The sequence below is a fragment of the Gymnoscopelus braueri genome (genome assembly GCF_963280865.1).
Source record: "Gymnoscopelus braueri genome assembly, chromosome: 22".
Taxonomy (NCBI): domain Eukaryota; kingdom Metazoa; phylum Chordata; class Actinopteri; order Myctophiformes; family Myctophidae; genus Gymnoscopelus; species Gymnoscopelus braueri.
In genome coordinates, this window is record NC_137624.1 from 5,757,117 (window position 1) to 5,901,295 (window position 144,179).

Sequence of the window (144,179 nt, forward strand, 5' to 3'; positions counted from 1 at the left end):
GCAGCTGCAGGACATTGAGGTTTTTTCTTTTTTGCAGATGCAAAAAGACGTCCGGAAAACCGTCGCGTCTGACCTTTTAATCACCTATTAGGACACGGCTGCTGCTACCCCCCCCCCCCCCCCAACACACACGCACACGCACACACACACACACACACACACACACACACGCACACGCACCCCCACTTTCGGTTTGGAACGCGCCGATTTCGGGTCATTCGAGGTAGGCGGCTCGTAGAACACACTCGCTCCGGCCGCTACCACTAACATCAGCGGGTTACATTTCTTGTTTCTCTTCCACGCATCATCATCATCATCATCATCGTCGTCGTCGTCTCTTTGCGTGGAAATAGAAAAAGACATGCGGGGATCAGCGTCGGCGGTGGAATTATTATCGACATCATGATGGCTGATGCGTGTTCCAGAGGGATGGAGCGAGGAGGAGGTGGAGGAGGAGGAGGAGGAGGAGGAGGCGGTGGTGTTGGAGGAGGCAGACCGGGGAGGATGCTCCAACAAGCCCCGGTGTATCCCCAGCATTACGTCCAGACAGCGGCCACATCGCAGCTGCAGCAGGGTGCCGGTGGTGGTGGTGGTGGTAAGGCCCTATATAGTCACAATTCTTACATAACTGGTCGCAATTCTTTAAGATACAAAGATTTATTTTATTTTATTTATATATATATATATATATATATATATATATATATATATATATATATATATATATATATATATATATATATATATATATATATATATATATATATATATCTCTGATCATGCTATATATATATATATATATATATATATATATATATATATATATATATATATATATATATATATATATATATATATATATATATATATATATATATATATATTTAGCATGATCACATGTTTGAACCCCCCCCATGTTGAAAAAGGTGCAAACATGTTCGAAAGGATTGGTGGAAATATAGCAGATCTGCAAGCTCAGTCGTGAGCTTTTAGATCGGCTATTTCCCCAATTTTTATTAATGAAGCCCTAGCCACACATAAATGTGATTTTCTTGTGTTTGATGCCAAGAACACTATTAAATCGTTCATTGCAATTATTTGTGTGTATTTGTGTGGCTATTTCCAAAATTTTTAAACAATTTTGAAAGTATGATGTTATTGAATATAAATCAAATAATGTATTTTTCAGAGGCTTTTTGTCCCGTGTAATTTTTGTTTAAGAAGCCTAAAAGCCAAACAGAAATATTTTTCGAATGTTAAAATGCCAAAAAATGTACATATTTAAATCGTTGATCGAAATTATTTGTGTGACAATTAACCGTCAAGTTAAATTTCCTGACTGTTCCAGGCCAAGCCAGTGGTGGCGCCGTAGACATCCAGGAGCTGGCGTCCAAGCGCGTCGACGTCCAGAAGAAGCGCTTCTACCTGGACGTGAAGCAGAGCGCCCGCGGGCGCTTCCTGAAGATCGCCGAGGTGTGGATCGGCCGCGGGCGGCACGACAACGTCCGCAAGAGCAAGCTGACGCTGTCGATGAGCACGGCGCCCGACCTGCGCTACGCGCTAGGCGACTTCATCGATTACTACGCCCGCATCGGACTGCACGGGGGAGGCAACGCAACGACCACGCACCGGTAAGGCCCTAAATGATTAGCTACAGAATCGCCTCGATCGTGATTATTTGAGATAATTGCTTATTTTATTTTATTACTGACTGGCTAATTGTCGGAATGGTTTCCATCCCTCTGCATAAATTCATCGGTTGACAAATCACAGATCTACAAGCTCACAGCGTATCGCAATGTGATGCGTTGTTGTCGCTTTGCAGATGAACTATTTTAGCTAATAGCTAAAGTATAAAAAACGATTGAATAGGCCTATTATATATGGCCTGTTTTGATCATTGGTACCGGTCATTGTCAGTGATTTCTTTGTATATTCTCCGTAAGTTATTTGTCATGTCTGCCCTGTGCCATTTGTTTTGCTTACAAAGCCTATTTAGATGTTCCAATGTTCAGTGCCAAGAACCCAATCAAATCATTAATCACAATTATTTGTGTGACAACTGTCAACTGAAATGTCATGATCGTGACAGCTCTACCCACCGGCCGGACGCGGCGCAGAGCAACGGCCAACAGGCGGGGGTCCGGGGACCCCTACCCCCGCACGACGACAATGACGATCCCCGCCGCCGGCGGCAGGCCGAGCGCCGCGCCGCATCCTCCGCGTCGCCCACCGGCTCGGTGGCATCCGAGGAGCAGCCGCAGCAAGGCGCCACTCCTCACCGCGTGCTGAAGAGCGAGCTGATCGAGCGGGACAATCGCAAGTACTACCTGGACCTCAAGGAGAACCAGCGGGGCCGCTTCCTGCGGATCCGGCAGACGGTGAGCAAGGCCCACGGGACGATCGGCTACTACGGCCAGCAGGGCATCGAGCAGACCATCGTGCTCCCGGCGCAGGGCCTCATCGAGTTCCGCGACGCGCTGTCGCAGCTCATCGACGACTACGGCGACGATGATGACGACCAGCGTGGCGTCGTCGGCATAAAGGGAGAGGACGACCAGCACCCAGAGCTGCCGGACGCAGCGTCCTTCCGCGTGGACAACAAGCGCTTCTACTTCGACGTGGGGTCCAACCGCTACGGCGTCTTCCTAAAGATCAGCGAGGTGCGGCAGCCGTACCGCAACACCATCACCGTGCCGCTCAAGGCCTGGACCCGCTTCGGGGAGAACTTCCTGCGCTACGAGGAGGAGATGCGGCGCATCTTTGCCTCCTGCCACAAGGACAAGAGGACAGACGTGGCCCTGGGCAGCGGCGGCGGGGACAGCGAGGACCACGAGGATTGACGTAGCCGCCGGGTTTGAGACGTGCTAAGCGGCGGTAAGGTTGGGAGCGTGGGAGGGACATTTCCACTCGGTTTGATGTGATCAATACGTTTGATTGACTGTACTGTATACGACTATTGTCAACATGCACTTTCCCACTAGAAACCTAATTCATTTATGCTGGTATGTTCCAAAAAAAAATTGTGAATATCGTGGGAAAGTTCTTTTTTCCTGTAATGTAATGCAAAAAGTGAAACTTTCATATATTATACATTCGTCACAGACAAAGTGAAATACTTCAACCTTTTACCTTGGTGATTGCGGCATACAGCTTATCCAGTATGTCAAAATATTTGAATTTTACATGAGACCAATTCTAAACAGATTTACAATTTACTATTTGAATTACATTACGATTTTTTTTTAGAAGAAACGTTTCCACAATATTCTAATGTTTTGGAATGCACCTGTAGTCTACCAATGAATTGGTGTCTACTGGTATTGATTTTGCACAACGACATTATCATGCTTATTATGGGATGGCGGTATGAATATGTGCGCGCATGGCTGCGTGTGCGCAAGCGCGGAAAAACGGGAAGGAACGAGTATGATGATGCTTTTTTTTTATCTACAGCACATACACTTGTGTGATCATACGAATGGATACCAAGACAGTTAATCCACTCATTATTGTTACCATAAAGAAAAATACAAGTGATATTTAATATTTAAGTTCGTTTACGCTTAATTTGGCATTAGCCACGATTCTAAATATGTGAATCAAAGTAATGCTGAATTTACACTGTTGTATGACGTGTGTTGCTCGCCGGAAGTCTCTGATGTAGAAGATTCCCTATTTTCGGTGTGCGACACGTCTTATTTATACTTAGTTGCACAGCGTTGTCACGCACTGAAAGTACCCGATCCATAAGCTCAGAATTGCAGAAATCACAGCGCAATGTGTTCCAAGCTAATGTATCGAGTATTTTCGGTGCGCAACACAATACGCAACCAAGTATAAATCAGGAGGTAACACTTCCTCATAAAGGGACAAATTCATACACATAATTAATGCTTTTTTAACGCTTAATTAATGATTAACTCCCCAACAAACCCACCACGTGTGGCCCTAAACTAATGATGATAACTTTGGTTAAGTCATAGTGACTTAACAGGAATTAATGATGAATTCGAGATAAATTTATGATGAATTGTCTATCATTAATTAAGTGTTAATTACGTGAATGGATTTTTCCCTTATGAGGAAGTGTTGTTAAAATTGGGCTAAATATATATAACTTGAAAGATGTAGGCCCAACTTGTAATTGCATCATTATAAGTAGCCTAGTTATCATCTGAAAATGAACACACATAATGTTCAACGCGGAAGGAGAGGTATTTTAATGTGAAATGTTATCTTAAGTATGGCCTTAACAACAGCTGGTCTTAAAGGATACATGATACCTTTACTTGAAACACTGAGATCTCCACCTTATTGCAGCTATTTCTAAAAATGTCCTTATAAGACTGAGACAGACAGCACAGCGGCTGCTGATACCTCCATGACAAATGGGATTTCATTTGTCTTGAATGCACTCATTACTGTGTAGGTCAGTCCCTGTTTTGATAGGATAGTACTTTATTCTACATCATTCGTTTTTATTATATTTTTTTTTTAAATCATGTGGTGCTATAGGACAATGTCTGTGTTTCTAAAAAACGTTCGCAAATTAGCTGAAAATCCACACAAAAAAAAGTAATTTAAAAGCCATATCATTTTGCATTTGGTCACCGATCCCTTTGTCGCGTTTTGAAAATGGCAGGTCGTATTGTAACTTGCATGTAGGTCAGCGGAACACAGACTTCTGCCAGATGTGCATCTGAGGGCTACGGTTTTGGAGATACAAAAGTCAGACCAGTTAGAGCCTCAGCAACAGAATTATGGGCCGATCACACTGGACACTGTTTGCAGGCCGCAACACCTTTTCTTGTGCCGTCTACAAAGCAGAGCAGCTTGCAGTTTATTTCTGTCTTGAAGTTGCCTGTCACTCACTTTTTGGACCCTCCCTGGTCACACAGGAGTTGTCTTTAGAGCAACCTCTTTGTCTTTTCACCGCCTCTTAACTCTTCCGATTGGACAGAGGGGGAAAAAACAGCTATCATCTGGAGCGCTTTTATTGCTTTGAGTGCATAAATATAAGGCGACCTGCGACACAAAAACAGCAAACAAAATGCTTTCATTCACATTGATATCAGTTACAAAAAGACGCTCACAGAGGCTAAAACAGTGTCTAGTGTGAGCGGGCCTTTAGACCTTTTTCACTGCAGCCCTTTTGACATGAAATAGTCTGTAGGGTAGGGTAGGGCGTTACCAATTTTACTAATTCAAAACATTCTCACACCCGTTGTGTCAAACGGGTGATGAGTTGGGTCTAAATCTGACCCAGTGAAGCAACATGACTCCCCGAGTCCCCTGTGTCGCACATTTAAATGCAACCGGGTTCTCCTGGCTAGTCGCATGTTGACGAGGACGGATGATTTACAATTCCAAGCCGTGTATATTGCATAGTGCATATTCTCACTCCCAAATAGTACCATTAGTGACTTCATGGGACAGGATGTGACCAAACCGCAAACGTTTGACATGACAGGGGTCCCCCTTCACCTGTCCTTTGACGCCGCCCCGATCCCTTCCGCATTCCTGGAATGCAGAAGTGTCGGTTCTCAAACCCAAGACATAAAAGGGTGACGGCTAAAAAACAAACAAAAAAACGGTTAAAACGATGGAGGCGTGCTGTCTGAAGTGGACTTGTGCCACGAGAGGCACCACTGAGCGAGCCGTAAGGCGAGCGAGTCGCCGTGCTGAACGTTGCAAAGTCCGCTACAGGCGACTCGGCGCCATTCGAGTTACGTCCCGATAGGATCAGAATTATAACTCATCATTATGACAATCACTCAACAATCAACTGCCCAGCATGCGAAGTTGCGGGTACCCCCGACATGTTAAACGTTTGACTCATGGTCAAATCCGTCCCATGCAAGCCGTCACCCGTTTGCCGTTTTGAGTGTGAGAATGCGCTGGCGAACATACTGTAGGCGAACATAGCAGACCTACAAGCTAGCTTGTAGGTCTGCTATTTTTTGACAACGCTATTTAGGGGCTGTGTCCACCAAGGCATTTTTCTAGGATGGATAAATATGTACAATCAATCTGCAGTGGATATAATGATGAGCAATATACAATCTGTCAACAGCAACACATTTACAGCATGTTACCCAGCTGTCAAAATGGCTGCCGCGATAAAGGTCAATTGTAGGCGTATCGCCTTCGTTGCTCTGAAGGCCTCTGTCATCACAGGAACAGATGAAGGGTATTAAATGGTATAGGTAGTAAAGGGCTCAACATCGTGCTTAAACAGGGCTTTTAAAATAGTTCCTTGTGCTATTTACCAATGTGCTGTATTTGTAGAACGTACCATGTGTTTTCTTTTTATCCTTTTACGATGTTCTCTTCTTTCCATCGACGAGGACGCTATGAAGTTGTCTGAGTCTTAACTGCTTAAACCCTTTGTACTTCCTTGTATGTCAGATAGCGGAAATAACCAACCTACAAGATCACAACGCATCGCAACTCTTGTAGAGCTGCTATTTTAGGCGACAGTTAGCCTATTTTCGCCAAATGTGGCTAATGACTATTATGACATGCCCAGTATACTGTAGGGATGCTAAGTGGTTAATATCCAATTGAACCATAGCATCCCTATACTAGAGTGAACAGTCGGCAAACATAGCCGATCTACAAGCTCACAACGTGCAACATGCAAACTTGTAACGCGAGGGGACCCGTAGTATAGACCCCCGGAGGACCAACGTATATATTAACAATGTATATAGGGTTTAAGTGGTTAATTTAATAACTGACACATCCCACCCACCCACACCCACCCACACACAACACACACACACACACACACACACACACACACACACACACACACACACACACACACACACACACACACACACACACACACACACACACACACACACACCAAATGACTGCTGCACAGATTTCTCAAAGATAAATGTCCTTGTCAGGACGGAGCTATTGTATAATATAATATCAAGGGTATAGGTTGATGGTGGGAAAAAAATTACAAAAATGACGTCAGTGTACAAATAGTTCTAGTGTTGGCTGTCCAGTTTCTTGTTGTCTACAGAAAACAGATGCATGGTTGAACATAAGGATTAGTGGGTGTGTAACAATGTATACATTGTGGTTATGTTCACTGGAATGGACTTTGATTAGAGAGTCAATTCATTTCAATTTCAACAAAAACAAACATCAGTATTTCAACCACAAGTCAAAATAGTGTTTGGCTTGCTATTTATATTTAATATGTTTTATTTGAACCGACCCTGATACAAAATGTTAGATTTGTATATCATCTATTTGCATATCAGAGTGTAAGCTCTGTGCACAGCAACAGTTTGAGTGTTATTGGTCCGTTTGGTTCCATTTGTACACTCGAATTAAATAGATGTTACTGTGTATACAGTATGTATGTGTAGGGCCATTGAATTTGGCTTTTAGATACAGGCCTTAATGACAAACGCAGAACCTTTGAGTTTAACTTGAATTTCTTGCCTCAACTATTATACGGACAGAATGACATAAACATTTGTCTTGAGTATTAAGAGCCGAGGATTATACAGAGATGCATACAATGGTATCCTGCTCTAATCTCTTCCCAAACAAGCACTTTAAAAACAAAAACTGCTGCTTCTGATTTTGAGGGACCACTGAGGGTTAATTTATACCTCGTCACATGACAAAAAATGACATATGTTTGACACGTGTCGACTCGACACGAGATGAAGTGAAAATTAGCCTTAAGACCCATTCTGTTTTGTTTCGTTTATGATGACAATCAAATGAAGTTTCTAGCCATGAAATTAAACTCCCAATGGGGCATCCAATTCACTTTATTAAAATATTCCAAGGTAGAGATGGTTTAGAACTTGGTTAAGATGGCAAAGATGATTCAGAACTTGCATAAGAAGGTAGAGATGATTCACCAACTTGGTTAAGATGGTAAAGATGATTCAGAACTTGGATAAGAAGGTATAGATGTTCCAATGCTGTTCAAGCTAGGTGTTGTTGCACATGTATTTACCACTGTGATTCCTTTGAGATGATAATGATAATGATGAGATAATCCTGCTACTACAACGCATATCCTCTTCAATTAAATGAACAGTCTGGAAATGAGCTATAGCAACATTCCTGTTTAAAGGAATAGTTCTGTTTTTTACATTTGGATTTGATATCACACATCCCAAGGTTCTTGTCAAACCACCTTTAGTGGTTACTCAAACTTTTACTTGAGTAAAACTACAAAAGTGTTGGCATCAAAATATATTCACAGTACCAAATGTAAAAGTACTCATTTTGTAGAATAGTTGTCCATTTCACCATCATATCATTGGATTGTAATTATTAATGTATTCATCATTTTAATGTCACAGCTGGTAAAGGTGTGGCTGATTTTAATGACTTTAAGTTTAACCTATGATAATAACATTATCATTATCATTTCTTGTATTAATAATAATCTAAATCTGCAAAGTAACTAGTAACTAAAGCTGTCTAATAATTTTAGTCGCGTAGTAAGTACAGTATTTGCCTCAGATGTAGTGGAAAACCTATGAATAAATAGAAATAGAGAAGTATGAAGTATTAAAAAAATTGAAATACTCAAAGTAAAGTCCAATGCTATTGGAAATGAGTGTATCTACAAATAAAATGGATACTGGCTAGCTCAAGCCCATTTGTTTCCACTAGAATTGCTACAAAATGTTAACAAGCAATGGACATTTCTCATTAACCGTCAGGACGATTACAAAACATAATTAAAGTTTTCAGCTATTTTGACCAGAAGCTTGGGATTGTGAGTTATCAAACCCCCAAATCTAAATGAAAAAAATGCATGCCTCGTAGCAGAGGTCATCGCCAGGCTGTGTTTCCTAGCCAAACCTTTAAGCATTGAGCAGAAGTGATAGCGATTTTGGAGGTGTGCCCTCAACATGCAATTCCAATATCTGGTTGGATGTTGCATTCATGATGGTGATTTTTGTATGAAATTGGACCCCACCAATTAGGCAATTACAGGCAAACAGTATGGAGTTTGGATACAGTCATTGTCACCACAAAATCACCTTATGTGTGGGGCAACAAATCATGTCTGTGGTGCCCCCTAAGGGTGTAAGTGAAATCACTTTTGGTTCTGTGTTGGCCCCTTGGAGATCAGCCTGGCAAAGAGAAAAACAGAACTATCCCTTTAAGTAGTGGTAATGTGCATTTTCATTCCTGCTATATTAAGGACCAGAGCTTACTGTCACATAAGACTCCTGAATCCAAATGATCCAGTCCTGTATTTGGATCTACCACTAGTTGTCTTTTGCGATCTCCGTTGTACACAGTAAAATTCTCAGTGTTAATTTAACTCTGACGGTGCGTTTTAACAGCGGGCGATTCAGGATAGTATTCTCCGGAAGTGCATTATATGTCTATGAGAGCCGGAAACTACTGGCGATAGTTGGGCGAAGAGGCGAAGTGGGCGGGGGGGCGATGTTGATCTGAAAAGATGGATTTTATTTATCTTTTGGACGATGTCGTCCGGCGATCGTCCGGAGAGTCGCCCGCTGTTAAAACGTACTGTGAGAGTGTACACATGTAACCAAATGGACCTGTTGTTACAGGTCAATTTGGTTAACATTTGTACACTCTCAGAGTTACACAATTATAAATTAACACACATTTTACTGTGCAACATGCAAAATGCTTATAGAAGTGGAACATGCCATTTTACCCTTGAGCCAAAAAAAATAAAAGGTTTAGAATTAAGGAAAGGATGAAACACCATTCTTAAAATGAGTGATTCTACGATTAAAGCACTTTATAATTATGTGCACACAGGTTTTTAACCTCTCCCCCTTATTCTTCCCTCTATTTATGAGCGATAACCAAGAATTATAATAAAGAATTTTAGCATTGATTTTAGAGAAGTGTATATGGTGAAAGATGTGTAGTGTTGCTATGAAAAAAGGTGTTTGGTTTATGTATTGAATGGAGTGCCAGCATGATTGCTTCCAAAAAGTAGTGACACTAGTTCCTTATAATGATATCGTAAAAATGTGGCTTTAGATATATATTTATTAGTGATATTTTAGCGCCCCACCCCCTGCCCCAAAAAGCCCAGACTATAAAATAATCATGATATATAACATATTTTGCATTTTATAAAGAGGTGGATCGGTCCTGTACAAAGTGAGAATGGTCAACAGAGGGCGCTAATTGATAGTTTATTAACAGCTTGAATGAATGGGTTACGGACTGTTATTGCTTAGATCTAACATTTCCACCTGTAAGCCTTAAAAAAAAATCTTAGAAATGTTAATTTGATTTGTTTTCATTTTGTTGCAAATTAAAACAAATATTTCCTTTGTTTAGATGAAACAAGTTGCAAAACGACAAGGTTTAGTGTCAAACTGTCCCCAGGAAAAAATAACAAAAAAAAAAACACAAATAAAAAGAGGAAAGAAGAAAGATTTTCATGAGCCTTTTTCTATTACATGGAATGGTTTAAGCATGCGTTACTATTGCAAACACAGTAAAATCCGCAGTGTTAATTTATCATTTTGCAACTCCGTGAGTGTACACATGTAACCTAACCCTTACGGGTCCATTTACAGTTGCACACTTACGTAGTCAAATTAACCCTCCAGATTTTACAGTGAAAGGATTTGGAACAAGCAGTAATATCAGTACTGCTAACGTAGGATAATTACTCTGACATTAAAAAGTAGAAGTGCGTTTTGCTGCATCTATAGTCGTGTAGGTACGGTATAGTCATAATAATATGAACATTATGGATATTAAAACAAAGCTTTATTGTTACTTTTCCTTTGCCTCGTTGTTTTACATGGAAACTGTTCGATTGTGTTACTTAATAAAAAGGTTTAAGAGCGAAAACGACAAAACGGAACATGTTTTAAGTGTAGATATAGGTGTAATGTAAACACGTGTGTGTTCCTGTAGTCCTATAGAATATTATGAGACTCCAAATGAAGAAGCAATGCTTTGGTATCCTATAGCACTTTCTTTATTATCGTGTGTTTACTGTATCAGTTCATGTTCTACATGTATTGTACTATACTCAGTATTCATGAATTGCCTTGTTAATGTTTGTAAAAGTTACGGCATACAGTTACACAACACCTATCGAGAAAAGAAAACGGTTTTTATCTGGAGTCTATGCATGCCGAGAGTTGGGTCCCGATATTATTGAAAAAGTCTACGAAAAAAAATGGTGCTATTATTATGACATATGAAGGTGCTTATAGTTATGGACCCGGGCTCAATGCATGCAGGGGGAGATTACAACAGTAGAAATAAAATGATTAAAAAAACAACTTTAATAAACTTGATGTCTTGCTGCGATTGTGGTCATACATGGGGGTTATTTTCCAGTCATAAATGGTTAACGCGTAAACCAGTGGTGGACAAAGTACTCAACCCCAGTACCCACAGTAAAAATAATAATAATTAAGTATTCAAATCTACATGCTTTTGAAAATACTTAATTACATTTTCCTTTAAATCAATGCATTGCTTTATTGAAAATTTTAAAACATTTCAAAGATAGTGAAAATAGTAGATCTGTAGGCTCACAATGTGTCACATTTCGCCGCATTGTGAGCTTGTAGATGGAATATTTTCACTATTTTCAAAATAGGTGCATAAGTGTTTAATTCTTAATGTAACGTTTTGTAAGTTTGGGTCCATTTGGTAGTGGAGTAAAAAGTTTGTATTTGAAGTAGTGGAGTGGGGTGTAAGTCATAAGCTTCCAAAACAAATATATATATATATATATATACTCAAGCAAAGTACAGATACTCAATATGTATTTTAAATACAGTACTCAATTAAATAAACGTTGTTACTGTCCACCACTGGTAACGCGTAACTGTAAAAAAGGAGGGGAAAAAAGAAACTAGAAAAGAAATAGTGTCATTCCATTCAATGTTCAGTGTGGTTTGCACTGTCAAGGTGAAAGATTTGGAACTACAACAAATGGAATGGTTGCATGTTCACTATGAGAATGAAAAATGGTTCTCTATAGGCAAGCACCCGGAAATTAGAAAGCAATTAAGCTAATTTAAGCACATTTATACTTCTTGTTATGACGTTGTCACACGCCAAAAAATTGCAGATATACAAGCTTGCGATATAGTGATATAGTGAGCTTGTGGATCGGCAATTTTTTGGCGCTTCTTGAGTGAGTTTTTTTCTGTGTCGTTTGACCGAAGTATAGATTAGCTGAAGTTAGCGAATGTCAAGGCCTAATTAATCCAGTTCTGTTTAAAATTAACGCTGCCTACTATGTGATAGGACATTTGTGAAAAGATATATTGACAATCTAAAGAAATACAGTTTTTTATTGGTTATGAATCTGATTTACACCATCATGTGTTATATTTTCATGTAGCAGAGAGAAGGGAGGTGAAATGTATTCTTTGGAAGGTTTCTGTTTTTATTTCTCTAAACGCGTTGAAGTGATTGTCGTAGCAACGGGTGTAATGCCATTTATGGGTATAAAAAAATCAAAACGATGTTTTTAAATGTTTATCAGTTGTGTTAATTATCGTTCTGTTTTTTTCTTAGTTTTTTTGTTTTGTTAATTAAAACGTTTGACAAGATTTACAATGATTTGGAGTCGTTTCTGTTTCTATAGGCTATTCAACAGTGTGAACCCTGTCTGTCTGTCTGTCTGTCTGTCTGTATGTATGTCTATAAATCTATGACATCAATGACATATCTATGACTCCAAATTTGGGCAAACAATAGTTTGCTAATTAAATTGGACTTTATTCAAAAATAAATCTGATATATAACATTCATTTGGTGTAATAAAAACAGTGTATGCAACATGCTTCTGTTTTCACTTTATGAGCAAGAAAAGAGAACCACTGAGTAGAGAAGATGGAAAATGCTGAATCAGAATGTTCAATCCATGTCACAACTTGTTGAAGCAGGGGTTCTCAAAGTGGGGTCCGGGGACCCCCAGGAGTCCTTGAGGTGGTTCCAGGCGGACCCCAGCTAAATGAGTTAGTATAGCATCAAAACCAGTTTAACCACTTTAACCTTATACATTGATCTACAAGCTCACAATGAGCCATGTTGCGACACATGAGCTTGTAGATCTGCTATACAAATCTTGTATTGGGTAAGGCGGCAGGAAAATGTTTTCAGATGGGGGTCCTTGTGGGGGTACATTGTGGGGGTCCTTGACATGAAAATGTTTGAGAACCACTAACATCAGTCCCCCCCCCCATGGTTCCCCTGCAGACTGCATTAATGTGTTAATCACTTTAATGCTAAGTTTTTCTCTTTTCCCTGTGCTACGCCCCAGGCTGGACCCCAGCCTGGGAGAAACCTAAGTAGCAGCATATTTAAAATGGTACCCCCCCCCCCTCCAAACAAAGGTTCAGCCTTTTTATCTACAGGTAGAATTAACAACCATTGACTTCAGAGTGAGACGATAGCCAAAACAATAGACAAATAAACAAAAGGAGACTAAACATAAACATATTTAATCATAAGAAACCCAATAGATAAATCACTAACCCAACACCTAACCGACCCATTCTAAAACTTTCAAGTGACGTTTACAGGGGGAAACATGATGAAAGCATTTGTTTTCGCATTGGTAGGTCAGGAAAAAAATTATAATACTATAATAAAATTAAAATTACATTACAAAATATATATCTTTTTTTTTAAACTACATTCAAATGGCAATTTTAGCATTCGATTTACAAAAGAGAGAGACACAGACACGGAGAGAAAAAAATACTCGGGCGGTGGGGGCACAACACGGCCGATCGATCTACACCAGACTTTTCATAGCGAGCGTGTGCGTGGTGCGCACAGCGCGTTTGTTTAGATCCAAGTGATTATCAATGATACCGGCTACACCAGGCGCGCGGATACGCTGTTATATTATCTTATTAATTCATTCAAACTCTGTAGAACTTCTCTGTGTTGTGTGTGTGTGTGTGTGTGTGTGTGTGTGTGTGTGTGTGTGTGTGTGTGTGTGTGTGAGAGAGAGACACACACTGCAGGCAAAGGGGCGGGGGGCCAGGTGAAGTCAAGGCACAGACGGGTCGCCTATGTTGTTTACGGACAAAGGATGTTATGAGACAACAAAAATTAAACCTGCCTTAACAGTTGCGTGCATTAGCACACAATGAGGCTAAAGGAAACATTCTGTCTAAATCACTAAATCTCCAGTTTGCTAATTCACTACTTCTACTACTACTTCCCTATTTGAAACTTTCAATTTCTCTAAATATTATACACTTTCACGCCAGCCTACCCAGCCAGCACGCCCATTGCGTCCCATATGGTTGGTGGGCTAAACCATATGGGCCCCATGTCAGCAATGTCAGCGGGATCCACTTGGGTCCCAACTGGGATGCCCATGTGGGATATAAGTGGGTTCTATCTGGGCCTTAGGTGGGTCCCACCTAGGCAATTCTATGTGGGACTGAGGTGGGTCCTAACTGGGTTTGCCCATGTGGGCTTTAAGTGGGTACTACCTGGGCCCTAGGTGGGCCCCAATTTGGCAATTTATGTGGGGCTGACATGGGACCCATATGGTTTCAAGGTGGGCTGAACTATATGGGCCCACTTGGGCTTTCCCGTGTGGGCTATACGTGGGTTCTACCTGGGCCTTAGGTGGGCCCCACCTAGGAAATTATATGTGGGACCGAGGTGGGTCCCAACTGGGTTGCCGATGTGGGCTTTAGGTGGGTTCTACCTGGGCCCTAGGTGGAACCCAACTAGGCAATTTTATGTGGGACCGAACCTTATTGGACAGACAGGGGGACAAACACACAGGGACAGAGACAGAGGGGAGCACAGGACACTCAGTGTTGCCATGTCCTCTGATTATAAGCGAATTTGCCTTACTTTTCACCACAGTGTTGCCATGTCCCACAATTATAAACGACTTTGCCCTACTTTCACGCAATACTCTCGCTCACCCTGTGAGGTGGCTGTAAGGTGGATCTGCGATGCGAAGTGTACGACGCGTCACGCTAGATGTGAGGGCCGCACAGCGGCCCGAACTTCTAGTTTAATCAACCAAGCACACCTGCAGCCCTTCATACGCACACACGCTCGCACACACACACTCACACGCACACACACACACACACACGCACACACACACACACACACACACACACACACACACACACGCACGCACGCACGCACGCACGCACGCACGCACGCACGCACGCACGCACGCACGCACGCACGCACGCACGCACGCACACACACACACACACACACACACACACACACACACACACACACACACACAGGCATACACAAACCTACACAGAAGATTAAAAACACATAGGCCTAAGCATAAAATGACCTTACGACCTCAAGGACGTAACACCCTGAAAATTAATGAAAGCTTGTGAGACCTAAATGCTTTCTGTGCTAAGCATTTTTTTTCTACTACTAATTTGTCTTTGTGTGAGACTAAGAGGGCTGAATCATCCGCAAAAAGGAACAGATTGCAATCGCAGGCAGACTTCATTTCATTAATGTATAATAAAGGTCAAAAGGTCTGAAAACAATATGCTCTGTATGAAGGTTTAATATCATATCACTACAAACCAATGTGCACATGCCGACCATCCATGTAGATTTAGTCTAAAGCATGTTTTCAACTGTTGTCCCAACTCTATAGCTCATCCTCCTAGATATGTCCCATGAAACACCATGGAATGTTCTTTGCTGCTCACCCCTCCCACAGCCTTATTTCCCCACTATAGTGGATTATTCAGTGCAAGAAAAACACTTCTGCAAAGACCACGACAGACAGAATCCACATTTCAAAGTACGATATGATAGCACACAGTTACAGTACAGTATGGCAGCAGAACATAGTCATACACACAGTCAAAGGTTTCTGTTATCGAATTATCTCAAGACTAATGTTTGCTGATATAGTGCAGGTTCTGAAAGGCTGAGCGGGCTATTTCAAGAAAGGATTCATTTTAGAGACATACATTCCACTGAATCTGACAGTTGCAACTTTATGAGTTTTCAGTCTGTTCACATTAATTGCATTTCCTAAATTTATCCAAACTGTTTGTTCATTGAACTTTAAATTGTGAGGTCAAAGTAATTGATGATGATCAGGACCGGCACCGGTTCCGATTGGAGATACAAAGAGCCTTTGTGTCTCCTACCGGAACCGCTGCCTACTGGTCCGCTGGTCATCAAATTATTGGCTTAGGAATGCGACAAAAACAAAAAAATATCCATGAATTCAAGTCTCGGTAGGGTGACTAATTGATAGGAAAAAAATGTTTTTTTTTGTGAACTATCCCTTTAACGGGTGTGTAACTGTACACATAGAACCATAGCTCTCAGAGTTATGGGGGAAATTAAAACGTTTGAGAACCACTGCGCTTACACTAAATGGAACAGAGCCTTAATTAGTATAATTGGTAGGACCTGTGAAGGAAGTAAGGAAGAGGCCCAAGTTCTTTCCAATATGGCTGCTGTGCATAGAGCCCATAGAGCGGACACACTCTGTTCGACAGCGATGACAAATCATTTTCAGGGGAAGATGCTATAAGCATATGGATTTATAAGAGTTGCTAAATGGCGTTTTTGGAAAAAAAAACGCTTTCAAGATTTTTCTAAAATAGCAGATCTACAAGCTCATAGTGCGGCACTCGGTGCAAGAGTGAGCTTGTATATCTGCTATTTTTAAATAGCCAAAGAAATCTAGTGACACAGATGCGTTCCAGGTCTTAATGGGTTAATTCGACGATTACATTTAAAGGAAACAGGTGTGATGATGAGATTGAGATGTCATTGGGAAATGACATTACGTTGTAAAATACACCCTCATTATAGGCAGAAATCTTAATGTAATGTTCCATTTTAGGAAAAAACTAGCAGATGAGGTCACAATGCTGCGCTGTGATCTTGTAGATCCAGATTTCTGCTATTTTAGAAAAATGTTTAAAGTATGAAATGGGGCTTAAAGGACGACTTAAGCCATTTACAATGCCCACAGCCCTCCTCTGAGGCACAGAGCGAGTAGAAAACAATGGTACCATATAATAATGAGCATTAGTGAGGACCAATTATATGAAGATAGGTTGATAATGGCTGAAGTCGTCCTTAAGTACAGTTATTTAGGTAGTTTTCTAACATGAATTTTGTATGAAGGTTTTATGCAGCCTAATACAAAACAGTGTATTGCACAATATAATCATTACCAGAATGAGACAGTTATGGAAATGAAAGATAATTATGGAACGCAGAGATAGTGTAGTTATGGAAATCAGAGAAGCTTTCAGGCCTCGAGAAACATTTTTAAAGCCTTTATTTCATAGTATGGGATGTTATACATTTTGCTTGGGAAAAGGGCACTTAATTTCATGTATGTAGTAAAACGTTCCCCCATCTTAAACGTAAAGTAGTGTAGTGTGAATGGATTGCATGAGTATGTGTATCTCCAGCAATCTGGTTTCATGGAAACGATGCATATCGCATGACCAGAACCCAACCTTTATTGCATCGGTTCTCAAACTATGGGCCGGGACCCCCAGGGGGGGTCACCAAATGATTTTGGGGGGGTCCCCAGATGATTTGCTCAATATGCAACATTGTTTTCTCACTCAACAGTAAACAAACCAACATGCAGTATAAGTGTATACAGGGTATCTGCATGTTTCTAAAGTGACAATTTAAGGACTTTTAAGACCTTTTTAATCCCTCTAAAACAAAATTAATACAAAAGACCATTACTGCGTCAAAAGCAACAATCAACAAACTATACTATAAAAAATTGTCAAACATTGGCCAAATTGTCAAATGTTACAAATGTTATGTCGAACCGAGTCAAACTAAAATTAATGCCTCTACTCCTACAATTCAAAGTGCTTGTCAGGGCTGGGGGTTCCCAGTTGAAATACGTTATTTTTTTGAGGGGTCGTGGCCTGAAAAGTTTGAGAACCACTGCTCTATTGCACAATTATTTACAAATGTGAATTCCATGCTCAAATACAGGTTCAGCAACTCTTTCAAAATATATTAAAAAAAACAAAGACGTGGGATTTGCTCAGGTAATGAAAAAGTAATCAAAAATATACCGTCTCCTTTTTGATATTATGCTCATAGATGAAATGTCAGTAACAAAACGATACAAGCCATATACATTCGCATTTTACATCATCATGTAACATTACGTAGGCCCTATCAATGCAGTGCTATTGAAGAACCCCTTTTTTAAACCAATTAAATGCTGTATAGTTCATTGATTGGGGTCCCCCAGGGGTCAGAACTAAACCCCCTCCTTTTTCTCCCTCTATAGTATAGATGAGATTTGGTATAGTCTATACCAAGTCTCATAGAAGTCACAACGCGTCACAACCGCTATATACTTCATTGCCTGGAGTCCCCCAGGGGGCTACACTAAGCCCCCTCCATTTTCCCCCTCTATGCCAAATCTCTTGCTATTTTTACCGAATTGTTTGCCCCAAGAATAATGTCACTAGTGGTTAAAATCTCCATTGGGCATCCGTTGATCACAAACCTCACACTCGGACACATCCAAGATAACTGCCTTCACATGTGGACAATTCTTTACAAACAGAAACAAAACAAAAAGTCACGTAAGCAGCAATTAGACATAACGGATACGCAACAGAGAACAGATAATGACAACTTGACTGGCTACATGCTTCCCGTCCGACGTCCAAACTAGTTAGGGTAGGTTATATGACTACTACAACATGACGTCAATAAGAAGGTCTGATGAGCGGTCTTTGAACTCTCAGAGGTCACCTCAGCACACCCAGATGTCTTTTTACTGTCCGAATAGGCTCTGTGCACAGCAGCCATATTGGAAAGAAATTGGGCCTCTTCCTTACTTCCTTCACTATTTTATACTAATTAAGGATATGTTCCATTTAGTGTAGCATAGTGGTTCTCAAACTTTTTAATTTCAAGGACCCCCATAACTCTTAAGAGTGTACAAATGGGTCCATTTGGTTCCATGTGTACACTCTCAGAGTTACTGTGAGTGTTTCCAGTGAGCCAACATGCACAATATCAGCACCCTGACTCTGTTTGACCAGAATGGACCAGAGCCTTAAATTAGTGTAATTGGTAAGACACGTGAAGGAAGTAAGGAAGAGGCCGAATTTCTTTCCAATATGGCTGCTGTGCATATAGCCTATTGTAGCATGTACCCCCTTTTTACACCATTCAAACACAATCACGTCTTGAAACAATTCTTATACCCATCTGAGGCAGTATTTCGCATCCCAACTGATCTCAGCATTGATAAATGTACTTTTAAAAAAAATCCAGCCCACATTTGAACTTGAAAAACGAAATACAAATGCAGTGGCAGTGAAATGTTGTTGGCAAGATGTGTTGCTTCTAGCTCTATATTGGATTACATTCAAGTGCAATATAATATACATAATCGTACTGTGAATGACAAACTGGCTGTTTTTGTGATGTCCATATATATACATACATACTGTATATATATATAAACACACACACCGTATTTCCCCAAATAGTAGCCCGGCAGCAAATTGCAGACGGGCGCCTAATAGCCGCCGGGGGTTTGACCCCATTTTGCGTATTAAGCACCGGTCCGATAAACACCGGGCGGCTATTATTAGCATTTTCTTAAGCCCGCATTGTGAGCTTGTAGGTCTGCTATTTTCAAATGGCTGAAATGTATATTGGGCTGAAGTGGGTAATGTAGGTTTTGTAATAATAATCAAAATCAAGTAACAAGTAACTCAAGTTTTCAAATAATTGTAGTGGAGTAAAAGTACAATATTTGCCTCTGAGATGTAGTTGAGTAGAAGTAAAAGTACAGAAAATTGGAAGTAACTTTAGTTACTTTACACCACTGGTTAATGATGGTTGTCTAATTGTGCTGAGCAGGGAGAAAAATGTAGCAGAGCCTGAACGCCAAGCTAAAATATTATATCCACACTTGTACATTCCATAATGTACGTGTCCAAGTCGATTTTGTGAAATAAACGCCCAGGCTACTATTTGGGGAAATACGGTATACATGCTCAGTTGCTCACCAAAGCAAAGAGTGGGTTAACAAACCGTATATTCAGAGTATAATGTTATATCAAAGCATTTTACACATTTAACACCCAGTTCAGTTCTGTCAGACGGTACAAAAGCAGACCCTCTGGGGTCTAATTCTGCACTTCGGGAGATCAATCAGACTTTGGTTACCTGCAAAACACTGATGAAATGTCTACAAGGTGTTTTCCGAAACTCTGAAATAAACCGTTTGAGGCACTGACCATTTACAAGCAAACGCAACATGACCTCCTTAAGGGCTTGATATACGCTGCTGCGCGTGGCGAAATAGCTGGCCTATAAGCTCGCAACGCGCTGGTGAGCTTATAGGTCGGCTATTTGTGCTGCTGAGCGAACACACGCAAACCGAGTTACGAAGCCGGGGCTTCATTCTGTCACTGCGGCCGGTAACCGCCCAGCTGCGCCGCGTAGCTGGAGGCCGGCGGCCGCGCTTCCGCCGACTCCCCGCCGCCCTCCGTGGGCGTGGCCTGCGGCGACGCCTCCTCCAGCGGGCAGAACTTCAGCAAGAGCGACCCGCCTCGCTCCTCCTCCTCCTCCTCCTCCTCCCCCGTCGCCCCGTCGCCCGGCCCTCCGGTGGCGCGCATCAGGAAACACGGGTTGCGCGGCGGGAACCGCTGCGACTGTCCGCTGGTAGCCTCCGGCGTGTCGGGGTTCTCCTCCGAGTCCAGCAGGGGCTGGGTTGACTCCGAGCGCGCGAACGAGCCCGGGTTCTGGCCCTTGTAGCCGTTGGTGGCGGCGGAGGCGGAGGCGGCGACCACCGAGGAGTACTGGACCGTGCTCGCCGTCGTCTCGGCCGACTCCACGCCCTCGTCGCTGTCCGACACGCTCTGGCGAGGCGACGACGTGCAGGAGGAGTCGCCGCCGATGCCGCTGCTGTGCTCCTCCGACAGGTACTTGTCCTTCTTCAGCGGCAGGCAGTTCTTGTCGTCGTCGAAGAACAGCGAGCGCCCGTCGCAGGTGTCCACCTTGACGACACTGACGTCCGTCGGGGCGTCCTCGTTGGGCGAGTCGGCCTGCGGGGAGGTAAGCAAGGGGTGCGTGTCAAAATCGATGACTGGATTTAACCCATTGAGACCTGAAGCCGATTCTACAAATGTCTTCTAAATCCCAACAGTATTCTGAAAAAACATATGTTTCTATGTCAGTGGTGCTCAAACTTTTTCATGTCAAGGACCCCACAAAAATTATATGTATTTGGCCGCCGACCCCCATCTCAAAATATTGTGTTCCAGGGATCCCCCAGAAGCAAAGATTTGAGTCACAAATGTTCGATTTAAAATATATATACACCGTAATTTCCGGACTATAAAGGTGCACCTGAATATAAGCCAAATTTAGGGGAAAAAACTAATGTGTGCATACAAGCCGCATTGGACTATAAGCCGCAGGTGTGAAATCCATAGATTTAGAAGGTCCCCTAGAGGCCGTTAGCTTAGATTTGCACACATTTTCACAATTTTTCAAAATTAGCAGATCTACAAGCTCGTAGTGCGTCACTCTGTGCCGCGCTACGAGCTTGTAGATCCGCTATTTTTGAATAGCCAAGTGTAAAATAATGCTTTTTAGCTCAAATCGAAAAATGACACAGATGCGTTCCAGGTCTTAATGGGTTCAAAAGGAACTGCTATGTGCGATGCCCGTTCGGGAGCGGGCCGGTTGTGGAAAACCGCTGATCCGATCTGACTTCAAGCTAAAGAGGGCTGCAGCGTTCTTAAAGTCAGTGAAATACAAAAGCAGTTTAACAACATCGGACTCTTTCAAGTCCGCACTGTGGAGACACTTGTTTTGGCAAATAGTTTATTTATTTGTGTTGATCTAAAGCTTCTTTGGGTTTTTGAAAGGCACCATATACATTCAACATATTATTATCATCATCATCATCATTATCATTAGTGTTGGAAGGTGCTCTTAGGGCAAACAAAGTGTAAAAAGCTTTAATAAAAGGGCTAGTTCAACTTGAGATGAAATAGCCCTTATATTAGCCATAATGTAATTTTTTCTTCTTAGATATTTATCTTTATCTTATATTTTTTGTGTTATTTGTGATTTTAGATTTCATCTTAATAATTGAATAACGGTACAAATAACCAATTACTTCAGCATAAGTGAGATTTTATGGTCGACATAAAGTGTTTTTGACAAGTTAAAGATCTATATTGTGATAGCAATCATTGCTATAGAATGTTTGTTCAGTAACTGAGTCTCCCCATCGCTCCAGCTCTATAAACAAAAAAAATAAAATAAATGCAGTGACTTTTTCTAGGTGATTTAATGTAATATACAACAGGATGGAGCTCTTACTTTGGAAGGGAAGTCAGGTGACCAGGTGCCGATACTGCTGCTTCCAGGATTGGGTATCTGAGGCCAGAAGTTCTTCTTGATGCTGTGGAGAACACATGGAGACATCTCGTCATCACATCAGTGTTGATTTCGTCGACTAAAACCATGACTACCTTTTTTCACTGACGAAAACTAAATAAAAACTATGCTGCGATGACTAAAACTAAATATACTGACAATTTCGTCAACAAACAAAAACTAGACTCAAATGTTTGGGAGGTACTAGTGGAGAAGAGATCCAGTAGAACTAAGACTAAAAAGACTATGACTAAAACTAAATAAAGATTTTCTGTCAAAATCAACACTGCATCACATCACATTTCAGCACTAAACACACGAAGAAAAAAAAAGGTAGTAAACGTACGTCTCCTTCTTGTAGATGCACAGCAGCATGGTCAGAACCACGAAGAAGAGGAAGCCAAGACAAACTCCAACCACGATGCCTTCAATCTGCCCCGGAGCTGAAAGAAACACAACATGTCCAATACTTTAGTTAAGTGGTTCTCAACCTTTCCTGGATGAGATTTTCCTAGTTATTACCATTTGCAGTCCATGTGCACTGCGCACGCGCGTGCGTGCCCGCACACACACACTGTAGATTCAAGACATTGTTTTCTACATTAGAGCATATCAACCAGTCAAGAGGGTAATTCATGTGCCAGGTGCGAGTTGCAAATACAGCCATAATTTGCAGATACTGACAGTCCGAGCCAGTCGGTGCCTGGGACTGGTCCGGGTAGCCTCAATGAAAAAAATCTGGCCTGTAACCTATGACCTTTAAGACCGTAGCTCTGTGAGGCCCTAGTTACTCCCTAGTTACTCCCTTTTCTCTATCTCTCACTTTGGTTTTGCAGACGGAGAACCCTTTGTTTGTCCACATTCTTGTATTAAGGTATAATTATGTGTATTATTACTTTTGCATTGCATGTGTTATTTAGTAGCAATGAATTCTGACTACAGACTGTTTGTGCGTTGTTCACTGCTATGGCCAAGGCCACCTGATGATTTTAGGCCCAGAAAGATGATAAGAGGCAACCCTCCCTTTTGTTCTCCCTTGGGAGGGGCGAGAGTGCCTGAAAAGTCTATGTTTTCTGTATTCCTGTTCAGCTAAGGCTGACATCAATAGAGCATCCGTGTGTACACGTATCAATACAATTCAGAAAAGTACGGTTCTAGTTTCGATACAAAATAGCCACATCAGGACCCACTTGAAAATCTAAAAAAAAAAAATGTGTCCGCAGCCCACCTATCTGAGATGGGTGGGCCTTGTGCGTTTTCAGAGCATGTTTATTTTAATGAGCAATCGATTGATTGTGTACCGGCTTGTATCAATGGAATTAACATAGTAAAACTTCTAACTAACTAACTAACTAATAATAGTTCATATTTGTCGGTATCACAAGTAAACTATTTTTTCAAGGTTTGAAAGATGATTAATTAATGTTATATTATCGTTCAAATCGTAGTGTTTTGCAAATTATTTGGGGGCCCACTAACAATATCCTCACGGTGCCCACAGGTTGAGAATCAGTGGAATACGTTAGTTCGAAAAACATGTCCACTATGTTAGGTTTGAGGTCTTTCTGTGTTCATTTAGACATTAGAACAATGGCAGGAAACTACGAGCAGACAGGGGAGGAAATGCAACACAGGTCTCCAGTTGGAGCTGAACGGAGGAGAGGTTGCGATTAAACGCTCGGTCAGCTCAACCCAGGGCTTCCCAAACGTTCACATGCCACGAATCACCAAATAGTCCCTGGCTGCAGCCTCTCTACTGCCAAATACACGGAGTAGAAACACCCACTCTAGGGCTTAGCGATACGACTTCAAATCAATATCACGATGATTTCGAACTTTTGCCTCGTTTATGATTAATGAAAGATCATTAAAAAAAGTAGATCTACAAGCTCACAGAAAAGCTTGTAGATTGGCTATACGTATAATACAGGGTTAACCCATTCAAACCGGGAAAGCATCTGTGTCATTTCAGATTTTTGCGTTGGCTATTCGAAAAATAGCAGATCTACAAGCTCACAGCGCGTCACTTCGTGCCGCGCTGCAAGCTTGTACATCTGCAATTTTTTTTTACATTTTGTTTTTAATCTTGAAAGTGCGACAACTACTGATTTAGACGGCATTTGTAGAATCGGCCTCAGGTCTTAATGGGTTAAGTGGTCAATTAGACTAATCTGTTCCGTTGATGATGAAAAAAAAAATCGATTCAAATTATTTTTGCGTCGATTCATTGATAAAATAAACTAAAATACTTGCTTCTCGATTATACGTTTCAATACATTTTGGATTAATTGCCCAGCCTCAGACCAGCTCCGAACCACTCACCGTATTTCAGAGTGCTGAAGGAGTGCTCGGTGCCGTTGACCGAGCCCTGCTCCGTGGAGGCCATGATCCAGGCCATGTACTTGGTGTTGCTCGACAGCGAGGTCAGCTGGTACGAGTGTGTGTCTGCTGACACCATTACCTCTGCACACACACACACACACACACACACACACACACACACACACACACACACACACACACACACACACACACACACACACACACACACACACACACACACACACACACACACACACACACACAGGACAAACACATAGGGTAAATGGTTCCATTTGTACACTCTCAGAGGTGCAGTAACAGTGTAGATTAAACATGTTATCAAATGGGGGGTCTGTGGTCTAGTAGTCACTACTAAGCAGTGGTGGAAAAAGTACTCAAATGTTTTACTTAAGTAAAAGTATCAATACTTCAATGTAGAAGTACTCTGGAATTCAAAATGTACTTGAGTAAAAGTACAAAAGTATTGGCATCAAATTGTACTTAAAGTTCCAAAAGTAAAAGTACTCAAATGTTTGAAAATAGCAGATCTACAAGCTCACAACGCGTCGCGATGCGACGCGTTGTGAGCTTGTAGATCGGCTATTTTCAAATAGCCCATGTATAAAATAGGGCTCAAGTGGTTAATGTATGTTTCATAATATCATAATTTATATCTGAAAAGTAACTACTAACTAGTTTTCAAATAATTGTAGTGGAGTAAAAGTACAATATTTGCCTCTAAGATGTAGTGGAGTAGAAGTAGAAGTATTGGAAATTGGAAATACTCAAGTAAAGTACAAATACCTCAAAATTGTACTTAAGTTAATGTACTTAGTTACTTTACACCACTGCTACTAAGTAGTGTATGTCAAACTGGGGGGGTCCTTCAAATTCAAAAGGTTCAGGGTCACTGGTCTAGATGATAAACCTACCTTTCTCGTCGCCATGTCCCGTGGAGTAGAAGACGGTGTAGTTGGTGATGAAACCACGTCGTCGGTCTTCAGGGATGGCCTTCCACTCCAACACTGCCTCCGTGCTCCCGGGTTTTCCCTTTAGCCTCACCGAGGGCCCCTCCAATGGCACTGCAACGAAACATGTAAAAAATATAACCCAATGGTAATGCAATGAAATATATGTCAACAAACATATAACTCTCCAATGGCACTGCAACGAAAAGAAATGTTAAGAAAAATATACTGCATGCCCAATACAACCCAATGCCATTGCCACTGCAATGCAACATGTCAACAAACATAACCCTCCAATGGTAAATAACCATTGGAGGGTTACGGTATATGTAGTCAATTAATTTAAGTCCCCTTACATCTGTATGCAAATTAATTCCTGCACATGGTCCTTCCTCCTAATAGCACAGCTTATAATATTTAGTTTTGTGTACTCCTTTAAGCATGTTAGCTTATGTCACACACCAGGTAGATGTTCTGGCATTCTAGCCCTCATGGATAAATATGGTTTTGTTTACGTTCATGTCTTGAAAAACGTTGTTTGCCGAACATTCAGTGTCAAGCACCACTTTGACACTAAACAGGAGGGGTTTTTCAAAGATTTCAAACGTGCCCAGGTATGCAAACTCTGAACTGTATATGATAAGATGTTCTGGGCGTCTTGGAGTGGTCTGAGTCTAAGGATCATTACAATGTCCTGATGAAAAAGAACATGAAATAAAATGTAATGATGGTGACAGCCAAAGATGGCAACAGCAGTAATCAAATGTCACCCCTCACCTCCTTGTTCCAGATAGGCAGCTTCAGTCCTGGCTGTTCCCACCCATCCAGAGTTGTACAGAGGATACACCGAAATGTTGTAGCGCTTGAACTTCTCCAGGTCACCTAATGGTCACATAATTTAAAAAAAGGTTACTGCTTTAGTTACTGCCTTGTCAACTATTTCAGGAGGGCTGCAACAGTTAATAGAACTAACTGATTTTAATCAAAAAAATATATATATTTTTTTAATTAAAAAGCAGACCTACAAGCTCGACGTGTCGCTATGTGACATGTTCTGAGCTTTAGATATGAATAGATCAGAATCTGAAGATCAGCTTGTAGATCGGAATTAAGAAAAATAAGTAGAGGCCTTGGACTTTACTTTTCATTGTGAATCTACCATGTGCATTTTAGCTGTGAAAGTTAACGCCCTTTGTTGGAGTATGTCGTCCAACATGACAATACGTTGACGCTGTTTACACTTTATCTCACGTGCAATGCTGCTTCGTGGACCTACCGAAGTGTTACCTTTAGGCACCTTACAGTATGTCTAACCTCATGTACATACTGTTCCAGCTGGATTATGCTATGTGTATGTAAATGTCGATATTTTAGATTTTTGCCTATCCTTGACATGTTTGTATTTACTGTTTGATTTATTTCAACCCCCCGCCCACCCCCCCCCCCCCCCCCCCACCTCTTCTTTTTCTTTTTTTTCTTCCTGAAAACAACAAAAAACGATGGAGCTTGCGCAAAAACAACTTTCAACCCCTTTCTTTACACTTGTAAACCTGTGATGTGACAATAAAAGTTTATTCTGATTCTGAAATGGAAAATCAATACATATAATTACATATTGTTGCTGTCAGACAGAAACTTTGTATCACCATATTTAAACTTTTAGTTATTTCCGTAATTTAATGCCATACTTCATCACACTACAGTGTGAGACAAAAGTAGCCATGATATGACTCGTTTTGAGCTTGTAGATCTGCTATTTTTTACTACTACTACTATTACTACTTTTGGACATATGAGGTTTCCACCCGACCGCAAACCATATGTTATGCAAGGGATAATGTGGCGGAATTTGAAGCCCGACAGGGTGATTATATAACCACCCTGAAGGGCTTTAAATTTCAATAATGACCACCTCCCCATGCATTATCCCGCTTATTACACGGCTACTTAATAAATACATACATAAATTTACCCAATAGTAACAACAAAAAGAAATATATCCTTGCTTACAGCAATGAAAGTATTCCATAAGTATTGGGCTGGGCGGACAAGCTCGCCTCGGAAAACAAATGACAGTATTCCACAAGGTAACTATCAAGGTAATTATCGCTAGCAAAGAAGAGATTACCTATTTGGGTTGTGTTCTTGACAAATACCTGACAGGTGAAAGCATGGCTACAAAGGTGGTCAAAAGAGTAAACCAGAGAACCAAATTTATGGGCAGAGTTTCCTCTTTTGTCAACCCTCAGGCCCTCAGGACCCTCTCTGGGGCCCTGATTCAACCACTTTTTGACTATGCTTGCACCTCCTGGTACTCCAACACCTCAGTGTCACTGAAGACTAAGCTTCAAACCTCCCAAAACAAACTGATTCGGCTACTCCTCGGATTGGGGCCCATGACCCACCTTTCTCCCACCCATTTTGCCAGCCTAGGCTGGCTCAGGGTGGAAGACAGGGTTAAACAACAAAAAATGGGACTGGCCTTCAAAATTGTAAATGCAAATTTGCCCGATATGCCCCCTATTCCCGCATATCTGAGTAAATACCTCCAAAAGGTTAGCGACACCCACAGTCACAATACCAGAGGGAGCGTTAACAACAATTTGGTACCACCCACCCATAAAACAAACATGGGCAAATTCTCCTTCTACAGCACTGCCACCCAGGATTGGAATAGTCTAACTCCATCCCTCAAAAAATGCAGTTCGCTGGGCTCATTTAAAAGAGCCTTAAAAAATCACCTTTCAGGAGGCCAAAGGAGGAGGTAGTACCATTTTCCCGTTAGACAGCAGACCCTCCCCCCCCTGTTCTTGTACTTTTTTTTTTTTTTTTTTTTTTTTCCCCTCTTTTTTTTGTTGTTGTTGTACATAGTGTTATTTTTTTGCTGTTTATTTTGTAATGATATTTGAACTGTGGTGCCACTATATATGCCTATGAATTAAATACCAAGGCCCTCATTGGAAACAAGTCCGCAAGGACTTTTATGAACGGACCTGTTAGACAAAGTATTTTAAATGTAACTGTGCTGTTTTACATTTTTTTGCCTAATAAAATATTCAATCAATCAATCAAAAAAACGGAAAACTCGCCCCAAAACACACTTGCCCCCCATTCTATATACCGCCGATTTGCCTGTAATACCGATTTGCCTCGGGGCGACTGTGTTTTAGGGCGAGCGTTTTGGTATTCCCCCGTTGTTGTGCCACGATAAACAAGGAAGTGCAGTGGATCAAATAGAATCACTTTTCGGTTATTGCATCGTCTATTTCTCACTTCAAATGTTTTCAAAAACATTCTTGAGAGCAACCTTTAGTTGTAAATTACATTGGTTGTTTGTTTACATGGCTGTCATGTTGGATAAAGCATAAAACCAAGCAGCGCAGGTTGGCACGAGCAGGTGCTCTGAGTCTCTGATTACACAGCGGTCCGTTATAGAACTCATCGGTCATTATCCAGAAATAATGACCGTTGACTGACCAATCAGAATCGAGCATTCAACCAAGCCGTGTAATAAACATTCATATTCATCATCATCATCACCTCTGATGTTGGTTCTGGTGGCGTTTCCCAGCTCTCTCTGCCAGTCCAGCTGTCCGCCGCCGGCCGCCACCCACTCCACCACGTAGTGGGTGACGTTGTACCTGTGAGGGTCCGGCAGGGTGGGCGGCTGCCACTCCACCCGCAGGGTGTCGCCGTTACCGGAACACGTCAGCCCGCCCACAGCAGGCAGCTCTGAAAACACACACACACACACACACACACACCGTCACGATCTTGATATTTTACTTAACGATTAATTGTCACACGAATAATTGCGATTTAACCCGTTAAGACCTGAGTCCGATTCTAAAAATGTTTTCTAAATCCCAACAGTTTTTTGAAAAAAAAAAAAAAAAATATATATATATATATATATATATATATATATATATATATATATATATATATATATATATATATATATATATATATATATATATATATATATATAAAAAGATATCTTAAAATATTTTGTTCCAGCTATTGTTCTGCTATTTTAGAAAAATCGTGAAAATCTTTGCACGTCTTTGAATATATATATTTTTTAAGTGAACATTTGTAACTCAAATCTTTGCTTCTAGGGGGGGTCCCTGGAACTAAATATTTTGAGATGGGGATCCACGGCCAAATACATATAATTTTGGGGGGGTTCTTGACATGATCAAGGTTGAGAACCACTGATATTAGCAGCATAAGTGTTTCAGAAAACTGTTAGCCTGTAGGACTATGTGTAGTGAGTGACAAAAACCACCCTCCCCGCCCGGCTTCCCTCCCCCGAACACGGGCCAATTGTGTTCGTGAAGACGCTTGAGAAAGCCGGATGCACCGCGGTGGATTTCGAACCCACAACCAAGGTGTTAAGGTAATTTTGACACATGAGAACACCTACTCTGTGCCTGTCTAGTGATGACCATGGTTGCTTTGGGAGACTCTCCCATGGCGTTGCGGGCGATGACTTCGATGTAAGCCGACTGCTTGTCGAGCAGCTCCAGCTCCTTGATGATGGTGATTTCCCTCTCAGCGGAGCCGTGGTCGGAATCCGTGCGGTTGACCGCCACGCTCTCCCAGTCCACGCCACGGACCCTTATGTCAAAGCTTCGGATTTTCCCGTTGGACACCACAGGATCCTACCCAAGACAAAAGGCAGATACATGGAATTAAACAAAAATAAAATCTCACGCCTGAAAATGTTTTTTCGGGCCGAGTCCCAATCTGTGATTTGTGGAACCGTGTGGAAAGGAGCCACCCCACATTATAGTTTAGTGCACGGGCGGCCCTGGCAAAAAAAGAAAAAACAATAAGACGGCCTGCTAATCACCGCTGATCGCTGCCCCGACCTCAAGCTTCTTCCACACACATGTGCGTGTGTGTGAGTAGTACAGACACAGAAGAGAATGATACATTTTAGCTAATGATGGACTAAATAAATGCTGAGCAGATTAAATGTATGAAAAAAGACATGGACACAAAGATGTCTTTTTTTTTTACATTTCCTGTTGATGCATTTTTGACAGGCATCAGAGCATATCATGTATATGAATTTCTATGCCTCATTACAAATCTGTGCTTTAATAAAAGCCATGACGGCCATTTCTTCCTCTGCCAGTATTTGAGATAAGAAGCTTTGTCTGATGAGTGAAAAACAGGCATAAACATATTTCCCACTTATTAGCTAGATTGATTCATTTACCTTAGAAATGACTTCAACTCTTCGTTTGTTTCCAGAATCGCCAGGAGTAATGATCCTCCATACATCTGGTGGACTTTTAGGTTCTGGACAGGAGGAAATAAAAAATAACATTTTTGTTTTGTTTTTAACTAAAATAAAAATAAAAACAATGCTTTACAAAACAAATGGTAACTGAAAGTGTATATGTGTTTAAAAAACGAACAAAAAATCATAGAAAAGATGTCCTTAGTTGTAGTCTTCATAAAATATTGCACGTCGCGATGCAATACGTTGTGAGCTTGTAAATCGGCAACGTTTGGCAAATTTATAGTTCGATAAATTGCATAACGTCACTTTAACATGAATTTTAAAAAATAAAAATGATCTAAAATCACTGCAACAATACCAACCATGAATCCACAAATTATACTTACGGCCCTCTGGTGTTCTGGTGGTGGTATTGCTGCTCCAGTCGCTCCAGTATCCGTAGCCCTCCATGTGGTGTTTACATCGGACCTGACACACGTAACTGGTGTCTGGTCTGAGGAACTGCAGTCTGAACGACTGGATGTCCTTGGCTGTGTCTTCCAGGGGAACCTGAATATCAACCACAACCCGAAAACAACACCATTACACGTCATCCACTCATCTAGAGACTAGTGGTTCTGAAACTTTTTTCATGTCAAGGACAACCCAGATTAATATGTACTTGGCCACGGACCCCCCATTGGAAAATATTTTGTGCCAGGGACCCCCATACAAGAATGTATTCCCACATTCTTTCAAGATCTTTTGAAATTAGCCGATCTACAAGCTCACGACGCATCAATGTACTGTATATAGGGTTAAAGTGGTTAGACTCATTTTACTGGGGACCCCCTGGCGCCTCCTCAAGGACTCCTGGGGGTCCCCGGACCCCACTTTGCGGTTGTTCTACAACCAGGGATGCATTGGTCTTGGGACGCGGTAACACGCCGTGCAACAACCTTTTTGAGCACGCACACGCATCAATTTAAAACAACCTTAAATTCACACCTCAACCAAGTTTACAAAGGCTCCCGACTCACACCAGGTGGATTAACATAGGAATGAGCATAGATGCATATCAATTGTCCATTGTGTGACCTGTAGTGTAGGTGTTAAGCGACGTGCGCGTGACGTCTTTAAAATAGCGTCCCACCACTAACGAAATCACCGATACAACACCGTCTACAACGTCACACAGTCTTTCTGTAAACCCACAGCAGCAAAACATTTCATCCTCCGTTTTTCATATACTGCATTTTCTGATGCTCAAACTAGCACCCATAATCACTGTTGTATCGTTGGGTGTTTTTGGAGCTCACAACAGACCGCTGAGGCATAAAGGTGAAAAGTGTCAAATAACTCTATATTCTGATAGTGATCATTGCTATAGAGTGTTGGTTCATTAACAGGGGTCTCCCCCCTGTCTTTAGTAAACAGAACATACATTTTCAGGCCAATTTGATCCGGATCAGGAGAGAGAACTCATAGCAGATAAACACGTGAAAGTGGAGGTGATAAAACTAAAGAATTAGACAAAATTGGAACAGGAACACCATAACATTTGAAGCTGATTAATGGGTTCTCTCTCCTGATTGGATTAAATTGGCAACGTGCTCTGTTTACTAAAGAGCTGGAGAGACAGGGAGGCCCCTGTTAATGAACAAACACTTCCCCGGGTGGTCCGTGGACCACTGGTGGTCCGTGGTCAGGTATTGCATATGGTCCCTGATCATGCATTGATTGCATTCAGTAATGTAGGAAAGTGAATCGTTTCATTTATTTATTTTCATTATTTTCATATTTTGTAATACTTAGTAACTTAGAAACTTAGTAACTTGGTATTTGATGACAGAGGAATTAAAGACATTATCATCATTATCAGTGTCCCTTGAGGAGGCTTATGCATTAATTCCAAAAGTACTTCAAGCATAACTACCACATAACTACTAAAGGCTAAATGTGTTTTAACCTTTTGTAACTACGTATCTCTGTGACAGTAATCTTTTCCTGCTGGCACACCTGAAGAATGTGTACAGGGCAAGGTTCAAGCCAGAAAATGTGTCCCTGTCCACCACTATAGCCAAGAAGAGACAGACATGGACGACCACCCATAATCATGCCATGGACCACTAGTTGAGAAACAGTGCACTAAATGACCTGGTGACCTAAGATGACTCAATGCAGTCAGTTACTGGGAAGTACGAGGTCAAGAACTTCCACAGAAAAAGGAGTTCTCAAGAAGGGAAAGTGTACGAGATTTGCCGGGTTGAGTCATCATTATTAGGAAATATGCCCATATAATTGCATGTGTCTGCACTCTGCTCGCTCATACACAAGTTACAAATCAGTATAATCAGTTAACATGAGTTTAATATGGATAAAGTAACAGAACAGAATCATGCAACAAATGGTATTAAGCCCTTAGCAGTCATTATTTAAGAACATGTGTCCAACGCATCAGTGGTCCTCAGGTTGATTCTTAGTCAGGGTGGTGGTCCCTGGTTTATAATCAGTTGAAAACCCCTGCTCTATCGCAATGGTTTTCAACCCCTTTCATATCAAGGACCATTATTTATTCGCCATTTGAGTCACGGACCACCATCGCCTCTCAGACCCAACACTTAGAATATTTTGTTATTGTTGGATAAAATGTTGTCCACAATTCCATGCTGTATTGTACTGTAAACATGAATGAATTTACAAGTGAAAATCCGGAATTCAAAATGTACTTGTAAAAGTACAAAAGTATTGGCATCAAAATGCACTTAAAGTACCAAAAGTAAAAGTACTAAAATGTTTGAAAATAGCAGATCTACAAGCTCACAACGCGTCGCGATGTTGTGAGCTTGTAGATCGGCTATTTTCAAATAGCCTATGTATAAAATAGGGCTAAAGTGGGTAATGTATGTTTCATAATATCATAATTTATAAAGTAACTAGAGATAAAAGTAACTACGGTAGTAAATAAAGTTTTCAAATAATTGTAGTGGAGTAAAAGTACAATATTTGCCTCTGAGATGTAATGGAGCGGAAGTAAAAGTACTGAAAATGGGAAATACTCCAGTAAAGTAAAAAATCCTCAAAAGTGTACTTAAGTACAGTACTTGAGTCAATGTACTTACTTACTTTACACCACTGAACATGAGCGAAGCTGTAACTCACCTCGGTCCAGTTTGCAGAGGCCACGGGGCAGTATCGGATCTGATGCTTCAGTCTCACGTATATCTTTTTGATCGGCAGCGTCCAGGTCATCAGGAGGGACGTCGAAAAGTTATTCTCCGAGATCAACCTCACGTCTTGCGGAGGATTCGTTTTCACTGCAAGAACAAAAAGGTGCACGTTAGAGCCAGACGGAATGAATTTGACCCCGTCGTCAAGTAAAGTCCCAACCCTCTTCGCGCCCATTGCGGTTGCTTGGTTGGACAAAAAACCTCTCTCTCCATGCACTTCCACTGAAAAAAAATGAGTTTTTTTTTTGTTGCCTCGTATGACGTATTGATATTTAATGTATTCAATTCTTGTAGTAAACTTGGCCTCAGTAAAAAGGGACAGTATAGTGACTGGGCTGGTGACAGGGCCCCCCCCAATAACTGGATATTGTTCAAATTTTTTGCGAACTCTGCATAAGCAACCAGAAGGAGGCGGAAATAATAATAATAATAATAATATCGTTTATTGTCCCCAAAGGAAAATTGTCTTCACAGGTCTGTTCGTTACAACAAAAACAACAAAACAAACCTAACAACAAAAACAACATATCACAAAGACAAAGACATGAGGTCCCCACTGTACCCAGAAAACCCTCTTATGGACGGGGCAGTTTGTTTAATGCCGCGATGGCTGAGGGGACAAAACTCCTGCTAAAAGTAACCTTTTTCCACTTTAAGGTTCTGTATCTCCGACCAGATGGCATGAGGTCAAAGTAGCGATACAGGGGATGATCAGTGTCATTTGTTATTGAAAGTGCTAAGCGTGTAATGGCCTTATTGTTCATATCAGCAAGTGTGGGTATGGGAAGTCCGATGATTTTGGAGGCAATACGGGTGATACTGTAAAGTTTGTTTCTGTTTGGCATGGACAGTATGGTGAAAAAACATGCGGAACAATACAACAAAACGGGTTGAATGATGCTTTTGTACAGTAATAGCAGAAGATGAGGGGCAACAGATAATGATCTTAACTTGCGGATCACATAAAGTCTTTGCTGAAAACGTTTATGGATAGATGTGATGTGTTGATCAAATCTGAGTCTGTTGTCCAGTGTGAGTCCAAGATATGTGAAACTGTCAACCTGTTCTATTGTTTTACCATGAATGAGGAGTGGGTTGAGTCCAGTTTGGGTTGTGTTAATGACCAGTTCTTTTGTTTTGGCCACATTCAACTCTAAGTAGTTGTCAGTGCACCACTGCGTGAAATGAGAGATGGTGTTATGGAAGTCCGTGATAGAGTTATTGTCATTGAGCAGTCCAAGAATGGCAGTGTCATCAGAGTATTTAAAGTATGTGATGTTGGTGGGTGAGGGGCTGAAACAGTCATTTGTGTATAATGTGTAGAGGAAGGGACTGAGAACACAGCCCTGAGGGGCACCTGTGTTTGTAATGACAGTTGATGAAAATGATGAGCCTACTTTAACTGTTTGTGGTCTATTACTCAGAAAACTGTGAATCCAGTGGATGAGGAGTGGGGGGATGCTGAGGTGATGCAGTTTCTTGATCATGTGATGGCGTTGAATGGTGTTAAAGGCAGAACTAAAGTCAACAAAAAGAATAGAGGCAAAATTGTCCTTTGATGAATCCAGGTGTTGTAGAAGGGGATGAAGGAGGCATGCCACAGCATCCTCTGTCCCCCTCTTGGCCCTGTAGGCAAACTGATACGGGTCCAGCTGTGACCTGACAGCTGGCAGGATGATGTTCAGTATCAGTCTTTCCATAAGTTTCATCATTATTGATGTTAGTGCAACAGGTCTATAGTGGTTGGGTTCTGAGGGGCGGGGTTTCTTGGGTACCGGTATGATGGTGGATGTTTTCCAGAGGGTGGGTACAGACACTGTCCTGTAGGATTCCCAAAAGATGGAGTGAAGGATGGGGGAGAGCTCCATGGCACAGAGCTTGAGCACCTTCGCCGAGATGCCATCCGGCCCTGGCGCCTTGCCAGGCTTACACCTGGCCAGCAGCTGTCGTACATCCTCCTGGGTGAATGGGGGATGTGAAGGCTCCTGGAAGGGGAGGGCTCCCAATAGTTCCTCACAGGCAGCAGAGTAGTCCTGACTGTCAAAACGTTTATAAAAAGTATTCAGTGTGTTTGCAAAGGTGGTAGGATCTGGAGTTGTACAGTTATTTTGTCTTGTCTCACCACCGGTTAGAATTTTGACTTTATTGAAAGCTTGTTTTGTGTTCATGTTACTAAACTCCTGTTCTAGACTGTTTTTGTATTTGAGTTTGGCATTAAGAATTTCATTCTTAATTTGCCCATCAATAATTTTGAGGGCGGCCCAATCCTGGCGTTGAAATGCCTTCTGCTTTTCTCTGAGACTATGTTTAATATGAGGAGTAATCCAAGGTTTGGAGTTTGGATATTTTTTTATTGTCTTTGTGGGTATAGTGGTGGTGATACAGAACTTGATGTAGTCGGTGATCACGGAAACCTTCTCATCCAGGTCGCATTGGAAGACGTCCCAGTCCGTGCATGCCAGAGAGCCCTGCAGCTGTGCGATTGCGTCCTCCGACCACTGGGGGGCGCAGTGGGTCTGCGGTTTGGATCGCTTCAGCTCCGGCTTGTAGTGCGGAAGCAAAAAGACTATGTTGTGGTCTGAGCGTCCGAGTGGAGAGTGCGCTCTCGCACTGAAAGCATCATCAATATTTCCATAACATAGATCCAAGGTACGTTCTTTCCTCGTGGGAACGTCCACATATTGATGGAAAGAGGGCAAAACCCCCTCGAGTCTACAGCTGTTATAATCTCCCATAAAGAACACCGGGGCTTCAGGGTACCTAGCCATCAGAGAGTTAGCTGCCTCGGCTACCTGCTCTGCTGCTATCCTACAGTTGGCTTTGGGATGGATGTAAACACACCCGATAACCACAGTTGGGAATTCTCTTGGGCGATAAAAAGGGCGAAGTGACAGGGTTAGCATCTCCATGTTAGGTGTACAGACTGTGTTGTGGATCTTGATGTTGTTACACCACCTGTTGTTCACGTAGATGCAGACCCCCCCGCCACCATCCTTGTCCGACTGATCTGTCCTGTCTGCCCGTATGACGGTGAATCCGTCCAGGCTGACAGCAGAGTCCAGTATGTCCTCATCGAGCCAGGTTTCAGTCAGGGCGATGATACAAGCCTCCTTGTAGGCTCTCTCCAGACGGCACCGGGCGTGTAATAAGTCCATCTTGTTCCTCAGAGAGCGAACATTGGCCAAGATGATGGAGGGGAGATGGGGTCTGAAGCGACGCTTCCTCAGTCTGGTACGGACACCCCCCCGTCTCCCCCTTTTCCTTGGACGGATCTCCGGTGGTATACCCACCGGTCCCATGTTGCAGAGGATAGAGGACCGTAGTTGGAGTAGATCATCTCGGCTGTAGGTGTAGCTGAGTGTTCCTCCATAGCCACCGCTAACCCCCGTTGCTAACACTGGGCTAGGTTCGGGGGCCACCGCAGAGCTGTCATTTATGATCCAGAGGATTATAAATATAATCCAGGTTATTCTGTACATGTCCAGCATGATGTGCTTAGCCAGACAGTGGGGACTCAGACAAAAAGACTGGACGCAACGCTAAACAACTAAAAGACTAAACAAAAGCTAAACAAATAAGCGAACAGACCCGTGTCGTCGCAGCAGAGCGTGCGCCGTCAGCCGTCAGCCAATCTACAAGCTGAAACAGGGCGGAAGGAGCCCTCCGGTTGGTCGGTCAGGGACCAATCATAAGGCTGACGGCGGGACAATTCTGGGGCTTTTACCGTTTTACTGTTTGAAGATCCGGATCCGTGGATCCAGTCCGAATTCTTTTTTTTATTTATTTAGAGTTGCCAATTATATTTGACCCCCTTTTCTCCCCAATTGAGTCATTATGCCAATTGATTCCTCCCCACACATTTGTGTGTTGTCACTACAGCTGTATCCTACTGACTCACTGACTATCACCCTCCCTCAGTCCATTTTTTTTTTACTTAATTCAAATAGGTAAAATCAACAGGAAGTTGAGTTTCGTATTTAATAGAAATGCTGTGCTGGGTTTTGGGATGTTATATATTGTCAGAATGAGCTCTGTTTGCGTTTGTTTATGTGCTAAAGAGAGTGTTGTTGAGAGCTGTTTCACCGTACAATGTAGAGGGCCGCTCACACAGAGAACTATAACAATATAGTTTTAAAAAAAAATCTAAGTCAAGTGAATGGAAGAGTTCACACAGCAATTATATACAAATACAATGGTGAACGATATAGTTAGAGTTGTACCGTTATATAGTGCTCAGTGTGAACGGGCCCTTATGTCAATGAGTGGAACTTTTTGGATTATCAATTTCTAATCAACCATTGAAGATATCTCACCGATATTTGGAGTTATATCAGGCCAAGGTAACTGCACAACCCAAACCTCTACCAAAGTGCCATTATACTTCAACTCTGAGAGTGTACAAATGATGTGTACAAATGATTCAAATGGACCCGCAAGGGTCCATTTGAATCCATTTGTACACTCTCTCAAATCATTTCGCATTTTCGTTTTTTTTTGGGGTCCGAGGGGACCGAAACTGGACGCGACAAACAGCCGACTTACCGAAGTGATTGGCGTCTTCCACAGCCAGGTGTTCCGATTCGGCTTTCCCCAAAGCGTTGTCGGCCTCCACCCAGATGTCCACCCCGGTGAAATGAGGGAAGACTTCAAAGGAGATCTGACCGCTGTTGTTCTGCATGGCGACACTGGCCTTGGCTCCATCACTGCCGACGACAAAACAATCCATACATTACTCTCACTTCCGAGGACATACAATCCATACATTACTATCACTGCCGAGGACATACAATCCATACATTACAATCACTGCTGAGGACAAACAACCCATACATTACTACTACACTACACTCGCTTTAAACCAGGGGTTCCCAACATGGGGTCCGGTGCCCCCTTGGAAGGCACTAAAGATCTCTACCGTTTAGAGGTAGTCACATATTTTAACACATGTTGCCCAAAATCCCTCACTTGCATTATGGGTCATTACATAGTCAAAAATACACTGAACAACGTTTTGACGTTTTTCAAAAATAGCCAATCTACAAAGCTCATAATGTGTCACAAGCTTGAAGATCTGGTATTTTAGCTGTTATTTTTTTTACTCTTTGAAGACAAACAAGATGCGCTTAAGTGACGTAAATGGTAGTAAATGCAACACTATGAAAGAAACAAAAACAAAAGAGGGTTGGGAACCACTAGTTTGAACCTGTTCAGACCGGATGCGACGTGTGAGTTTAAATGACTCAGCCAAGTTCTGGAACTTGTCGCAATGTGTTAGTTTATTCACAACAAGTGCTACTTGAAACCCTAGCGGCCCTATTCTGGGGGACGAACATTCCGCGAAAATGGCAGATCTACAAGCTCACACGGCGTCTACAATGGTCAAGTGCAAAATAGGGACGGCAGGTTGAAAGTGGTTAAAAATCAGGACACATCAGCTGGATTATTACCGATGTTGTCAAAAAAGGCTAAATAATAGCCAATGTGTCGGCCAAGCGGATATACTGTATCGTTGCTGTCGGGCAAAAACCTCTTATCTCCAGAATTTAACTTTGTGTTTTTCGTAAATTAACGCCCTGCTTGATCATACTACAGCGTCACACAAAAAGCATAAAAAGTAGCAGATCTGCAAGTTCGAAAAGCAGCACGAATCGACACATTTTGAGCTTGTAGATCTGCTATTTTGTGTATTCGAATCCTGGTTAAGTAACAGTTTTAGACGTATGAGGTTTCCACCCGACAGAGACGACATGTAGAATCCATTGGCTTCCAGGGAAATCAACCAAAGTATAGGCCTTGTGTTAGGGCAGGCCACAGCTAAATGGGAAGAGATGGTGGCCTGGGAAACGGAAGGTCCCCGGTTTGATTCCCAGCCCCAGCAATGTGTTGAGGTGTCCATGAGCAAGATAATTAACCCCTACAAGGCTGACCACGTGGGCAGAAATCAGCTGGGTGAAGCTGAAACTGAACTCTTTATGACCGGGAAAGCATCATTTGTGTCATTTTAAGATTTCTTTGGATGGTCAAAAATAGCAGATATACAAGCTCATAGCGCGGCACTCGGTGCCGCGCTATGAGCTTGTATATCTGCTATTTTAGAAAAATCGTGAAAATGTGTGCAAATCTTGGAATATATATTTTTTTAAGTAAACATTAAGTGAACATTTGTAAAATATATTGTTCCAGGGACCCCCAGAAACAAAGTTACAAATGTCCGCTTAAAAAATAATAATTCAAATATTTGCACAAATGTTCATGATTTTAAATAAATAGCAGATCTACAAGCTCATAATGCGGCACTTGGTGCCGCACAATGAGCTTGTATATCTGCTATTTTTGAATAGCCAAAGAAATCTAAAATGACAGAGATGCGTTCCCGGATTGAAAGGGTTAATTCTGATCAAAGAGGTATTATTATCATTATTATTATATTATGTTGGACAGCAGTGGGAGACTGGAAGGGTTTAACTCACGACGCTGTGAACAGTGTGTAGTTGGTGATCAGTTCTCCGGTGCCGCGTTTTCCAGGCTCCCATGTGCAGGTGACGATGGGTGAGATCACGTCACCGTCCTGAGAAGCAATGCAGGACAAACCTGACGGCGTTTCTGGAGGATCTGGATGACGAGGAAAGACACGGCATGTAAGACATTTCACTTCACCCAAAGTATGATTAGCAACGGTTAATCAAACTAATTGATTTGATCAATTTGATTGTAAAAATATATATGAAATAAAATATATTTAATAAAATAATCGATTTTAAGTTTTTTCCCCCAAAACGTTTAAAAAAGAATTGCAAAAAAAATTGCAAAAAGCTCACAAAGTGTCATATCGTGACCCGTTGTGAGGTTGTAGATCTTTGTGTATCGTACCTTGTAGATTTGGGCCGTGAACGTTTTTTTTTTAAGTGGGTCGTGATCCCGAAGAAACACTGATTAGGGCTGGGCAATATGACTTTAAATCAATATCACAAACTTTTGCCTCGATTACAATTATTTAAAAAATATAATAAAAGAAAATAAGCTATTTTTTTAAAATATGTTTTGTATGCCACCAACAAAAGTAACAAAGTACAGGATTAAGTGCTTAATCAGACCAATCGATTATAAAAAATAAAATAAATTGTGTCGATTTGTTGAAAAAATATTTAAAAAAAACCTTGCTTCTCGATTATTCGTTTATAAATAGGTTATTGGTTCTAAAATTTCGGTTTCGATATATTTTCGGTTAATTGCCCGGCCCTCCCACTGATTTCATTTAGTGTGAAAGAGAACAACGTACAGCCCTTGGTCAGGATGATGCCGTGCATCCGTTGATGCGGCGTCAAGAACGGGTTGATCTTGACGTCGCATTTGCAGAACAGCCAGGTGGGAGTCTCTCTGCTGACGGTGAAAGTGACGCTAACGGCCGAGTCGTTGACCTTGGTGTACGTTTCTCTGGGCAGCGTGATCTTGTTGAGCTCCCAGTAGAGGTCGTCTGCGGTGGCTTCGCTCGTGCCCGTGAGCGAGCACGTGGCCGTGAAGTTCTTCCCGATTTCCACCACCGGAGACTGGGGTGCGATCATCACATTCTGCTTGGCTGGCAAGAGAGTTAAGAGAAGGCGTTATAAGTGAACACACAGGCCGAGAAAACGTTACCATTGAGCCCGTTGGTTCTCAGCCCTTTTCTGGATCAGGGCCCGCTTGAAAATCTTGAAAGCGTTCGGGGCCCACCCATCTGACCAATAAAGCCAAATGCACTAATGCAGTGGTTCTCAACCAGTGGTCCTTGGGGGGGTACCAGGGGGTCCCCAGCGAAATTAGTTAACATAGCGTCACAGTCATTTTAACCACTTGGCATTTGGCTATTAAAAAATAGCGGATCTACAAGCTCATAGCGCGGCACAGAGTGCCGCGCTATGAGCCTGTAGATCTGCTATTTTTGAAAAATCTTGAAAATGTGTGCATATCTTTGAATATATATATATATATTTTTAAAGCGAACAGTTTTAACTCAAATCTTTGCTTCTGGGGGTCCCTGCCCCTGGCACAAAACGTTTTCAGATGGGGGTCCGCGGCCAAATGTATATCAATTTAGGGGTCCTTGGCATGAAAAAGGTTGAAAACCACTGCACTAATGCAACACATTGTGAGCTTGACAGACAGACAGGCAGATATGATCATTTTAGTCTATACATGGCCAAATTAGGTAATAACAGCATTGGATCCAATGGAACACAGGTTTATCTTTTCTTTTTCTTTTTTTCAATTCCTGAAAAGTAACGGTTTCCATCCATCCATCCATATGTATGGATTCATGAATTGAAATATGGCCCCTCCCGTTATCCAAGATAGAACATTGGTGGCCCCTGGAATGGAATGTTCTACAACTTCCTGTTATTGTATAAATGTGTGTCCTGTGTTAATGCGTGTCCCGTATAAATGTGTGTCCTGTGTTAATGTGTGTCCTGTATATAAATGTATGTCCTGTGTTAATATGTGTCCTGTATATAAATGTGTGTCCTGTGTTAATGTGTGTCCTGTATAAAGGTGTGTCCTGTATATAAATGTGTGTCCTGTGTTAATATGTGTCCTGTATAAATGTGTGTCCTGTGTTAATGTGTGTCCTCAGGTACTCAGGAGCCGAGATACAGAATTTTTAAGTTTTAAGTTAACAAGGAAGTGGATAGGAGTCTAGATCTTCGAAAAATCATATCTCCTTGGTCTTTGGGTTGTTGTTTTTTTGAAAAACGAGTTAACTCGATCTAGGCAATCAAGTGATGGATTTGAAAAACAAGTTAATTGGATCTAGGCAATCAATGTGTTAATGTGTGTCCTGTGTAAACGTGTGTCCTGTCTTAATTTGTGTCCTGTATAAAGGTGTGTCTTGTGTTAATGTGTGTCCTGTCAGTGTAATTGTGACCAGTTCATAAGCAGGATGACACTACATCCTGTGACACCAGCACACCTCATAGGCAGGTGCGCGTGCGCACACACACACACACACACACACACACACACACACACACACACACACATACACTTACACACAGATTGTGAACAGACACTTACTATAGGAGAGAACAGTGGCGCAGAGCAGACATGACCAGACCACAACCTGAATGGAACCACCTGGACCCATGATGATGTCTCCTGACACAAACACACATCAATCAATCAATCAATCAAGCTGGTAAACTAATGTCAGATGTTTTCATAAACAGTGGTGTAAAGTAACTAAGTACATTTACTCAAGTACTGTACTTTTACTTCTACTTCAGTACATCTCGGAGGCAAATATTATACTTTCACTCCACTACAATTATTTGACAACTTTAGTTACTAGTTACTTTGTAGGTTTTGATTATTATTACAAAACATACATTAACCATTTCAGCCCTATATACCTTTCGGCCATTTGAAAATAGCAGATCTACAACATCACAATGCGAGGCCTTGTGAGCTTGTAGATCTGATATTTTCAAAAGATTTGTATACAATTGAAAACTTGTGAAATGAGAGAGTCTGCATGATGAGCACTTTCTACTTTTGGTACTTTAAGCACATCTTGATACTAATACAATACTTTTGTACTTTACTCAGGTCAATTTTGAATTCCGGACTTTAACAGAGTATTTCTTCATTGCAGTATTGATACTTTTACTGAAGTAAAAAATGTGAGTGCTTTTTCCACCACTGTTCATGAATAAAAAAAACAACAACAACTACTTGCAGCAGTAAATAAATAAATACATGAATAAATACATACATACATAAATAAATAAATAAATACATACATACATACATACATACATACATAAATAAAACAAATACACAAATACATGAATACATAAATAAATAAATAAATATCGGGGCCCGAAAAACAGACATCCCTGTTAGCTACCAGTGTTAGCATCCTTTAGCTCTCTCACTCACACACACACACACACACACACACACACACACACACACACACACACACACACACACACACACACACACACACACACACACACACACACACACACACACACACACACACACACACACACACACACACACACAGTATCTGATCACGTCCAACTAAATCAATAAGTCACGCATGTAACGTTTTACCCGATCGACCGATGATCGCCGTCCCTGGATCAATGTGTTCCTCGTTCTAGTTCAGACTATAAGGCGTCCATGTGTTATAACGTGTTTACAAACAGTGTTAATAACATAATGTTCGTATTCTTTCTGACATGGAACGCAGCCTCTAACAGAGTCTCCTCCTTCTTCCAGTCTGTAGCGTTGGGTTCCGGTCAGCGATGGGGGAAAAAATAACACTTGATCTATAAATCACATGGACGGGTCGAAAGACTGGCGTCCCCAAGCTGTACGCCACTGTTGCCAGGTTTCGCGAAAGAAATACGCAACGAGGTCTATGAAAACAAGCCCAAAAATAAGCGACTAGGCCACTTTAAAAAATAAATCAATCTTATGGACCCCCATAAGAGAAGATTTTTACGGGTCTAGCAGTGATTCTCAACCATTTTAATTTCAAGGACCCCCAGTTTGACATGCATTAGCTACAGACCCCCATTTAATGGCATTTCTATCTCAAGGACCCCAATTTATATAGTAAAATCAATGTTAATTTAACTCAGAGAGTGTACAAATTTGCACACTCTCTGAGTTACAGACCCATAAGGGTCCATTTGGTTCCTAATCATTTAGCTGGGGACCCCCTGGAACTCCCTCAAGGACCCCTGGGGGTCCCCTGAAAAATGAAGAATATTTTTGAAACATTTTAACAACATAAATCTTGTATGGGGTCCCTGGCATAATATATTTTCAGATTGGGGGTCCGCATATAATTACATATTCATTTGGGGGTCCTTGAGTTGAAAATGTTTAAGAACCACTGGCATTGTGAAACAATCCCAAATAAACAACAACTACACTTTGGAAACAAGCCCAAAAAAGCTCAACCCGCAACAACCAATATTTAAAAGCAACTTTAAAGAAAAAGAAGCCCAAAGTCGCTTATAATGAGCGGACATGGCAACGACGGTGTACGTGTTTTGTAGATCTGCTCGAGTGGAGGCACTTCCGCAATGCCGCTGCGTTGATTGGCTCCGAGTGGCTGTCACTCAAGAGCTCACCCGTCCAATCACGGTGGGTGCCAGTCATGGTGCAAGTGACTGTTTTCCGGTAAGTGCCCGCCCCCCCACTTTCTCGTGTACACCCACTAGGACCGCCCACTTTGGAAAGTAGCCAAGTACATTTACTCGAGTACTGTAGCTACTGAAGTAGCCTACTGTAGTGTAGGGCCTACACTGTAGGCCCTACACTACAGTAGGCTACTTCAGACAGTAAATGTACATTGGCTATACTTTCCAAAGTCCTACAGGTCAAGTACAATTTTGAGGTACTTTTACTTTATGAGTAATGATTATCTGTATTTAAATAAGTCTGTATTTGCATTGTATCAATACTTTATACTTCTACTCCACTTCATCTCAGAGGCAGATTGTACTTTTTTTTACTCCACTATAATTATTTATAAACTTTAGTTACTAATTATTTTGTAGATTATTCCAAAAATAAATTTTAATGACTTCTTCAGCCCTGTTTTAAACTGTAGGTACAACTGATAACACATGGGAATATGTTTATCTAATCAATATTAAGTAGGCTACTGTACATTAGTTATATTATGTAGTAATAGGCTATTTGGTTTAAATCTTCCTAAAAACATTTTGTACTGGGTCAGTACAAAATGGTCAGTACATTAACCTTTTATCCTTGGGGTCAATTTGACCCCATGTAATTTAAATATAAAATGTAATTTAAGTATTAAATGTATAAAAGAATCTTTAGAAATTTGCAGATCTACAAGCTCACAAAGCGTCGCCATGCGACGCATTGTGGGCTTGTAGATCTGCAAATTTTCAAATGATTGATACATTTTAACACAAATCTTGAATGGGGGTGCCTGACACATAATATTTTCAGATGGGGGTCTGCAGCCAAATACATAATTTGGGGGGGGGTCCTTGATACTCCCTTTTATATACACCCATAGTTTGAGTGGTTCTATAGAAACCAAACATTTATTCGGTACAAAACATATTGCAGCTTTCCACACCCGTCACCCTCACCCAAAACATGTTGTCGCCTGGCATCTGTGACCGAAGATGTTTGTGCTTTTTGAAATGTTACTAAGCAATGAATAACAGTCGATTTAGTTCACACAAGTTCACACAAAGTTCACGCAAATGTTCAAATTCCATTCCCCAGGGCCTGACAGGCCAAAGACCTGCACTGCACACAAATCACAAGAGAAAAGCCTCCAGTTCAGTGAACAACCTGTTGGTTTGCAGGCAGGCAGACAGACAATCAGATAGAACTTTTTTTTAATTCTGATTCAGTTGTCGGAGGAAGCACAGGAGATGGAGTACAGATACAGAGAGAAAAAGCGATACAGCTCAGAGTAGCGACAATATAACTAAGCATCGAAGATGTAGAAACAATATCAAAAAACAGTGTGATAGTTGGCTGAACGGTCAAGGCTCCAAACCAGTCCAAGAATGCACTTTTGGGGGTTTAATTCACCTCCCAAACACCAGCAGTCCAGTGCAGTCAATAATGCAGTACAGCCTCTGCAAAGACGAAAAATAAGACTGGCCAAAATAACAGTTCTACAAACATAACCACACTTGAAGACAACACTAAGGAACAACACCTAGACAGAGGAGAAGCTGTAGCAGGCCATAACCTTACAGCAAAGGGCCCTGGCAGCTCTCACTGAGGACGTTACCTGTTCGTCAACCAGGGTTTAACTGACTTTCATCACCAGCATGCTCCGTCCATTTTATAGGGAGTGAGACATACCAAAACACATAACAGCACTTGGCTATTCGATGAACTCACAATAAGCTAACACCAGGCCTAAGAGTTAACTTACACAATTCATTAAGGTTTTACAATTACTGAAGGTTTTTTACCATCAACTTAACATGATTTTCCGGGTGCCCATTCATACAAACTATTTTGAAATAAGATCAACCATGGCTCAAACACCCCTCCTCCTCTACAATACTTGCCACCTTCCCAATAAACAGGATTGCCACTGCAGCGCAGAGGGGAGAGAGGTGACCCACACAATCAATTCAACTTCAGTTCAATACATAATAATAATAAACATACATGTTTAAACCCATGAGTAGTACATGTGTTCTCTAGCAATGCATTTTAACAGTACCAATGATGAAACCAACAATGACACAACTTGACCCACACTTCCAGACCGGCTGGATGGTGGTTAATTTGGAAGCAGCTGTGTAGTCAAGTGTGTGCCATGTCCCTGATCATTGGGTGTATGGCACGGGCTGCCCGGTGAGAAACAGTATCAACACTATTTGACAGTATACCAGATACAGCATCCACTGTGCAGAAACAATATATAAATGTAACCAAACAGTAATTGAAAGTGGATCTTATCAGTGTACAACATGTAACCAAATGGACCCGTAAGGGTCAGAGCTCAATTGAAGATTTTACAGTGGTACATCTTTGATGTTTGCTGGCTTCAATGTGATTCAGTGTATCCTTTAATGCATTATGGCTTTAATTTAAACAGAGTAAAACCCCAATTAAATATGATTAAAGGATACGTTCACGTTTTTCATCAACCGACCTACATATTGGCAGTAATACTGTAATAGTCTGTGAAACATTGTTATAACCATTAACATTGAAATTTGGAGCCAAAACTTTATATTACAGTATGTGCCAAATGTTAATAAGTTCAATACATTATGTAAAGGTGCTCCAACATTTACTGATTCACTTATCAAATAAGAATGAGGAATTATTAATATTCAGAAGTATTCATAACCTAAAAAGGAAGCATTAAGTTCAACAATGGCACACAGAAAATAATATGAAACGCAAAGAGATTGTCCCAATATTTTTGTTTATTTACTATAAAGACAAACACCATATACATTTTCCATGTCATAAAAGGCTTTGAATAGAGTATATTAAGTAGGTATTTCACGTTTACAGTATACAGCATCAGGCAGTTTCCATTCGTGTTGAGATTTTCATGAGTTTATTTTTGCAAGGTTGCCAACAGGAGGCACCCTTGAGCCCTGGAAATGTTTTTTTCTTTTTTTTTTAATAAGCACTTAATGGAGAGAGAGAGAGAGAGAGAGAGAGAGAGAGAGAGAGAGAGAGAGAGAGAGAGAGAGAGAGAGAGAGAGAGAGAGAGAGAGAGAGAGAGAGAGAGAGGGGTGGACAAAGTACTCAATCCTAGTACTTGAATCAAAGTATAGATACTCCTGGTCAAATATTACTCCACTACAAGTGAACGTTGTCAGATTTTCCAGAAATGTTCAAACCATTTCAATAATAGTGAAAATAGCAAATCTACAACCTCACAACGCGTCACATCGTGACACGTTATGAGCTTGCAGATCTGCTATTTTCACTATATCTAAAATAGGGCTGAAGTGGTTAATTCATGATGACATTTTTTTTACCCTTCCTTGAAATGTAGTGGAGGCAAAAGAACAATATTTGTCTGTGACATGTACCCAAGTAAAGCACAGGTAGTCAAACGATGTACTTAATTAACATTAAAGTAAATGCACTTTGTCCACCACATAGAGAGAGAGAGAGAAAAAGAGAGAGAGAGACACTTTGGTAAAAGACAGTACAGTAGGACATGTGAGGTAGTACATACAGCAATAACAGCAGTAGACGTTAACGATGAATACAAAATGTACCACTAAAGTTACACAAGAAACAGTTTCGCACGACTTTCAGTAGCCTACAGCTGAGATCAAACACAAAACAATGACCATTAGCATCACATTAGCATAAAATTAAAACATAAAGGCTGATATACGAGAAAATCCTGGGCAATAATTTAGGAGTGTTTCACTTGAAAACATTTCCGGGGTCTACATCTATTCAGGCTTTTGTGTGCAGCCCAGACAGTTTTTAAGTTGCTTGATTAAATATGTAGAGATTTGATATTCATTTGATCAGACACGCCCCTCTACTATCCTATAACATATATTATTGTAACTTCAACCTACAGTTTAACCATGTTAGGCTCATTGAAAACACACGTCCCTGCTTCTGGTGACTAATATTGTCTTTATAATGCGTGAGGGGCGTTTTTTTTAAACTTATTTTCTTTTTTATAAATTGTTTTGAAAATATAAAATAAAATAAATCAAAAAACTAATTGAATTAGAAAGACAATATCCGTCACAAGAAGTAGGGAGTTCAATGTATCAAACAGGGTTGGAATGGAGTTTGAAGTTACAATAGGTTATATAGGAGAGGAGAGAGTTGTGTCTGATAAAATGAATATAAAATATCTAAATATAGCAGATATACAAGCTCATAGCGCGGCACCGAGTGCCGCGCTATGAGCTTGTAGATCTGCTATTTTTGAAAAATCTTTTTTTTTTAAATTACGATTCTTTTCAAAAAACATTTTTAAGAATCGCCTCAGGTCTTAATGGTTTAAAGTGAAATCCCCCTTTAAAGGTATCGCCCAAGAATTTGCTCGACATACAGTAAAATCCATTGTGATAATTTAACTCTGAGAGTGTACAAATGTGAGTTTGTACACTCTCTGAAATGTATGAATTAAAACGGAGGATTTTACTGCGCAAGATGTGTATATAAAAATGAGAATGGTTAATGATTATAGACCAATGCAAGACAATAATACTGATTAGCTTCCATGATTTTATAGATTTCTTCCAGTATATAAAAAAAACAAACGAGAGTGCATAATTTTAAAGCTCTTAAAAAGACATCAAGAAGAAGTTAAGATTAGAAAAGATAACCCAAAAATATAACAAAAAAATAAACACAAAAGGTACTTTATGGAGAAAAGAAAAACTTGAGTATAAAAATATGCTGAAATACAATAATATTAGCTACCAAACGTAACATATATTTACATCTTATTATCAAACCTTAATCGAGCTCGTTCTGAAATGATTTAATTCTTTTCGTGTGATTGGGCGTACAGGGTTTCAATTAAAACTTCCAAAACAATATTTCCCCACTTAAAAACATGATTAAATTGCAAATCTATATTTGGCGTCTCTACTGTGCCTATATTTTAGCGATTTTTAAGAGCAAACAGTTAAGGAGTTATATTTCATACATGTAACATAACTTATAATTCAATTTAACAAGAGATGAGTCCATTACAAATATTGATCACCTCCTGTGAGTTCAAAAGAAACAATCCCTCCACCATATAAAAAACACTGTAAATCGTTTAGATTTTGTCATACAGAAAATAGAGGATTTTCTTTTTGTTTGAAAAGTTTCCGAAAAATTGAAATGTGAACAACAGTTTTTGAACTTAGACAGTTTGAGGACTAAACGTGTACAGTGTACGCACATGATCCATTGTTGGTCTACATGCGTGTGGATGCGCGCGCACACATGATATCCACCCCTTAAAAAGAGGGAACAGCGCAGTTCTGTGGTAGATTATGGTCCTTTAACAGCAATGCTAATAGACCTACAGTATCGCTTTTTGTAGATGAAATTATAACCATATAATGTCAGTCTAAGGGTAGCTTAGAAAGACGACAAATGGAGATAGATAGATAGATAGATAGATAAGATAGATAGATAGATAGATAGATAGATAGATAGATAGATAGATAGATAGATAGATAGATAGATAGATAGATAGATAGATAGATAGATAGATAGATAGATAGATAGATAGAATCATATAAAATCATAAGTTAATACACAAATTCATCTCTTTGCTAAAAAAAAAAGAAAGAAGCAAAAATAAACATCTGAAAAAAATACCAGCATCGTAAGCGTTCACATTCAGTGTTACTTGCTAGCTGAACTAGCAACGATCAACCGTTTTGTTAGATATAATCGCAATTCCCTGAAATACTTTTAAATGATTTCAAATGATTCATCGACCAAAATGCGTTTATGGCCCTGACAGTAAAATGCACATGTCACATCATAAAAATGCACCTTTTGTGGAAAACCAATTGTGCACGACAAAACAAATTGAAAGCTTGACCGATAAAACGACAGTTTGATTACATTTTGTACACGGAAAAAAACAAACAAAACAACGACATACTGAGAACGTAAGATAACGCGCGTCTAGTTCTAACCTCGGCTTGAAATGGGTCCCCACGTTTCACAGCTTTTTCTCCGCTTGCAAAGACGCAGAGAAAAGCAACACGGATCATCGACATGTTGACCGTTAAGAAGGCACCGCTTTTGAAACATTTTAAACCATTTATGCATGAGTAGACTTAACACACTCTGCAGTTAAAGGTAGGGTAAGTGATAGATTTGAATAAGTGTTCATTTATAGCTCTATATCATAATAGTAATCATTGCTATAGTGTGTTTGTTCACTAACATCTCTCCAGCTCTTTAATACACAGAAAATACATGTTCAGGTCAGGATACCAATTTCATCCTATCAGGAGAGAGAACTCATACGGGATACAGGATAAACATGTTAATTTGGAAGTGATGCAACAAACAAAAAAAAAGTATTCTCCCTCCTGATTGGCTGAAATGCATTTTGTGTTTACTAAAGAGCTGGAGAGACGGGGAGACCACTGTTACTGCTACTATCATAGTATAGAGCCATTTAACACTTATTTTAACAAAAAGATACATCATTTACAATATCTTTAACCTTCGAAAAGGGAAGGGGGTTCGGCGTTTTTTTGACCCAATACGGACCCTCGAGGTGGGACGAAGGCGGAGGTCCGCCATGGGGCAAGAGCGGCGAAGGAAGACAGTAGTATTTTCCGCATTGAGCAGAGGAAATGATGTCGGACAGAGCAGTGGTTTCTCAAAGTGGGGTCCAGGGACCCCCAGGTGTCCTTGAGGAGTTATGCGTCGGGTGACTCCGAGAGTGTACAAAATGGAACCAAATGGATGGACCCTTGCGTAAGGGTCCATTTGGTTTCATTTTGTACACTGTCTGAGTTAAATAAGCAATGTCGATTTTACCGGGGTCCCAGACATAGAAACGTGGTATCAAATGGGGGGGGGGGGGTCCGTGGCGTATTGCATATCAAATTGGGGGTCCTTGAAATCCAAGAGGTCGAGAGGCACTGGGATGTATTAGAGGTCAGGGGGCGGGGCTACCGCCCCAGTCTGAAGGCGGGGTGTTTGAGCAGGTCTCGGGAGGTGGGCCGGTCGGCCGGCTGCAGCTCCAGACAACGCAGGGTTACGTCTTTCAGACCCGGGGACAGCTGGGGGGGGATGGAGGGCGCTGCCGTGGCGCTCGCAATCTGAAAGGAGAAAAACATTTTTTAAATTAATTTCTTTAGAAGCCACTCATTTTAACCCATTAATACTGCCACTGACGTAACATACGTAATTATTCCCGTTTACCAATGCTGCCACTGACGTAAAAAACGTAATAAAAAAATATATATCGTCATCCGGAGATTTGCTGCTCCATTCACCTCTTGGTTAACTTATTACTTAAAAAGTCTGTATCTCGGCTCCTGTGTACTCTTTTTTTTACTATGTATTTTTGGTCAAGACATGCTATTTTCAAAGGCAGACAATTAATGTCAATTTGTGAAACCACACGGTGCAACCCTCGGTGATTAGCAACCATATAGGGATCGATCATAATGGAGATAAATATTCTGTGACTACTTGAAAAAGGTAAGAAAATCGAAAAATCGCTGGCAGTGGGCAAACGCGGCCAGAAATAAGTCTGGCAGTGAATGAGTTAACTCTTTGCTTGCCATGACACGTTGACGCGCCGAATTCTGCCAAGGCGCAGCTTGTCAAACGACGAGTTTAGTGTTTTCAGTGATTTTCCACCAGTTGGCGCTGTTATCTACCCTATGAATGACGCCTTCACAGCCTGATGACGACAGACCCGGAATTGAAAAATAAAAGCTTGTTTATTTCCTGTGGGGAAATCGCAATATCTCCGTTCCTCTTGCTTTATGGCAAAAACAAGCCTCATTCAAATGGCCACAGCTGTGCGATGGATTACTGCAAGTGGACAATTTTTTTCCCTATACTACGAGAAGCAGTGGCACACTGTTACACTATCGCTCTGGCAGTCAAAGAGTTGAGACCGGGAAAGCATCTGTCATTTTAGATTTGAACCACTTTAACCATTAGTTTATATTTTGGCTATTAAAAAAAATCATGCATACAAGCTCATAGCATGCCACCGAGTGCCGCGCTATGAGCTTGTAGGTCTGCTATTTTTGAAAAATCATGAACCATCTGGGGGGGTCCCTGGAACTAAATATTTTGAGATGGGGGTCCGCGGCATGAAAAAATGAGAAACACTGATATTATGGCAACATACAGTTAGTGTTTCAGAAAACTGTTAGGATTTAGAAGACATTTGTAGAATCGGCCACAGGTCTTAATGGGTTAAGTCTCTCTCTCTAAAGCACCGGTTCTCAAAGACGTGTCAAGGAACCTCAAGGGGTCCCAGGGGGTCTCCAGTTATATGATTGATAGTTCGGAACAGGTCTGTAACTTACAGACCCGAGAGTTTGTTCTTGGAGTTAAAGCGCAATGGGTCGTGTGGTTACCTTGCCATGATGTAACTCCAAAAATGTGTGATATCATATATCTTCTATAGTTGCTCCATAGAGATTGATATACCCAAATAATCTCCCCATTGACTTACATCGCACATCGAAACCGTTCTCAAAGTCACTCTTTTTTAGCACATTAACAAATGCAAAGAAAGGACATTTTGCCAAGACATAACAATTTTTATAGTTGCTGTGTGGCTGTGCAATAGCAGTCTATGACAGTGTGTGTCAACCTTCGCTTCTGTAATGTTTCTTTCTACCAATGAAGAAACTGGGACTGTGTTCTTTCAACATCACTTTATTTGTGACATGCAGCAACAGCTCACAAACATGTCAGTCTCAGTACTTTCTAGATCTGCCTGATATCAGAGGTGTGGCTTATATATAGGACTCTTTAAAAAATAGGCCTTTTAAAATAGGACTGAAGACTTTTTTGTTTCGGAGGGCATTTTCATGTTGAATTGTTGTTTAGCCACATCTGTTTTTAAACCCTACTTTTTTTAAATCCTGATTGATGATGTGTTTTTACCATATGGCACTCTGAGATTCCTTGTGAATGAAAAGTGCATTACAAATAAAATGTATTATTATGAGATTCCTTGTGAATGAAAAGTGCATTACAAATAAAATGTATTATTATTATTATAGCTGCAGGTGGCTGGAAGTATCAACTATCAAATATCACTACAGCTTCTTTTGGGGGTTGTTTTCATAGACCTGGTTGCTTGTTTCTCTCGCAAAACCTGGCAACGCCGCCGGGAACACTGAAGCGCGATGCTTGGGCACTGGGAAGAGGAGCGCTGCAGCGCGTCTTTACCGTAGAAATGTATGGCGGCCGGCCAAGCACTGGCAGCTTATAAAACACTGTGTGGACACAAACCTTTAATGTCTCCAGCTCACATCAAAGATGCCCCCACCCTCGCCACGTTTAAAACCACACTCAAAACCCACCTTTTCAGACACGCATTCCCTACATAATTCCAATCCCCCTTTTATTTGTTTATTCTTTCTTTTGTGTTCTTGGTTTTTATCCTTTTAACAGATTTCTTTCCTAATAAAGTTGTTTTTATTTTGTTTCTGTAAAGCGACTTTCAGTATTCAGAAAAGAGCTATATAAATTGTATGTATTATTATTATTATTATTACTACTGTGCAATGTAAGACAATGAGTTACTACTGTGCAATGTAAGACGATGAGGAGACTATTTGTTCTATCGATTTCTAATCAACGTGGCAACTATTGAAGATATCTCACCATTGCACCAATATTCTGAGGTGTCATTTTGTTTAAATGAACGTTGAGGATTTTACAGTGTTAGATTGGGGTCCCTGAAATAAAAATGGTGTCAAATAGGGGTTCCGTGGCCTAATGCATATCAAACTGGGGTCCGGAGGTTCTGAAAGAGTGTGTGATGGATGTTTTACCTTGAATATGAGGGCCAGGTGGTTGGAGTGCTTCTCTGCATTCCAGGGGGGCTTGGCACAGGACATCTCGATGATGGCACAGCCCACGCTCCACACGTCACAACTGCGACCATACTGCTGTCCCCTCAGCACCTACACACACAAACCAACATGTCAAACCAATCCAAGCACCTTCCAAGGATTATAATTTAAAGAACCTTTTCCAGAAGTTAAACACTACATCCCTGATCTTAAAGTAATACTAGGTAACGTTTTCAACAAAACTAAAGTTAAATTGTATATCTTTTGCGAGTGGCAAAAGTTTCACAACACCCACTCCGTGAATTTCACCCCCGGAAGCCTTTTATTTATATATTTTCTATTGAACGTGTACGGGGGGGACTTTCCCGGGAAAATGACGTTCCTGGCCAACGTCATGACGTCGTGGCCGACGTCCTCAGGAACTACCGCAACGGTTTCCTGTTTGGCCAGGAACTACCGCGCTATTAACAAAAAGGAACCTCACGCTGATTTTAAGATAATGTAGGATTGGAAGATCGAAAAAGAACAGAAAAAGAAAGCACAGCTCATGGTAACTAATGCTCCACTGGCTAAGAGAAACGATCCGTAGATAGTATAAAACAATTAAAAGATCGCTTTTTGAAACGCTTCCGGCTTCCGGTGAAAACGAATGGAATTCTGGGTAATCGAGGACTAGGGAAATTGTATGCAGTGACGGTAGTGACCAGCAGAGGTTGCTAAAAATCGTTATTTGTGATTCTGCATGGTACAACTTTAAAAAGAGCACACGGAAATGTCAAAGCAGTGCAGAAAGACTAGAGTAACGGCACTTTGTGCCAGTTCAACATTTTTGAAAAAGTGTTTGAAATTCTTTTTTATAATTCAGTTTTTTTTTCAACACAAATCTTTTCTTCTGGAAAATGTGTGCAAATCTTTGAATATATATTTTGCCCCCCCCCCCCCCCCCAGAAGCAAAGATTTGAGTTACAAATGTTCGCTTTAAAAGATATATATTCAAAGATTTGAACAAATTTTCACGATTTTTCAAAAACAGCCAAAGACATCGAAAATGACAGAGATGCGTTCCCGGATTTAATGGGTTAAAACAGATCTTTCATGGCCATACCTCAGGGGCCATGAAGGCGATGGTTCCCAGCAGCTGGCCTTGAAACTCCCCCGCCCCCGTGCCCTTGGATGCCAGCCTCGCCGCCGCTCCAAAGTCGGCGATTCTCAGCCTCTGACCCGTGCTGTCGATGAGCAGGTTGGCACCTATAGGGGAGAGCAAGAGGAGGAGAGGGTGGAGTGTGTTAGTCAAGAAGAATCAGCTTTTTATTGTCACCGGTTTACGGGGGTAAAGAAGTGGGAGAAATTCGTTTTTTTTGCAAGCCCCATCACCTGCCCACGGTGGTGGACAGGTACTTTACCCCCTGCACCACCTGGAATTTGTGTACTTCCACATAGACACGTTCAGTAGTAGTTATTATCCAGTGTGCTGTACCGTAGGTATAGCATGTTCATGGACATGACCTTTATGGACAGGACAGTCGGCTGACAGGAAATGGGGAGAGAGAGATGGGGAGTGACATGCAGCAAAGGCCGTCGGGATCGGGACTCGAACCCGCGACACGCTGTCAGGCGACATTGAGCCACATATTCCGTACCTTTGATGTCTCGGTGGATGACCTGGTTCTCGTGCAGGTAGGCCAGGCCGCGCAGCAGCTGCTCAGAGTAGTTGACGACCACGTTCTCTTTGAAGGCCCCGTACTTGTTCAGAAGATGGGACACACTGCCGCCTACGGTTAAGAAAGCAACACTTATTTCCTTACTATGGCAAACTAGGGGTCCTCCATTAGGCTACGGACCCCCATTTAATGGAATTTCTATCTCTGTGACCCCAATTTATATCGCAAAATCGATGTTAATTTAACTCTGAGAGGGTACAAATGGAACCAAATGGACCATTTGTACACATTCTGAGTTACAGACCCATAAGGGTCCATTTGGTTCCTAACTATCTATCATTTAGCTGGGGACCCCCTGGAACTCCCTCAAGGACCCCTGGGGGTCCCCGGACCACACTTTCCACGTCAAACTGGGGGTCCTTGAAATAAATGAAAAAAAAAGCTTTACCGGCCATCCACTCCACAAACAGGTTGTAGTTGTTCTTCTCGCAGGTGGCTCCCAGCATGCGGATGATGTTGGCGTGGTAGAGGTGACTCATCATGCGGATCTCCTCCCTCAGCGCCGTCACCACCTCCTCCTGCTCCGATGAGGTGTTCCTCACGTACGTCACCTACACGACCACCACAAGAACATCGTCACCTTCTTAAACTAATGGCCTACGTAATTTTTTTGTATGTTTTTCAGGAAAAATGTTCCATTTGATCCAAAACAAAACTATATGATATTTCTTAAGCATTTCACCCAAAACGTTTATAACAAATTATGACTATTAACATAAAAATAACACTGTCAGTTATGTAACATAAGAGATTTAAATAGGTTTAAATAGGATTAAACCTGACTTAGGCCAAATTATTTACTGATTTACTGCAGACTTTTTTTGGCATAAGTCACAAAATCATGTGACTTAGGTAAAAAAAGGTCTAATTTGGCCCAAGTCACACTAGGGAGTTAGGCCATTATACTAAAAGGGGAGGGAACAGCATGATCCTTTTCAATTAGGAGATAGGTGATTTTAGGTGGCCAGTGTCATGAGCTGAGGAGCTGAATTAGGCAAAAATATAATTTTCCTCAAAAAATGACTCTAGTCATTTTTTGGACTAGCCATAAAGAATGTGACGACATGACAACACGTTCCAACATGTTCTTCTGAAAAGAAATTCTCCCAAACTAGAGGTGTTTTTTAATCCCGTCTGTGCCATTGAGCTATAATATATCGGTCTGTGCCAGAAGGCGGTGCTTCTTTATCAAACAATACAGAATATTTCAGAATATTAAAAACATTATGATGACATTATGAAAAAAATAAAATAAATAGACTGACCTGTTTGACAGCCATGAGGGTGCCGGTGCCTACATCCTGGGCCTGGTAGCATGAGGAGAAGGCCCCCAGGCCTATCTGTTGACCCTTCAGCCATTCTGCACCCTCCTTGTAGGGCTGCTTTGCTGCTGTATGGCCAGGCAATGTCTCTGGAGTCTGCAACCATTCACAATACATTCATATCATTAAATTGACCCACATTTGACTGAAATCAGTCGTGACGACTTTAACCCGTGAGCATTAGTGAGGACCAATTATATGAACATAAGTTCGAAAATGAAGTGGTGAAGTGCTCCTTTAACGGGCTCATCTTGCAACTCACGTCGGCCTGCAGGATGATGATGTCCTGGTCCTTCTCCACCTGCAGCTGGGGGATGATGGGCAAGGCGTCCTGGGACTCCGAAATGGCCATCACCGCCGCCAGGGCCTCCTCCTCCTCTGCCTGGATCTTATCCAGGCACTTCTGATTGGTCGACACGTCCTCGCTGTACGAGTCCCCGCGTCCGCCCGGCGCGTCCGCCCGCTCCGGGCACAGCACCGCCACCTCCGACTGCAAGGAGATATAGGCGATTAGAGTTCATTAAAACTAACCAAATTAACTAAACTGTACTGTAACTAACTGAAACTGTACTGGGTGTTTAGAAAACTAACTAAAACCAACTAAAATCATAGAGATAGGCGATTAGAGTTCATTAAAACTAACCATATTAACTAAATTGTACTGTAACTAACTGAAACTGTACTGGGTGTTTAGAAAACTAACTAAAACCAACTAAAATCTTTTTTTTTAAATACATTTTTGGGGGCTTTTTTTTCCTTTATTGATAGGAAAGTAGGCTGACAGGAAATGGGGAGAGAGATGCGGGGGTGACACACAGCAAAGGTCGTCGGGATCAGGAGTCGAACCCGCGACACGCTGTCAAGCTGGATTACCAGCGTATGTGGTATGCGCCTGGACCGCTAGGCCAGCGGACGCCCCCTTAGTTTTAGTTTTTGTCAATATTTCATACTATTTCATAATAGTTGGGGTAGATATGAAATTTAAAAAAAAAATAATAATCTGCATCTTCCTCAGTCACTCCAGCCACCTGCATGTCCTCTCTCACCGCATCCATAAACATCCTCTTTGGCCTTCCTCTTCTCCTCTTGCCTGACAGTTCTAATGTACCCCTCATCCCTCCTCTGGACATGGTCCAAACCATCTCAACCTCGCCTCTTTTTGTTTTATCCCCAAACCTTCTAACCTGGGGTGATCCTGTGATGTAGTCCTTTCTGATCTTGTCCCTCCTTGTCACTCCTAATGAAAATCGTAGCAGCCTCAATTCTGCCACCTCCAGCCCCGCCTCCTGTCTTTTTGTCAGTGCCACCGTTTCCAAGCCGTACGGCATGGCTGGTCTCACTACCGTCTTAAACATCTTCCCTCTCACTCTTGCCGGTACCCTTCAGTCACTTTCCTCTATTCGTTCCACCCTGCCCATACTTTCTTCTTTACCTCTCTTCCACACTACCCATTACTTTGGGGAGTGTGCAATAACAAAAAAAGTCAAACACTAAAACTAATAGAGTACCGAAGTCTGACGTAATTTACACATCCTACCGGGGTCGCGTCCCCCCCCCCCCATTCTTTATTCCCATAGACGTGTGTAATATCGCATCAAATAAGAACTGTGTTCCAAAAATAAACGGTTTGACTCTTATGGATATGAAGCATCAACTGACGGTGAGAAAACGCTAATGTTACTTCCGCCAAATTAGTTACATTTTTGCCAGAAACAGACTATCAAATACGAGTGACTGACTATCATAAACGATACAGAGCCACCTCCCTGACAATATCGCCGAGACAGTTTGTTTATTTTTGGACCACAATTGTTATACGAGACATTTCTAGGATGACCTAATGTTATTCTCCATAGAGAAATTACTTCCCAGGGGATGAACGAGTGACGTCAGGACTTCTGTACTCACACTACTAAAAACACTAAACTAAACGAGCAAACCCACTTTAAAAACTAATCAAGATTAGATAAATGATAAATGAAAATAAAGACTAATGAAAAATGCATGACTATAATGACCTTGAAGGTGACGGGTTCGTCGCCCGCCACCGGCATGATGGAGGCCTCCAGTAGGTCCTCAACGGAGGAGTTGAGCTCCACCGAGGCGTCGGCTGACAGCTCACCTCGCAGGTCCAGCTTCAAGGCACCTTTGAAGAAGGTCGTGCCGGGTATAAGGCCTGTCAGCATCGTGGAATGTTAGTTGACGATTCATTGTAATAAACGTAATTGTGAATCACGATTCGATTGTGCTTTTTGGAATTTTATATTTTGAACATGAATTTAAATTACATTACTTTTTAAATAGAAATGCACAGGGCAGATATGACATGACCAAAATTATACAAAGAAATGACTGATAATGAGCGGCACCAATAATCTTAATAAATAGGCCATATACTTAATGATTTATACTTTAAAAAATGTTCAAAGATAGCAGAAATAGCAGATCGTGTTGTCAGCTAGTAGATCTACTATTTGCACTATTTTTGAACATTTGTCAACAGATGAATTCGGAGAGATAAATGTAGACGATTCTGACAATTATGAAACAATTATAGTCTCTGTGCATAACTGTAGTCCAGAAGGTGGCATTCCTGTTCCTTTTCCCACGGCTTCGTTTGATTGGCTCATCGGCAGATTTGAACAGGAAACAATCTGCCACGATACTGGAATTTCGAACTTCAAAACGAAATCATGCAAAATATCGATATTCGGTTCCATTTTCGATAATATTGATAGCTAAAGTGCACACACTGACTGCAACAGTTTATGCGTCTCTCAACTCACTGTGGGAGAGATGAGGGAAGCGTACCGATATATATCGATACAGTGGAAAATGCAGATTGAAACCGTTTAAAATTTCCAGAATCGATCATTTATATTATATTTTTGACAACAGTCGAGTCAATGAAACAAAGCTATGGTGAACACTGAATCGGAAAAGGAAACGGTTATGCCACCTTCTGGACTACAGAAACTATTGCAATTAGCTCAAATGATTGCGGTGAGGTAATAGGCTCCATACAAAGCAGCCATATTGGCAAGAAATTGGACCCCTTCCTTACTTCCTTCAAAGGCGTCACCAATGATACAATGAACAGGCTCTGTTCCATTTAGTGTAGCACAGTGGTTCTCAATTTTGTTTTAATGTCAAGGACCCCCATAACTTTGAGAGTGTACACATTTGCACACTCTCAGCGTTACACATATTTGGAACCCCCTCAAGGAACCACAAGGGTCCCTGGACCACACTTTGAGACCCACTGGTGTAGCAGAGTGTTTCCAGTGAGCCCAACATGCACAATATCAGCCTGCAGCACCCTGACTCTGTTTGACCAGAGCCTTCTATTAGAGAGTTGCGCCAATGAGGGGTCAGAAACAGCGTCGGTCACGTGGTTCATGTAGCTGGAAATAGTGACAAGGAGCCGTCCACTTCAATGCATTCCGATGTACTTCCGGTTCAGGGATTTGTCACTATTCGCCAATGTATGTGTATGTAGAAGACCTGGCCCGAAGAAGTGGACGGAGTTGGCGTAACTCTCTAATAGATGGCACTGTGTTTGACCAGAATGGAACAGAGCCTTCATTAGTATCATTGGTAACACCTGCGAAGGAAGTAAGGATGAGGCCCAATTTCTTTCCAATATGGCTGCTGTGCATAGAGCCTATTATGTTATACACACAAAAGGTGGAAGTGGCGGCACTCCAAAATGAGAGAATGCAAGACAAAGGCTCAGTTGTACATTTTTATTATTATTATTACTAATAAAGAATGAACAAGTGAGCCTTTGTCTTGCATTATACGTCCAAAACTGTTACTTTTCAGGATTCAAATTCAAAAGTAGCAGATCTACAAGCTCAAAAAGCGTCTTTTCGAGCTTGCAGATCTGCTACTTTTGAGTGACGCTGTAGTGTGATCAAGATAGCCGATCATTTACGAAAAAAACCACAAAATATACAGTACTTGTGTCAGGCCTTACCGGGGATGCAGGGGGCTTTCTGAGCAGGAGCGCCACCTTGGCCGGGGTGGGAGGGCTTTGGTCTGTGGATGGAGGGGAGAGGCCGGCCCTGGCTGTGCGTGTCCAGGTCCTTGGACCTCTGTTGCTGCGGAGCGGCACACTGCATGCTGGGAGAGGACGCCCACGAGTGGTTGGAGGGGCAGGCCGCCGCCTTGCCCGACATGAAGGCCTGGCCTGAGATCTTGGCGCCTTGGGCCTCCAGGCCCGGGAACAACGCGGGCGGGTACAAACTGGAGGGCGATGGGAGAGTGGGCGATTGATCCATCAGCCGGTTGTGGACCTGAAACGGGGGGGGGAAAAAAAGTACTGAGATAATTTATCTGAGTAAAAGTAGCAACGACACAATGTAGAAATACCTTGTTACAAGTACAAGTCCTGTATTAAAGGGATAGTTCACCCAAAAAATGACTTATTTTCTATCGATTACACACCCCATGAAGCCTTGAATTCATGGAGTTTTTTGTTTTTGTCGCATTCCTTAGCCAATAATTTGATGACCGGCGAAAAGATGCTAATGACTCTTTGAGTCTCTTACCGGAAACGCAGCCAGTCATCAAATTATTGGCTTAGGAATGTGACAAAAACAAAAAAATCTCCACGAATTCAAGGCTTCATGGGATGTGTAATTGATATAAAATAAGTAATAGTTTGGATGAACTACTCCTTTAAGTAACCACATCAAAATATACTTACAGTATCGAAGTAAAAGTACTCAACATCTTTCCAAATTTGTCAGACTTCCGAAAATAGCAGAGTTACAAGCTCACAACACGTTGCATCGTGATGCGTTGCCCGCTTGTAGATCAGCTATTTTTGAATAGTCTATTTGTCTATTATAGACAAAGTATAAAATAGGGCTTAATGTGGTTAACGTACGTTTTGTAATAATAATCTAAATCTACAAAGTAAATAGTAACTAAAGTCTTCAAATAACTGTAGTCAGTGGAGTGAAAAGTACAATATTTGCCTGTGGAGAGGAAGTATTGAAAAACACACTTAAAGTACAGTACTTGAGTAAATGCACTTTAGTTACTTTGCACCACTGACCTGAACAGGCGGTTTGAAGCCGTCACCACCAGGGGGAGCTCCGGCTGCGCTGTGAAGTCCGCTGAGCGACATGGCGGTCAGCTGCTCCATCAGCTCCTCCGGACACGCGCCGCCACCGCCGCCAGCGGCCTTCCCGCTGAGACGCTGGCTCTTGCCTGCGGGCGGCGGCATCTTACGGCCGGGCGGGTTGCTTTTGGCGAGGGCGGGCGATGGCTCCAGGTAGGCGGCGGCGCCGCAGGCTTGTTCCTCGCCACTCTCCGCGCCAGGGCTGTTATATACTAAAAGTAAACGGAATAACGAAAACTTAGAATTGGAACAAACATCTCAGTCAACTGAAATAACAAATAAAAATGAGGCTTTACAAAACCAACTGAAATCAGAGAAAATGTCCTTAGTTTTAGCTTTGTTAACCCATTCAATCCAGGGAACGTTTTACAATTCTTTGGCTATTCAAAAATAGCAGATATACAAGCTCATAGCGCGGCACTGAGTGCCGCACTATGAGCTTGTAGATCTGCTAGTATTTTTTTTTTAAATTTGTGCAAATCTTTAAATATATATTTTTTGAAGCGAACAGTTGTAAAATATGAACAAATGTTTGCTTTAAAGAATATTATGTTCAAAGATTTGCACACATTTTCACGATTCAAAAATAGAAGATCTACAAGCACAATCTACATAGCGCGGCACTCGGTGCCGCGCTATGAGCTTGTAGATCTGCTATTTTTGAATAGCCAAAGACATCTAAAATGATTGTGCGTCCCCGGACTGAATGGGTAAAATATCTACAAAATATAGCAAAAATAGCAGATCTATAAGTTCACGGCGCACTGTGAGCTTGTGCATTTGCTATTCTTCTGAACTTGTTGAACACTAAACACAATAAAAAACTATTAATATTAAAATTGAGCCTTTTCACAAAATAAAAAACTAAACTAATCAAACTTTAAAAACTAATCAAAACTAAACTGAAATTTGAAAATATATAAAAACTTGAATAACCCTGCTCCACGCCCAGGCTGATGGCATCCAAGATGTCCATCTCCTCCGCGATGGCGAGCAGGCGCCGGCGCATGCGGGCGTAGTGGGTGGAGCTGGGCCCGCTCAGCATGTCCAGGAGCTTGACGAAGACGTAGGGCACGCGCGCCACCATGCGGGCGGCACCCAGGAAGACGCGGCGCGACAGCTTGCCCACCATGGCGTGGGAGTTGTCGATGGACTGGAGGGCGAAGCCGAGCAGGCGCAGGAGCTTCTGGTACCTGTCAGGAGAGAGAGAAAACGCACAGGGGTTAGAAATGGCCTCATGGATGTTTCAGATCATATAAAACAGTGGTTCTCAAACTTTTTCATGTCAAGGACCCCCAAATTGATAAATATTTGGCCACGGATCCCGATCTGAAAATATGTTGTGCCAGGGAACCCCAGGAGCAAAGATTTGTGTTAAAAAAAACTCTGTGCCGCGCTATGAGCTTGTAGAGCTGCTATTTTCACCGAACGTTGACCCGAGAATAGAGACATTAGGGTTCAAGTAAGTTTAAAGGTAGTGTAAGTGATATTTTTGGGGGGTTAAAACTAAAATATTTAGTTAAAAAAGTTACAAGCTTAATATTGTCATTGTAATCAACTATAGACCGTTTGTTCTCGACATATATTGTATTGTATGTATTTTCGTTTATTAAAGAGCTGGAGAGACAGAGACCCCTGTTACTGAACAAACACTCAATGATTACCATCACAGTATAGAGCTATTTAACAAAATAATATCACATTTTAGATCGTAAAAATGATCGTATAAACCTCCCCACATGTCAACATTCTTGAAATATCCTTTTCTTTGGTCGGGGTCTCACCTCTGCACGGGGGCTTGATTGTGGTAGCCGTCCAGGCCTCCAGAGATGATGTGGGGGTAGAACTCGTGTGGGACCTCCAGCAGCAGTCTGTCGATGAAGCACAGGCGTCCCAGCAGAGCTTGCCAGTTGGTGGCCTCCGGCTGGGGACCCAGCACACAGCTCAGCACGTAGTCCACGCCACCTAGACCTATGGATCCTACATACAACGAAGACAAGTTAACTCTTTCAGTGCCAATGAAATAAAACAAATATTTATATTATTTATAATTAATTATTGCGAACTTTTTTCTTTCTTTTTTTCAAAGTACCGGTAAAAAAAAAGTGCTTAGGAAGCGAGATACAGCCTTTTTCAGTTATAGGTTAAACAAAGAGTGGATGGAGCTGCAAATCTTCAGATAATGATATCTTGGGTTCTGAATTTAAAAAATTAAAATAAACTCGGGATTTCTTGTTCTGGCACTGAGGTCATAACCCTAAAACTCGGGATAACTCTGGGCTTGGCACTGAGAGAGTTAATATAAAATAAATACATTTCTTTTAAAATACTAAAATCTTTGCTTTCTGGCGGTCCCTGGAACTAAATATTTTGAGATGGGGGTCCGCGGCTAAATACATATCATTTTGGGGGTCCTTGACATGAAAAAGGTTTTAAGCACCATTGATATATAGCAACATAAGTTTTTTTCAGAAAACTATTAGGATTTAGAAGACATTTGTAGAATCCCCAGAAGCAAAGATTCGAGTTACAAATGTTCGCTTTAAAAATATATATATATTCAAAGATTTGCACAAATTTTCAGGATTTTTCAAAAATAGCAGATCAAGCTTGTAGATCTGCTATTTTTGAATAGCCAAAGATTATTTCCCGGGTCTAAATGGGTTAAATATACTGTTTTTGTTGTTGTCGTTTTTTTTTGTACCTTTCATACAAGATAAAAGAACAAAAAATTCAAAAGAAAATGTAGAGATAATTATGTTTGTCAATATAAAGAGAGAGAATCATTGCTTGTGATTCCTTCATCACAGAGTACAGAAGCAACACAGACATTATGGACCAAATTTGGACTTCCTGACCTGCTAACTGCACCAGTGGCTCACAAACTTTTTCATGTCATGTATTTGAAATATTTTGTGTCAAGGTGTGTGTTTTTTTGTTTTTAAATAGCCGATGCAACACATTGTTAGCTTGTAAATCGGCAATTTCTACTATTAAATAGGGCTGAAGTGGATAATTCATAAAGTTTGGGTCCCAGGCAAAATTTCTGTTTTGGATCTCAAGCTGTAAAGTTTGGGGGAACCACTGATCTATTCTAGAGGTGTTTCCATATGTGTGTTACCTGCTTTGAGCAGCTCTCTGCCCACCGCCAGCTCTCCAACCTGGCCCTTACACAGCTCCAACAGGGTGGACACCGACAGCTGACTGGTACGGCTGGAAAAAACAACGTTCTTTGTTGATTTCTTACAGAATGATTAGACTTAAGACTTGTCATATTTTATCAGTGGTGGATCAAATTGTTTACTTAAGTAAAAGTATCAAAACTGCAATGTAGAAATACTGTGTTACAAGTAAAAGTCCGGAATTCAAAATGTATAAGTACAAAGGTATTGGCATCAAAATGTACTTAAAAGTACCAAAAGTAAAAGTGCTAGTTATGCAGAATGTCCTGTCTAAAATGTGTAAAGGCTTTTGAAAATAGCAGATCTACAAGCTCACAACGCGTCGCCATGCGGCGCGTTGTGAGCTTGTAGATCGGCTATTTTCAAATAGCCAAAGTTTACATAGGTCTGAACTTAATTGAATTCATGGAGATTTTTTGGTTTTTGTCGCATTCCTTTGGAATGCGACAAAAACAAAAACAAAAACAAAATCAACTCAATGCTTCATGGGGTGTGTAATTGATAGAGAATACGTAATTTTTGGGGTACTCCTTTACCACTCCTTTAACGTCGTCAGTATTCCATCCAGCTCACCTGTTGGCGTCGGCACACTTGACCAGGATGGTTTCCAACACAGGCTGCAGTAGCTGCTGCAGACGTGAACACTCCGACACGGAATGGCAGGGCGTGTACACCAGCATGGCACGCAGTGTTTTCTAACGGAAACGACACATTTACACACCATTAGGTTACAGTCTAATATGCAAACACCGCATCAACAAGGTGAGTTACTGTAGGGCTGTTAACATTCCTCAGAAATTTAATTTGAACATTGGTCTTAAAAATTGAAGATATTCGAATATATTCGAATACTATTAACACATTGAATGCCAATCGCGTAGATCTACGCGAACCTATTTAAAGCCGCAGCGTGCCAATCACGTAGATCTAAGCGAACCGCCGATTCCCATTGAAATTTCCCCAGGTGCACTTTCCGATTTTTTTTTATCCATTTCCGTTTCCGGTCGGAAACAGAATTATTCGGGTTCCGTTTTTTTCGAATGTATCCGCTTCCTGTCTGGGATCCTGTTTAAAACTCGATTTTCTCGGTTGTTGTTTTTCTCCTCGCTGATCACTGTTTAGCGTTGATCCGCTGTATCTTCAAGATGGCGGCTCGGATTTGGAAACTGTTTTCGCTGGCCGTTTCTCACAGATCCGCTGTGTGTTTAGAACCAAATGAACGCGCACTTTTAACTTATTTAGCGAGGTCTGTGGTGACATGAAAAAAACTAAAAAACAACAATAAAACGCTGGCACTGTGAGTACATTATGATATTAAACTCTGGCATGGAATGTGTTAATATTATTATTATTATAAAAAATAAAAAATATATTTTGTTTGTTTTTATAACTTGATCCATAGTTTTTTGTATTGTCAAATAAACATTAATATATCTTTTTTTAATATAAATTTTTATATTCAAATATTTTTTTTCCCCATATATTCGAGGAATATTTGAATATCGAATATCAATTTACCAGCCCTATCACACTGTCAGGGCTGGAATGTGGACTTCACGTCTGCTACACAATTACAATACTAGTGATTCTCAAACTATTTAATACAAACGTGTTCCCCGACCCAACGTTTGGGAAACACTGGTCTACAGGAACGCCAACGACGAAAGGCGGGAACTCTCACCAAAGCGGCCACGTAGACTTTGTAGACGGGGTCGGCGCACACCATGGAGAGAATGCTGCAGCACGACTCCACCACCACGTCACCGGAGGCGCTGTTGCATCGGGCCGTGCCCCCGGCCCCGGCCCCGCCGCCGCCCCCTCCCCCCGCCCCTCCCCCCATCCCGGGACACGAGTGCTCGCCGTTGGCGAGGAGCAGTGCCCCGCTGACGTCGTGAGAGAGGCGCCGCAGCGCCATCTCGCGCACCGTCCAGTTCCTGGAGAACAGGCAGCCCACCAGCTCCACGCCGAACACCTGGGGGGGAGAGAGAAGCAACATGTTAGTTATAGCAGTGGTGGAAGAAGTACTCAGATATTTTACTTAAAGGGATAGTTCACCCCCAAAATTACATAATTTTTTCAATTACACTATTGGGTGAGTAATTGATAGAAAAATCAATTACTTCAATTGAATTCAAGTCATGGAGACTTGAATTCATGGAGATTTTTTTGTTTTTGTCGCATTCCTAAGCCAATAATTTAATGACTGGCGACTCAGTCTCCTACCGGAGTGGTAGGAGACTCAAAGTGTCAACTTTGAGTCTCCTACCGGAGACATTAGCATCTTTCCGCCGGCCATCAAATTATTGGTTTAGGAATGCGACAAAAAAAAAAGGCTTCACTTAGTTACTTTACACCACTGCATATTAGTTAGTTAGTTAGTTAGTCAAAGACTTCCATTTGCACTTCACGCAGTGATTCACTTGCAATACTAGTGAGGGTGTTGCAAGTGGGCCCCCAATAATTAGCAAAACTATAAGGTAATATTAAAAAAAGTAAGTATTGTAAAATGAAAAGAAAATATTGTTTGTGTGCATTTTCAGAGCATGTTTATTTTAATCTTTGTTGTCTTTGTTTGTGTTCCGGCTTGGATTAATGGGACCAATGTAGTACACTTCAAGTTCTTATTTATTTACGTTTTTTTAAGAAAAAATACCATGCACTTTTATAATGGCCAGATTAAAAAAAACATCTGTAATTTTTAATGGGAAATAAATCTTCATTACCCAGGGACATGGGTTTAAGGCGCTCCTGGAACTGAAAGTCTAATAATAATTGAATCTATCTCTGCTCACGTTAATCCAGGGCTCTGCCAGTTCTTTGTAGGTGTGAGGGATGTGCTGCTGGGTGCTGCTCTGTGGCAGGGTGATGTCTCCGTCTTGAAACGGCGTCCTGAGAGAGGGCGTCTTGCTCTGGGACAGCGACAGAGAGGTCTGCAGCTGGGGGTCGGGCCCAGACGACGCTTCCGATGACCCCAGAGACTCGCGGCTGCACACGAAAACACACACAAGACCGGAGGAAAAACGGAATCAGTGGGACAATGTGTGGACTATGAGCTTGCAGATCTGCTATTTTTTGGGAAAATCGTGAAAATGTGTGCAAATCTTTGAATATGTGTTTTTTTTTTAAGCGGACATTTGTAACTGTCAAATGTCTCAACAAATGTCTTATTTTTTTCTGAAAGAAATATTGTTGCTACATCAGTGTTTCTCAAACCTTTTCTTGTCAAGGACCCCCAAAATTACATGTTTTTGGCCACCGATACCCCATCAAAATGTGTTGTTCACTTATACTGTATGTTGGTTTGTTTACTGTTGAGTGAGAAAACAATGTTGCACATTAAGCTAATCATCTGGGGACCACCCATAATAATTTGGGGACCCCCCATGGGGGTCTTGGCCCCCAGTTTGGGAACCACTGCATTAGAGCGTAATGTTTATTGAGACTGGAATGTGCACAAATATTTCTTCACTAATCGGTTTTACTGTAAGTGTAATACATATTCTGAACTTGCTCCAAACAAAAAACTAACCACTATCATGAATCTAAGTCAAACTTAACTGAATTAAAAAAATTAAGAACAATTATAAATACAAAATAACAATATAAGGAACCAAACAATTATTCAAAGGTGAATAATACGGTTGGTTCTGTAAGTATATTGTGGCATTATAACAATTTGAAAAATAAATAAACATATTTTTCACCAGATGGCACTTGTGAGCCATAATGAAAAATGACTTGTTCCTAGTCTATGAATGGATTATTACATACTGGCTAAGAAACTCATTTTAACTATGTATATATTTTCTTTAATCAAATTACATTCTCTGGGAATACAAAAAAAAAGTAGGGGTGTTTGAAACAATTTTGGGGGGGGGGGCCCAAAAAAATACATTTTAGGGGTTGGGAACACCACAGTGTTAAGCTATACAGTTGCCCACTATTTTTCAGATTCGTACTCATTGACTCAAATGTTAAGAGAAAATGTTTCCCTGATGCTCTTTACTGTCTTCACTGGCAATGTGTGTGTCAATCCATGTCACTAAAGCCATACATCCATGCTGGCATATGTTTATAAGGACAATAGCAAATAATAGACCAGATAAATTAACACTTTATTAGATCAGAATTATATTTAAAAAATCTGGCCATGGTCATTTCAAATGCAAAAAGTGATCTTATCCTGTTCTCCCCTACCATATAATTATTAAGAATGCATTATAATAAACTTGAGGCAAAAGTTGCATTTAATTGCTGATCTAGGATCAGTGTCATTACCCTAAATGTAACTTTTAAAACGAACAGCTCAACATTATCAAATAAAATAGTAATCCCATTGGTGAAAATACTTGGAAAATGTACCTGAGGGGGCTGTTAAATAACAACATACCGTTTCAAAAACCTTCAAGAGAAATCACTGATAGATTAGCTTGCATCCATAACCCTTTCTGTGCGAGCGAGCGGGCGCGCAAACACACAGAAGGAGAGATGGAAGTTAGCTGTGTGGCACACACAGAGACACGTTACGTTGTAAAACGCCACACACACACACACACACACTGCAGCGGACGTTCAAAAGAACGTCCAGAGTGCATGGTTTTCACATTGTTAAAAAGTGAAGCTGAGCGAATGTTCATTTGTCGTTCAAACTTCTTCCCCAACCGCGTCATGGTATTTACTCCCCGTGGAAAGCCTGGAGATGCAAGGTTAACGTCATGGCAGAAAGCGGGTGACTACCTGACTGATCAGACTACCTGGAGCGGACTTCAAAATAAGGCTCACACTTATTAGTATAACGTATTATTATTTTAGACAACGCGTGTTTTATTTTGAAATTCACAACATCCTTCCTGAACGGCAAGCGATCGACCTTTGCTCCAATCATACATTGGCCTCGAGTTACCTGTAGAGGTCGTGGAACTTCCAGTTGGTTCGACACAAGGGACAGATTAGCGCCTCGTTGTTCCTGCGACACTCCTCCGCCCCTGAAGGACAAGACAGACTCATGAACTCAAAACAGTAAAAGAATTAAGAGAAGAACAACAAAAACTATATATTTCTTTATTTATTTAATGTGCAACATCACCCCAAGGGGTCTCTGTGCACTTCACAAGAGGTCATACAACAAAAACACAGTAGCAAAGAAACAGCAATGAATTCAATAAAACTAGGGGGAACCATAGTGCAAGGAAAAAAGATGGGTTTTTAGTATAGATAAAGAAATGTCCAAAGAGTCGGCATCAGCTGTAGGGAGAGCATTCCAGAGATAGGGGGCACGACGTGTGAATGCTCTGCCCCCAACTGTTTTTATTATGTGTTGTGACTGTGAGGAGACCAGCATCCTGGGAGCTAGTGGTCGTCCAGGGATGTAAGGTTTTATTAGACTGGACATGTAGGATGGAGCATGTCCATTTAAGGCTTTATAGGCCAGGAGTAATTGAATAGCGTCTTTTCTGTTTTCACTCTATACATTAAATGTCTTTGCGGGAAATAGCGGATCGACAACGGGTCGCAGCTGCGGCGCGTTGTGAGCTTGTCGATCTGCTATTTTCTGCGAAAGCTTTCCCCACAATACGGATGCTGGGGTTTAAGTGGTTTAAAGACATATTTCACTTTAATTCGATTAGTCACTCCATGGAGACTTCAATTCATGTTTTCGTTTTTGTCGCATTCCTAAGCCAATAATTTGACGACCAGCGGACCGGTAGGCAGCGGTTCCGGTAGGAGACACAACGGAGACTCTTTGTGTCTCCTACCGGAACCGCTGCCGGTCATCAAATTATTGACATAGGAATGCGACAAAAACAAAAAAAATATCCATGAATTTAAGTCTCCATGGAGTGACTAATCAATATATAAAAAAGGTCATTTTGGGGGTGAACTATCGCTTTAAAGGGGTCATTTACTGTGTGCCACTCACAGATGGACATGCAGTGGTGGTGCAGCTTGTTGCGGCAGCCTTCCTCGCACACCGTCAGGCTCTCCTCGTCCAGCATGTCCAGCAGGCAGATGGGACACATCTGCTCCTCCTCGTCCTTCAGACTGCACACACACACACACACACACACCAGCACAACATGTACACACACACACACACCAGCACAACATGTACACACACACACACACACACACACACACACACACACACACACACACACACACACACACACACACACACACACACACACACACACACACACACACACACACACACACACACACACACACACACACACACACACACACACACACACAGGATAAAAGACAATGTCCAACGTCAGGAAGAAATCCTTGTATCTCCTTTAGGATTTTTACGATTCCGGTTCCTTAACAATTCTCTCTTAACAGTCCGATTCCTTAACGGTTCCTATGGGTGGTTCCATATGGACCCTTGCAGGTCTGTAACTCTAAGAGTGTACAAATAGAACCATATGGACCCTTACAGGTCTGTAACTCTGAGAGTGTACAAATAGAACCAAATAAAAACTACAATACAAATAAATAAACGATAACTAACTGAAACTGTATCGTTGCGAACGCAGCGGAAGGAGGCGCGCCTCCGCGCAAGTGGAGCTTACTATGAAACCGTGCTCGGGTTGTGTCTCTCTCTGTGTGCAGTATGTCTCTGTATCTCTGTGTGCAGTATGTGTGGCTCAAATCCTCAACCCTGTGTGCAGCCAAGTAAATGTCCAATATAGACGTACCATACATCAAATGAAAGGTCTTTGAAAACTGAACACACCTGTCAAGGTTGCGTTTAAGCCCGCCCCTTCCCCCGGAAGCCACGCCCCGGAGAAGGCTCCTAAAAACTCCCCATTGAAACCCCATGTTAAATGAAAAGTGCCCGAATCGCTCCCAAACTTTTTCTACCCCCCCTAAGTGGGGGTCTACGAACAAATAATTCGGGCTCGGATTTTGGCTCCGCCCCCCGGAAGTGGGTGAAACAGGCACTTCAAACACTTTGTTGAATTGTTCAAAAACATTCAAAGTTTTTTTTTTGTGAATTTGTATTTGTCTAAGATGCTCCTTTTAACGCAGAATTTGTTTCTATTTTTTATATATATTTTTTATTGGTTATTGGTTTTAGATGATTTCTTTTCATTATTATTTATTTTTTTTGGCGTTCGCTTCCCGCGTTCGCGCGTCTTACTTGTGTGTTTACAAAACTAACTGAAATTATGGACAAAATGCCCTTAGTTTTCGTTTGTGGACGGTTGGTGGTTCATCTGTAACTGAATACATTTTTTAATAATATCTTTTGTTAAGTTTTTATCACACAATACCTATTCAATCCTGCACCTGACAAATAACCCAAAGCATAAAAAAAACTAAAACTAATAAAAACTAAAACTAGTAGCATTTTCAAAAATAAAAACTAGCAAATCTGCTCAAAAAACAAATTAAAACCAACTGAATTGGGAAAAATATATATTCAAAACGAACTAAGACTAAACTAAAATGAAAAATCCAAAACTATTATAGCCTTGGTGTGTGTGTGTGTGTGTGTGTGTGTGTGTGTGTGTGTGTGTGTGTGTGTGTGTGTGTGTGTGTGTGTGTGTGTGTGTGTGTGCATGTGTGTGTGTGTGTGTGTGTGTGTGTGTGTGTGTGTGTGTGTGTGTGTGTGTGTGTGTGTGTGTGTGTGTGTGAACATCACCTGTTCTCGTTGCTGTTGACAGCGGTGCTGGACGGTCCCGCGGCCGCGTGTGGGTTGGACATGCGGGACACAAACTTCTGGATGGTGTTGCGGGAGGGAGCCTTGATCCGGGAGCTCCGCCGACTGTGGTACTTCTGGAACAAGCTCTCCACCTGGACAACCACAGTGGAGGAACAAGAACTACTTGAGAACAAGTACCAATACCACAAAGTAGCAATACAATCAAATATACTAACAGTTAACAAAACATACTCACACAAGTAAAAGGCCTGTATTCAAAATTTTGCCTAAGTAAAAGTTGAAAAGTATTGGCATCATAATACAAAAGTTAAAGTACTCAAAGTACGAAAATAGGCTCTATGCACAGCAACCATATTGGAAAGAAATTGGGCCTCTTCCTTACTTCCTTCACAGGTGTTACCAATGATTCTAATGAAGGCTCTGTTCCATTTCATGTAGCACAGTGGTTCACAATCCTTTTAATTTCAAGGACCCCCATAACTCTGAGAGTGTACAAATGGAACCAAATGGACCCTTACGGGTCCATTTGGTTCCATTTGTACACTCTCAGCGTTACACACCCGTAAGGGACCATTTATAACCCCCTCAAGGAACCATGAGGGTCCCTGGACCACACTTTGAGACCCATTGGTGTAGCAGAGTGTTTCCAGTGAGCCCAAAATGCACAATATCAGCACCCTGACTCTGTTTGGCCAGAATGGAAGAGAGCCTTCATTAGAATCATTGGTAACACCTGTGAAGGAAGTAAGAAGAGGCCCAATTTCTTTCCAATATGGCTTCTGTGCATAGAGCCTATTGTCCCATTTCATAAGTTCTATTTGAAATGTTTCCTTTTCTTTTTCCCTTTTTCTCCCCAATTTAGTCATTATGCCAATTCTTGGCACCAACCTGTGAGTGTACGTCAGACGGAATGATGCTGATGGAGGGTGTAAAACGCTTACCTCAAAGTTTTTGAGTGTCTTCCTCCACAGCAGGGGGTCCGAGGGCTCCAGCTGGAAGACCCTCAGCATGACGAACAGGACATGGATGCAGAACGCCCCCCGACCACAGCTACACGTCTACACAGAGCAGAGACACAGTCACACTTTCACTCATTCCTGAGGAGGATAGAATTTGTTTGTGTGACTTCGAAGAAATCGAAAATGAAATAACATTTTTGTTTTATTGTCCATTGAATTATGTTTTAGGAAAGTTATTTTCTTTTTAAAATGTCTAAAAGGGAGTTTGAAAAACAGTGTTTTTCTATATTGTACACCTATGCATTGATTTATATGTCGTGTCCTGTAAGTTCATGTGGGCTGGCCACCTTTGGTGCATGACGCAAAAATAAAGAAATCAATCATTAATTAAGCAACGTTACATAACAGTTACAATCGAAATATCTCTGCCGTCGGGCAAAAAGTCCAAAATATTCACTTTTCAGAAAAACAAAACAAAACAAAACATGTGTTTAGAACACTGCCTCATCAAAGTTGGTATGGTGACTTTATACATGGTCAGATACTTGAATGTGTCCTTATATTATTATTACTTTACCCAAATACAGCTCAAGTGAAGTTAGGTGGTTTTGACCATTAATGTAGAGATTAATGATCAAATGTGGAGTATTTTTTCCGTCTGACTTCACCATTCTAATCAATGGGGGACAAACCACCTAACTCCACAAGTAGGAGTTGGCTGGTTTGAACCATAGAGGTTTGAACGACAGTTTGAGGAATGGATCCAATGGAGTTAGTAGGTTTAGTCAGAAGCACTTTTTAATACTTTTCATTGGTTCAATATTTGTAAAAAATCACACACAGTGTTCAATAGCACAGATTTATAAAAAATGATGAAAAATAGAGAAAGCTGGTTTCTGCCCGACAGCAACAAAATGCTGTTCACTCTTGAACCCTAGGTGGCGCAATCAAAATCCTTTGTTCCCTGGATTCCTAGGATCATGATGCAACTCCCCATACGGGCTCCAGCCATTTTGTGCCAGACTGAGCACTTTATGTTTTCTTCAAAACACACTTTTTGCTATTACTCCAAACAACGTTTGCCCAAAACTCACACAAACCGGTACCCATTATCTCTGGAGTCATGTGATCAAGATGTATCAGTCAACACTTTCACAGATTCCATTCCGATTGACTATGGGACTGTCGTCCCGGGTAGACAACCCGGCATGGCGGGGATCTGCCATTTCCCCGTTAATGCTCTAGAGCAAGTGGTTCTCAACCAGTGGTACGGGGACCACCAGTGGTCCTTGGGGGGGGGTACCAGGGGGTCCCCAGCGAAATGAGTTAACAACGCGTCACAATCATTTTAAGCACTTAGCTTTGGCTATTCAAAAATAGCAGATCTACAAGCTCATAGCCGCGCTATGAGCTTGTAGATCTGCTATTTTGGAAAAATGTGTTCAAATCTTTGAACATATATTTTTTAAAGCGAACGTTTGTAACTCAAATCTTTGCTTCTAGGGGTCCCTGGCACAAAACGTTTTCAGATGGAGGTCCGCGGCCAAATGTATATCAATTTAGGGGTCCTTGGCATGAAAAAGAACCACTGCTCTAGAGCGTGGGAACTTGTGGGCTAGGTACCTGCGGTCCGATGAAGACGCGGTACTTGTTGTCGGGGCTGTCTCCTCCGATCAGGAAGGAGTTGGGTCCGATCTGCTGCAGCAGGTAGAGACGGGCTCTCATCACTTTGTGCACGCGGCGGTTGGTCTCCTCGGGGCTGTAGGGCGAGAAGCCGTCGGGGGAGGGCGCTCTCCTCGGCGGCGTCACCCGCCCGCTCTGAAACTGACAAAAAAAACACGCAGCTTTTGGTTAAAGGCAGCCGATCCAGGGTTGTTATAGTAAACTAAACGAAATAACCAAAACTAGAACAAAACAGACACGTTAAGTATAACTTAAACCGCTGTTTCCCAGACAGCGGACCCATTTTTATGGGTTGTGAGAAAATAACCCCTTTTTAAATGCCTTTTTTTGGGGGGGGGGGGGGGGGTTTAGATTTTAAAACATTTCAACAACAAAAATAATAAATCAATAAATCTATAAAAGGAATTTTATAAATTAAAGAGATGCCATCAATACAAAATAAAAAATAAACGTTTAAAAAGTAGTGAAAATAGCCGATCTACAAGCTCACAACGTGTGAGCTTGTACATCAGCTTTTTTTCACTACTTTGGGTCCCGGGGAGACATAAAATGTCTCTTTTGTGTCTCGAGCTAAAACGTCTGGGAACCACCGACTTAAAACTATAACTGTAAACCACTGGTTCTCAAAGTGCGGTCTGGGGACCCCCAGGGGTCCTCGAGGAGGGTTCCAGGGGGTTCCCAGCAGAAATGTGTTAATCAGTTCTAAACCCTATAGACGTCAGCTATTTTTAATGGGGTCCCTGGCACAAATATTTTCAGATGGGGGTCCTTGGCATAAAAATGCTTGAGAACCACCGTCTTGAGGCATCTTTGAGGGAACAGCAAATCTTTTAATGCAGTGATTTACAGCTAAAACCACAGTGCACCGTGTTGACTGGCTGTACAAGTCAAGACAACTCTATTCATGAGGAGCATTCCAGTGGTGGGAAGTAACCAAGTACATTTACTGTACTTAAAGGAGTAGTTCACCCAAAAAGTTCAAAAAAAAAAACCGGCTTATTTTCGATCAATTGCACACCCCATGAAGCATTGAATTCATGACTCTTTGGGTCTCCTCCCGGAGAGACCACCGGTTATCAAATTATTGTCTTAGGAATGCGATAAAAACAAAAAAACATCTCCATCAATTCAATGCTTCATGGGGTGTGTAATTGATTTTGAAAGGGACCATTCTACATACATTTACATTAACTTTTCGTCTGTCGGATGGAAACCTCATATGTCTAAAACTGTCTGAAATTCAAATTCAAAATGATCAAAAGTAGCAGATACAAGCTTAAAACGCGGTGTGATAGATCAGCTACTTTTGTGTGACTATGATGGCGTTAATTTACGAAAACACACATAAAGTTAATATATGGAGATTAAGAGGTTTCTGCTCGACAGCAATGTTTTGGTAATGTAAGTATGTTTTGTGGTGGAAAAAGTGCTCAAATGTTTTACTTAAGTAAAAGTATCAATACTGCAATGTAGAAATACTCTGTTACAAGTAAAAGTATCAATACTGCAATGTAGAAATACTCTGTTACAAGTAAAAGTCCGGAATTCAAAATGTACTTGAATAAAAGTACAAAAGTATACAGATCTAGTATACATCTATATCTAGTATACAGATATAGATGTCTATATCTAGTATACATATCTAGTATACAGATCTACAAGCTCACAACGTGTCGCTTCGTGAGCTTTTAGATCGTCTATTTTCAAATAGCCTAGGTATAAAATAGGGCTAAAGGGGTTAATGTATGTTAATTGATATCTGCAAAGTAACTAGTAACTAAAGCTTTCAAATAATTGTAGTGGAGTAAAAGTACAATATTTTCCTCTGAGAAGTAAAAGTACTGAAAATTGGAAATCCTCCACTAAAGTAAAAAATACCTCAAAATTGTACTTAAGTACAGTACTTGAGTAAATGTACTTAGTTACTTTCCACCACTGGATGCTAACACTTTTGTACATTTACTCTGAACGTAGGACATGTAGCAGAATGTTTGAACATTGTGGTATTGCTCCATTTACTCAAGTAAAAAAAAAAACTAATCCGAGTACGTCTTCCACCGCTGGAAAAAAAAGAGAAAACCCTGCAGTGAGAGCAAAGTGCTGTACAACCGTGCAAACATTAGGAGCAAAGAACATGTCGGCAGAGATTTTAAAGGGTCAATAGAGGCGGGGGGGAGGGGCCGCGGGGGTCTTTTGTTTTTGAGCGTTTTAAAGAGAGGAGCCCGTGGGACAGACAAGAGACCCGAGTGACCCAGAAGTGCCATAATGGCAGAAAGAGGTCATTCATGTTTAGCAAGGAGCTTTACCTTACGAACAATACAACCTGAAAATCTAGTTAGAACCTGACCGGGAGCCCCGCTGACAGGCCGAGGGGTTCGAGTCAAAAATTGTGGTCCCAACCACTTCAAACCCTATACTTGGTGGTCCGGAGGGTCCCCCCAGGGCGATAAAACTAGGGCCTCCCTCCTGTTTTCCAGCAGTAACCGGAGTAGTGGGGCCCACTGCAGCGTTTCTTTAAATATATATTTATTTAATATTTGATTTGATACATATACATATTTGATGTATACATTTGTTATTACATTTAAGGCACAATAACTGTGATATCCAGTCACTTTGGGGATAAACCAGATGTTGAAGGGTAATTTTGGTATGATAATGATCATAATGTAAAATCATGTATTCTTTAAAAGAATTCTGAACATTTTCCAAAGCACACATTTATACTTTTTTTAGGCGGCTAATTTAGCGTTGAGGTGCCCATAAGGTTTAGGTGCCCACTGGACCTCCGCTAAATATAGCAGATCAACAAGCTCACAATGCGTTGCAACAAGAGCTTGTAGATCGGCTGTTTTTTCGGCTAAGGTTCAACCCCAGAATGAGGATGTGGTTAATGCTCTCTTAAAGTGAATTTGGCTGTTCATTATTTATTTACAGGAGAAATATTGGACCCTTAAATGATTCTGATTTTATTGATTCCAATTCCTTCCTTTTTACGGTCCCCAAAAATTTGGATTTGGTTCCTACACGGAACCGAAATTCAACACCCTAGTACTGACGCGTGATTTGGGAACGTACAGAACCGGTTGGCAAACCCCGCCCCCGACTGTCTCCACTGGCTGAATCACGCCTGCTTGAAAAGGTACATAGGTGGGCCTTGCTGTATGTTATGCCACGCAGTTAGTGACAGGACGCTGTTACTAAGAAAACACAATATAAAAGACAGCTTTTGTGCATTTGTGCAGTAGGAGAGGCGTTCTCACATGCCCTATAAAGTTTACAAATTTAGGTATGTACCGTTCTAAATTTTGGCGGAATAGTCGAGTACAGTACTTGATACTCACGTGAGATATATGACAGTACAGACTACTGAGACTAGGCATTTGGTGATGAGAATTATCAATATAGCATCCATGATCCATCCATCTGCAGGCTGGCAGACAGCTATTACTTAATCCATTGAAATAAAGAAGAGGAACGGATAGTTTATTGCTGAGGAAACAGCCATGAAAGCGACCAATTCCAGAATAATCATTATCTCAATATATTCTATCATATATATTCTATATCATTATCAGAGGGATGCATGGGGTTAACAGAGCTGCTCCTGCAGTCTAAAATCTCCTCATTCCACTCGGGGGGGGTGGGGTTTGCCAACCGGTCCGGAACGTTCCCAAATCATGCAGCACTGACTACTGACAAACGACCAATGGTTGGGGAAACTCACCGGGACTGGAGACGCCCTCCTCCTGCGAACGCCAGGCGACTCGGGCTTCCCGCAGGCTTTGCCAGAGTTAGACGGGGGTCCTCCTGGCGACGGACTGCGGCGGCCGCGGCTTTGGGACGCGGCGCCTGGACGCGCTGCGTCCGATCCCCCCTCGCCCCCTTGGGGGGCCGCTTCACTCCCCACTGGCTGATGGGGGATCGCTTTCACCACCTTGGCAGGGGATGAGAAAAGGACGTTGTGACTTCTGACTTGATGTTTAGGCAATACTTTCCAGTGGTGGAAAAAGTACTCAAATGTTTTACTAAGGTAAAAGTATCAATACTGCAATGTAGAACTACTCTGTTACAAGTAAAAGTCCGGAATTAAACATTTACTTGAGTAAAAGTACAAAAGTATTGGCATCAAAATGTACTTAAAGTACTGAAAGTAGAAAGTACTCATTATGCAGAATGTCCCATTTCAAGTTTTCAAATGTATACATCTTTTGAAAATAGCAACTCTACAAGCTTGCAATGCGTCTGACAATGGAGTCTGACAATGCTTTGTCAATGCAAAAGTGAAAGTACAAAAGTATTGGTATCAAAATGTACTAAAAGTACTAAAATGTTTGAAAATAGCCCATCTACAAGCTCAAAACGTGCCACGGTGCAACGCGTTTTGAGCTTGTACATCGGCTAATTTTGCTACTTTTGTGACACTGTAGTAGGACAAAGTAGGGCATTAATTCACGAAAAAGTTTAAATACGGAGATATGAGGTTTCTGCCAGACAGCAATGCTGTTTACACGCCCAATTTCATCCAATTTATGAATGATAGCCTCGGACAAGACTGACTCTCCAGGGCAGGGGGGATTTCATGAAGGCCTCGCTTTAGCCTTCTGCCCCTCAAAAACACGATAAGCCCTGAGGTCACAGTGACCTTCATACCCACACCTGCACTCCCCCGGCTGATTGCAGTGTAGTCTCTGGCTCTTTCCAGTTCTTAGACACAGGTGTCTTTTGTTGACATTCCGGAATTCTCAACTCCCCCCTCATTCCACATCTTCAAATGAGTCCAGTGACTCCAATTAGTCCAGGACTGTGTGTGTAGGAACTTTTCAGTCAGGAGTTGCTACAAATATTGGTCATTTGTAAATACCAATCTTTTTTTTTAAAATTTAGACATTTTGTGAAATAAACAGCTTTTTAAATGTATTTATTTCACTGATACAATGAAAATTTTAAGTGAACTTCATTCATTGCATTTTGAGTGAGGTGTCAAAAAAAATGTGAATCAGCCTTATAGCGCAATGGCATTTTGGTAGGTTTGGTCGTGCAGTTACCTTGTCATGATGTAACTAGTCCAATTGGTCAAATATATTGCTCCATTGCTTCGAAATTGATAATCCTCAATGATCCTCAATGAGTGAGGACAGTGAGTGACTCTTTTAGCACATAAACATAAACAAAACGCAAACAAAGCTGGTTCTGACAACATTATAACATCACAAAACCCAGTAGAAACTGTCCAACTTCATGTTGATTTAGCCATTTGTTATTAGGACGAAAAGAAAAAAGAAAAGAACAAGGTAGTACTGGGGTTTTGTAATGTTACATAGACAGAATCAGCTTTGTTTGCATTCGTTTAAGGCTTTTCAGATTCACAAGTCAATGAGGAAAATCTACGATGCGACGGAATAAGATATCACACCATGTGAAAGCAACTATACAACCCAAACCTACAACCAAGTGTCATTGCGATAGCCGTTTCATTTTAGATGTCTTTGGCTATTCAAAAATAGCAGATCTACAAGCTCATAGCGCGGCGCCGAGTGCCGCGCTATGAGCTCGTATATCTGCTATTATTATTTTTTGAATAATATCTGTGAATAAGATCTGTGAATATATGTTTTTTAAAGCGATTTTTTTTTACTCAAATCTTTGCTTCTGGGGATTCTACAAATACCAGTTTTAAAAATATATATATATGTTGCATTAATATTAGTGGTTCTCAAACTTTTTTCATGTCAAGGACCTCCGAAAATGACAGTTATTTGTCCACGGACCCCCCCCCCCATTCTCAAAATATTTACACGATTATATTTCAAAAATGAGCTATGAGCTTGTATATCTGCTATTTTTTAATAGCCCAAAGAAATCTAAAATGACTGGGTTTCGGAACCAGTTCATGATGGGGATAGATATAGGTTCAAGTCCCGCTCACCACAGGCCCTCTGCGGTTGCGTCGCTCCAGCCACTCGTGCTTCCAGGTGGGCATGCACGTGGCCTTCAGCTTCTCGCGGATCATGCGGTCCTCGGGCCGCTCGTCCATCTTCTGCAGACCCCGCAGGCCGTCTCTGTAGGGTGGGTGAGGGGGGGGTCGGGAGAGGTGGGAGAGGCACAGAGAGAGCAGAGTTAAGCGTTGGGTCTAGGGACCAAAAGCGGTCCATAATGGACTCTTACTGGTCTGTTACATAGAGTTATAATATATCTAGAGGGCGGATTGCCCCGACCCCAGCTATTCATTTCAATGAAAGTTGCTCAGTGGCGTTTTGAAGCACTCGCAAGTACAATATTGGTTCCAGATTGGTTCCATTGGGTCTATGCAATATTTGGGTCGTGACGCGTCGTGAGCAGGCGCACAAACGGCAGATGCACGTGCAAAATGTGGAAGTGTTGCAATATCAGATTTGACCACCAGGCTTGGCCGCTTCACTGTTCTACCGTCGTTCTGGGGGCTTGGGTCTGTAACTCTTGAGAGTGTACAAATAGAACCAAATCATGGACCCATATTTGGTTCCATTTGTACACTCTAGAAACTTGTAGATCGGCTATTTTCAGAGGTTTGGTGTATCATGTATGAATCAAACATTAACAAGCGTTAACAAAACATGAATTTACACAACACTTCACAAGGCTATGAAGCTATCTATGAAATCTATGAAAACGTTTAATCTGCAAAACTATTTTATACAACATGTAGTGTATGTAGTGGGTTTCCCTGCTTCATCTCTCTCTCTCTCTCTCTCTCTCAGGTAAGGGGTGCTTGGCTTGAAAAAAACATTGATGACAGCTGGTCTACAGCCAGCCTAGAGGGCTTAAGTTGAAACGGTCCTTCGTTACACCTACTTCAAAAGGACAGGTGCGTAGGAGTAGGCAGTCAACGCATGAGACAGGAAAAAATAAATCCTGCACACTGTCTTCACTCACGAGTTAATGGAAATACGTTTCGGTCGCTCTGACCTTCCCTGATCCTGAGGTAACCAGATACCTGATGAAGGGTCAGTGTGCCTGAAACGTTTTTGCACTCACACTTTTTGGCTGTTATCACTTTAACCATTATCTTACACTTTGGATATTCAAAAATAGCAGATCTACAAGCTCATAGTGCGGCGCTATGAGCTTGTAGATCTGCAATTTTTTTTTATAAATCATGAAAATGTGTGCAAATCTTTGAATATACATTCTTTAAAGCGAACATTTGTTACTCAAATCTTAGCTTCTAAATCCTAATAGTTTTTTGAAAAAACTTATGTTGCTATAATCAGTGGTTCTCAAACTTTTTCATGTCTAGGGCCCCCAAAATGATATGCATTTGGCTGCAGACCCCCATCTCAAAATATGTTGTTCCAGGGACCCCCAGAAGCACAGATCGGAGTTAAAAATGTTCACTTTAAAACATATATATTCAAGGATTTTCACACATTTTCCACAATTGTTCAAAAAATAGCAGATCTACAAGCTCATAGCGTGGCACTCTGTGCCGCGCTATGAGCTTGTAAATCTGCTATTTTTGAATAGCCAAAGAAATCTTAAAATGACACAGACGCGTTCCCGGTCTCAATGGGTTAAGTGAAGCACAGCGCAGCCTTGGAGCAAACCGTACTCGGACCGTATCCTGAGGTGGTTTGACTGAGTATACTCACTACTCAGAGGCGTCTAGGTCCTTTGGAGTGTTTACAAGTGTGAGGAAAAAAAAGCTGAGTCACGATCCGAGTTCATTACTATGTCTGAACTGGTCCAAGTGCTCCCATCAAAAAAAGTAGTGAATGGTGCCATTCTTGTCCAAGTGAATAGTAGTTCATCTGTTTCTAGTGGCATGAGTGACACATCCCTGCGAGCACAAATACTCCCCAGACAGCAAGGTGACAATCATTCATCTAGGGATGGGCAATTAATCAAAAATGTATCGAAACCGACATTTAGAACCAACTAGTCCATACGCGGGGGTGTGCGCACTCAAAGTATTTGCAGACTTTTGAGTTAGGTATGGGCAAGGCGTGTGTTCCTATGACTCGAGCTCTGCCTAGCTCGAGCTAGACAGTTATCTCACACACACAGTCACACACACACACAGTCACACACACACATCGTGATTCACAGAAAGAGGTTTTTCTCCGCAGCCGTGAGGCAGGTCGTCGTAGACTCCCAGCGAATGCTCGGGTGTCGCGGAACAGACAACACGCCAACGCTGTTAGCACCAAGAGCTGACAGCCCAGTAGCCCCGTAGCTATAGCGCACTGGTTGGGACCGTGACAAGAGTACACCCGGGGCTGAAAGTAACCATGACGACGACAGATGCCATAGGCCGAACTGGCAATCTCCGGCGATAACACAAAAACGCTAATAAACAGCTTACATTTTGGGGAAGTGAAAAACGTTCGTCGTCATGTTGTGCGTATGCTAATGCTCAATGCCTGTGTGCAAGTTGAGATCAATTAAGTCAACCCGCTGAGGAAAAGCATAGGGGACAGACGTTTTTTCCGTGTGTGTGACAGACAGTTTTCCTAAATTATGTAGGATAACCCACTTATTCTTGCTCATTGCGACTTGTTGTTGTTGTGAGCTTTTAGATTACATGTTTTCCGCTGTTTTAAAAATAATGTGGGAAAAAAAGTGATTACGTGAAGACGGGGAGTATTTGGTGCTTTCGCTGTTTGTTTTGGTAGACACAAAAACGTCCCCGTACACCGAAACAAACAGTGAAATCACCAAAATACAGTGAGAGGTCAATGTGTTTCTACAGGTAAACACCACCACACTACTCCAGTGGCTGATAACTGCTGCTATGAGGGAAATGATGGGTAAAATATATATTTATTGTATTGTTATGCAAACACAGGGCAAAGTTACATACTATGCCTTTAATTGTCATAGTAGGCAGTTGCTAGGGAGCAGCAGGTGGTTGCTATGTCATTGGAAAGGCAGTTGCTAAGGTTCAGTAAGTGGTTGCTAAGGTGGAGCAGGTCATTGTTACGGTGTTGGAAGGCAATAGGCAATAATAGAAGGCGAAAGTATGAGTGGTAGTATTCTGGACCAGTGGTTCTCAAAGTGGATTTGTTAATATATCAGCCATTAAAAAATATCCAAAGATTGTGAACAATTATTAACACCACACATTTTATGGGGGTCCCTGCCACAAACATATTTTCAAATGGAGCACACGCCCAAATACATATCAATTGAATTTGGGGATCCTGGACATGAAAATGTTTGAGATCCATTGATCTGGAGATTCCAAATATGTTGAGATCTTGGTAATGAGATAGAGTTAGATCAGCGTAGGAAAAAAACTATCGGTGAGCTTCCCTTCAATCAGTGATCTGATATTCTATCCGATCTGCAATCAGAACAAGCCTACAAGGATGGGGTGGTCGGTTGCTTCTGTTAGGGTGCGCCTAATCTGAGTTCCCAGAAGTTTTTGCCAGCTCTACGCATACAAACGGGGGTGCACCTGGTGCAGAAGCGTCATTTCAGCAAAATTAACTCTCTGAGTGCCAAGAACGAGTTATCCCGATTTTATTTTTTTATAATTTCTTTTTTTTTAAAAGGTGTTTAAAAGAACCCAAGATATCATCATTTGAAGATTTGGTGCTCCATTCACTTATTGTTTAACTTATTACTGAAAAAGGCTGTATCTCGGCTCCTGAGCACTTTTTTTTTTACTTTAAAGAAATTGCTGGCACAGTATGAACATATTTTTTTTATTTCATTGGCACTGTCTGGGAGAGTTAACTTACCTACCACTTAAGCAAAAATAGTGGATCTACAAGTTCAAGCTTGTGAGCTTGTAGATCCATTATGTTTGCTACTTTGGTGGGGAGGTGGGGATGTTTGAAAATGTTCACATTATAATGACATGCCCAAAATAGGAGTACCAGGTTGAAAGTGGATAATAGATGTATGGTTACAGACAAGAAAACACATACGTATAACATGTCACATGTAGATGGATTATTATCCCAAAAATGTTCAAAGTTGGGGAAAATATGCATAAAATAACTGAATTGGAGGTTAAATGTCAACACTAGGGGGTGGCAATTGCCATCCCTCCAGAGACCCCAAATGAAGGCGGTTGCTAGGGTGTTGTCAGGTGGTTGCTAAGGTGCGCTAAGTGGTTGCTGGTTGGGGCAACCTGATATCCCAGTGGTTAGGCTGCGTACCACCTGGGCACAGTGCCCTGACTCCATTAGCTGGATGTTATTCCCCTCCTCTGTCTCTTTGCATTTCCCGGTCTCTTTACAGCAAGTGCAGTCGAATAAAAGGCTCAACCCGTTAAAACCGGGAGCGCACTTTAACGATTATGTTATACTTTCTTTGGCTATTAAAAAATAGCAGCTATACAAGCTCATAGCGCGGCACCGAGTGCCGCACTATGAGCTGGTAGATCTGCTATTTTTCTTTTTGAAAAATCGTGGGTAAATCTTATATTCAAAAAAAATTAAGCTAAATGTTTTTCCTCAAATCTTTGCTTCTGGGGATTCTACAAATGTCTTCTAAATCCTAACAGTAAAAAAAAACTATTTTGCTAGTGGTTCTCAAACTTTTTCATGTCCCCCAAAATGATATGTATTTAGCCACGGACCGGACCCCCATCTCAAAATATTTTGTTCCAGGGAGTTAAAAGTGTATATATACTGTATATATATTTAAGGATTTGCAAATTTTCTAAAAAAAAATCCCCCTCAAAAATAGCAGATCTACAAGCTCATAGCACAGAGTGCCGCGCTATGAGCTTGTATATCTGCTATTTTTGAATGGCCAAAGAAATCTAAAATGACACCGTATGCGTTCCCGGATTGAATGGGTTAAAATGCCCCCAAACATTACTTTACAAAGTGGTGGCTAAATGGTAAATGGTGCATTTATATAGAGCCTTTACCCAAAGTGCAGTATAATGTGCAACACACACACACACACACACACACACACACACACACACACACACACACACACACACACACACACACACACACACACACACACACACACACACACACACACACACACACACACACACAGTGGCAGAGGAAACCATGAAAGGCCACCGGCATCAACCTGCTCATCGGCAGGAGTTCGGGGTTCAGTGTCTTGCTCAAGGACACTTTTAGACAAACCCAGGGGGAGCCAGGGAATGGAACCCGGAAACCTCCCGATTCCCAAGCGGCCGCGCTTCTAGTAGCAGTAATAGTACTTGTAGTTCAAGCAGCAATACCCTACAGTAGTCTATCTACCTAGTAGGCTACCTATCATATATTACACTATTTCTGGAAATTTCCGTCCCCATTTCATGAAAAGTAACAGTTTTGGACATACAAGGTTGACGAACAGTGACGATATATAATAAAGACAGTAAGAGAGCTCCCAGCTAGACTTGGGATGATGTCACCGTGAACCAGTCACTAGTCTGAACTAGTTTAAACTAGTGACAAAGTGGGGGGAATGCCGTGCGTTGCGTGTTTGTGTGTGCCGAGCATGAATATATGAATATCCATTCTCTCCTACGGCTCCTCGCCGCACCCATCCACTGTAAGAAGCACGCAAAAAAAGAAAGACAGGAGAAGAAAAGACAGGAATCGGATGAGGTGTGTGACAGTTAATCAAACCGATCACTTTAATCAATCATAAGAAAATAAATCGATAATCGACTTTGATTAAAAGAATTATAGATCTTGTGGGAAATTTGAAATGTCCCTTTTTTCATTATTTTTCTTTTCTTTTTTACAAAAGAAAATAGCAGATCTACAAGCTCACAATAAGTCGCGACGCGGCACGCCGCAACACGCTGTGAGCTTGTAGATCGGGTACTTTCACAATTGTTGTCAGTAGAAAACAGGGATTAAGTGGTTAATCAGAGTAATACATTTACAGTCAATTATTTGTATTAATTGATAATTATTTAATTATTTTTTTCAGTCGATTTGTTGATATATATATAAATAAAAAAGAACACTTCTCAATTATTCAATTAAAAAGTAAATGGACAGAATCATCGCTAGGTAATCGACAGTTGCCCTAAATCTGATCTTGCCGTTCGATTAATTAAATTAAAGAGAGATTTTGCGAGAACCAACGGGCACGGCGCTGATTCAGCCCCGACTACCGAGGAGTCGGTATAGCGAGCGAGCGAGAGGGCAACAATGGGAGCCATCTTCCCTCTTACCTGAATCGACTGGCCCCCGCGCCTCTCAAATAACAGCGATCCCACACAACTATGAGCTGGCAACAAAGGAGACATTGTGTAAGACGACAGCACACAGGTGGGGTTTATGGGAGGCCTGGCAGGGCCGAAGGAAGAGTCCATTTCAAAAACCTGTTGCACGTAAGCCGAAACTGCGTCACACAGAACACAGGTCGGAACAGAGGGGTCCACGCCCTTTCCCATGGGGGAAACGGCGAAGCCTGGGACTTGGGTTACGGTCGAATATGATCCCCCCCTTTGCCTCTGCTGTGAGGAGAGACAGGCAGGCAGGCAGGGGAGGACCAGGAATCAGTGTTGGTATACACTCAAGTAAATACTCCCTAACAAGTGTTCAAAAGTTCAAATTGCGAGGTGTGTTTTGTTTTTAATATGAATGCATTGCTGTGTTAATATTTTGAATGTTAACAAAAAACTTTTTTTTTAAAGAAAAGAAGAAAAAAAAAAAAGAAATAATGAAAGACTTCTGGAATTTTCAAAAATAGTGGAGGAAAAAAAAGTGAAAATAGCAGATCTACTTGTAGATCAGCTATTTCCACTATATTTGAAATAGTGTGAAACAGTGGTTAATTCATAATATATTTTTTGTAAGTTTGGGTACCGAGAGTCCCTTCCAAGAAATATAGTGGAGTAAAAAGTGCAAATTAATGAGCTTGCAAAAAAATGAATACTCGAATACTACCCAAAAATAGCAGATCTACAAGCTCCCGTTACAATGCATCGTGACACGTTATGAGCTTGTAAGATTGCCTATTTTCGGCGAAGAGATTTTGGTGTCAAGGATGGGACGATATGAAAATGTCATGTCACGATTATTGTGGCCAAAATAATTGTGATTAACGATGTTATTGTGATAATAAAAATTCTTTAAAATGCCACAAAAAAATACTGGAATCACTTTTAAACCCAAAATATTTTGTTTAACCCCCAAAATATCACTTACCCTACCTTTAAATGTTAATGTATCCAACTATCCATTTGAAACTTATTATTATCATTTCATAAAACATTTAAATGTATTATTGTATTATTTATTTATTTTTAAAGCAGAATCTGTCTTGAGAGATTAGATTGCTGCTAACCTTGGGACTGTTTATCTCCAGAATGAGCCTTCTATTTAAATAATGTAGGCTAAAATACACATCTATTTAAAATGATGTCCAACAGTGTGCCATGACATACAAACTTAGACTTCTTAATATCAGCTTTACGGCAGCCAAATATAATGAATGTATCCTCGCCAAATATCCAGACAAAAATAAAGGCAAAGGAATTCTGTTGCAGCTCATGATCAAACATAGCTACAGGTTATATAAAGCATCAAATAGACTTGTTCAATGGAGAAAATCTATTTTGACTCAAATATAGGTCAGAAGTAAATAGGTACTCGGAGTAAATAAGGTGGTGGAGTGGAGTGATAACAACGCTCTTATCATTAACACAGAAAAGACAGACGAGATTGTTTTTGGTGCACCACTGGAGATACACAGATCCCCCATTACTATTCATAGTGAACAGATCAACCAGGTATGTTCGTATACATACCTAGGGGTAGCAATAGACCATCTTTTGTCATGGAAAGACCAGATTGAATCAGTGGGTAAGAAGACAAAGCAAAGAATCTATTTCCTTCGCCGTCTGAGATCTTTTGGTGCTAGTAGACAGATTCTTCTTTTGTTTTTCACTTCTGTTATTATGAGTGTTGTTCAGTGCTGTAGTACCACCTGGTATGGATGTCTGTCTATAGCCTTAAAGTCACAACTGCTGCAGCAACTGAACATTTGTTCAAAGATAGTTGGACAACCACTTCAGAGGCTCTATACATCTACGTATAATAACAGTATGCTAAGGTTGGCAAGGAATATCACTTCAAACACTAGCCATGTTTTGTATGGAGAATATAGGATGCTGCCTTCAGGAAGGAGATACGGTGTTCCAACATACAATAAGGTCAAACTGAAGAGGTCCTTTGTCCATCAGACAACATTGAGGCTTAATCAGGAGTTTAGGCCAGGAGTAGGCTGAGTGGTGGACATTGCTCTTGTCTTTATATGTCTTTATGTATGTATTTTTGTTTTAGTTTTTTGTGTCATGTCAAATGTGTGTACCCTTTATGGGTTGCATACATGGCAGTGTGAAAGTATTATCGTAACGTAGAAGTAAGTTACCTTTTTGTTTGTTTCTATTGGTAACGTATAGGACAAAGTTGAACGTTTTCCGGGGCATAAAACTTTGCAGTCGAATTTGGCAAGATGCCTGTCCCTAAATTACAATTCTAAAATTAAAAACCAAGTAGGAGAATGGATAACAAAACCTCCCTCTGTGGCAGGCCTGGAATTTCGTCATTTTAGGGTCAAGGCCACTTTGGTGTTGTAACATTTTCGAGAGCACAAAGGCAAAATGCCAGGGCAGGATAAGGCCATCAAATCAAACAATCATTTGAAATCCACGGAAATAAATAATCAAATTAAATGTTATATACTTTCAATACATAGTAAAACTATCAATGAAATAAGTAAACATATTATAAGCAGTTTATTTCATTTTATTTATTTATTGCATTTACCAATTGCCAATATCTGTAGAAACTACTGAGTTAAAAGTTCATACACGCACAGCCCCTCAGTCACTGGACTCATTTGAAGATGGGGAGTCAGGGGGAGAGAATTCAGAATCTCAACAAAAGACACTGGTGTTTAAAAACCCATATTGACAGGAAAGAGACCTAGAAGAAAACAGTGGAATCATCTGGGGCAGTGTGGGCGGGGCATCAAGGCCACTGTGACCTCAGAGCAGACCATTTTTTGAGGTGAGGTGTTTGGGACGCAAACCTTTTAGTTTGAGACCCAAAATATAAATGTGATGTCTCCCCGGGACCCAAACTAGTGAAAATAGCTAATCTACAAGCTCACAACACATGTTGTGAGCTTGTAGATCTGCCATTTTCACTACTTCTGTATGAAGTTCTTTTGAATATATATATATTTTTTTGTTGCAGGAAAAAAGGGATACCGGTGTTTACTCACGACCCATAAAAATGGGTAGGTCCCGACCCACCGTTTTGGGAAATACTGGGCCTTCCTACCCTGTGGTAAAAGTTTGTTTTAAACCTTTTCAACTTCAAATTTGCCGTCATGTGGTGCAAATATCCCCCCTACAGCCAGCGTTTTCAGATGGTACTTTTACACGCCAACTCCTTGAAAGTTTCTACCGGGCAGAGAGGTAAAAAGCTGTAAATCGCCTGTTTTTGCCTGCTCAACACTATTGTTTGACAATTATAAAATAGGATTGAATTGAGTCTCTTATTATCCCCCCATGCCAGAGGAGTCTGATTTTAGTTAGTTATGATACATTTACAGATGACATTGTTCTGAGCAGCTGGTCTCTAGTCAGTATTGGAATGTCAAGCTGAACATGTTTTGGCAGCAGTGTTGCCAGATTTTGTGAGAGAAACAAGCAGACAGCTGTTTTTGAAAATAGGTCCCTGGCACAAAATATGTTCATAATGGGGGTCCACTCCATGACATGAACATATTTGAGAAACACTGGTTTAAACAACAAGCAAGCCCAACTAAGCAACTACACTTTAGAAACAAGCCCAAAAAACAGCAAGCCGCAACTACCAATATTTTATTTAAGCGACTTTACATAAAAACAAACCCAAAGTCGCTTATAATAAGCAGACTTGGCATCACTGTTTGGCAGAGGCTTAGCAGGAGAACAGTGTCCTGAAAATATAGGGCTTCATTTTCTGCCCCAGCTAAAATATGTGCATGTGTGTCACTCTGTCCACCAGAGGCTGCTGGAAACACCAAGACAACCTCAAGGGAGATAATGATTTTAAGTACCCTAAGCGCAGATCCCTGCCAGGCCGGGTTGCCTACCTAAGGACACAAGGAAGCTGCGGTGGAAATAGTTTGTACGGCGGACGGTGCAACTTTGCATGGTTTTGGAGGTGCGCTGTATAGAGGCCCTTCAACATGCGTTTCCAATTAGGGTCCGATTGGAATTTTGCATTCATGTAAGAAATAGGCCCCGGGCACAGATTTATGAAGGCAATTAAAGGTAAATGGTATGGAGTATCAAACCATTGTTTAATGGTCATTGTCACAGGACTCACAAGACCATTTGTGCCTAATTTGGTGTGTGTGTGTGTGGGAGGGCAAGTTTCTGCAATAAACAGTGACATTTGTATCATCTGTGAGTGGAAGTGAAATGTCGCTTTTGGCTCTGGCCTCTGCGGCAAACGTTGGCGGCCAATTGTGTTAAATTGGAATGGAATATGAAATATCGATTGTATCGACTGATACAAAACATCTTGATCACAACTCACACCAATTTGTGTGAGTTGTGGGCAAACTATGTTAGAGTAGTATTAAAAAAGATTCAAGATCCAAGATTAGCTGCTTACAGAGACGTGGACAGACAGACACGGGCGAAAACATAATCTCCCGCTCCCGGGTATTCCGGCCTGGTGCAGATAATAAATGAATAATAAACTTGCTTGGACTGAAACATACACAGACACACTGCTCAAATATTATTATTGTTGTTGTTGTTGTTGGTTCACACATGACGCGGGTCATTTGAGGAGAACGATCGAGTTACAGTGATATCAGATATGAGCATCTTTTTTAGGAATGTGAACAGTCAAAAACTAACACAAAATTAAGTAAACACATCAGATTTTAAGCACATGTGTTTTCCAATATACAAGCAAAATCAGGACCACAATAGAAATAAGCTCTCCAGCTTCAATGTGTTCTATCCCTTGTGACATATATGTTCAAATGCTGCCTATGTTCAAGTATATTCTGCATAAATATGTCACTCAACAGACAATCTGGGAACCCAGAGCCAACTGAAAAGGAAAAACACCGACCTCTGCTGTTTGTTACTATGTCAGTTGGCTCTGGGAGGAAGAAAACGGAGCACCCGTGCGCAAGGAAACCGGGGTTTTGGTCTGCCTTCAGCGCATCACTTCCGGTGGTGCGACTATGTTTTCATTCCCACTAACAATATTTCTACACGGAACACTAACACCACTTCTCCCAGAGAACATGGATCGTTTTGGTTATAAGCCCAGTTTCTATGATGAAAGAGTAAGTTAAAATGTGAATATCTTTCCGTGGTTTTGTCTGCTCCGTGGATGCTATTGTTAAATTAGTTTCGGTTTGTTTCGAGGGGGGAAGGATTGACGGACACGTGAATGCCGCCCACTGCATTTGATTGGGTAAAGCGCGGCCTGCTTCCTGATCTGAAGGCACGCCCACATGTAGGCAGTGCGTACACGTTATGACGAACCTCCCCGACAGATTCCAACGCAGAGCAGAATCTGTTCTTGAGAGATTACTCAACAGAAAATGTGTTCACTAAAGAGCAATAGAGACGGGGAGACATCTGTTACTGAACAAACACTATAATTATTATAGCAATGGTTTACTATCACCAATATAGAGCTTTTACTTAACAATACAACCTTTTTTTAAGACAGAAATATCACTTCCACAACTTTTAGTTTGAACCCCAAAAAGATCACTTGCAGCACCTTGAAAGTGTCACGTGATAGAGTGTCATGGTTCCATGAGGAGAAGCAGAGAGAGAGGGAGAGAGAGAGAGAGAGAGAGAGAGAGAGAGAGCAGGTTGTTTTGACTAGGTAATCTGGCCCCCCTGCGTGTGCGTGTTGACTTTACACATGTAATCTCAGCGCCCGGCCCCGTCCTGCCGCTAACCAAACAGACAGGGGGGCTGGCTGAGGGGCCGGCCGCTCACGCCTAAAACAGGCCGTGAAATATCCGGGGCCGCTTTTGTTCTGGACGGCCTCCGAGCTGCTAAACCTCCCCTCCCCGTCCCTCCCGGGGGCTTTTAAAGCAAGCCGGTGTCTGTGGTGGAGGGAGGGGGGGGGGGGACCCTCGGGAAGAAGTCCCCGCAGTGCTAACCCAGACACACACACACACACACACACACACACACACACACACACACACACACACCCCGGGACTCACTGGGGACACAGCGCCGCCAAGTCCCCAGGGTCCCTTTGACACCCAAAAGGTCACAGAATAAGAATACACAGTGAAATACTCAGTTGGTTATTTAATGCAACCAAAATGGACATTGGGTTGCATTTGTAAACTCCTGAGTTTCAAATGGATAGTTGGATATAGCAACATTAAAAAATCGGTAGGATAAGTGATATGTTGGAGCTTAAACAAAATGTTTGTGGTTAAAAAGTTAAAGCTCTATATTGTGATGCTGTGTGTTGCTATAGAGTGTTTGTTCGGTAACAGGAGTCTCTCCAGCTCTTTAATGATATATTTTCAGGTGGGACACCAATTTCCTCCAATCAGGCGAAATAACTTAATTATCAGCTCAACTTTATAGCTTTCCAGTTCCAATTGTGTCTGCTCGTTTCATCACTTCCAATGTCACTTGTTTATTGTGTATTCTGTATGAGCTCTCTCTCCTGATTGGATGAAATTGGTATCCCAACCTGAAAATGTAATTTTCTGTTTATTGAAGAGCTGGAGAGACGGGGAGACCCCTGTTACTGAACAAACACTCAAATGTAGAGCTATTTAACACTTATTTTAACAAAATAAATATCACTTAAACCAAACATTTGACTGTGTAGCCCACCCTTTCACGTAATGTTATATGAAATATAAGGACCACCATAACTCTTAGAGTGTACAAATGGAACCAAATGGACCCCCATTTGTACACTCTCAGAGTTACAGACCTGTAAGGGTCCATTTGGAACCCCCTCAAGTAAGTAACCCAGATGGTTCCTGGACCTCACTTCGAGAACCACTAAAACAACATGTATGCAATACTGTATGTATGATAGAATGTGTTTATCAAAAATGTTAATGAAGGCCAAAATTATATCGATTTGTTTTAAATATAGGAATCGTTAAAGGGAACCGTTAAAAGGGCAAGACCACTTTGGTAGAGGTTTGGGTTGTGTAGTTACCTTGCCATGATGTAACTCCAAAGGTGAACAAGAAATTGAAATTAATTGCTCCATTGATTAGAAATTGATCATTCTAAATATACTCCTCATTGACTTACATACGGTAAAACAGCTCTCAAAGTCACTCTTTTAGCACATAAACGAACGCAAACAAAGTTGATTCAGACAATATAGAACATCACCAAACCCAGTACTGTTTGTTTTTTTAATAAAAATGTCAACTTCCTGTTGATTTAGCTATTTTTATAGCCCCCGGACCGGATCCGGATCTTCAAATAATACTGGGTTTGGTGATCTATATTGTCTGAATCAGCTTTGTTTGCGTTTGTTTATGTGCTAAAAGAGTGACTTTGAGAGCTGTTTCACCGTACAATGTAAGTCAATGAGGAGCATATTTTGAATGATCAATTTCTAATCACTGGGACAACTATGTTTGATTTCTTGTCCACCTTTGGAGTTACATCATGGCAAAGTAACTATACAACCCAAACCTCTACCAAAGTGGACTTGCCCTTTAAGGAATCGGACGGCTGAGATGGAATCGCGAAGGAACCGTTAATCGTTCAAATCCCAAAAGGGTCCCAACCCTAGTGCACACCCAACCAGAAGCCTCCATGTTTCCCACAGAGGTCCATGACACGGTGCTGCCCCGGAGCTGTGTGATCCTATCTCCTTTCTGCATCGCTGCACTGTCTCTCACATGACCAGGTTATTATTACAGCCAACGCCGTAGCGCGCACACAGTCCCACACTCCAAAACCCCATCACAACAAAACTAGTCATATTCCATCTGGAAGGTTCTTTTTGGGATCGATCAAGCAGTGGCTCTGAAAATGTTCCCCGTCGTCAAGGACCCCCAGATTAACGCGTATTTGGCCATGGACCCCCATCTGAAAAGATGTTGTGCAGTAATAACACACAAAATAGACCATCAACAAGCTCACAACGTTGTGAGCTTGTAGATAGTCTATCTTCAAATAACTGTGTGTATATAGGTTTGAAGTGGTTAAACTTATTTAGATTTTGATGCTATATTTGATTATTTTGACCCCTGGGGGTCCCCGGACCCCACTTTGAGAACAACTGCAATAAAGTATCTATCTATTGATCTCTGCCAGGCCAATTACTTGCTGCTGCAATGTCTAAAAATATGTTTTGCTCTTATGTACCTGTACACAAGATGTAACAATTAAGAAAGACCACACTGAACCCTGGGGTGAACATTCGGCAAACAATAGCCAATCTACAAGCTCACAACGCATGTGTGGACTACAGCTATCCAGCTGCACATGGTTTGTTGAGCAGCTGGATACTGGACTTGCTATCGGGCCCCTCCCTGCCAGGTGGTGGTCCCAGGCAGCAGACCCTCTGCTCTTCAACACAGGAGCCCCTCAGGGCTGTGAGAGGAGTCCTCTCCTCTATTCCCTGTACACACATGACTGTATGGCCACACGCAGCTCTAACGTCATCATCAAGTATGCTGATGACTTGGCATGTAACGATTCACTCAACTCACAATACGAAACGATTCGAATCACGATACTAGCTTCACGATACGATCTTTCATGATTTTTCAAACGCAAAATTATTTTCCAGACATATGACCGTTTTTTTTTTTTTTTTACTTATTTCTCTTACACAAATCCAGTATTTTCTTTTCTTTCATTTGTTTACAAATACTGTGTTTTATCTTATCCTCTTTTAAATACAATAGCATATGACTGAAAACTCTTTTTTTTTAATCAATTCTCTTACAAAGATCCTGTATTTTCTTCTCTTTTTTTTACACAGCCTCTGCTGTTTGCATCGCGATAAAATTTTTATTAATTCGATTAGAATTTTCACCAGTTTGAATCGATTTTAATCGATTTACGATAAATCGTTGCATGCCTACTGATGACACAACGGTGATGGGCCTGATCGACAACGGCGAAGATGAGACAGCCTGCTACAGGGCCGAGGTCGGAACACTGACACAGTGGTGCCAGGGGAATAAAATCGATCTCAACATCAAAAAGACAAGGTGCTCGGATGGCACAGTGGTAAAAGTGCCTGCCCACCACCACGGAGGTTGTGGGTTTGAATCCACCGCGGTGCATCCCGGCTTTGTCGAGCGTCTATATACGAACACAATTGGCCCGTGTACGGGGGGAGGGAAGCATAAAGACTGGCATAAATTGGCATAAAGACTATATTGGGGAGAAAAGGGGGTAAAAAGCACAAAAAAACATCAAAAACAATCAAAAAGACCAAGGAGCTGATCATGGATTTCGTGGAAGCCGAGGAGAACACAAACTCATTGACATCGATGGTGTTGCAGTGAAACACATCAGTGACTTTACATTCCTTGGAATACACTGGAATTGGAATCTCAGAGGACCTCAAATGGGCCACACACTCCACGCGCGTGGTGAAAAAGGCTCAGCATCGGCTCAACTGCCTCCCGACGCCGGAAGAAATTTGGGGGGGTGACCCCCCCCCATTGTCTGGGCATTCTACGACACTAGTACCTTCGAGAGCACCATGCAGACAGAGTGGCACCACCGCTTGGTATGGGAACTGCACCACCCCAAGACCGCAAAGCTCTGCAGAGAGTGGTGCGAACAGCTCAGCACATCGGGGAAGGCGGGCTTCCCTCCCTTCAGGAAACACACGAGAGACGATGTGTGGCTAATATGGCTGAGAGTATCATCAGGGACGTTCACCCACCATGGAAACATGGAAATTGTAAACACGTACTTGTTTCTTTTTGGGCGCTATATAAATTCAAGTAATTATTATTATTATAATGGAGTGGAATATGTTCATGTCGGCTCATTCGTTGCTGTGCAAGTTAAGCCAAGCATTTAGCTGCACCATTCTCCCCAAATCAAATCAGTGTTGTGCGTGACAACCAATATGTGATTCACATTATATTTTTTTTCTCACAGTGCCCCGGGGAGTAACGCTGCCCCGAGTTTGAGAACCACCAGGCGGATACACGTGAGATAAGGATGAGGCTTGTTGCCATAGTGAAGCTAGGAGCGTGGAACTCAAAACAGGCAGACACAAGAACACAAGACACACAGTCACACACTTGTCTGTTCTCGTGAAAGAATGCCACAAACCACCCCCGGCCCGGCCCGAGGGTCGGGGGTTTTGGAGGCAGGAGAAGTCGACCCAAAACCACAGCAAATTGTGATGCTGTTTAGCCCTAAACAGAGACTACACAGAGTCGGAATACCTGAGCACTACTGTGGCTGATCCAAAACTAAGGAAAGCCTCGCCTGTGTATATTAAGCACAGTCTCGCGATCGAGAAAGGCCACCACAGCAGGCAAACCTGGCGCCCAAGAGAAGACAGACTGCACACAAAATGTGGTACAAACTGAGCAACACTTTTTTTTTACCTGCTCGGGCTGGGCAAGTCATATCTGTTAAAAGGACCACTTCACCCATTTTCAACCTATCTTCATATACTGTAATTGGTCCTGGTAGGTAGGTAGGCAGGTTTCTGAACTGTCCACAGCCCACCAATGAGAACACAGAGCGAGTAGACACAAATGGTGCCATCTTATGAGTAAATTATATGAAGATACGGTTGAAAATGGGTAAAGCGTTATAATCTGCTGATTTACAAAAAACTGAACACAGCTCATCTCTACAATGCAAGCTCACAATGAGATGGGATGCGTTGTGAGCTTGTAGATCAGCTTTTTCTTAAATTCTTTGCACGCCACCATTGTGCAACAACGTACAATACAGGGCTTAAGAGGTTAATCAGACTAACTTGATTTAGTCGATTACAACAAAATCTATTAGAATTATTTCGTGTAGATTCGTTGATATATATAAGAAAATAAATATTATTCCCAAAAAACCTTGCTTCTTGATTATCGATCAAATGGTTCTATTAATTGCCCAGCCCTAGTTACAGTTAGGCCTGTAAAAAGTATTACATAATAACCTAATCGCAATTATGTATTTGAGATAAATACTATAATTTTGTATGATCATCATTATCATTTCCATGTTGAACATTTCTCTTCCATTTTCAAGCATTTTCCCAAAATTGCAGAGATAGTCGATCTACAAACTCACACAAACACGTCACATCGTGACCTTGTAGATTCTGTTATTTCTAAAATATTTTGATGGTGTAAAATTAATAAATATGTCATTTATCTATATATTTATAAGTTATTTCTTATATCTGCCCTGGCTGTGCATTTTGTTTACAAAGCTTAAAAAGGCAAACAGAAATACAAACGTTATTCATAACGTGCCAATGTTCAATGCCCAAATTAAAAAAAAAAAATCGCAACTATTTGTAGAACAAATAATCGTCAAGTAAAATGTCACCGTGATCGCGACAGCCGTTAGTTGCAGTGATTGAGCCACTGCAAAGCAAAGATGTTTCAGTGGGTGAGCATTCGTTTCCTGTAACACTATCTTCAAAACAACAGCACTAGCCTAAAGGGGAGGGGGTGGGGGGGGGCATTGTGTGTAGGAAATCCGGAGTCCTACGATGGCGGTTACTACTGTAGGCACTGGTGGAAGAAGTACTCTCATTGTTATACTTAAGTAAAAGTAGCAATACCACCATAAATTCATGCGTTCAAAATGCATTATGAGTAAAATTTACAAAAGTATTGGCGTCAAATTAGACTTGGTAAACTACCACTTTTGAATGTATTTATTTTTTCCTTCCGAAAATATCTTGTATCTACAAGCTCAGAATGCTTAGTAAAGAGCTTAAGTGGTTAATGTGTGTTTTGTGATATATAATCTATCTCTACTAAGTGACTAGTGGAGCAAGCTGTCAAATTAATGATTAACAGAGTTAACCTTGAGATATGAGATTCAGATTGCAGAGTGTGAAAGTGTTCCAAAGCAGTGGTTCTCAATATGGAGTCCGGGGACCCCCAGGGGTCCTTGAGGGGGTCCCAAGCTAAATTGTAAAAGTTTAGCCACTGTAATACTGTACTCTATTTTCCAAAAACTCTTGAACATTTTTGAAAAACATTGAACATTTCTGATTTTTTTTTATTTTTTTTTACCATTTTTGAAACATTTCAACATCACAAATCTTGTATGGGGGGACCATGGTACAAAATATTTTCAGATGGGGGGCCCTGAGGCCAAATACATATTAATTTGGGGGTCCTTGACAGGAAAAGGTTTGAGAACCAACCAGTGTTCTAAATGGTGACAAAGAGCTCTGAGCCGTCACCTGAATGGACTTTGGTCCATTTTAGTGCCACAAGATCTGCCACACACGTCACTTCTAAAAAAGGTGTAAGCCAGTGGTTTTTTAAGTGGGGTCCGGGGACCCCCAGGGGTCCTTGAGGTGGTTCCAGGGGGTCCCCAGCAAAATTTGTTAAAAACAGTTTAACCACTTTAACCCTGTTATAGGCTTAGGTTATTTTATTTTTTAAATAGCTGATCTACAAGCTCACAGCACATTTGAAAAACCTTTAATTTTGAAATGATTAAAGACAAATCTTCGCTTATGGGGGTCCAAACACAAATACATCAATTTGGGGGTCCGTGACATGAAAAATGTTTGAGAACGAACCACTGATGTTTAACATTGATACAAACTTCCAAAAGACGTAAACAAACTTCAATGTTAAACAGCTAGCGTTAGGGCCCTGCACAGAGCCTATAGTTTGGTAGTTCTGAAAGTGGGGGGGGCCCCCCAGGGGTCCATGGGGGGGGGGGTCCAGGTGGTCCCCAGCAAAATGATTGATAGTTAGGAACCAAATGGACCGTTATGGGTCTGTAACTAGTCTGAGGGTGTACAAATGGAACCAAATGGCGGGTCTATTTGGTTCCATTTGTACACTCTCAGAGTTAGATTAACACGGACAATACTACAGTGTAGACTGATGGTCCCAGAGATCAAAACTTGAATCAAATGGGGGTCCGTAGCTTAATGCATGTCAAACTGAGGGTTTTAAAATGATATGAAAATGGTTTGAGAATCACTGCCACTGAATAGCCGTAAAACATCTTGGGTCTCTGGCATGTCTTTATAAAATGGGGGTCCGCAGGCTAATATGTGGCAATTTGGGGGTCCTTTACATGAAAAGGTTTGAGAAGCACTGCTGTAGTTTACATTGAGTTTTTCCTTAATGGTGTAAGAAGTACTCAGATTTTGGACTTAAGTAAAAGTACCAATACTAGTACTACCACAAGTCCTGTATTCAAAATCGATCGAAAGTCGATGTACAATAGTATTAGAATCAAAATATACTTAAAGTGCCAAAAGTACTCATTATGCAGAATGGCCCATTTCAGAATCATACATGGCCTATAGTATATCATGTTATTGTCCTTTAAGTATCACCACTCAAACCATATTTAAGCTATTCAAAAATAGATGATCCGTGTTGTGAGCGTGTAGATCTGCTATTTTCAAAAGAGTTTTGATTAATCGTTAATAAATCTAAATTTGCAAACTAGTAACTAAACCTGTTAAAAAGGTACAATATTTGCCTCTTTGAGATGCAGTGGAGTAGATGTACAAAGTATAAAACATGGACATACTCAGGTAAAACCAAGTTACAGTACTTGAGTAAATGTACTTAGTTACTTTCCACCACTTGTGTTTTTCTTGGCCACCTGGAAAAGGGGGAAGTGGCTTTTATTACAATAAGTTCCTGTATGCTCCAAAATGGAACACAAAAAAAGGGGTTCCAAGTTTACCCTTTAACAGATCTGAGAGTGTACAAAAGGAACCAAATGGACCCGACAGGCAGTGATAGGGGTATTGTAACTAAGTAAACATTTTAGGTATTTTTACTTTACTGGAGAGTATTTCCAATTTTCAGTACTTTTACTTCTACTCCACTTCATCTCAGAGGCAAATATTGTACTTTTACTCCACTACAAATTCTTTGAAAACTTTAGTTACTAGTTACTTTTGTAGATTTTGATTATTATTAAAAAACATAGATGACCCACTTCAGCCCTATATATATTTAGGCCATTTAAAAGTAGATCTGCTATTTTCAAAAGATTTGTATGCATTTGAAAAAAAAACACATTGCAGTATTGATACTTTTACTAAAGTAAAGAAATTGAGCACTTTTTCCACCACTGCCGACAGGGTCCATTTGTACACTCTCAGATCAGATCCTTAGAGGTAAAAAAAAAAAAAAAAAAGACTAAAAAGCATAAAAATCTTATTTCTTGTGGTGGATCATGTGTACCTGTGTTGTGGCGGGGCGCTCACTGCGGCCGCGGCGGGGATCGAACCGACACCAGAACCATGGCGATCGGAGCCGTCGACACCACCAGCAGCAGCGGAACTTCTCCCCGACAACTCCTGATCCTGGCCCGCGTGCTCGTCACCACCACCACCACCACCACATCCACCAGCTCCTCCGTGCGTGGTGTTGTTGTTGTTGTTGTTCTGGAGGTCCACCACCGGTGATGATGATGATCCGGTGATCACCACCGTGCCCCCGGTACCGATCGCTCCGACACCCCCACCACCGACACCCCCGAAGTGCAGCAGGTCCGGGGAATCGGACCAGAGCAGGTCGGAGGTGGATCGGACCTCCGACCTGCTCTGGTCCGATTCCGCTGCTCTGATCGGAGGAGGAGGATCGGGTGGTCCCGGACCACCACCGGGTGGTCCCGGACCACCACCGGGCCAACTTGTTGCGCCAAAGTTCCCGTTAAAGTTGTGCCCCGATCCCTGCTGAGAGGAAGATCCGCTGCTACTGCTGCTGCTGCTGTTGGTGTCCAGAACCGGGTCTATCGCTGTTGATGTTGTCCCTACTGGGTCCTGTGGTTGTTGTTGTTGTTGTTGTTGTTGTTGTTGTTGTTGCTGTTGTTGTTGGTGGGTTGAGGTTCTGTCCCGGTTCCGCGACAACGAGCTGCGGCTCCTCGCCGTCGCCATTTTCTGCTGTCCTGGAGTAGAGCTACCATTTAGATCTATGATGATGTGTGTGTGTGTGTGTGTGTGTGTGTGTGTGGACTGGCGAGAGAGAGAGAGAGAGAGAGAGAGAGAGAGAGTGGGAGGAGAGAGAGAGGGGGGGGTGAGAGATAGAGAGAGAGAGAGAGAGAGAGAGAGAGAGAGAGAGAGAGAGAAAGAGAGAGAGAGAGAGAGAGAGAGACACACAAAGAGAGAAAGAGAGAGAGTGGGAGGAGAGAGAGTGGAGAGAGAGAGAGGGAGGCAGAGAGAGAGAGAGAGATAAAGAGAGAGAGAGAGAGATTAAGAGAGAGAGAGAGAGAGAGAGAGAGAGAATTTGAGAGCAAGAGAGAGTATTAGAGAGATAGGGGGGGGGCTGGGGAGGGGGCAAGGGAAAGAGATGGGAGGGGCTCCTGGGGGGCCCAAAGGACCGGATGTTTACATGTAAACGTCAGATGTGCTTTAAAGGTTCAATGCAGTGATTTTGATTACCTATAGAATGTGTAACTTAGTTTTTAAAAAAAAGTTACAACAATGTGTGACGTTTTGTATTTGAGTTGCTAAAAGTAGGCTATTATTGGTCAAAATATGTATCACATGTAAAAAAAAAAAATGATTTTTAAAAATCATTCATATAATTGGATAGTAATTAGTAATGCATTATGTGTTCATCACTTTAATGCTGAAGCTGTCAAGGTGGGGCTGATTTTAATGTTTAACTTTATTAAACGTTATGTAAACCTATAATAATACACAGTAACAAAAGTCAAAGCACTATTTGTTTTTAATTCAAATTCAAAGCAAGAGACAAAACTATCTTATCTACCAGCTCCAGAATGCTTATAGTCCAGGCATTTAAGGTCAAAAAAGGGGTCAACCTCCCACTAATTGCAACAAAACCAAACTCAGCTGATTTTGTATCCTCAATATGTCCTGAATAACAGGGAAAAAGTCGCAAGGAATTCTATGAAGGGAAAGTTTTGAAAATGGCCTGTAAGTATGACCCTACCAAAAACACTTTTTGGACCTTTCTGCTAGATTTGACCATGCTGTATTTGTTACTTGTAGCAAAACAAGGATACAGAATATAGTGACAAGAATTTATTATGATCACATAATCACACAACTAATCAAGTACTGATCAAACAATATCACACTACAAAATGTCATCTTCATCCTCGTCATCCTCGTCACAGTGCATCTGTATTGAGTTAGTGCAGCTGGACCCTCTGCATTGTCCACATGCCGGAGTGCACTCGATATTGTTCTTTTTGCATGTGCATCTCAGGGTGCTGCAGTCAGCCTGGCAGTTGCACTTGATGACCCGCAGAAGCTTTTCTGGAGCAGGGGGTAGGGTTGTCTGAATTGGCACAAACCCATCATCACATTTCTGCCATCCCACTCTGTAGGATTAGGTCCGTCTGTAGATCCCTTCCATTCTTGTACTTGCAAGTACACACGTAGGCTGTGATATTTTGCTGCTACTGATGTTGGAGGTAAGACCTGTGGCTGAATGTAAGTAGAGCTAGATGCCACCTTCTCACAGAACCGATGATATCGGAGGGTGTCCAGGGTGTCCGTTGATTTTCCATTGTAGAGAATCACCATTGTTTTCTCTCCTGCTTCTGCCACATCATCTGTAGAAGCTGAATGTGCATAGAACACTTCAGCTTGCTCTCGGAATATGTCACTTTGTTTGAATTTCTTGAGGGAAGCTCCCTTCCCTATCCCATGGAGGCGAGATGTAGTGTCGCATCCAAGAACTGCATGTAAGAACAAGATGTGTTTACATATGTCTGGGCCAAGTAGTTGTTTTGTAGCCTTGATGTTCCAAATGCGAGTCTTCTTTGTGCTTTTCCTCGACTGTGAACAAAAGAACAGGTCATGGGAGTCTAGGCTAGCATGGTAGCAGAGAAGGACTAAGAGGTCTGTGTCATCCCCTATTAGTACAGTGTTGTTGGTTGTAGCACACTGCACAGCTTTCTGCACAATCAGCAGGTCAGCATCTCCTGAGGCATGGTGTGTCTCACAGTTGGCTTTCTGCAGTTCTTCACTTAACATTGAAAGAAATTGCTGCTTGTTCTGCTTGTTAGCCAAGAACTGTTCCTTCTGCATTGTGACAATCATGTCAGCTGTAAATGTCACAGTGGTGCCAAGCTTCCCCTTTGACCGTCTTTGGTGTGTCATGTCCTTTGTGTTACTACTTTCATATCCATCAAACACCACTACAGCCTTGCCATATTTCTTCCTTACATACTGTGTATACTGGTGGCATATGTCTTTATAAGTAGATCCATGAGTCCATGGGATGCGTTGAAGAAGTGCTCCCCCATCCAAGACATACTGACTGCCATCCTGTACATTATCTGCTGGAACATGAGGCCCAATAACACCCCAGATGGCATCGGCAAGGGCTGGCTTATTTGCTTCTCGAAGCAGTAGAGCAGAATCAAATAGGGCTGGGGGATAGCTACATAGCTCATATTTGAGGGCTAACTCAAGTTCATCACATGTCTGTGCAACTAGGACCAGTCTCTGAAAGAGAAGCTGTGGATCAACTTGAATTTGATCACCATCGATTCTTACAGAAGACATGCCAAGAGTGACAGCTTGATCCTTCCTCTTGAAGGTGTACTCAGCAGGTGTCCGTCCATCCATAGACTTAAGTATCACAGTGCCAACTGACTGTGCTGTATCAACGTTAACAGTGGAAAGAGCATGCTCCCCAGTGGATATGTTTCGCAAACTAGGGTCATTGCTGAATGGATTTCGCTCCCGTAGGGAACTCCTAGGTCAGACTGTGACAATGCCTGTTTAGAATGGGCCACTTAATTGCAGCTTTCTTAAGAACCGCTCATCCAAACAAGTTCAAACTTGATACTGCATTTCCCTGGGTCCTCAGCAACACACCTGCCAAATATCGGTTTTCAAGATATATAATTGTATGTGTAATAACAGTGTGGATGGCGGCCATTTTGAAATTTCCCTACATGCAATTCCTTGCGACTTTTTTCCTCTCATTCAGAACATATTTAGGACACAAAATCAGTTGAGTTTGTTTTTGTTGCTGTTGGAGCTGAATTTCACCTTATGACCCACACAAAGTACAGATACTTGTAGCACGGAGACAATAAGGAAAAAACCAAACTCAGACAGGCAGCCATTGGGTATAATGAAACAATTGATTGTATTCAGATCAGAGAGACAATAGAAGGTTTACAGTATATCACAGGTATGGTTCCGCATCATCGGTCGCGTCTCTCCGCCGTGTAACAGAGCAAGCACGAGCTTTTAACATTGTCCAGTAACATAAACATATGACATCATAGGATGTGACATCGATGAGGTTCCGGGTGAAGGTGGACTTCTCGGATTGGATGAGAGCGATGGTTACGTCGTCGTCTGATGATGGTAGATGATGGTAGATGATGATTGTGTTAATGATGGTGTGACAGTTTATCTCTGGACAACAGCGTCCCCATGTCTGGGTCAAACACGTTTGACATCTCTGACCTGTCACTGGTCAGTGGAGATTTGGTGACACTAAAGGGAGACAGCTGTAGAGAAAAGAACACCCAGATACTGTGTTCCCAAAACAAGATTGCCGCAGAGAAAGCCTGTAGCTTGGATTTGACCTTGGCTGGTAGACAGAGGGACTGAGAGTACAGAGTACTTTTACCATGACAAAGTACAGGCCCGTTATGAGACCATAATTAATAGGACAGGTTAAGGACCCTAGACACATTATGATAATTCAGATAAGAGTAATCAGATAAGAGTAATCAAATAACTCTATCAAGCCTACATCTTATCATGATTTGGATAGGGTCAAAGGTCAAACTGATTGTACCTTGTGACATTATTCAAAACCAAATCACAGACAGGCAAAGATTTAAATGACTTAAGGGCAAAAATAAATGTTTAGTTGGATAACATACACATTTATACTTCTTCAAAAGGACTGTATAATTTATTTATTCAAATAGGAAGCAAAACAGGGTTTATAGTTCATGAGTAAATAATCAGCTTTAGTAGGATGAAATCTTACATAGACTATAGAATAATTAAAATGGTAAGTGGGTTCTATATGCTGTTAAATGAGAAAAATGACATCACCTCATAAGTTCCCAGAATAAGGTATTATAATTATGAACAGATCTGTCAAACCTTTCTTTATTTTATTTTATTTTGAAGGCCATCCCTTGGCAGGATCTGAATTTTTTAACTTTTCCTGAAAATCCCACAATGTATGTACCACCAGGAACTTTAGCCAACATACTGTAGTCTTGTTTCCAAGAAGCTGTTGTTTCAGGTCCCGCCCCCAAGTGTGTATAGGCTCATTCGAATTTTAGCCCTACTTCTCCTTGAAGCAATACTGTGGGTAGATATGTTAACCCTAAGCAAAATAATTTATGGCGGGAAAAACTCACGTGATGCCCCTTTACTCACACAGACGTATAGGACCTACTTTTCCTCTTTGGCATGTGGGCATCAAACATCTGTCTATCCAAGACACAAGTTGAAATCTGTAAGACAGAATGGAAATCAAATTTACTGTTTGGCAGAGTTTAAAACAGTTTGTAACCAGATATAAAATTAAAGTTTAGCCCTGTATGTACAATTGTATGTACAATTGGCAGGTAATGTGACCTTATAGTTGTCCAGGAATTTGTTAATGGGGTGGTTTACATTCTCGTTCTAAAATGAAACACAAAATGAAAATGAAACACAAAACACAGCAATTAAACATTAAATCAAATATTTAAATCAGATATTCATCAAACTCCCCTCTATTTGACACCCATATATCTATAATATAATGTGTGTCAGATGATTTGTTGATGAGAAAGGGGATGAAAAAAAATAAATAATAATAATTAAAATTAAAAAGTTATAATTAAAACTTTTAAAATTAAAATATAACAATGAAAAATAAGGAATAAACATCTTTGTTCTGAAGAGTATATTGAAATGAGATAAGTACAGAAAAATAGCTTCTGAAAATTAGCAAATCTACAAGCTCATAAAAAATCTTAAATTAAAATGATAAAATATTTTCAAAACTTTAAAAATAAATCAAAATGACTTTATAATAAACTTAATATTATAGTTAATGTTTCCCAATATTGATATGGAACAAATTGAATCTTATTGTAGGTTAATTTAATGGATCTATGTTTTAAATGGAATTCAATAGTGACTGTAACCGGTAGGATCACGTTGTCATGGAAACGTGTCTAACGTACCACAAAGCTAACACTTCCTGCTGAAGGAATTATGGGAAATGGAGTCTCAGACCAGAAGGAATTATGGGAAATGGAGTTTTAAGAGACCAGAGTGACTTTGTTCTAACTGACTGGAGAATGACTAAAATTTTGACTAAAATGGTTAGAACTAGCGAGACAGACACACGCATTCATTCACGCATGCCTATCACTCATACATAGATAGTAGAAAGAAAAAGATAAACAGATAGGCACTTTCACTCCTTCGCTCCCTCGCTCGCTCGGACACTCACACACCGCAGACAGCTTGCGGACCCATAGAGAGAGAGAGAGAGAGAGAGATAGAGAGAGAAATCGTTCATTAATATACACAGACATACAAACAAACATACCGAACATAGATATCTTCCAGCAACAAACTAATTTTGGAATGAAAAAGATTTTAACCTGATTGGTTTACTTATTATTTTAAATTATATTCAAAATATTTTAAATAAATTAAAACTTATTTTTTAATGCAAAAATAATTATACTGATGGTTCAAGGAATTTAGAACAGAGTTAAAATATATATATTTTAAACTTTTAAAACAAGCCTTCATAGTATAGTGTGTGAATGTATTCTTCTGTGGGCATAGCCTTGTTATGATACCAGCTCTGAACAAGAGAATGTAAACAGATAAGACATGGGAGAAGTGAGAGGCTGTAGGGAAGAGGGGTTTAAAACCTATTGTTAAAGCTTAATATATTAAATGGATGGATGATTTAACTCCAGTGGTTAAAATAAAACAAACATATAAGACAAAACAAAAAAATGTACTGACACAATGTACTAAAGTTTCTGAATCAAAGGTGACAACCTGGCAATTGTCGTCTGGGTCGAACATGTTAGTAATGTTCGGTATGCAGCTGGCTGGTAATATTTCGTACTAAGAGGGATGGTAAGGGTGGTACTGACATTGAAAACACAGATCTGCATACATGGTGTTACCTGTAGCGAGCAGGTAAATGTAGCCAGGATCTTGGAGAGCAACACTGAAATACTCTCTTATGGGTTGATATGAGACCCGATTTGTAACATTAACCCACATATAGCCAATAGGCAGTGTAAAAGGAGGGCTATACCACAGGGGTTAATCTTAGGTCAAATATCAGTATAGAAGGAAAATTAGTACATTATGACAATTGTAAGGATATATTCATGCAGGCACACAGACAAACCCCCAGCACCTAGTGTAAAACTAATATTAGATAAATTCACCCGCACCGAAAACCAAAGCGTGAAAAAGTGGTATTTCGAGGTACAAAAAAATAAATCCATATATTTATATATATAGCCATACATTGCTCGAACACCCAAGTTGAATTGTGGGTTATTCTAGACGCCTTGACATGAATATATATATAAATAAAGACAAATAACTGATAGTAACAGCTGATAGTCAAACATCTGTGTAAAAAAACGTCGGGGTATCTCCGGTGGTCTCATAAACATATACAGAGACAAAGACAAACTATATAATGACCCAGGTAGATAAGAGAATTTATGAGACATTCAGGAATGTTCTCCCAGGGATAAAAAGGTGATAAAACATTTTTACTTCACTCACTCCCTAGCGGAGTTGTGTTAAACAGTAGTTTACAAACAGGCTGATAATTATGAGACAAATGGTTCGGTAAAGACAATAAAGAAAAAGGTACAGTATACTCATCAGATCAAGGTTCACAGGGAGAAGTTACATGGAGATCCCAATCACTGGATCATGGTACAATAAAAATAAAAATATATACTTATCAAATCTGATGTTGGTTCAGGGATCCCGACCCCGATGGCTGGACCATGAGGAATTTGAGACATGTCGAGGGTCCAGTCCAAAGGTCCAGCGATCGCGTCCAGGTCCAAAACAAAATAAATTGTGATACTGTTCAAAGTTAACCTTCATCTGAATAGAAGTGATAAGTCGTTACACCCAAGGCTGGTTCGTTTGATACGTATTAAAACATGGCCCGCCGGAGGAAGAGAGTCTGATTGTGCAGTTCTCAGTTCCCCCCGTCTACCACATTTTAATCATATCCGGCTCGATTGGGACCAATTGTTGGAGCTGAATTTCACCTTATGACCCACACAAAGTACAGATACTTGTAGCACGGAGACAATAAGGAAAAAACCAAACTCAGACAGGCAGCCATTGGGTATAATGAAACAATTGATTGTATTCAGATCAGAGAGACAATAGAAGGTTTACAGTATATCACAGGTATGGTTCCGCATCATCGGTCGCGTCTCTCCGCCGTGTAACAGAGCAAGCACGAGCTTTTAACATTGTCCAGTAACATAAACATATTGTATTACTTTGTGTTTGTGGGTTCATTCAATGAAGACACGTTATTGAAAGAGTAGAGGTTCTTTACTGGTTGAATCTTGAATATTGGTTACAGGAGAGGCACAACAACAACGTTCACTGGCGGGCTTTCAGACATGAATGAATGAGATTCTTGCGCATGCTCTGTGTGTCCTAGCTAGGCATTACTAGTCAACGGAGTACTGATCAACACAGGCAAAAGTAATCGAGTAGGCAAATAGGATTTGCTCATATCATTACACATATGACATCATAGGATGTGACATCGATGAGGTTCCGGGTGAAGGTGGACTTCTCGGATTGGATGAGAGCGATGGTTACGTCGTCGTCTGATGATGGTAGATGATGGTAGATGATGATTGTGTTAATGATGGTGTGACAGTTTATCTCTGGACAACAGCGTCCCCATGTCTGGGTCAAACACGTTTGACATCTCTGACCTGTCACTGGTCAGTGGAGATTTGGTGACACTAAAGGGAGACAGCTGTAGAGAAAAGAACACCCAGATACTGTGTTCCCAAAACAAGATTGCCGCAGAGAAAGCCTGTAGCTTGGATTTGACCTTGGCTGGTAGACAGAGGGACTGAGAGTACAGAGTACTTTTACCATGACAAAGTACAGGCCCGTTATGAGACCATAATTAATAGGACAGGTTAAGGACCCTAGACACATTATGATAATTCAGATAAGAGTAATCAGATAAGAGTAATCAAATAACTCTATCAGTTGCAATTAGTGGGAGGTCAAATGCCAATATTACTGGACTATTAGGAAATATAGGGCTTAAGTGGTTAATGTGTGTTTTGTAATAATAATCTAACTCTACAAAGTAACTAGTAAATAAAGCTGTCAAATTATTGATTAACAGAGTCCTTGAGATATGAGATTCAGAGTGAAAGTGTTCTAAATCAGTGGTTCTCAATGTGGGTGCTGGGGACCCCTAGGGGTCCTTGGGGGGGGGTTCCAGGGGGTCCCCAGCAAAGTAGTTAATATAGCATTAAAATCAGTTTAGCCACTACACATCTTCTCTTAAACAGGTGCAATAGCTTATAATTTAGCAGCATTTTCCAAACTGTGCAGGTAAGGTAATTGCAGGTACATATTCAATCAAAGGATTGATTGATTGATTGATTGATTGATTGATTGATTGATTGATTGATTGATTGAATACTTTATTAACAGTTTGGAAAAAGTACAGAGGTTATACAATAATGCTAAAAGGATAACACAAACATAAATAAGAAATAAACAAACCACTCCTGCGATTTTACTCATAATGGATATGAAGCATCAACCGACGGTGAAAAAGTACTAATTTATCCAAAGATTAAGACTTTATTTTTTTCCAAACACAGACGTTATGAAATGAAATGTAACTCAATATCATAAACGACACAGGTGGTTTGTTTATTTTTGGAACACAATTCTTACATGACGCAATCTAAGATTTGCCTATGGGGACTCCAATACAAAAAAATAACGCTGTGATAGTGGGAATGACGTCAGGATATAGAAAACAAAAAAAACACCTCTGGGTAAAAGCAGACAACCTATCCAGTATTAAAATCTAAATCCTTTTCATGTGTTGTAGCCCAGTGGTTCTCAACATGTGGGTCGAGACCCCCAGGGGGGTCCCCACATGATTTTGAGGGGGTCCCCCAGATGATAGTGAAGTGACAATTTAAGGACTTTTAAGACCTTTTTAATACCTTTTTTTTATTTTTACCATTACAGCATCAAAAGTAATCAACAAACTATACTATAAAAACTGGTCAAACATTGGCCAAATTGTCAAATAATATAAGAAAGAGGCAAAATATTTGAAAATAGCCGATCTGCAAGCTCACAACGCCTCGCGTTGCGAGGCGTTGTGAGCTTGTATATATTTATCTGGTGGGTTCCCAGTTCAAATATGATTATTTTGGGGGGTCCCCAGTTCAAATATGATTGTTTTGGGGCGTCCCCAGTTCAAATATGATTGTTTTGGGTGGTCTTTGATTGTCTTTGTATTATGTCGATACAATACATCTGCAAGGAGCATTTAACAATTGAATTATTTTGGCAGTTGATTGAAAAATCATTACATTAATCCTTGTGTTCTTCATGCAAAAGCAGATGATTAGTCTATGTGATTGACAGGAGAGATGATCAGAGGAGCAATGGAATGAGTTTCTCAGTGAAGGTGCAGCCAGTGAAACACTCCCACTTTCTGGACCTCCTCTCTTACAGGGAGGAGGACATATGGTTCAGCAACAGCCTGGTACTCATTTCCATTACTCAACCATATATAGACCAGCAACCACTGTTGGGACTCAGTTTGCTTACACCTTTCCTGTTGATGGACTCTCTGGCCACTCCTAACCTCCAGTCAGTCTTCCCTGTAAGCTGAACCTCATAATAAAACCTTCCTGAGGAGAATCGTTGTTTTCCTAAGACGTGGCTAAATTGAGAGAATCTCTCTGTGTTGTCAGGGAGATTCCTCTGTACGTTTCCACAACTCACTTGGGTCCCATCCTCAGACAGGATAAGGTAGGGATTTATCATTTGCTGTATCAGGGTCCAGAGTTATGTCCACTTTATAATGCTGGATCCTCTTCAGCTCAGCATCACACAGCTTCTTCTTCATCTCTTGACCTAGTGCCTTCTCCAGCTGAGCCACAGCTGTCCTCACTGTCCCCACATATGAAGAGTGATGGACATTGACCTTTGTCCAGTCCAGTGATTTGAAGTTGCGGAGGAGGTGGAGGTAGTCTTCAGTGTGTGAGAGCTGTTTCAGCTCAGAGCTTCTCTTCTCTAATTGAGTGATTTCCTGTTGCAGATCTTTAATGACGCCTTCAGCCTGTTTCTCTGCTGTTTTCCGCTTCTCTTCAATCACATCAATGAGCTCAGCCTGGCTTCTCTCAATACAGCTGATCAGAGAAGTGAAGAGCTGCACACTGACGGCTATGACTGCATCTGCATCTTTCCTGCTGAGCTCTACTGAGTGATTGACCTCTTGAATTTTCAGCTACCTATCTATCCTGGATCATCTGCTGAACTTCAGCCTCTGTCTTTGCTTCATATTCCTCTTTCAACTTGTGACTCCTGAACTGATGAACCATCTCAGAGAAGACTTTATTAACGGAGAATTCTTGACTCTTAGAGAATGTTTTTTTTTACATAGTGGACACTTACACATATCCTTAGTGTCCCAGTAATGTGTGATACAGGCTTTGCAGTAGTTGTGTCCACATGGAGTGCTGATTGGATCAGTGAACACCTCCATACAGAACACAGGAAGTAATCTTCAGACTGAAGGCAGAGGCCATTTCTACACACTGAGAATAAAAGTGTGAAACACTTGAAATATTGCAACTTAAAACAGGTTACCTTTGCAGTCCAATAAGAACTCAACCAGTTAATGCATGGGTTTTCAACTGGTGGTCCGTGGACCACTGGTGGTCCGTGAAGGTATTGCATGTGGTCCCTGACCATGCATTTAGTAATGTAGGAAAGTGATGATTTGTATTTTATTTTATCGACCACTAGTTGAGAAACAGTGAAGTAAATTACCTGGTGATGTATAATAAATGACGCGTCAATGTTGTCAGTTACTGAGAATTCGGATGTCAATAAAGAACTTCCACAGAAATGGGAGTTAGAATCTCAAGGGAAACCGGATTACCTGGTTGAGTCACCATTATTAGGAAATGTGCCCATAATCAATCCCATGTGTCTACTCGCTCATATATAAGTTGCAATAAATGAGTTAACATGAGTTTAATATGGAAGGTTAAGAGAACAGAGTAGGGGCAACCATGGGAAAGGAATAGATCAGTGGTTCTCAATCTTTTTTTGTTAGCATATCTTTGTTAGCATATCTCAGTTAAATAACTGTTAAGGGCTTGATTTAATTCACCTCGAATTAACAAATTAAATTAAGCCCTTAACAGTCATTATTTAATTTCAAGATTCCCCCCCCCCCACACCACGCCCATATCCCCCCTCCCAACACAACAGTGGTTGATTCTCAGTCAGGGTGGTGGTCCCTGGTTCATAATCAGTTGAAAACCCCTGAGTTAATGTGATCCAGGAATGTATAAGGTTTGACTATAAGGGTATCTCTTTGGGGCTGTGGCTGTGGGGTAGGGGATTTCTTCTCTTGGTCTCTCTCGCATGGAACAAACGACCTCACACATTGTGTAATCAGACTTTAAGCTGAGCTTCGTTGAATCTCACGTCATCAAACACGACATCAGTCCTTCCCTAATATGGAGTTCCACAGGGCTCCAACTGGCCTCCACATACTCTGATCAGAAATATTATGTATATTTTGATTACTTGAAATATATACACACATTACATATATAATATATATAACACACACACACACACACACACACACACACACACACACACACACACACACACACACACACACACACACACACACACACACACACACACACACACACACACACACACACACACACACACACACACACACACACACACACACACACACACACACAGTTCCGATCGTACAATCGTGGAATGAGCAACACAGCTAAACGTGTAGGAAGCGTCTCCCAAAAAAATCCCAAAATCCCCCAATATTGGTAATCGCTCTTGTCACACCACCAGTTGTGCCAGTCACATGTGTGTGACACCTGAGCATGGGTCCTGCAACTTTGACATCTGTCATTAACTAACAGTTTGTGAATGATCTGGAGCATGAGCAACCACAGAAAACAGGAAATAGTGGTATCTTTCTTTATAAATATCAATTAGGTTGAGCTTGTCGGGACAGTAGGCGGCGTCACAACATTGACCTGAAACTGACATCCAGAAGTACCCGAACTGTGTCAGCAGTAAATTTACATTACACCCAAATAGTGGTTTATCATGTGACATGCTGTCTGGGACATGAGTAAACATTTGATCATACCATAAGATGTAGGTGTCCCTCTGACATGATGTCACCTTGCATGACTCATTATGACATCAAATGATTTTCATCAGCTCAACATTATGTGTGTACATCCACAGTACACACACTGATGCATCTTGGTGAGTAGAGGAGAGGATCAATTGGGGTTTGCTTCATTATAAACATGTTGTTGCTTATAACTACGTGTTCACGTGACTTGACCTTTCTCTAATTGCATGTGGGTCCTGCTCTTCCATGCTGTCTCTGATAGGTTTAATTCATTAAGACCGGGAACTCAGCTGTCATTTTGAGATTTTTTGGGCTATTCAAAAATAGCAGATAATTTGCGATGGCCCAATATCCAGATTTGTTCCCAACATATCTATCAACACATCTGCCAAATTTGGCGCTTCTCTCAAAATGAACGATAGGTTCGCTATGCCGCCCCACTACTAGTACTTACTTTACCAGTGTAGAGACATGTGTTTACCATCAGCCCTAATAGTCCATAGTAAAAGGTAAAGTTTGGTCCCGGGAATTTCCATAATCTTACCTTTTGTGTGTAGATGTACATAGTGCATATAGTAAACAACCTTTTGCTTTCATTTATTCACATTGCAGTAAATGAAGCTATTGGTGTGGAAAAACTAAAAATGGTTGTAACCAAGTAAAAAAGAAAAAAAAAGAAAATTGAAAATACATGAAAAAGTCATTGACAGGTATAGACTTAGTGCAGTGTGTGTGTGTCTGTGTGTCTGTGTGTCTGTGTGTGTGCGTGTGCGTGTGCGTGTGCGTGTGCGTGTGCGTGTGTAAAATACATGAAATAAGTCATCGACAGGTAGACTTAGTGCAGTGTGTGGGTACCTCCTATTTACTGCACCACCATTGGACATGTTAAGAATTCCACCTTATGTATTATTGCTATTAGAGTTAACTGACACTAACAATAAAATCACGTCAGTGTGTCTACAATGTTATGAATAGAAAGGCTTCAGCTAAAACCAGTACATGATTATTGTAGCAGATACAGTAAACCATACAATATATAAAAGAGTAAACCATATAATCAGTCTATACTCTAGACATAATGTACACACACATTTAGATGTTCTGGGAAAGGGTAGATAAAATAGTAAATAAAGGGTAGAACCTGCTGGCTCTGATTTCATCAAAACAAACACATGAGTCCAGTTCATTTTTAGAAGTTTATTATTTTTAAAGGCACTTGTGAGCTTATAGATCTGCTATTTTTTCCCCCCTGGCACCAAATCGTTTCAGATGGGGGTCCACGGCTATGCATATCAAATTGGGGGTCCTTGACATGAAAAGGAACGACTGCTCTGGATGACCGTGTCATACAAAATGTAACCGTTAAATATAATGATCCAACTTCATATCCAGCTTGTCTTCTTCTTCAGAAGACAAAAAAAAAGAAAAAGAAGCAGGATCTTTCTTAGATACTAAAGGTATTTTTAAGTTAATCGGTTCAGTTTTAGTTACTTTATTGACACAATTGTATAAAACATTGGGTCCAAACAATAATCAAAAACCCATGAATAAAAAACTTTAAAAAGGTACACTAAATTAAAATATATAATACACAACACAAAATCCCTTTACTCATACCAGGAGCTCTCTGTTGCTCCAAAATTGACAGGCAGGCATGTACTGTAGCATAAAGTTCCTCTGTTAGTGCCCACAAGAGTGAGCTCAGATCAGTAAACTCCAGTCCATATTTCGCTCTGATGTCTTGTGTGAGGGGACACAATGTGCTTTTCATTTTGTATACCAGTCTCACATTGACAAATACGCTGCTCAGGTGGTATCCCCATTTCCTCACACAGCCTATGAGAGGACAACCTAAACCGTACAAAAGGTTATCAAATAGTCCTCAATGTAAAGTGTACTGCTGGTGCTGTTATAGAGTGGATGAACAGATACATCTGCGTTGAGGGTTTGGTATGTCTTGACTTAGTTCTTGTTCCCTCTTTGGATTGCAGTTTAGGAATCATGTCCCTTTACAATTACATCAAGTAAGTAAGTAAATACATTTTATTTATATAGCACATTTCACAGAGAAGTGCTTTACATACATCAATAAAAACAACAACACAAAACAAAAAGGCTGTACAAATGTCTCTAAGGTGGGATAACAACACAGGTAAGGAAAATAGTAGCGTTTTGAGTTGTTTTTTAAAAATGTCAACCGAGGCTGCGTCTCTCAGGACTTGGGGGAGAGCATTCCATAGTTTGGGGGCTACAGCTTGAAAGGCCTTGTCACCCTTGGTTCTTAGATTAGTGTTTGGGGTCTTGGGGATCAACCCAAGATGTTTAGAGAGGAATGGGTCGGTTTCACAGAGAATGAATATCATGATTGAACTTGCGTCAGGTCCTTTGAGCCTCGCTGTATCGATGGCAGAACGTGCCGTTTCATTTTCTCCTTGTTTCGCATACACCACATCATACTATTCTTTGATGATCACCCCCTTCTGTAAAAGGTTGTCTAGGACACTGTTGAGAACGGGAAGTGAAACGCTGCCTGTCAATGAATCTGTTCCGCACAGAAAACAGCCTGTCTTCTGTTTCCAGAGTCATTGCGTGCTGAACCTGGTGCTTTCTTAAAGCAGGAGCTGAAAGGTCTATACAGCGGCCCCATGCAGAGTCAGAGGTGTTACTGACTCTTAGAAGCAGCCTAACATCCGTAAATCTTCCTTTTAAAGAGATGAAATTGTGATAGGATGATTCATCAACTTTACATTTTGCCTCATTTGGTTCAATTATTATGGAATCATGTTGAGGGGAAGAGCATAGCATATATTCTTGATTTGGAATTAGTTCACAGGGAGGCTTTTCCATGTAAATCTCTTCTCCGTTGATGTTCCTCCTTTTGTTCATCACTTCACTCAGCACAACATTCCCAGGCAGCAGCAATACATTCAGGGTTTAACTGGGATTATCATCAATCGGTGGTGTATAAAACAGTAACAACCAGTACTTCAACCTGACGTTGAAGTACTGCGGCTGTTGTCATCGTTGATGACACCATAGCAAGAAAATCCAGTTTAATACATTTATGATAACATGAGTTTCTGTTATCACATTGGGTTTGATGAGCTCAATGGCCTCGTCCATCACATGGGCAACAGACAAGGATGTGGCTCCATCCATGGAGAGGATCTCACAATGTGGAAGGTGTAACTGACACACAGACCTCTGAGGACATTTTATGGCAAACAGTGGTCCTGCTGGCCTCTTAGTCTTGCCGAGCTGTTTTAGAAGCCTTCGGTTCCAAGGGACTGTCCTGTAAGTCACATCTCCCTCTGCCTCCATCTTAAACACCAGGCCGGTCACATTACATGGGAACAGTCCTGCTTCGGTGCAGTGGAACCTGTAGCTTTCATTGTTTTCTACAACAATGATGTCAGGTGTATTTTTTTCTGTTTTGTCCAATAGAATAATATCATTTAAGCTCTGGGACCGATTTGCTCTGAAACTTGCCTTGGTCTCTATACGTCGAATTTGGCTCAGTGAGGGTAAGCTGCGAGAACGAGGCAAGGAGATGGATTCTCCAATCCTACCACTGACACACCTACTTAGATCTGTTTCATCTTGAGCCGGAGCATCTTGAGATAAGTGACCTTCAAGAACTGTTCCCTAAAAAAGAGGAAAAGAGATAATAAAATAAAATCATGGACAAATAAACATTAACCAAGACTAACAGACTATCTATATCGCCAGGTCTTAAAAATGTCACTCTCTCTACTAACTGACTGTCACATGATTCCTGAGTGTGATGTTGTACTGTAACATGCCATGACTCATTGGTGCTCAGCTTACACAAAGCATGAGCATTTATACAATCTAAGGGTGTCATTTGCCTTGTTCAGAATTGGCCAGGTATGTTCAAACACGAGGAATGTGACGGTAGCTTTAGCAGACGTCAGTCCCAAGTTGTCACAGTTTTTGCCATGCAGCTCACATCCCGACTACTCTTTGCTATGTCGGGTGTTCAGTTTACACACACTGCTGTACATTAACAATGGATTTAGGCACAGCCCCAACTACCCTTTCACATGAAAGGAAGCCCGAAAGGCGAACTCCAAGCACACTCCCGATGAGCAAGGACAAAGGTTAAAAGACCTTTAATGTAGGGCATGTACTGTACACATGTTATAAAATCAAATAAAACAGCCACAGGGACACTGACCGGTTTCGACACACTCTTCCTCATGGCATGGCTAAAGGGAACTATCACATTGTTCTTATGCAGTACAAGTATTGAGAAGCCCACACATGTTCATATTGTCATATTAGGGTGTGCCAACTCAACTGCAGGGCAGACATGTTTACCGTTTTATTGTTGTTCATTGTGATGACGTTACTGTTATTTATTATGGGGAATGTGCCCGTGGGAATTCATGTGTTAATATGTTCTATGTCAGGTCATTCATGAAACCATTTAGCAGGCGTAGACACTAAGAGTTGCACACCTGCCCCTGGCAGATAAATAAAACTTTCGGGTGCAGGAGGAGTTTGCTTTCGGCTTGCCCGACCGGGCAAGTGCGCATTTGAGAGGGGCCGCAACCATCTATTAACACGAGATATCAGTCTAAATACATGAATGCTCTTCTGGTCTGTGGAATGTAAAATAAGAGCACCGTTGACCTATAATGTGCTGTTTTCACTGCTGTATATATAAAATAACATGTGTGAACCCTTAGTCATATTCATACAGTAGCTATGTAGGTATTTGGCATAAAAATGTAGGTATGACATTTTTTATCGCACTGCCACAGAAAGTAAAAAAATATAAGTATTACATTGAACGGTAATTCAAATTTTACCTATCATTTTATAATGGACAATTAACTTTTCGGGCAAGTGGGCATGATCTTTGGGCAAGTAGAACATGACCTGTACTTGCGCGTCGGGCAAGTGCCTCTGAGACCTTAGTGTCAACCCCTGATTTAGTTTACATTTAATTAATTAGGTGGGAAACCATGCTGGGTGATAATGGTAGTTGCTGTGAGCATGTTATGTTTCCCTGCTAGTTGAACATTTGTTCAGTCAACAACTATTTCATGTCACCAGTGGCAGTGGACAAGCATTATGCTTCACATTTCCCTATTTTCAATTCCTGTTCATTTCAAATTTCCTCACTGTTCAAATCTCAAACGCACATGGCAATACACTGAAAGGCACAGGGGTACATTTAAATGCAGAGGACAGCGCCTCCCAAGTAGACATACAGCACGAGAGTCCATTAATCTGACTGAGAGTGTAAAAATGAACCCTGCTGAGAATTAACACTCTGGATTTTGCTGTGTAGTATAAATAGGAATTCAAATGAGAAAACAGGATAGAAAATGCTGACTGGACACAAGGGGTGGACGGACCAATGTGGCAGGAGAACTTCTGCTCAATGGTGAAAGTAAAACATAAAAACAGAGGTTTAGTTCCTCTGTTTGGCAGTTGACATTTCAGTGTATTGGTCATGTGCATGTGGCTGCAGCCAGCTCTCATCACTGCCAGTCTGCCACTTAAGCCCTATTTTGTACTTTGGCTATTCGATAATAGCCGATCTACAAGCTCACAATGTGTCGAATCACGATGCATTGTGAGCTTGTAGATCGGCTATTTTAGATTATTATAATTTTTTTAATATTGTGAAAAGTTTCACCTATGATGACATGCTCAAAATAGTGACGCTATACAGGGTTAATGTCGTTAACTCATCTACAGGTTGCACACCATAAAAACTAAATCACACACATAAGGGGCACTACAGCACTGTTTAATACTTCAAATGGACATAACTCAGTGACCATTGCTCTGATCAGCGCAATATAGGACTAGATTTGATGGCAGTGTAGAACATCTAGTAAATAAAAACAATGGTGAATGATCCACAAGCTCACTACGCATTGCATCATGACATTCTGTCTGCTATTTTTAATTCAGCAACTTATTCAACTCCCTGAACAACTCCAACACTGCTGAACTCAGTCTGTCTGTCTTCGTGTTTTACTGAACAGGTCCAACACTGCTGAACACACTGTCTGCGTTGCAGATATCCAAAGCGTGTCTTGGCTGGGATTGCATTGGTGTTCAATTTGTCATACTAGGGAGGTCAAAAGACATCGGCCTCCTTGATTGATCAACCCAGCCCAGCAGCTTTGTGGGTTGGACAAACTTTGCATGACGATTATGCCGCTGAATCAAATAAAAAAATATAAGCGCAGAATAAACTCGATTCACTGTGCATTCCATAGGAGAGAGAGGCTATCGTGCTGTTGTAGCAGTGGGGCAGAAGGTGTACACCTTTGGAGCGTTATGGAGGGAGCCCAACAAAAGCCTCAGTGATTAGCTTGATGTCAATGTCTTCGACACACTTTACATTGGAATAAGTTGCCCCAGTGACAACTCCAAGAGGAGAACGTCACCAACCCCAATGTTCCTCCCTGGTGTTACGTCCACACAGCTGTGCTGATAGAAGATGTCATCGATACCTGGGGGCATTTACCTTACGTTTACAACGTTCTTTTATACATTTGATGTCGACACCCACAGATGGTTCAAGCCCAAGGTTTCTGGGAATGTTCCAGAGGCACTACCACTCAGCCTGTGTCTTGGGGAAGATCATGTATATATATGTTACGACCTTTTATGGTCTAGAAAGGAGTAACCTATCTAAAAGTATCACAAACCAGAGCAACGAAAAAGCATACATTTATTATTAGGATCAAACTTAAATTTACAGTGGATAAATAAACAGTTTAGGGAAAGCACAAAACGTCAGGGTGGCCAAAGCCAAAACTACTGCGCCCTACCTGAAAAAGAACCAAGCTAAACTAGACCAAAACAAAAATGACAGTCAATACTCCCTAGATAAACAAAACAGGGTAAAAAGGGGAACAAAAGAAATGACAGCACAGTACACCCCTACCAAGCTTCCCTTCTCTATTAACTGTACACGTTTCCTATTTAAGAATAGCTTAGAATTGTCTTTACTTTAAACACTCAGTATTAAAGCACTAAGCAGAAAGGTATGGCACATAGCCTCCAGACATAGTAAACACCAGCTAACAGACAATAAGGGTTCAGCACATGGTGACGAATGGCAAAAGCACTGAAACAGACGTTCTCCCAGGATTTTATGATGGCTGCTGGCTGATTGAAGAATGAAGCCCAGGTGTGTCTCCAGACACCATGCCACTCCTCCAATCTCCACTCCACCCTCCAATTAATTACCATGGGGCACTGAAAACACTCATAGAGGATTAAAACACAGAAGGAGGCCACATAGGGCCGTAACAATATACATGGAGGATGGATGACCCAGTTGACATCTAATGACACTAATGACATCTACAACCAAAATGGTCTGGTCTTTAATTATTAACACCAGAGGCAACCCACCACCTGCTTCATCAAATCACACTGCCACCACAACAACATCAGAGTGTTTGGCACAGAGATCAACTCCTGGCTGAGCACGCCTTCTGTACAGTTTCTTCCAGGAGGACGGCGGTTTCATTCAGCCTTTGCCTTCAATGGAGAGCTGTACATAATTGGTGGCTACAATATATAGGCTCTGTGCACAGCAGGCAGGTGTTGAAGGCTCTGTTCCATTTAGTGTAGCACAGTGGTTTCCACGACCCCCATAACTCTGTGAGTGTACAAATGGAACGGATGGAGTTACACACCTGTAAGGGGCCATTTGGAAGCCCATGAGGGTCCCTGGACCTCAACTTTAGAACAACTGGTGTAACAGGGTGTTTCCAGTGGGCCAACATGCACAATATCAGCACCCTGACTCTGTTTGACCAGAATGGAACAGAGCCTTCATTAGTATCATTGGCAACACCTGTGAATGTCTTCACAATATGGCTGCTGTGCATAGGGTGCATTATATAACTGTCAACAATGACCCTTAATAGATCTGTGGAAATACAATCCAGAGACCTTCTCCTGGAAGGAGGTTAAGCTCAAGGGGAAACGCCCATGTTCACAGATGCAGAGGATGTGCTGTTGCATGGTGGGAGATCGTATCCTTCTCTTTCCAGATGAACTGCATATCTTAGACTTAAGTCCTGGTCTGAAGACATTATGCAAGATAGCAGTTATTCAGTACCGCCTAGAGCAGTCAGAACTCCCTCATGACATCAGGTGGGAACTGGCAGCCATGCCTATACCAACAGCAACTGAGAAAGGAGAAACAGCCCACTACATTTTCAATTAAACTGTAGTTTAGACAAGCGTGCTCAAACACCATCATGAATGGTGTTGTACGAGCAGTGGTGGAAAATGTATCAATACTGCAATATAGAAATACTCTGTTACAAGTAAAAGTACAGAATAAAACATTTACTAAAAGTACAAAAGTATTGGCATCAAAATGTACTTAAAGCACCAAAAGTAAAAGTACTAAAATGTTTGAAAATAGCCGATCTACAAGCTCACAACGTGTCGCGGTGCGACGCGTTGTGAGCTTGTAGATCTGCTATTTTCAAATAGCCTATGTATTGATAGGGCTAAAGTGGTTAATGTATGTTTCATAATATCATAATTTATATCTGGAAAGTAACTAGTAACTAAAATTTTCAAATAATTGTAGTGGAGCATAAGTGCAATATTTGCCTCTGAGATGTAGTGGAGTAGAAGTCAAAGTATTGGAAATAGGAAATACTCAAGTAAAGTACACATACTTCAAAATTGTACTTAAGTACAGTACTTAAGTAAGTGTACTTAGTTACTTTCCACCGCTGTGTACGAGCTACAGCTGTTGACCTGTGGTTAGAAGGATCGTTCTTTGTTAGGTCCTCTCTACTGCACCACTGGAGTCACATCATTTGGTCACCAATTGTACTGCAAAGGTCCTTAACTTTCAAGGGTTGGAAAGACTAGAATTGTCTTTCCAACACAATTCTTTTGCAAATTCTTTTTTTTTTTGTTTTTGTCTCCTGAACTACATTGTAAACTCAGTGTTCATTTAACACTCTCAGAGAGTTACAGACCTGCAAAGTTCCATTGGACCCCTGGCTTTGAACCCTGTGTTGAAAACCACTGTCAGTGCCGGGCAAATCTTTTTTCCTTTTTTTCTTTTCATGAAAAAAAAAAGAAAAAGAAAAAAAAGAAAGGTAAAAGTAAAAGTGTACAAATAGCAAAGTGGCATAATAACCTTGCAAGTTATAGCGATAAGCTTTTGTAAATAAATAAATACATAACTAGAACACTTACACTATACAATTGAAGATGATGAATGGGTTCTCGCTCCTGATTGGATGAAATTGGAGTACTACACCCCAGGGGGCTATTTATTTATACACACACACTATTTTCACTACTTTTGCACAACACTCTTGTGTGACAAAGTAGGACATTAATTTACGAAAAGCACATAAAAAGTTCAAATCTGGAGATACAAGGTTTCTGCCCGACAGTGTGTGTGTGTGTGTGTGTGTGTGTGTCCGTGAAAACATCTAATTTGGAGCCAGCAGCACCCTCAAATCAAGAACAAATGTCTTATTTTGTAGCTTTTGGTTTGAAGAAAATCAACCGGCCTGGGAACAGCTGTATGGAGCCTGTATTTTAATGTGATTTTTGGTCAAAGTTGAATTCTTAGTGTGCTGCATTTTAAAACCCAAGACCACACACAAACTGCATGATGCAACTTCAGGTTGTCTACAGTGGTTATCAAACATTTTCATGCAGAGGACCCCCAGAGTGATATGTATTTAGCCGTGGACCAACAATTTGAAAATATTTGGTGCTATTTTCAAATGGGAAATCAGGGAGATTTTTGTTGTTAAAATCTTTCAAGAAAATTCCAAATCCCAAAATGATTGTTGAAAATTGTTGTATATGGTGAAAGTTCAACTGATTCTGATAAACTTGTTTTGCTACACCCCCACTAGAAGAAACAGCAGCCATCCAGCTCATCATCGGGTTCCTTCCTTCCTTCCTTCCTTCCTTCCTTCCTTCCTTCCTTCCTTCCCTCCCTCCCTCCCTCCCTCCTTCCTTCCTTCCCTCCTCCTTTCCTGCCTCCTTCCTTCCTCCCTCCCTCGCTCCTTGTATTTGACTGTTTTCCTCAAAGGCTGCATATTGTTAAGTTCTCATTTGTTATATGTAATAATCTACAAAAGAATACATACTCCACCATAAACACTGCAGTTACGTTATGTGGCCTGTAGATGGCTCTATCTAGTCGTTTATAACTGTCCAACATTGAGATGCAATGTACTGTATCAGTGGCAGTGGTGGAAGAAGTAGACAGACAGACAGACAGACAGACAGACAGACAGACAGACAGACAGACAGACAGACAGACAGACAGACAGACAGACAGCGGTTATGAAACACAGGACAGATGCAGAAAAAGAGAAAAAGATACAGCTATAGGACTAGGAGTAGCAAATAAGACAAATAATAGAAAATAAAACACGAGCCTGCCAGATAATAGCTTACACACACACACACACACAGGGAATAGGAAAAGAATAGCAGAAAGCAGGTATACTATAGATCTCTTGCTTGGCCCTCAGCACTTGGGACTGTCTGGGAATAAGAATGGTAAAACAAGAGCTTTGAGCAGGTGTAGAAATGTGCACTAAAAGTATTTTAACAGTCATAATTACATAATTAACAGTCATAATAACAGTAACAATACAATGTAACTTATACCATTGGTTCTCAAAGTGGGGTCCGGGGACCCCCAGGGGTCCTTGGGGGGGTACCAGGGGGTCCCCAGCAGAAGTATTTTATATAGCGTCACCATTATTTTAACTACTTTAACTATAATTTTATACTTTAGCAAAATAGCAGATCTAAGCTCATAGCGCGGCACTCGTTGCCGTGCTATGTATGAGCTTGGAGATCTGCTATTTTTTTTTTATCTTGAAAATGTTTGCAAATCTTTGAATATAACCTATTTTATTTTTATAAAGCGAACATTTTTAACTCAAATCTTTGCTTCTGGGGGTCCCTGGAGCAATATTTTTGATATGGGGGTCCATGGCCAAATACATATAATTTTGGGGGTCCTTGACATGAAAAAGTTTGAGAACCACTGACTTATATAATTGGGGTGGTTGTATTTTGTCTCCCTGCTCCTCTATCGAGACATTTAGATTGTGTCAAAGGTCACAGGTCACAGGATCTGACACAAATTTTGACCTGATGACCAAGATTCAATTTATCCCCTGAGCAAGCAGGCAGACTCTATTAGCTCAATGGTAAAAATTCCAGCACTTGTGCAGGAAACCGGGTTCAAATACGGGGTAGAAGAGGAAAGTTACACAGTGCAGCTTTAACCACTTTAACCACAAAATTTCTAGATCTGCTATTTTAAAGATTTTTATACATCTGAAAACTTCTGAAATGGGACATTCTGCATAATGAGTACTTTTACTTTTGGTACTTCAAGTATATTTTGATGCCAATACTTTTGTACTTTTGTAATTTTGAATACCGGTCTTTGACTTGTAAGTATTTCTGCAATTTGATACTTTTACTTCTCTTACACCACTGCTCCCATGGCAACTTGGTCTCGGGGGAAAGGTTTAAGATGACCATGGTTATTATAGTGTTGAATTTCATTAGTTTTGAATTCTAATTTAGTTAAAATTCAAGTTTAGTTTTGAGGCTTAATTTTAGTTTAGGCAACTTGATATGAAGTGCCATGATTTTATTTTCTTGATAGTCAGTGTGCCATATCAACATTAAATTAAATGTAATGTTCAATTCAATTATTATTCACAAATATTTCCAACAGATATTTTCAGGACATTGTAATGACCATTAGACTCAGACCAATAACCCCACCTCCCAGACTCCCTCCCCGTCAGAGTTCAGAGTTTGAATGAATGAAGAACTGTGTGCAGGATGTAACTTGCATACAGATGTGAGGGGACTTAATTTAATTGACTAAATGTTTTTAATATACATACATATATATATATATATTTTTTATTTTAAATGAAAAATCCTCCAGTGTGCCACTGATCACCCTCCCCTGTGCCAATGTTGACACATGTGCCCAATGTTGCCTATACCCCTTCAACCTTCATATATTATATGAAGGTTGAAAATGGGTGAATTGCTCCTTTAAGTATGGCACTTGAGTACATGTACTTAGTTACTTTTACACCATTGATCAGTGGTTTGCGCAGAGGCAGTAGTATAACTGTGACATTTCCTGTGGTGGACATTAACTAAGTACATTACTCGAGTAGGCCTACTGTATTTAAGTAACCTTTTGGAGTATTTATGATTTTTTGTTGTTGTTTTTTCAAGCTGATGACATCACTCCGCTACATTTCAAATAAACAGCACTTTTGACCACTTTAACCACACTATATCAAATATTGCGAAAATAGCCATTCTAAAAGCTCACAATGTGCCACGCTGCGACGTGTTGTGAGCTTGTAGATTCATTTCTGAGCATTTCTGAAAATGTACTTTGCGGCTTTGTACTTTTGAATATTGAGTATTTACTTGAGTATAGGCCTATATGCTTGTCCACCACTGCAACATTTCTTCTCTGGCGACTGCGTGGCAGTTAGTTTACAAACACTAGCCAGAAAAACAAGTTCTCTGTCAATATTGATGTGGAGATCAGCTGGAATCTGAGAAGGAAATGCTTGAAATTCTGGCTCAGGTTCTGTCAAGAAAAGAAAAAAACACCTACAGCAACTACAGTGCTATTAGGTGGGCTTAGTTCAGTGGTGGAAAAAGTATTCAAATTCTTTACTTAAGTAAAAGTACCAGTACTGCAATATAGAAATACTCTGTTACAAGCAAAAGTCCAGAATTCAAAATTTACTTCAGTAAAAGTACAAAAGTATTGGCATCAAAATGTACTTAAAGTACCAAAAGTAAAAGTACTAAAATCTTTGAAAAATAGCAGATCTACAAACTCACGAGCTTGCAGATCGGCTATTTTCAAATAGCCTATGTATAATACAGGGCTAAAGTGGTTAATGTATGTTTCATAATATCATAATTTATATCTGAAAAGTAACTAGTAAGAAAGGCAAGGAAAACAACGATGCACTGACCTGCCTCATTTCACTGATTTCATCATGTCCATGGCTAATCTCGCAAACCACTACAACAACGATCAGCAGCAGATTTCTTGTGCCAAGAGGCCAAGGTAGTAAATCCCAGAATATTTTTCACATTTTGTGTTTTTTTTTTGTTGAGCGGTGCCAGCCGCCCCAACAAGTGACCGTGTGTGTGTCTGTATGTCCGTATGTGATTGATTGATTGAAATTGTTATTAGGCAAAATAATGTAAAACAACAGAATTACATTTATAATACTTTTGTCTAAAAGGTCCGACCAAAAAAGTCCTTGCGGACTTGTTTCCGTTGGGGTCCTTGAATTAATTTCATAGACATATATAGTAATATTATAGTATATAATATAGTAATGTATGTATAAAAGTACAACATTTGACTCTGAGATGTAGTGGAGTAGAAGTAAAAGTATTGAAAATTGGAATACTCAAGTAAAGTACAAATACCTCAAAATTGTACTTAAGTACAGTACTTAAGTAAATGTACTTACTTTCCACCACTGGCTTAGTTGTGACATGACTAAACCATGCAGCGTCCACTTTACATGATGACTACAACCCTGATAATGAGAGACGCATTCCTGAAGGTGTTTTATTTTTAAGCAGTTTAAAGGTTATCTTATCCTGCATTCCGAGCCTGAATGCTACTATAATGTTGTTCACTCGTTCCACAAATGTTTGGATTCATTCACGACAACAATGAAGCTTTAGTCATATTTTATCTCATTTCCAGGAATATGCACTTGAATTATTTTGTTGTTCACTTCCTCCCTGCGAACCCCACATTTAAGTGTGTGTGTGTGCGCACACATGCTGAGCCAGCCTGTGTGTGTGTGTGTGTGTGTGTGTGTGTGTGTGTGTGTGTGCGCATGTCTTTAAGTGCCGAATGTGTCTCCTGCTAGTGTTTAATTAGTGTAACTGGTTGCATCTTGCATCTCAGCTGCAGCTGTTGTTGCTGTGCTCATACAAACATACGGACATACAGACAAACACACTCGGTCACTTGTTGGAGCGGGTGGCACCGCTCAAAAAAAAAACACAAAATGTGAAAAGTATTCTGGGATTGGACTACCTTGGCCTCTTGGCAGCGTGCACAAGAAATCTGCCGCTGATCGTTGTTGTAGTGGTTTGCGAGATTAGCCATGGACATGATGAAATCAGTGAAATGAGGCAGGTCAGTGCATCGTTGTTTTCCTTGCCTTTCTTTCTCCTTCTTCAACTGTCAACCGTAATGCCCGGTCACTCTGTCGCCTTGAGTCCTCAGATGCAAGGACAGAGAGCCCTCTGTGTAACCTGACTGTGTCCTCCTCAGCTGAGTTCAAACCCGGAAGAGGACTCGATGGCATACAGCAGCTTGTTTCTCATTAGCTGCTGGTCGCAGAACTCGGGAAGCTTGAGCAGGTTCATGCAGGTGCTGGATGTGGGCAAGCGCTCCGGGTCACGACCTCCGTTGTGGATGCAGAAGGCCGGGTACAGTTCCTTGAAACCTAGCAGTGGAGCTCTGGAGCAGCTGGTTACAAACCTGAGCAGCTTGCGCTTCTCGTCATCTGTAAAGGCTTCCAGGACCTCCCAGAAAATCTGGATGACGGGGTGAGTGGCCGAGTAGCCCCCTGAATAGTTTGTGAATTTCTTAAGGTCTGAAAGGGAAATAGGCACGTTAGCTCCAGATATTAGCAGCTGGATCTCCTGCTGGTCAAACATGCGCAGCCACTCCAGGCTGATCACATTGGCCAGACCCTGTCTGAAGGCCAAACAATGGGGCCTGATCTCCTTGTTCAGCCTGTAGTCGGCCACCAGATGGATGTATTCTATGCGGTTGGCTGCGGACACTGGGATGTCCTTCCCTCCTGCTTTCAACTCCACCACCTGGGTTTCTCCCAGGTAGTTGTTGTCCACGGTGAAATTAAGGCCCAGCTCGGCCATGTCGTCCTCGTAGCTCTTGAGGAAGAGCAGGTTGCGGTACATCTCCGGGTCCAATGAGGCGAGGTGGTGGATGCCAACATTAGCACTGGTGTCCGGCAGTTTGGACAGGACGAAACCGGCGAATGGCAGCTCCACCAGCATGCTCTCATACAGCGCCTTTCCCAGCATCCTGCCCAGAAAGTAGTAGTGACTCGTATAAGAGTCTCCAAATAACATCTTCGCGGCAGGGTTGGGGTAGAGCAGACCCTCGTTGGTGGTCTTGAAGAGGCCCCGGTTGGGGTTGAAGCCCGACTTGAGCAGCTCATTGAGGAACTCCCTCAAAATCCCACTGCCGTCAATCCCTGCCTCATCCAGACCATGGGTGTTCAGGAGCTGTACTCGAATCCTCTTCTTCAGGTCTGCCTCGTTTTCTGGAGAAAGCTTGTCGTAGGCATCTTCATAGATGTAGTTTCGCCTGATGGTGACGTTGATGAGGTCCCTAGATCCTATCCACCCGTCATGGTCCTGTTTTTCCGCATAGATCAACCTCTGGAAGATCTTGACTCGCTCCTCAAAGGCAACCACAAAAGGGAGCTCTGTGAGGATGGCTAGGTGTCTCTCCTCAGACACAGACAGCTGCTGGGGCTCCAACCCAACAACATCAAGTGTTGACCGAAGTGGCCCAATGTTCCCCATCGTCCGTGGTCTCGATTCATGTCTAGCGGAGGGGACATACCGCTGGGTGACCTTATCTGCAATGACGTTGACTTCATTAGAGAGCCAGTGACCCGCAGGGCAGAAGGGTTGTCTGATGTCACAAGCCTTTACCATCTTGACCAAGTTAGCGATGACCTTGAAGAGCTGGGCCCAGCGTTTCTGTTTGGCTCGAGCGCGTTTCTGAACCGGGTAGGTCAGCTTGATGATGCCTAGGCAGACGTCTCTCAGGCAGCCAGACAGAGTGACCAGCTCGGATAGGGTGAAGGGCATCATGGACGATTGGCTCCGGCCTTCCGTCTTGTGGCCAAATAACTCGCTGTCGTGCACGGAGATGAGCGAGTAGCTGAAGAGGGAGCTGAAGAGATAGAAGATGGGGATGATGCGGTCGGAGTCCTCCAGGGACATGAAAGAACCTCTAGAGATCACGTGCAGCAGCGGCACCGTGGCGCCAGCGTTCATTTCCGTCGTCATGGACGTTATCGAGCGCCACAGATGCCTCAGGAAACGTGCGTTGAAGGCTAATCTGTACAAAAGTCTGACTTTGGGCAACATGAGGCGGTGCTGCACCATGAGGGTATTACAGATGGAAGCCATCATGGTGAAGACGTCCTCGCTGGCAGAGTCCCTCCACACTAGGCCGAGCAGGGCGTTGGTCTGCTCCTTGGTGTAAAGCTTCTGGATGCACTTCTTTGCAATCAGCTGGACAGAAATACAGCTGTCGTCCTGCCCGGACAGAGGATGGAAGCCGGCGTCGTCTTCATCCTCAGAGTCGCTGCTGACCTCAGGCCTGTCTCTGCTCTCCGACACTGGCAGCAGGGGCAGCAGAGTCCCCAGGGCCCGCAGGTACAGCAGGAGTCCCTCCTCTGATAGGGAGCCTAGACAGCTCTCCCCTGCTGAGAGAACAAAGTAAAGCAGCCATGGGGCCTGGCTCTGTGCCGCTGAGGAGGAGTCTATGGTGGACTGCAGGGAACCGAGGAACGCCTCAATGGGGAAAGAGAGATGCACATCCGACAGCGCGGGAATCAGGAAGTGAAATATCTGCTCTGTGAACTTGGCCGAGAGGAACTCCTTGGTGAAGGTGGCAAACACAAACTGCCTTGTGCCTGTTGCGCAGGAGGAGTAGGTAAAGTGCAGGGGTTTGAGGATGTGCTCCAACAGTGTGCTTGCCATGGGGACAGAGGGAGCGTCACTGTACTCCAGACTGGAAGGCAGCCTGTGGTTCACTAGAATGTACAGCGATCTGTAGTAGCCGTCTTTCTCGACCACAGAGTACAAAACCTGCTCAATTAATGACGCTACGCAGTCAGCGTCTCGAAGAATGGGAAAATAGGTTCGCTCCGAAGAAAAGATCTCCAGCATCCTCATGGAAACGGTTACATTCAAACTCTCATCCTTGGGGTTCTGCAGAAGTCGGCAGCAGAAGCCCAAAACCCTCTTGATCTGAAGCACACAAGTATCTCTCTCTGGACCTGCCAAAAGCTGCACAAACTGACTGTTGTGCTTCACCAAGTTCTGACACACCCATATCAATCTATGTGCATCCACACCCTGTCTGTAGAAGAATATGAGTTGTCTTGTTAGGGGAGCTAGACCGCCACTGACCAAGACATGCTGCACTCCCCTTGACTGTGTCTGGCTGACACACTCGTCAAATGTCGTCCTCTGAATGACGTACTGACGCTTGCGGTCCTGATGCCCACGTATGTAGGCCTGAATGATAATGGCATTCTTCAGTCTTCTCCTTTCATCTCCTCTTTTATTTCTATTTAATAGAGACGCCTTTTCCCTACTTACTCCTCCAAGTGATATAAAGGGTCTCGTTTTGAAATCTCCATCAAAGCTGAACATTATTAGAATATTTCCATTGACTGACAACTTTATTCAGAAATTCAATCGAATCAAGCTTGGTTTAGCTGGTTCGCCTGCACAAGTTCCACTTTAGTGGAAGATTTAAGTAGATTTCACTGTGAACCTGGAACTCTTATATCCTTATATCCTGATGATGCCAAGACAAATAAATGACATCCTTATATGAAGATCCACAACATCTACGCCTAAATATGGTGCATGTGACGCCAGTCTTGAGCATAGACTGTAAACAATATGGACGAAGGTAGCCGTGACGTCACCCATTGGTCTCTACAGACCCGTTTGGAAGCCACAATTTCAGCAAATTAGCTTTCCGAATGCAACCGGAAAACTAAAGCTATTGGGTGGGAAGGGGAGCGAGCATGGGTGTTAACTCGGTAGAACCAGTAGAAGCATACCCTTCTTTATTAGAATACATTTAATTACACAATTAAAGTTAAAGGTAGGGTAAGTGATATTTTTTGGTTAAAACAAAAAGTATTTTGTTAAAAGGTTAAAATACTTTTTTTTCAGTAACAGATGTCTCCCTGTCTCTCCAGCTCTTTAATAAACAGAAAATACATTTTTCGGTAGTTGTCAAAATCTCAGCCAATCAGGAGAAAGTACCCATTTTTAAGCTTAATTTGTATAGTGTTCCAGTTCCAATTTTGTTGGAAATGAAACTGAAACTGAAACGAAAATGCATTTTCTGTTTAATAAAGAGCTGGAGAGACAAGGAGACTCCTAATACTGAACAAACACTCTATAGCAATGAGTACTATCAGAATATAGAGCTATTTAACACTTATTTTAACCAAAGCAAATCACTTACCCTACCTTTAATGGGAGCATCATTTACAAAGATGTTGTGTGAAAGAAGACTTGACACTATTGATTGAGAAAATAAAGTCTATGTGAAAAAGGTTTACTAAGGTAATAAAACCAGGTGTAAAGTCGAGCCATATTTCCATTGCATTGGATGGGATGAAATGTTTTCTGCACCCGCAGGAGGGGAATGTGCATGAAATAGCGCCACCTTCTAGGCCATTCATTAGAACTGCAGCGTTTTCACTACTTCTCACTGGCTCCATTTCCAATGACGGAACCTTGCCACCTGGTCTCATTCGAGACCAGGTGGCAAGGTTCCGCCATTGGAAATGAATGGTCTCGCCTATCCCCTAAAGCATCAACCCATGAACATAATATGAATCTCTAAGCCAACCTCGTTCCTTCAAAGTCCAGTCCAGTGGAAACGATAAGACCTGATTCCAGAGGTCCAGCAATGCCTAGTTAAACTGTCTGGTCGATTTGCTGCTGTCATCGTGATGAGGTCACGATAGGCTAAACCGAATGTGGCAACCTGGGTTGACCGTTATGCCCAAATATGGGGTCATGCGAGATACCAATTTTCATCCAATCAGGAGAGATAACTCATAAGATTATTAACATATTGAATCTGATAACTGGCTTCTCTCTCCTCCTGATTGGCTGAAATTGGTGACCCGTCGGGGAGACCCCTGTTACTCAACAAACACTGCAATGATTACTATCACAATTTAGGCATATAGTGGAGCTTTAAAGGGGTATGACTTCTTGGGTCATTAACGTCTGCTCATGCTTTTGGACGGACGGACAGACAGACAGACAGTGGTGACTTAGTTCTATGGTGGTTCATTTGGCATTAAAGCAGTGCATAAACAACACTTGAAGAACAAAACGAGCGAACAGCTTCTTCCCGAGTGCAGTGAGGACTGTCAAATAAACTGCACCCCCCCTCCAAACCAAGTGACCTAAACTGAATGGGACTGGACTTGACTGGGCATGATGATGCGTTGTGAGCTTGTAGATTGGCTGTTTTCAAATAGCCTATGTATAAAATAGGGCTAAAGTGGTTAATGTATGTTTTATAATGTAATAATTTATATCTGCAAAGTAACATGAGTAGTGGAGTAAAAGTACAATATTTGCCTCTGAGATGTAGTGGAGTAGAAGTAAAAGTATAGACAATTGGAAATACTCCAGTAAAGTAAAAGTACCTCAAAACTGTACTCAAGTACAGTACTTGAGTAAATGTACTTAGTTACTTTTCACCACTGTTTGTAAGTACATAGGGAAACTGACAAATAAAGTGATTTTGAGTCTGATTCTTAACAGTCCAACTTCCCCCACTCCACACACTCTCACTGTGTGTCAGTGTCCCTATCAATACACACCTTTTCAGTCTGACACTGTGCAATTTGTACACACACCACTGGAGTGTCAATAACCAAGGTAAAGCACACCCTCTCGTGTATTGCTTAAATGAACACTGAGGATTTTACAGTATGTTATTATAATAATAATAATAAATTTTATTTGTAACACATGTTATATTTGAACCAAATCTCAAAGTGCTAAAAAATAAATAATAATAAAACAGTGAAATTAATCAAATTCAGATCAAAGGTCAGCTATACACAGCTAAGAAGAAACTATGACCATTATGAGCTTGTGTGAGCAGGGGTTCTCAACGTGAGGGCCGGTTTCCAGGGGGTCCCATGTAGTAAAATGTGTTATAGCATCAATATCAGTTGAACCACTTTAAACCCTACACACACAATCTTGGAGGGAAGAAAAAAAAAAGAGAGACGATTTGGGAATCTTTTTTTAAACATTTGAACAACACAAATATTGCATGGGGGATCCTGGCACAAACATATTTGCAGATGGGGGTCCACGGACAAATTAATATCCATTTGGGGGGTCCTTGACCTTTATTGATCGTCAGTTATCATGATAGTACTGCAGTTATGAAACTAATGGATTAGCATGATGTAGAGAGACTATTAACAGGTAGTACTTTACTTGAGTATTTAGATTTGTATAACATTTGTTATACCATTAAACAGCTCAGCAAATATTGTACTTTTTGACTCCACTACAATTATTAAAACTTTAGTTACTAGTTGTAGATTTTGATAATTATTACAAGACACTACGTTTCACATACCACTTCAGCCCTGTGTTATTTAAGTTACTCAAAGTTAATTGGATTAGCAACTCTAATATTATTATTTTTTGACAACTGTAATGAGGTACACTAGTAACTACTAGGAATGTAATCATATTACAGTTACACTGTCTTTACCTTGTCTTAATGCTAGAATATGTATAGGCTATATAATATAACAAAACATTCATTTACCACTTAAGCCATATGTTATATAGTACTCAAAAAGTCGCTTCACAAAACAAAACAAACAAAAGCAACTTTATTAAGAAATAACTATAGTTAAAAGTAACTACAACGGTAACTAAATAAGCAAACGCAAATATTAAAATTAAAAGGCAAAGGGTAGAATTGTGTTGCATAAAGGCCTTTTACTTTAGTGTATAACAAAATATATATATATGCACATACAATGTATACCTGGCATAAATGTCTTCATGTTAGAATGTATGCAGTGGTGTAAAGTACTGTACTTGAGTAAGGTACTTACTCAAGTTGCCTGTACTTGAGTAAGATACTTACTCAAGTTGCCTGTACTTGAGTAAGGTACTTACGTACTATTTTTTACTTTAGTGGAGTATTTCCAATTTTTTTTTCTTCTACTCCACTACATGGAGGAAAATAGGAAAACTCCACTACACTCCATTAGAAAACATCAGTTAGTTACTTTGTAGATTTAGATTTTTATTACTAAACACACATTAACCACTTATTAACCACCGATCTACAAGCTCACATGCGACGCGTTGTGAGCTTGTAGATCTGCTATTTTCAAAAGATTTGTATACATTTTGAAAACTTGAAATGGGACATTGTGCATAAGAGTACTTTTACTTTTAGTACTTTAGGTATATTTTGATGCCAATACCCTTTTGCACTTTTACCAAAGTAAATTCTGAATGCCAGACTTTTTTACTTGTAACAGAAAGTAAAAAAATTGAGTACTTCTTCCACCACTGAATGTATGGACAGTGAGTTGAGTTCAACCTTGAAGCAACAGGAGCCCCCCCCCCTTCCCCCCTCCCCCCCAGGTCGCCATGGCGACGCCTCCTCAGGTCCACCATCATCATCATCATCACCTTCTTCATCATTGTGAAGCAGGTCTATGCCCCACGCACACACCATATCGCCAGTGAGAATCACTGCGGCGCTCCGATTGGCGAAGCCTCTCTCACCATATGCCGTCGGCCTCTCCCCATTGGCCGAGCCGGGCCTGCACCACGGCGCCATGGCCTCTTCTCTCCCCGGCGTCTGATTGGTTGGACGAGAGAGAGCGAGGGAGAGGGGGGCGGGGTCGGGTGTTTTGATCTTGAAGGAGACAGTGGTGGAAAAAGTACTCAAATGTTTTACTTAAGTACAAGTATCGATACTGCAATGTAGACATACTCTGCTGAGTAAAAGTCCGGAATTCAATATTTACTTGAGTAAAAAATACTAAAGTATTGGCATCAAAATGTACTGTTAAATTAATAAAACATCAACTGATGCACAAACTTGGACACATCATCACGATCACTTGTAGACCGGCTATTTTCAAATGGCTGAAATGTATATAGGGCTGAAGTGGTTAATGTATGTTTTGTAATAATAATCCAAATCTACAAAGTAACTAGTAACTAAAGTTTTCAAATAATTGTAGTGCAGTAAAAAGTACAATATTGTGTGTAGTGGAGTAAAATTTAAAGTACATAAAACTGGAAATACTCCAGTAACGACTTTGAGTACCTAGAAAAGCACTATATAAATGGTATGTATTATAGTATTATTATTATAACGCAAGAAATACCTCAAAATTGGACTTATGTACAGTACTTGAGTAAATGTACTCAGTTACTTTCCACCACTGGCGACGGGAGACGCTGATTGGACGGAGGGGTGCACGAGGGGGCGGGACGGGGCGGGGCCAGGCAGGTCCTTATAAATAGATTTGGAGGAGCAGCAGATTAGAGCTGTTTAAAGGTTTTAACTGGATCATCACAACACACACCTTTGTTTTATTTTATTATAAGTTTTTTTTTTAGGATACATTCCAACTTTTCCAGGTGAGTGAATTGCTTGTTAATTTGTATATGTTGATTGATTGATTGATTGATTTATTGAACATTTATTGGACAGAAATGTAAACAGCATGAGTACAGTCATGCACTTTAGTCTAAAAGAATTTTCACAAAAAAAGTCCTGGTGGAGTTGTTGTTTTTTGCGGGTCCATTTGGTTCCATGTGTACCCCTTCAGAGAGGAAATAATTTACAGTTATTTATAGGCAGCTAAACGACGGTGAAATATAAAAAAAAACAAATTCCTTAAATCCTTAAATAAAATGCATGCTGATTCAAATAGGACTATGGAACCATGTTTTTTGTCACTACAGTGATTGTTTATTATTATTATTATTATTATTATTTTAAACGTTTTAAACTTTTCTTATCTGTGTATTAGTTGACCATTGAATTGATCAGAATATTATTAATTTAATTGTTTTTATTATTATTTTAAAATCTTTTTGAGATTTGGTTCAAATATAAAGTGCGTTACAGATAAAATGTATTATTATTACTATTATTTTTTTTATTTTATTAAAGACAATAAAAAGCGATGATATCTTACGTTTTACAGACTATGATCGTTTCTATATATTTTGTATAGTTATTTCTAGTACACAGTTCACCAGCTGAGAGTCAATAGTAATAATGATGATAAAAAACGTGAATTTATTTATTTCATTAAAAAAAAGTTGTGTTTGCTTGAATGGGAAGTCCAGGCGGAAGCTGGTCAGACGGCTATTGTGTCCGGACGGAAACACGTTTGTTTTTTAAGTCAGAGAAATGAAAACCTTGCCGCAGACAGCGGTTTTCATGAAGTCAAATATTTGTTAGCTTTTAATGCCCCACTAGTACTGTTATTATGCAGCTTTATTTGATAATATCACATATCACAATAAATCATATTGGTCATTAATAAAGGCAATTAAATGACTTTTACAACAACCAGAAATCTTTGTTTTACTGAGATTTAGAAGACGACAAATTGTTTTATTTGTATGTATAACTTGACTAAACTAGCAACGTTAATTGACTATAATGTAGGCTATAATAATAATAATGGTAGAACTTGAAGTAGTTTGCTAGTATTGTTGGGGGGACGCATTTCGATGTGACACCAAACAGGCTAGTGACAGCTCAGTCAGAGTCAGGTTGCTGAATGGACTTGAGGAGAGCATCGATCATCAATAACCATCAATAACGTCGATTAACCGGTTCCGATCAGCGTCTCTTCGGCCAGGTTCGTGTCCCCGGTCCACGTTGTATATAGTTTAGAGCCGTCAGATCGCTCCTACAATCGTATATGTTAACATTGCCATGGAGGTCGCCGGGTTCTATCCTATGGGTTGAGTTTTACCGGTTCTTACACTGGCCCGTTCCTGGGGTCGATCGAGTTGAAAGAAAGGTTCTGGCGATCAATATTGGTGATCAGGTGAACAGGCTGGCTTGATCAATGCATCCGATTGCTTGTTTAGCCTCCCTACCAGGCAGGCTAACGTTAGCCTGGAGTGGATGCTAATCCACATGTGTCATGAGTAATGTCACTGTGTTTTTGTCAATAACATGCGGTGATGAATGAACGGTGATGTCAATGATTAAAAGGCTCGTGTGTCTGTCTGTCTGTCAGATTGAGGACTACAGGAACTGGGTGAAAGGTTTGTTGTGTGTGTAGCCTTGAGCTGCAGGATCAGGGTGACCTTTGACCTACTCATCTGTTATCTCACAGCTCTGATGGTGATGGTGTCACCCTGTCCTCCAACCTCAACACCACTGATTGTGGCGTAACACAGTGCTTATCCAAGCGGAGGACCCCCACATTAACTAACGTTGTAGACTGTGGACCCCTGCCCCCCCCCCCCCGACTTTTTTTTCTTCAAATAGTTGATCTAGCTCACAATGTGTTGCATCAGGAGTGCTTGTAGATTGGCTATTTTCACCATTTTTTGAAATAGGGCTTAATTGATTAATTATGTATGTTTGTACATTTGGGTCTTGGGGAGACAACAAGTGTATCTTTTGGGTCTTGAGCTGAAAAGTTTGGGAACCCTGCTGCTGCTCAGTGGTGTGTTATAGATCCCCCCCCCCCCCCAGTTCCTCCCACACGCACGGCACGCACGCGCGTATAATTAATTAATGTAAAAAGAAAATACAGTTTCTGCCCCTCACAAACTCGGCCGGGCCCACTCAGGCCCAGTTTCACAGTAACACTGAGTACACTTACAATATGCTTTGTACTGATTTTCTACTGTTTCTAATGTTAATCACCCTGTAACTCAACCACTTCGGAGCTGCTTTTAGCCTTAGATACATTTTCATTTTTTTGTATTACCATAGAAGTGCAGGGATTGTTATAAATAAATGCTGGTTAGGCTTATCAGATATAATAGCAGTGTTAACAGCAAGCATTCCTGTATCTATTACAGAATAGTATGAACTTGGCATTGAAGACAAACTGTATTGAAGATTCAAGATTATGCTGTGCTATGACCCGTAATTTGAATACTAATGAAGTATTCAATTGTTCAGTGACCTACGTTCAATAAAGAGAATGGCAGGTCGTTGAAATGTGTGAATTCCTTCACCAGTAGCCATTAATTATCACCTCAAGAACAATAGCCACACACATGATAAACCATCAACTCAGAGTTAGACTATAGTCAGACCACATTCTTGCTGTTTGTATTCACCTGTTTCCCAGGCTGTGTTTTCCACTTCCTGTCGATTTGATCCAATGAAATCCAACGAAACTGGTCAGATGACCAATGATGTCCAATGAAATCGACAGGAAGTGGAAAACACACAGCCTAGGAAACAGGTGAATAGAGCGTGCCAAAAATCCTGAAGGGGGCGTCAACAAGTGTCTTTTGGTAGCGGCGGACATCTTTGAGGGGTAAAAACCAGGTTGACTTAACATTGCCCAATGCCACGCCCCCGTGGTGACGACACGTTGGCACGCTCTATTGCTGTCCCCCCAGCCTAGCCACCTGGGTGCATCGTATCAGATGCGTATCAATGTATCAGATATGCCGTCGAACTGTTTTAGAATGTATACGGTGGCGACGAAAAACATCTGCAGGCCATACGGCATATACAGCGTACCATGGTAGAACACACCACTGCTGCTGCTCTAAAGCAGTGAGTGGTTCTTAACCAGTGGTCCGGGGACCACCAGTGGCCCTTGGGGGGCTCATAGGGGCTCATTGGGGAGCTCATAGCACGGCACCGAGTGCCGCACTATGAGCTTGTAGATCTGCTATTTTTGAAAAATCTTGAAAATGTGTGCATATCTTTGAATATATATATATATATTTTTTTAAAACAACATTTTTAACTCAAATCTTTGTTTCTGGGGGTCCCTGGCACAAAACATTTTCAGATGGAGTCAATTTAGGGGTCCTTGGCATGAAAAAGGTTGAAAACCACTGTTCTAAAGCATTAAAATGTTGTTGTTTTTACAACCAAACTGTGGTTTGACTCAGAGTGCACACTAACAGGGGGTGTGTGCATGTGATGAGCCGTGTTGCCAGACCCAGATGTCGCAAGAGAAACAAGTGTCCCCGGTCTACAAAAACAAGCCCAAATGAAGCGACCATTACATTAGTTTTACCTCTTGAACCCTACAGGTATTCTTTGAGACAGACATACGGGTATTTCGGGGTGTGGCTGAATCCGCCATTCCTTCACCGGGTGAAACAGCACAGCTTTCACCATTGGAATTGCATTACGGAATGTACACATTGTTACATTTTATGGGTTCATTTCGTCATAGCGCAACATATGCTGAAGTATTGTAGTGCAGGTCATTGCAACAACCACCGATCTTGTGAGAAATGACAACGGGACCGCCAAATATTCTAAACTTTACGCGATTCTGCCAATAATCATATTCTTTGAGACTCACATCCGGGTTTTTGCCGGGTCAAACAAGGGAATCACGTGACGTTGATCCCCTTCTCCTATTCGCTCATACTAGGACATGCCATATGTGTAGGCAGAAGAATATACATTGCCTATTTGAAAATAGCTGATGTTGTGAGCTTTTTTAAACATTTTAACAACACAAATCGTGTATGGAGGTCCCTGGCACAGTATATTTTCAGATGGGGGTCCGCGGACAAATGCGTATACATTTTGGGGGTGCTTGACATGTTTGAGAACCACTGGTTTAAACGACATTAGGAAACAAGCCCAAATGAGCAACTACACTTTAGAAACGGGCTAAAAAAAACAACCCAGAACTACCAATATATTTACGAGCGACTTTACAGACAAAACAAGCCCGTTTATAATAAGCAGACTTGGCAACACTGGTGATGACGCTTGAATGTCACACAATCCAAGCCTCATCAAAGACTAGCATACACACCTGACCTGGTATGTGTCTGCCTCACCTTGGTCTGTTGTTCAATCAGAGGCTGAGTAATACGCATGCATACCAGGTGTTTATGCTTGTCTTTGATGTGGTTTTGATTGTGGAGTTGTGAGCTTGTAAATGGGCTATTCTTGCTGAACGTTTGCCTCAGAATAGGGACTCTAGGGTTCATGTAGTTTTAAAAAAAAATATTATTGTAGACTGCCATTCATATCCATGGCAAAACAGACAAGGAGGGAGACCAATGTGCAATGCAAAAAAAAAGCATTATCTCGGCACGTGAACACAAACATGAAACATGTCTTAAAAACATGCAGAGTTTGCACACGCCTACCGTTGCTGCCCAAGGACGAGTTGTTACTCAAAACGCATTGCCAAGTAGCATGCATGTTTTTAAGCCATGTTTAAATGTGTTAATATGCTATGTTCATGAATTGAATACATAGGACCACAATGGAAACAAGTTCCCAGGACGTTTTTGTGTTATCCTTTTAGCCCAAATGTCTTACTGTATCTCTGTGCTGTTTACATTTCTGACTAATTAAGTAATCAATCAATCAATCAATGCGTATATGCCTAGATAAACACTGTAAAGTTATAGTTTGTATTTGAAGGCACTAAAACACTTTTTTTTTTGCTTTTTACAATGGTCCATTATTTGGACATGGTTGGCCCATAATATGGTCATGGGCTGACACCTTAGGGACAGGCGTCATGAATGGTCTCAGACAGATTGGTCGTCACATACACCATATTTAGTCGTAGAGATGATGTGGATATCCATATACGG

At 41.3% G+C, this 144,179-nt stretch overlaps 5 protein-coding genes across 7 annotated transcripts in view; 2 read left to right on the forward strand and 3 right to left on the reverse strand.

The window, feature by feature from the left end:
* Positions 1-402: 402 nt before the first annotated feature.
* Positions 403-2,843, forward strand: purg (purine-rich element binding protein G; the record flags this gene model as incomplete). Its single annotated transcript, XM_080419446.1, has 3 exons — positions 403-595; positions 1,349-1,631; positions 2,093-2,843. The coding sequence occupies 3 exons, from the start codon at positions 403-405 to the stop codon at positions 2,841-2,843; spliced, it is 1,227 nt and encodes a 408-aa protein (XP_080275572.1).
* A 14,450-nt stretch (positions 2,844-17,293) lies between these two features.
* On the reverse strand, positions 17,294-44,434 carry il6st (interleukin 6 cytokine family signal transduce). The gene is made up of 16 exons (XM_080420039.1): positions 44,277-44,434; positions 43,233-43,313; positions 41,464-41,760; positions 40,655-40,796; positions 38,727-38,887; positions 34,117-34,271; positions 31,362-31,524; positions 30,949-31,031; positions 30,148-30,385; positions 29,259-29,450; positions 26,496-26,600; positions 25,683-25,832; positions 24,751-24,891; positions 22,775-22,871; positions 22,372-22,453; positions 17,294-21,083 (listed from the first exon to the last, which is right to left on the reverse strand). The coding sequence occupies exons 2-16, from the start codon at positions 43,300-43,302 to the stop codon at positions 20,445-20,447; spliced, it is 2,715 nt and encodes a 904-aa protein (XP_080276165.1). The 5' UTR covers positions 43,303-43,313; positions 44,277-44,434; the 3' UTR covers positions 17,294-20,444.
* A 3,914-nt stretch (positions 44,435-48,348) lies between these two features.
* Positions 48,349-106,063, reverse strand: map3k1 (mitogen-activated protein kinase kinase kinase 1, E3 ubiquitin protein ligase; the record flags this gene model as incomplete). The annotated part of the gene is made up of 25 exons (XM_080419447.1): positions 48,349-52,480; positions 55,193-55,324; positions 56,319-56,461; positions 56,854-56,985; positions 57,323-57,485; positions 58,200-58,352; positions 58,519-58,746; positions 60,275-60,432; positions 62,236-62,554; positions 63,322-63,599; positions 64,324-64,580; positions 65,172-65,367; positions 66,509-66,600; positions 67,143-67,264; positions 68,251-68,541; positions 69,362-69,554; positions 71,473-71,554; positions 72,490-72,611; positions 74,224-74,375; positions 75,186-75,302; positions 76,827-77,027; positions 80,614-80,823; positions 82,816-82,948; positions 103,242-103,822; positions 105,899-106,063. The coding sequence occupies 25 exons, from the start codon at positions 106,061-106,063 to the stop codon at positions 52,331-52,333; spliced, it is 4,770 nt and encodes a 1,589-aa protein (XP_080275573.1). The 3' UTR covers positions 48,349-52,330.
* Positions 106,064-130,829: 24,766 nt separating this feature from the next.
* On the reverse strand, positions 130,830-133,988 carry LOC308078413 (ubiquitin-protein ligase E3C-like; the record flags this gene model as incomplete). Its single annotated transcript, XM_080419567.1, has 1 exon — positions 130,830-133,988. The coding sequence occupies one exon, from the start codon at positions 133,986-133,988 to the stop codon at positions 130,830-130,832; it is 3,159 nt and encodes a 1,052-aa protein (XP_080275693.1).
* Positions 133,989-138,935: 4,947 nt separating this feature from the next.
* Positions 138,936-144,179, forward strand: part of hmgcs1 (3-hydroxy-3-methylglutaryl-CoA synthase 1 (soluble)) — a 17,811-nt gene continuing 12,567 nt past the window's right edge. The window contains exon 1 of one of the 3 annotated variants that reach the window (XM_080420042.1): positions 138,936-139,019. The gene's annotated coding sequence lies outside the window, so the exon portion shown is untranslated. Of the gene's footprint in view, positions 139,020-140,146; positions 140,287-144,179 lie in introns of those variants that run through there. The other 2 variants (XM_080420043.1, XM_080420044.1) reach the window with 2 other exon arrangements.

Coding starts and splice junctions, on each gene's coding strand:
- il6st (XM_080420039.1), bottom strand. CDS start 43,302: ATGGGTCCAGGTGGTTCCATTCAGGTTGTGGTCTGGTCATGTCTGCTC. Junction 41,761..43,232: donor CGCCACTGTTCTCTCCTATA/GTAAGTGTCTGT, acceptor CTCTCTTGCCAG/CCAAGCAGAATGTGATGATC. Junction 24,892..25,682: donor GGGACATGGCGACGAGAAAG/GTAGGTTTATCA, acceptor GTGTGTGTGCAG/AGGTAATGGTGTCAGCAGAC.